The 121,896-nt window shown below is 35.8% G+C and overlaps 8 protein-coding genes, 1 non-coding gene and 1 pseudogene across 11 annotated transcripts; 7 read left to right on the top strand and 3 right to left on the bottom strand.

The window, feature by feature from the left end:
- Positions 1-13,549: 13,549 nt before the first annotated feature.
- LOC132285434 (oligopeptide transporter 7-like) lies at positions 13,550-20,936 on the bottom strand. Its single transcript, XM_059787628.1, has 6 exons — positions 20,710-20,936; positions 20,044-20,626; positions 15,484-16,053; positions 15,011-15,266; positions 14,534-14,716; positions 13,550-14,392 (listed from the first exon to the last, which is right to left on the bottom strand). Exons 1-6 carry the CDS (start codon positions 20,741-20,743, stop codon positions 13,775-13,777), a joined length of 2,244 nt encoding a protein of 747 aa, XP_059643611.1. The 5' UTR covers positions 20,744-20,936; the 3' UTR covers positions 13,550-13,774.
- A 12,276-nt stretch (positions 20,937-33,212) lies between these two features.
- On the bottom strand, positions 33,213-40,201 carry LOC132283235 (multisite-specific tRNA:(cytosine-C(5))-methyltransferase trm4b). Of its 2 annotated transcripts, none has more exons than XM_059785158.1 (11): positions 40,142-40,201; positions 39,792-39,910; positions 39,368-39,512; positions 38,793-38,883; positions 37,788-37,985; positions 37,422-37,660; positions 36,930-37,061; positions 36,148-36,215; positions 35,975-36,036; positions 34,225-34,363; positions 33,213-33,680 (listed from the first exon to the last, which is right to left on the bottom strand). In XM_059785158.1, exons 2-10 carry the CDS (start codon positions 39,908-39,910, stop codon positions 34,230-34,232), a joined length of 1,188 nt encoding a protein of 395 aa, XP_059641141.1. In that variant the 5' UTR covers positions 40,142-40,201; the 3' UTR covers positions 33,213-33,680; positions 34,225-34,229. The 2 variants fall into 2 exon arrangements, with proteins under 2 accessions (XP_059641141.1, XP_059641142.1); XM_059785159.1 differs by having other exon boundaries at positions 40,105-40,182.
- Positions 40,202-46,394: 6,193 nt separating this feature from the next.
- Positions 46,395-56,488, top strand: LOC132283234 (MLO-like protein 4). Its single transcript, XM_059785157.1, has 15 exons — positions 46,395-46,675; positions 47,137-47,194; positions 47,313-47,545; positions 48,064-48,180; positions 48,275-48,335; positions 48,460-48,566; positions 49,700-49,774; positions 50,270-50,355; positions 52,448-52,497; positions 53,173-53,213; positions 53,332-53,502; positions 53,639-53,674; positions 55,494-55,561; positions 55,691-55,751; positions 55,835-56,488. The coding sequence occupies exons 1-15, from the start codon at positions 46,556-46,558 to the stop codon at positions 56,204-56,206; spliced, it is 1,656 nt and encodes a 551-aa protein (XP_059641140.1). The 5' UTR covers positions 46,395-46,555; the 3' UTR covers positions 56,207-56,488.
- Positions 56,489-57,521: 1,033 nt separating this feature from the next.
- Positions 57,522-70,084, top strand: LOC132286689 (26S proteasome non-ATPase regulatory subunit 4 homolog). 2 transcript variants are annotated; one of them, XM_059789056.1, is made up of 11 exons: positions 57,522-57,656; positions 57,763-57,876; positions 58,103-58,208; positions 63,298-63,412; positions 63,504-63,713; positions 63,808-64,120; positions 66,578-66,701; positions 67,509-67,612; positions 67,793-67,861; positions 69,319-69,399; positions 69,571-70,084. In XM_059789056.1, exons 1-10 carry the CDS (start codon positions 57,645-57,647, stop codon positions 69,367-69,369), a joined length of 1,218 nt encoding a protein of 405 aa, XP_059645039.1. In that variant the 5' UTR covers positions 57,522-57,644; the 3' UTR covers positions 69,370-69,399; positions 69,571-70,084. The 2 variants fall into 2 exon arrangements, with proteins under 2 accessions (XP_059645039.1, XP_059645040.1); XM_059789057.1 differs by having other exon boundaries at positions 69,328-69,399.
- Positions 68,914-69,000, top strand: TRNAS-GGA (transfer RNA serine (anticodon GGA)). The gene has a single exon. It is a non-coding gene; the product is annotated as a tRNA-Ser (tRNA).
- A 3,495-nt stretch (positions 70,085-73,579) lies between the features above and the next one.
- LOC132282115 (beta-amyrin 11-oxidase-like) lies at positions 73,580-77,860 on the bottom strand (annotated as a pseudogene).
- A 1,809-nt stretch (positions 77,861-79,669) lies between these two features.
- Positions 79,670-104,999, top strand: LOC132282968 (alpha-mannosidase). The gene is made up of 29 exons (XM_059784822.1): positions 79,670-80,187; positions 80,282-80,365; positions 86,134-86,222; positions 86,305-86,479; positions 86,829-86,948; positions 87,038-87,121; positions 87,220-87,291; positions 87,429-87,542; positions 88,065-88,165; positions 88,266-88,359; positions 88,788-88,955; positions 89,077-89,166; positions 90,553-90,618; positions 90,707-90,763; positions 93,866-94,085; positions 94,335-94,471; positions 95,404-95,469; positions 95,571-95,630; positions 95,863-95,934; positions 96,703-96,750; positions 96,940-97,059; positions 99,151-99,216; positions 100,162-100,274; positions 100,371-100,455; positions 102,475-102,585; positions 102,659-102,754; positions 102,832-102,879; positions 104,134-104,202; positions 104,481-104,999. Exons 1-29 carry the CDS (start codon positions 79,981-79,983, stop codon positions 104,667-104,669), a joined length of 3,021 nt encoding a protein of 1,006 aa, XP_059640805.1. The 5' UTR covers positions 79,670-79,980; the 3' UTR covers positions 104,670-104,999.
- Positions 105,000-105,785: 786 nt separating this feature from the next.
- LOC132282452 (proteasome subunit alpha type-7) lies at positions 105,786-110,727 on the top strand. The gene is made up of 3 exons (XM_059784143.1): positions 105,786-106,099; positions 107,657-108,071; positions 110,362-110,727. Exons 1-3 carry the CDS (start codon positions 105,927-105,929, stop codon positions 110,521-110,523), a joined length of 750 nt encoding a protein of 249 aa, XP_059640126.1. The 5' UTR covers positions 105,786-105,926; the 3' UTR covers positions 110,524-110,727.
- A 609-nt stretch (positions 110,728-111,336) lies between these two features.
- Positions 111,337-115,846, top strand: LOC132282453 (uncharacterized). Its single transcript, XM_059784144.1, has 3 exons — positions 111,337-111,651; positions 114,923-115,036; positions 115,474-115,846. The coding sequence occupies exons 1-3, from the start codon at positions 111,634-111,636 to the stop codon at positions 115,603-115,605; spliced, it is 264 nt and encodes an 87-aa protein (XP_059640127.1). The 5' UTR covers positions 111,337-111,633; the 3' UTR covers positions 115,606-115,846.
- Positions 115,847-118,486: 2,640 nt separating this feature from the next.
- On the top strand, positions 118,487-121,373 carry LOC132286252 (protein POLLENLESS 3-LIKE 2). The gene is made up of 4 exons (XM_059788534.1): positions 118,487-119,093; positions 119,345-119,557; positions 119,646-119,801; positions 120,183-121,373. Exons 1-4 carry the CDS (start codon positions 118,902-118,904, stop codon positions 121,068-121,070), a joined length of 1,449 nt encoding a protein of 482 aa, XP_059644517.1. The 5' UTR covers positions 118,487-118,901; the 3' UTR covers positions 121,071-121,373.
- Positions 121,374-121,896: the final 523 nt, after the last annotated feature.

The raw sequence follows: 121,896 nt of genomic DNA on the forward strand, positions 1-121,896 counted from the left end.
ACTAGGCCGGATGCGACGCCTTGGAGGTGCCTTGTGGTCGTGGATAGTTAGTCAACCCTCCATTCGTGACGCCTTGGAGGTGCCTTGGGTCGGATTACACTAACGGCTTTGGAAGTTGAAACGGAAATGTTTCGGAAAATGGGGAGTAACATTTGCATATTGCACTTCATGACATTGTGGTAAACTTGTGATTGGGTGGTATTTGTTACATACTTGTTATTGTATTTGAGAGTGTGTGTTTCCTTATAGCATGATCCCTTTCACTTTTTTTTTTTTATCTATTCATTGTATGGTTCACGGGGATATAAGAAGTGTGTCTTAGACACTTCATACTGAGCTTATGCTCACCCCATTATTTCTAACATTTTTCAGGACATGAAAAAGAGGTGGCGGACGACGATCCACCACGATTTTAGACGAGCACGGAGACCTATTTTATATATATATATATATTTTTTTTGCTATCTTTTGTATTAAGACTCTCTAATATTTTGTAAATGTAATATTAACTAACTCGTAAAACTTTAGTTTAATTAGTATAATGTTGTAAGCCATGGACTTTTAAATTCTAATTACGCTTTTTGGACCGTAACTTGATGCAACCAAAGTATGTTCCTTGTTGGATGAGATGGAGGAATGGGATTTTGTATGTATGTAGTCACTTTGGAGATGTGATGTAATATATGTATATTGCGTTGGGACAGGATATGTTAGATTTAAGGCCCAATGAGGCCATTGTATTTATTTTTTTGTATTTCAACAGGTTGTTTAGAGACATTTTCTGCGGAGGTCATGCTGAAATTTTTATAGATTTTTATTATTATTTTGGTATCCATTTGGGTCGTTACAAATTTGGTATCAGAGCCATGGTTCGAATACCATTAGGACGACGGGTAGAGGCTTACCTAGGATTGCATGGGGAGTTGAGTTATTTGCTTACTTGCTTAATTGTTTACGTGATGGCATGCTTATATGCTTATGTGTTAAGGTGCTTAATTATTTGAAAGACGTGCTTATTTGTTTAACTGCTTATATGACTACGTGCTAAGTGCTTAATGTTGTTGTATATGATTAGCATAATCATGTTTATCATTAGTTGGGTATTCTGGGACTATGAAAGGTGCTTATGTGTTTCCATTCTTGTCAAGTCATTCGTGTGAGGACTTCGTTCTCGTGCGTATTTTAGTGTCATCGTTTTTGATCTGTTTCCTTTTTCTTATAGCGTCATGGCAACACGAAGGGATCCCGGGGAAAGTTCTAGCTCCAATCCCGTGGAAAGGGTTCAGGAGCAAGTTGAGGAAGATATCTTGTTGCGTGATTTGGTCCCACCAAGAGGGGGACAAACGGGGGGGACTGTTGATCCACCTTTTCAGATGAATAGGGAACAAATTAGGTTAGCCATTCAAGAGGCTATTTTTGATGCATATCGACCGACAGGTGCGTCATCGTCACAGTTTGTGCCACCACCGGCTCCACCACCACCACCTCCGAAGACAAATGAGCTAGATAATACTCTTTCTCACATTGCCAGGTTCGTGAAGTTGATGCCAACCTTGTTTGAGGGTGGTCCAGATCCGCTTGTTGCGGACAGTTTCCTGGATAGGGTGGAGAAGCATATTAATGCCATGAATTTGGCAACGGACAAGTTGAAGATCACATTGGCGACTTACAATTTTGTGGGTGATGCTGAGATTTGGTGGAAGACCGTTTCTCACACCCATAATCTAGATACTATGACATATGCTACATTCAAGAAGTTGTATTATGAGAAGTACTTTCCAGCGCCTAAGCGGAGGGAACTAAAGAAGAAGTTTGATGGGTTAAAGAAAGGAAGTATGACAGTTACAGAGTATGAAAACAAGTTTACATCACTTTTGAGGTTTGCACCGGGAATTGCTAATGATGAAGAAGGAAAGATAGAGAAATTTGTTGATGGCTTTGATCTTACTATTAGGCCAATTGTAGCTGCTTCAGAACCGACAGAGTATGCAAAAGCAGTGCGAAAGGCTTTAGTGGTTGAGGCTGAGAGTAAGGACAACAAGGCTATCAGGGAGTCCTACAAGCACAACAAGGGTATGAGTACTTTCTCCGAAGGTTAATCAAGTAAGAAGCAGAAGCATGAGTAGTCAGGGTTCAGGGGACAACAGCCAGTTAGATCTGCACCCACAGCTTCAGTGTCCATGGGGTCTTCTAGACCGAATGTTACTTGTTTCAGATGCGGGCGGTTGGGACATTACAAGTCCCAATGCACTCAGACACAGGTAGCTCGGATGATTTGTTTCAAGTATGGGCAGCCAGGGCATCACAAGTCCCAGTGTACTCAGATTCAGGTGGCGTCTGGTGGATGTTTCGGGTGTGGCCAGCAGGGCCATAGGGTGAAAGATTGTCCATAGCGGGGCAGTGGTTTGGGCAGAGGTGGAGGTTCACAGCAGAAGCAGATGCAGTCTGCCACAGTTCAGTCAGGGTTTCGACCACCACCACCACCTCAGCCGTCTCAGCCAGCTATGTCAGCCCAGAGTTCTCGACCTGGTAGGGGAGCTTCTTCGAGTGCACCTACTCAGCAGTCTGGCTATCAGGCAGGCAGTTCCCAGGGGCAGAGGACCCAGGGTCGCGTGTTTGCACTCACTCCAGTCGAGTCACCATCCAGTCCTTCAGTTGTTAGGGGTATGTTTCTTGTGTCCCATTCTTGGGCTCGTGTATTGTTTAATTCTGGTGCTTTTTATTCATTCATTGCTTCATCATTTGCACGGGCATTGGGTTTAGAGGTCAGTCAGTTAGACAGACCGCTTTGTGTTGACACGCCTATCGGGGGTTCAGTTGCTCTTAGTAGAGTTTGTAGGAGTTGTTCCATCACAATTGCCGGACGTGTTCTTGAGTTAATTCTCATTCTTCTCGAGATGACGGGATTTGATGTCATTCTTAGGATGGACTGGTTGTCATCCTTCAGAGCTGTCATTGATTGTTTCAGGGGCAGAGTTTCAGTGTGTACCCCGGATGGGGATTGTTTCTGTTTTGTGGGAGATCGGTGTGATCCTCTCACTCATTCATTTTATGGTGTTAGGGGTCGAGATCGGCAGACATTTTTCTTGGCTAGTCTTTTCGCCGATGATGACGTTGAGTTTTATGGGGTTGATTATCCAGCAGTTGTGCGTGATTTTCTTGATGTGTTTCCAGAGGACTTGACTGAGTTGCCTCCACACCGAGAGGTGGAATTTGCTATTGATTTGATGCCTGGTACCGCACCAATCTCTATGGCACGGTATCGTATGGCACGGTATCGTATGGCACCGATTGAATTAGAAGAATTGAAGAAGCAACTTGATGATTTGAGGATGAAAGGCTTTATCCGACCGAGTGTGTCACCGTGGGGTGCACCGGTCTTGTTCGCTAAGAAGAAAGATGGTTCTTTGAGGTTGTGCATTGATTACCGAAAGTTGAATCATGCCACCATCAATAACAAGTATCATTTACCAAGGATAGATGATTTATTTGATCAGTTGAGGGGAGCCAGTTGTTTTTCGAAGATTGACTTGAGGTCAGGCTATTATCAGTTATGGGTTAGAGAGGAGGATATTCCAAAGACCGTATTTCGTACGCGGTATGGACATTACAAGTTTCTTATTATGCCTTTTGGTTTAACCAATGCGCCGGCGACATTCATGGATTTAATGAACCGTGTCTTCCACGATTACTTGGATCAGTTTGTGATAGTTTTTGTGGATGATATTCTTGTGTATTCACGGACTCGGGAAGAGCACGAGGTCCATTTGGGTATAGTGTTGCAGATTCTACGAGAGCACCGTTTGTACGCCAAGTAAGAAAAATGCGAGTTTTGGCTATAAGAGGTGAAATTTTTGGGACATGTTGTCTCGGAAGGTGGGGTTTCAGTTGATCCTTCAAAAATAGAGGCAGTTTTGAGTTGGGAGCAACCCAAGAATGTCTTTGAGATCCGGAGTTTCCTTGGCTTAGCGGGTTATTATCGGAGATTTGTGAAGGATTTTTTCCGTTTGGCAGCTCCTATGACCAGATTGACCAGGAAAGGGATCAAGTTTACATGGAATGAGACCTGTGAGTCATCCTTTCAAGAGTTGAAAACAAGGTTAACTACGGCTCCGGTGTTGGTGATACCTGAGCGTGGCTTGGGTTATGTGATCTATTGTGACGCCTCACGTGATGGTGTGGGTTGTGTACTGATGCAAGATGATAGAGTAGTGGCTTATGGGTCTCGACAGTTAAAGACTCACGAGCTTAACTACCCTACTCATGACTTAGAGTTAGCGGCAGTTGTATTTGCTTTGAAGTGTTAGAGACACTATTTGTATGGTGAGAGATTTAAGGTGTTCTCGGACCACAAGAGTCTCAAGTACCTTTTCTCCCAAAAGGACTTGAACAACAGACAGAGGCGATGGGTTGAATTCTTAGAAGACTATAACTTTGATTTGCAGTATCATCCTGGCAAGGCAAATGTGGTAGCTGATGCTTTAAGCCGGAAATCTCGTGGGACTTTGGCTAGTTTAGCCATTCGGAAATGGAAAATGCTGGAAAATTTGGCTGAAATGGGATTGTATTGTTTTGATGATGATGATGATGGCAGTGAATCAGCATTCTTGTTTAGTCTCGTAGCTCAACCCACTCTTGTTAGATGGGTGATTGATTCACAGAGACAGGATTCAGATTTGGATGCCATTTACACTTTGATCTCCAGTGGCGAGATCGTGAAGGATTGGACCTTACATGCAGATGGAGGTCTACGGTTTAGGGGTTTGTTGGTTGTTCCTACAGTTTGTCGTGAGGACGTCTTACGGGAGTTTCATACTTCCCGCTTTGCAGTTCATCCGGGTGGTACCAAAATGTATCACAATCTAAGACGTCAGTATTGGTGGAGTGGAATGAAGAAGGATGTTGCACAATTTGTGGCTAAGTGCCTTACCTGTCAGCAGGTAAAGGCCGAGCACCAGAGACCAGCTGGTTTATTGCAACCATTGCCGGTAGCGCAGTGGAAATGGGAGGAGATTGCCATGGATTTTGTGACAGGTCTTCCTAGGTCACGGAGGGGAAATGAAGCCGTATGGGTCATTATTGATAGGTTGACCAAGACTGCTCACTTTTTGCATATTAAGGCAACAAATGATGCAGAGGCACTTGGTGTACTTTATGTGAAGGAGATTATGAGATTGCACGGAGTTCCAGTGACTATTGTGTCGGATAGAGATGCCAAGTTCACCTCGAAGTTCTGGGAAGGACTTCAAGCAGCGTTTGGCTCAGCGTTGCACCTTAACACGGCATTCCATCCACAGACGGACGGCCAGTCGGAGCGTACTATCCAGATCTTGGAGGATATGCTTCGGGCCTGTGTACTTGACTTGGGTGGTAGTTGGGAGGATCACCTTCCACTTATTGAGTTTGCCTACAACAACAGTTATCAGGTAAGTATTCAGATGGCTCCATTTGAGGCGTTGTATGGTAGACCTTGTAGGTCTCCTGTCTGTTGGACTGAGGTGGGCGAGACAGCCGCCTTAGGACCCGACATTGTACTCGAGACTACCGAGAAAATTAAGTTGATTAGACAGAGGCTGCTCACGGCTCAGAGCCAACAGAAAAGCTATGCAGATAGGCGGAGGCGACCGTTATCCTTTGAGGTGGGAGATCATGTTTTTCTTCGGGTTTCTCCATGGAAAGGGTTGGTGAGGTTCGGAAAGAGTGGCAAGTTGTCGCCACGATTCATTGGGCCTTTTGAGATCTTGGACTGTGTAGGAGAGGTTGCCTACAGACTTGCTTTGCCACCGCAGATGGACAAAGTTCATAATGTCTTTCATGTATCAATGCTACGGAAGTACGAGCCGGATCCGTCTCACATTTTGAGTTGGGTTGATGTAGACATTGATGAGGATGTTTCTTACGAGGAGGGACCAGTTCAGATCCTTGACACACAGCAGAAGGTGTTGAGGAAAAAGACGATACCATTGCTAAAGGTTCTTTGGAAGCATCATGGAGTTGAGGAGGCCACTTGGGAGCTTGAACAGGAGGTTCGCTCCAAGTATCCAGAGTTGTTTTCTTCCTCAGGTATGACTTGATTTCGGGGACGAAATCTTTTAAAGTTAGGGAGAATGTAATAGTTATGCTTATATATATGTGTATGTATATATATTAAAGTTAAGATTTTTTTTTTAAAAAGTAGGTGGGCCCCACCAATAATTTAAAAACATGACTAAAGGCCATAAGGCCATTATGCAGACATATATTTCTCTCTCTCTCTCTGCTTCCGGCCTTCTCTCAGCATCTCTTTTCTTTTTCTCTTTTTGTAATTTTAAGCTTTGATCTCATCTTCACCAATTGGATTTTGGTAGAACATTGTGAAGCAAAGTTGTTGAGCTCGTCGAGCCCGTTAATTTGATAGGAGCCAATCATCATTTAGTGCACTCTAGGGAGTTCAAAATTCTAGGGTTCTTGGGCTCAAATTGGGGGTTTTCATCAATTTGAGGTAGGGGTGTTCTAATTTACAACTTCTTAGCTCTTTTTGTGAATTTTGCCCCTTAAATTTGATCCTAAACATGTTAATTTTGATTATCTAGTTTGTGGTTGAAGCATGTTTAACTAAAATGCTAAATGTGTTCCATGTATTATTTGAATTCATATATATGACTAGATTTATTACGGTGATTGAGCATGTTTGGTGTTGACATGTTGTATGTCCTAAGATTATGTATTTATTTATTGCTTTGAAAGAAAATGATGCTATGGTCAATAAATAAATAAATAAATAAAAGAAATGAATGCTTATAAATTTCTATTAAATTGTGATGATGATGTAAATGGAATGTATGAAAGCCTATGGTTGAATTGGTAAATTGAAGCATGCGCATTCATGCATTCATTGGGAAAGAGAAAGGGAAAAAAAAAAAGAAAATGTTTTTTTTGAACAAACGAAATTATTTTGGGGAAAATATATTTTTAAAGGAGTTTGCGAAAACCGGACGCCTAGGAGGCGCCTAGTGGTCCGTGGTGTTAGTGTAGTCTAGAAGGGATCATGGTTGAGCTAACTAGGCCGGATGCGATGCCTTGGAGGTGCCTTGTGGTCGTGGATAGTTAGTCAACCCTCCATTCGTGACGCCTTGGAGGTGCCTTGGGTCGGATTACACTAACGGCTTTGGAAGTTGAAACGGAAATGTTTCGGAAAATGGGGAGTAACATTTGCATATTGCACTTCATGATATTGTGGTAAACTTGTGATTGGGTGGTATTTGTTACATACTTGTTATTGTATTTGAGAGTGTGTGTTTCCTTATAGCATGATCCCTTTCACTTTTTTTTTTTATCTATTCATTGTATGGATTCACGGGGATATAAGAAGTGTGTCTTCGAAACTTCCTACTGAGCTTATGCTCACCCCATTATTTCTAACATTTTTCAGGACATGGAAAAGAGGTGGCGGACGACGATCCACCACGATTTTAGACTAGCACGGAGACCTATTTTATATATATATATATATATATTTTACTATCTTTTGTATTAAGACTCTCTAATATTTTGTAAATGTAATATTAACTAACTCGTAAAACTTTAGTTTAATTAGTATAATGTTGTAAGCCATGGACTTTTAAATTCTAATTACGCTTTTTGGACCGTAACTTGATGCAACCAAAGTATGTTCCTTGTTGGATGAGATGGAGGAATGAGATTTTGTATGTATGTAGTCACTTTGGAGATGTGATATAATATATGTATATGGCGTTGGGACAGGATATGTTAGATTTAAGGCCCAATGAGGCCATTGTATTTATTTTTTTGTATTTCAACAGGTTGTTTAGAGACATTTTCTGCGGAGGTCATGCCGAAATTTTTATAGATTTTTATTATTTTTTTGGTATCCATTTGGGTCGTTACATGAGGATGATGATGGGGATGATGTTGAGCTATAGTTAGAGGATAAAGGGGAGAATTGGTTGTTTGTAATAGTGATTGGTCTAGGAGATGATGGCTTTGGAGATGGAGAGTGAGTTTTCCTGATAGGGAGGGGTTGATTTATCTTGTTTAGTGGTGAAAATTGGTTATTAGTTGTGGTGGTTGGTGGTTGGGATGATGATTCTGGTAATGCAGCAGGTCTTTTGTTTTTCTTCCTTGCTGTGATCCAATTGTTCTTGGGATTCATCTCAGCTGGGATGTGGTCTTCCATAATAGGGCTTATAGTATTTGGGGGTAGTTGTTTGGTGGGGGGATTAGTAGGTTTGATGTGGTTAAGGGGCATGAGGCTTGAGTATGGTTAAGTTAATTGCATTTCAGACAATACTTTGGTAACCGCTGGTATTCGATTCTGATAGATTTAAATTTGTTGTCTTCAACTTTGATTTGAACCTCTGTTTGAAGTGGTTTGGAGAGATCAAGGTTAACACAAATTCGTGCATACTTGAGCTTAGATCTTTCTTCAGTAGCTTCATCTGCATAAAGAGGCTCTCCAACTGTGCTGACAATGTGGCTCAGACCTTTGGTTGTCCAGAATTGGTGAAGAATGTTGAAAAATTTAATCCATACAGGAATGCATCCAATGTTTAGTGGCTGAGATTGAGATTGATGATTCCATTTCATGAGTGAGAAGGGGTGCCCTGCAATTGACCATGGACCCTTTGAAAGTACACTGTCAGCCTGAGAAGAAGAGCTGAACCTTAAGATGAAGGAGTTATTATCACCAATGATTATATGTGTGAGCCCAAGAGGTTTCCAAAGTTTGTCAGCAGCAAGTTGAACAACTTTGAATGGGATATATTTATGCAAAGAGATCCCAACAATGTGGTAAGAGGCCCAGAAATTAATCCCTTCCTCTATAACTTCTTTAGGTGGGTCAATGTACGTTGAGGAAGGAGGTGGTGGTAGGTAGTCAAGGCTCATTTTGTTGGTTTGCTTGACCACCTCTATAATACCCCTAATTTTAAAAAGGATAGTCCTGACCTTTATTTTAATTATTTATGTGTGTTTTTACTACATTTATTGTTTAAATTGTATTTTGTTTGTTTAAATAAATTATTTGCTTGATTAATTGCATTACTTGAATTAAATTGTTTTAAATATTTGTTTAATTAATTATTTGCATTTCGTGAATTACTTGTTTTAAATAAAACTATTTTAGGTTAATTTGTTATTTAATTATGTTTCTTAAGTTTTGTTAATTGCGTGCTTATGTAAATTAACTGTTTTATAATTTAGGGTTTAGTTTATTTAGCCGACACAGGTTTTAATTAAGATCTATGGGCCGGTTAGGATTTAGTTAGGGCTTGAATTAATTTAGGGTTTGGTATAACTCTATAAATATATGGGTATACGTCTGCCTAGGGTTTTTGTAAACCCTACTCACCACCTTCAGTAACAGAGTCACGTAACAGAGTCATACAGAGAGTTGTGAGGGCAGAGAAACAGAGGGGGAGCTTGTGTGGTTTACAGAGAGAAACTTTAGGAGATTAAGGGAGGGATTCAATGAGGAGTTTTGGTCTTAACTAGGAGTGGCAGAGGTTGATAACAACAAGTTGACGTTGTCGGAGTTTATAGAGACGACAGTTAGAGTTTTTAATTCAAACTCTCAGAGGCAAGTCTTGTTCTTCTCTATCTCTTTAATCTGTGTTCTGTGCATGTTTAGGAAGACTCCAGGGATTAAACTAAGGCTTAATTATAACCTTTATGCATATTTAATCAATGTTTAAATTCATGGAATTGAACCTGTTCTTCGTTGTTTCAGAAAGATAGTAAATAAACTGTAGTTCTGTAACCTTGCTCCGTTGTGTAGTATTTTGTTTTCAATTCAAGTTTTGATGGTATATCATTGTTTGACAATCAATCTGGAACTGAATTAAACCTTAAAACATGCACTAAAAGTTACTACAAGAACTGGTACTCACAGAAATCAGAGAAGACGACGAAACGGACGAAGCTGCTAAGGGGAAAAGGGAGCAGGCTCTTAAAACCCCTTAGAGCCGGCTCCTAGAAGGTTGGAGCTGGCTCTTAGTTGTTGTGGAGCTGGATCTAAGGAGCCTAGAGCCGGCTCTGAAGGAACAAAGAGCAGGCTCTTTAATTTCTAGAGCCTGCTCTCTCTTAAACTGTCCAGAAACTAAGTTTTATGGTCCGTTTGGCTGAGGTTTGAATTTCTAAATTTTTTTTGAAAGCTACTGAAGGTTGTAATATAATGTTTAAGACTTATAAAAGTGTTGGGGAACAAGCCTACATTCAAATAATGAGGATGGAATTAATCCGAATTTAGATAGAGAACTGGTAGGAGGATGATTGGAAAATTAACTGTCTGTGGGTTACTGTTTTTGGAATTTTAATTTCTCTACCAAATCTTAAACTGCTATTCATGTTTTTGTTGTGATACAAGCATATAGTAGTATAGTTAGGTGGATACATGGATGGAATTAACTGATGGTTTAAACTGGATATGGATTGCTTCAGTTATAGTATTGTTGGAGAAGTAGATTGCATACTTTTGTTTTGTCATTTAATGGAGTGGAATTGGGATTTTTGTTTAATACTGTTTTAACTATATTTAGACAGTTTTATAAGCATAAAAAATTCTTGGAATTAGCTATGTTTGGTTGGAAGTAAATTGATACAACAATTCAGTTAATTTTATCAATTAGTGGATTTGATGCATGATGTAAATGCTATGTTTCATAATTAGCAAATTTAATGGTTGGAATATAATTTCTAGGCCTGGACTGAATGCCTAAGTTTTATAATTATGGATTAATTTGGTTTGTGCATATTTTGGAAGTTGGGTTGATGACTATCTAGTACTGTTTTATCAACTCTGTTAACTGAAGGATGGTATGTACCGGTATGGGACGGTGACATACTAGGTATGGACTAATTCCAACACTAAGTCCTACCTAATTTGGATTAAGGTATGGATTAATCATAAATGTTAAGTCCATCACCTACATGTGTCATATCAATTGTGAATTGTATGACCTACTATGGTTTCAGGATGGATTTGTTGTACATATATCAGACCACTACACAAATGGATGGTATACTATATTAGGAGGAGTACAGACTTTATATATATATTATATGGTGTCGTGGTATGAGCTTGAGTCTCATGACCATGGTTAGGGCGCGTATATCGCCTAGGATGGATAACTGGACATAGGTGTTGTTCCCTAGTAGGTCTAGGTACTCATGCCCACCTTAGGGTGCGTATTCGCATGTTGCCTTCTATTCAGGCTGAGACAGACCTACTGGACTAGTGAACGTTCTATAGTGTGTACTATATACGTATATGGACTACTCTAGATATTGTTGAGTCTTCCTAGGATGTATCTGCGTATCAGATTACTGTTTTGGGTTGTAGTAGATCGGGACTTGCATGTGGGCCTGACTCACTCCTTTATTTCTCAGGTGTTCGTCAGTTCCAGGGTTAGAGCTTGGACGTGCAGAGCAGATACAGTTATTCATTCCTCCGATTATGTAGGAATCTTTTCTATGTTAGCTTTGGATTTTATATTTATTTATTATTTCAGTTTTGGTTGGAGAATTTTTAATAAGGGTTCCAATGGATGGATTCCCGAGTTGTAAACTTATGGAGTTTTGGATTAATGGATTTTGGTATTTATATTTTAAAGATTTCCAGTTAGCATTCCTCTAGTTTATTATCTTTATTTCTTATTTCGTCTTATATTCTGTGTTCAATTACATATTAATTGTTTGATATCCCACGGGTTTGGGCCTGGGCCTGATCAACCCGTGTCTTGGATCCGAGGGGTATCACAACCTCAGTCCAAGGTTTTATCTGCTGGTTAGTGAGTGGTTGTTTGTGGGGGATAGATGCATTTATTGTTGGGTTGTCAGTTATGTGTAAGATTAGGTTGGAGAGGGGGGGGGGGGGGGGAGGTGGGGCCAATGTTTGTGGAGAGTTTGGCTGAAAGTATAAAGTTGGCAATTTTGTAGTGTCTGAAATGAGGTTGGTTGGAAAACAGTTTGCACTTTTACTCTTTTAGATAGGTTATGGAGAGGATGATGTAAGGGCCTGCAGAGGAGGATTGACCAAAGGTAGTGAATCTAATTTTGAATTTGAATTTGAAAGCATACCTGATCTTTCTTTGATTGGTTGTGGCCCACCTGTGGAGGTGGTGGTGGTGGTGGCTGGTTGAGCAATGGTTGGTGGTGGTTTATCAGTGGCAGGTGGTTGAACATGGATCTGCTTTTGTGCTTTGAGCTCAGCCAGCTCACTTCTCAACTCAGAGACAGTCTTCTTGAGAGTATTGTACATGTCCATGGCTCTCCCGAGGTTCTCATCTTTCCATTCAAGTTGCTCTTGCAGCCTATCAATCTGATGCACTGGGGAGGAGTAGAGGAGAGGGTTAAAGTTCCTAGGTAAAAGAGGGTTGACAGGAGGGGTATTAGGAGAGGTTTGATGAGTATGGTGAGGAGGTGAGGAAGTAGTGCAACGTGTGTCATTTAAAGGTAACCTTATAGAGTTAATGGTGGAGTCAGGGAAGTGAATTTGAGGCTTTCCAAAGAATGAGGATGGGATTGGTGGGTGATAGGTTTGTGTAAGTAAGGTAGTAGTGTGGGGTTTTTTAAGTAAGGTTTTTTGGTTGATCAGTTTGGGAGGTTTCTGTTGATATGGGATGGGAGCTGCTCTATGTTTGTTGTTGTTAAGTGGGATGTTTTTTGGTGAGGTAGCAACATTATAGATGGGTTGTTTTAGTGGTTTGAAGGGTGGTTTGAGGTGATTGGCAATGGGGTTGGTCGTTTAAGGAAGTTTCTGGTGGATTGAAGCTTTTGGTTTGTAGAGAGGTTTCATGGGGTTGCTATTGTTACAATGTGTGCTTGTTGCCATTATTCCACCACTTGCAAGAAGTTGCCATTATTCCACCACTTGCAAGAAGTTGTTTGTGGAATGGATGTTTTTAAATTCATGTGAAAATAATACTCTTGCATTGGTGAATAACAAAAGAAAGACAACGTGGGGTCCAAAATTATGAATCTTGCTTTTTTTATATGTGGATTCATAATATCTTCCATAGTGGATAGTTTCCACAAGATTCTACTTTTTATGTTACTTTTTCCGTTTACAGAATTTAACTTAGAGTTTTAATAATTTTATATTATATTAATAAGAGTGAATGAAGTTCTAAATATATCCTTATTAAAAGATAAAATAGTATTTTATAATTAGTGCAATTATTTAATTAAAAAAATAATTTTAAAATATTATATTTAATTTTAAAATAGAACATATGTTTTTTTGAGGCATTTTAAAATAAAAAAATTAACAACTATTTTGAAACGAGAGAATATTCATTAAATTTAATAAAAATGTCTAGTTTTCACATAAATGATACCCTGATCCCATTCATCATATGGCAATTAGCAAACCACCACTACCACTGAAATGTAGCGGACGAAATTAAAGAAATTGTTGTGAAAATGATGAACGAAGTCGAGAAAGAAGCCAATAAAATAAAATAATTCTTAATCATTGTATGCATCTCAATAGCGATTATAGCGATCACCCATTAAATTAAGGAGAATCAACACCACCAATTAGGGAACACGATTCAAGGAGAATCAACTCACCAATAGAAACAAATCCCCCATAAATGTCTCCTCTACCAACAATTACCTACTTCGTTTTCTTTAAATTACAAAAAGAATTTTCAATGAAAAAGGTGCTACAATGAAGAATCATACAGACAGATCTATACAATGAATAGTCATAATCATACAAAAAAAATAATAATAATAAATAACAATAACACAATTCTATACTTAAAATATCACTTCACACAATAACTGGGCAGCCTTCAACCTCAATGCCTTCCACAGTTGGGCAAGAAGCCAATGGGCATCCATCCGATTCACTTCCCCACCAGTTGAAATTAACATGTTGCATCCCCAAACATAAGTACAACAATACACCCATGAACGCTAACCCAGCATCAAGTGCACCTGATAGGACATAGTTGTGACGAATCCACCAGTTCCGGTAATACCTATAAGCAATAAAGCCAGACATAAAACCAATAAGAATCCAGCTGGTGTAGTTGACAGCAGTGGCCGGGGGCATTTGATTCGTTGCAGTTAAGAGCACAGGCATTACAAGTAGTTTTATCCAATGCTGGTTCGGGAAGGCCTTGTGTGCAAGCCATACCAGGAGAGGTGCTAAAGCCCCAATTAAAAAAGACCAGTTGATTGCAGAGTAGTAGCCAAGATCTCCAAATATTCTGCGTGGCCCGATCAGGCCCCAGATGACAGAAGCATCATAGAACACATGGTCACCGGGGCAGGTCCAAGGGCTGCTGGCAGGTAGCAGGGCCCTGTCACATATGTTTGGGATGGTGGCCATGAGCCACCATGCTGTTCCTAAATGCACCAACGCTGATACTAGAGTACCAACTACCTGATCAGAGCATCCATCGTAACAGGATTAAGCACTGACCTATTAGGTATTAGATAAATTAGAAATTCACTGGTGAAAAATTAGATACTTATTGTTCTCTTTTAGTTCTCTCTGAAGGGGAAAAAACTGAAAAGAACAAACCTGGGCCATGAACATTGCTCTTGGAGGAATTTTCATGTAATGACCGAGTTTCAAGTCTTGCAGAAAGGCGACCCCCTGCTTCATACTGATGTACCCGTACACCTTAAAGCACATGTTAGCAACTGGATATCCTGGATAAATATACCCAATGATGTACTCTGTGATCACATTTAAGCCTGGAGTCTATTTACAAATGAGAGATTGGATGTTAGAATTATAGTTATTTTAACAAGTATTTGTAAATAATAGTAAATATCATAGGTCAATTTTAATCAACTTCATATATATGAATGTATGCATATATCTACTAAACTAAAGTGATTATAGACACTCCTCTAAATCCTTCAGCAATGCCATTGCTACATCAGTAGATATATCTAGCTTACACAGAGAAATACAATCTTGCCGGCAGTTTAAACTCAGATGATTTTGGGTAATTTTGCAGTATAGTACTAGAGAAAGAGCATAGAATAGTACCTGATTTGTTGTGGCGGTTATGACTCCAATAGGCAGTGTGAAAAAGAAGGCAAGGCTGCATGCTAGCAAGACACCCCACCATGGTAGCTGAAGTTGATCGTTGTAGAACTCACTCGTAAATATGATTGATGCAATATTCACCAAAAAGATACATGTGAACCACCATTCAGGAACTTGCTTGTATTTTCTCATAAGCTTTGTGTGGATATCCATCTTCTTCTCTTGGAAAGCAGACTTGCTTAGCTGCAATAATTCTCTACACCCTTGGAAAAGTGAGTACAACTGACAGTGGAATTTGATCTAGCCTCTACTATCTTGGACAATCTTGATGAACAAATTAGAAATGGAGAAAAGAGACTTGAAGAAGTAAGTCAGAATTGTGCATCTGAGATATTGGATAAACCTCATAAATATAAAGATAAGCAGATTGCAAAGTACAAGGGAGCTATCCCAACCTAAGAATTGCAGCTTACCTTCCATGGAAGAGGAAGACGTGAACAATAGTGGCAGTCAGGCAGGCAAAACTAACAGCATACGTCATAGCAAATAAGGTACTGAGATAGAGACGGCCCTCACGCTCATAGGCCTCTAAATCAATGTGGAAGTTTTGGTCTAAAATTGTTGAGATATTGTACTTTTGGCCACTGGATGTGAAGAGGCCATCTGAAAATATTGGAAAGGTCCTGGCCTTGTAGATATTGAGCCAATAGGAAATTGGCGTAATGACATACATCATAAGGATGAATCCGAGAGCAACATTGACAGTAGCAAACCACGGGCTGGCAAGTGGGCTCCCAAGGTAAGAGGATATGCTTGACCAATCAAGTCCAATTGCACCAATCCCGAGACCGTGGAGTCCTGAACCTAGCTGTTGCGCCAGGATAGAAGCAGGGAATATCCAACATACCCAGGACAGGGAGGTTAGTTTTGGGAAGAGGTAACCTGGAAAGACATAATAAGTAAAGCTGCAAATGAAGATGATGAGGAAGAACTGGGTTCGTGTTAATCCACCCTTAGGCCTCTTTTCTCTTTCATGTAATGCCCTGCCATTTTCAAGAAAGTTGAACTGAAGATGAAATGAGTAACTAAAGAAAAACCACAAATTCAAGAGTACAGAAAGTTAAACATCACTTGGTACCATCCAGTTTAACTGCTTACACTGACTTTAAATTGCAAAAACAGAAAGGTAGTTAAATGATTGCACATTTTTTCCAAATTGTTTTAGTCATCAAGCTCAACGTGAAGGAAACACGAGTCTCACTTGCACAGCACCATCCTTAAATGTTCATTAGTGTAAGACTTTCTGGTCATAAAGTGCAAAGCATGTTCTAAATCCAAAAACACTATTCATATTGTTTAGGCAAATCATGCTTCATGCTCTTAAATCTGGCACTGAAGCAACACGTTTTTATTTCATAAAAATCTAAAATGAAGGCAAAATAAGACTTGGGGTCTTAGCTATATATATGCAACGAAGGCCAAATGCTACATAAGTACAAAAAGTGACTTGATTCAAATTGTAGACTTGCAAAAGACAAGAATTATGTAAAATAAAACACAGGTTAAATATTGAGAAAGGATCAAAAAGGAAAAAAATGGCATAAAGAACTTGCATAACAGAGTGAAATACTTCAAATTTTGGACAAGAGTTTGTTGATTTGAGTTGATGAGTTAGTCTGGAAACTTCATTCCAACTGAAATGCTTGGTGTACTGGATGCAGTTGCCTCATTTAGTTCACTAATTGATATAGTGGGGTAAATAATGAAAAATTGATTGAAATTTTATTATCATTTAAAAATTAATGAAAGTTACATTGATCTCATCACCTACCAAGGTAATGAATTTGCTAAGAAAAAAACATCGTAGCCTAAATGGTAAAGTACGTAAGTTAGTAGTAAATCCACGTGTGCGTTTTAATATCCAAAGGAACTTGAACACCATATTCCATCTCTGCTTGCCTATATAAAAAAGATAATTCCATATTTTTTTGAGGTAGCATATTATTGTGGCTGGTATAGAATAAGTAATTGATCAATGCAGATCAAGCTGCACAAGCAGTCTTAAGTTGAACAAAATCAAGTCCATCATGCCGTAAGAGAGTTAAAGCGGCTTGTATTTAAGTTATGGACTCAGATTATCCACATAAGGGTGTATCAGCAGTCAACATTAGGAAATCCAACTGTTATCACTAATGGTCCATCTGGTATAAGCAAGAGAGAGAATAAGTTTTTTTTTTTTTTTAATTAAATAGGGTTGGATAATGGATATGCCTTCTATTGTTTGAAGAGCAAAAGCAGAATAAAAAGGAATATTAGAGGGAAGGTCATCCCTCCTACCAACCAACCATACTCCCAAAAATGAAAGGAAATCGAGAGAACGAAGCTAAGTCTACTATGAGAACAACTCATGGTTCTTACTTTACTTACCTTACGGAAAAAAGAATGCATGATGAGCTCTTCTTTTGATCACTCTTGACGCATAGAAAATAATACACGATCTACATTATTGTGTCTCCCACATTTAAAGCAATCCCCCATTAAAAAGATCCACATGTGAATCCTGAAGCAATTCAACTTATTATTTAGACAACATTCAAGTTAGATGATCCTAATGTTGGGATCATATGCCCTACAAGCCAATTATTTATTATTAATTCGATATTTTATTAATAAATGTGATATTCATGCATTGGGCTTTACATATATTTGTATGAGATGCATTATTGTCCTCAAGTTGCATTATAGGTGACTTAAGTGTGCAAATGAGATTTACATGCAGGAGATTTAGGCTCACCGGTTTCTTGCACCTTGGCATTGTTCGCAGTCAGAGATAAAAGTTGGACACTTTTATCTGTAAGACTGTAACACACTTGACCTCTATAAGATAGGATGGTTTGTCTCGACCATTGGGGTACTTGACTCTAAGGCAGTGTGTTAGTGTGCTTGGAGTACAGTGAACTGGATCACCGTAAGATCACACCATACAAATTACAGTTATTATTTTGGTGTGATTCTTATCTACTAGATACATTAAGCTCTAAATCCTGAGAGGTTTAGTAGACTCAAGTTTCAGTATTGATCACTTTGACTTACTAACATGTGAGATCTTTTAAAGTCAATACCATGGTATCTTGGGTGGCTAATGTTGGAGCTCTGGGAACACAAATGCTCAACATGGAATCCATACTCTATAAGAGTTAGAATATCCCCTTGGTGCAATTTTATAAGTTTGATCACTGGAACCTGGCCAGGACATTTTAGTAAAATATTTACTAAATTATTTTTCTATTATTTATTGAGAAAAAATATTTATTTTGAAAAATTCTTTTATAAAAGAAATTCAGTGATCATAAGTATTAAATTGGTTACTCAAGGAATATAAGATGTAACCATGCCTTAGGTGGGACAATATTTATTTTCCTTGGGGCTAGTTATGTATATTCGGTAGTGGAAGGACTTATATGTAGTTATTTAGTATGACAGGACCTTGTTGTAATTTCTAAATCCTAGAGTGCAATTACAATATTATTGTGGTGCTTATTGTAATTAATTAGATAGGATAAAGTTATGAGATAACTCTATCTCTATCTAATAGGAGTTATGATAAGAATCCCTTTTGATCCTCATCTCTAGCCCCATCTATATACACGATATATCTCTCAGGTTAATTATTCAATTTTTCATGCACAAACCCGATACAGAATAATTGAGAGTGAGAGATATAGGGTTTTCACAAACTTGTGTGTTCCGGGGATATAGAGGTGAAGTTTTACTGGTGTTCAAGGCCAAAGGAGGAGCAATCCAATTAACTATATTTTCAGAGTGTTGACGATTAATCAATCGTCCAAAGGTATGAGATTCTTTCAATAGTTATTGATTTGGTGAAATATCATGTGGTTAAGATCCAGAAAATTTTATAATCGCTTCCATTTTGCCTTCACCTAATCCAATGAATTTTATATAAATTGTTGTACAATCATAACCCCTATCTCTATATTTATGCACAGTCAAATTACAAAATAGGACCAATAGATGCTCACGAGTAGGGATGCCAATAGACAGTTAAGAATGGACCACCCCATTTTCCAAAACAATCTAAAGAAGGGAAACAATTTCCAAATCTGTAGCAATCCGTGATTCTCTATCTCTCTGTAACTTCTAAGTAAAATAACAACATAATTAGAAAAAATGATGGAACATGTATACAACTATTATTATAAACGACACCATACATATATCTTAATTGTAATAAAGACGAATCAAATCGAGGTGCAACACCATTGTTTCATGGCTTGAAATAATGGTGTTGCCCCTAAGTCACATAATCCTCCCAAAGTGGTGTCGCTCTCACGTTACGGGTATGAATTGGTGCTCTGAGAGAAAATTCTTCACCATTTCGCAAATTCAATTTGTCAACCACAATTGACATTAATAATAAACAACAATGCACCATAATATTTTTAATATCGAAAACTGCTGGAAAGGTCCATAACTAGGAATGAACCTGAAATATTAAGAAATGATAAGAAATTCTTACCACATTTTCACTCATTTTATATTGATCATTTTTTGTTTTTGTTATTTACTTGATAAATGTCCAAATTGTAAGAGATATCTGAACAAGTTCTTAAAAGCATGTAATCTAAAACTAAAAGTATCACATTATGTACACATATATTTGCAACCAAAAAGCATTTTATACATTAGAACTATAATGTGCATGGCACTATAGGAAGGCAAACCATTTTGAGTAAATTTTAGACTTATGTGCGTGTGACAGTGTTTTTTTGTTTTTTTTAACAAGTTGTTTCACTACAGCACCTAAAAGCAGATTCCAGATTCCCTCTCATCCAGTACCGTCACATGCCTATGCAAAGGCACATGCTACCGTACAATACAAACTTTGTAACCTGATATTCAATTTTTGGTTTTTTTACTCTCCTTTTTTTCGTCCGCATACAGAATTACAATACGAATAATTTAAAAGAAATAGGCAAATGTGATAGGAGAATCAAGATTCAGCCAGCATGTACCTGAACAGCGAAACCTGAACTAGATTTTGAGGCCACCACATAGCCGCCGGCTCCACCAAGTACCGCCGGAACATCCCGGCCCACCCGAACCCCAACACCTGTGTCGTTATAACGACGATCAACGACACAAAGAACGTTAACTTCTGTTTATAAAATATCTTCACGGCGCTAACGACATGAATCGCGTAAACGTTCCCCGCACCGGAGTTCGCGAATATCGTGATCAGCACGTGCTCCTTCACACAGAACGGCCCCGGATTCAACGTGAATTCCCATTTTTGCCCCTTGAAGAACACTCGCTCCGTGATCGTCGACGCCATGAAGTGGCCGAGAGGAAGCACCGCGATCTGAGCGGAGATCGACGTGATCGTCAACGGCTCTCTCCTGTACCAAAAGAACTGGTTCAGGAAGGAGAGCAGAACGCAAGCTAGGGTTCCGAGAATCCACGTACGGAAGGTCACAACCGGTAGGTTCGGATCGTCGGTGACCGGAACTGTGAGCGCCACTTGCTCGATCGGAGAGTTTTCGTCGCCGGACGATTCGCCGGGTGACGTGTACGAACCAGAGGCATTGCTCTGCTGAACTGTTAATTCACATAGAAGAGTCGTGTAGGCATCAACAAATAAGTAGAATCTGAAATCTGAAGTGAAGAAATTGAATACTTACTAAGTGGAGCTGAGATTTCTTGAGTGGCTTCCATATGAAATACTAAGAATTTTCTCTCTCTAACATCTGTCTTTGATGTATGAAATTTCTCTCTCTTAGAATCTGTCACCTATTACGGGGTGCATCTTTGAACTTTCAAACAAATCAATAGATATATGAACTTTCTCACTCCAGTTTCTTTCCTGGGTGGCTTCAGAATCTCCTCAGTATAACGTGTTTGACTCTTTATCAATTATTACGGAGTATTCAAGAACGAACAGACAAAAGCCGTAATTCATGATATGTGCCGCCGCAGTTTAATTGTTGATGCGGAATTTGATCTTGTCCGTTCAAATTGGTGAAGAAATTGCATAGTCGAATCTACAATTGTTTATGGCATTCACCACCGTTTGATTGGTATTTCTTAAGTGGGACCTGTTATTGCTTGAAGTCATTGATGACGAAGTTGTGTCGTGACGTGGGCAACACAAAACGCCCACCTGAGGTAAGCCCAATGTATCTAACCGGTTTAACGTCTAGATCATGCGCTCTTTGTTTATGGTATTTAAAGGCGCGTTGGGATTGCTCTTAAAAATATTTTTATTTTAAAAAATGACTTAAATAATAAAACCCGTTATTTTTAAATTTTAATCATAAACATTAAAGGCCCAAGGCGCACAAAAGCGCAAATGTCTTCTGGAGCTTGAAGCGCAAGGCGAGGCGTACGCCCGACTGAAGTAAGACTGAAGTAAGACATACGTTAAAAAAAAAAAAAAACAAAACCCACCCAATAAAATATTAAAGATATAATAATATATATAAAAATACAAAAATCAATTAAATAAATTACTTAAGTTCAATATTCAATTCAACATAAAGATGCCAAAGCCAACTAAATCAAATACTTGAGTTCAAAGTGAATAATCAAACATATTAACATAAAAATGCAAAAGTCAACTAAGGAGAATTAGTTATTTTCATTACCCCTGTCCATATATATTCTTGTAAGTTTGTAAATTGTAACTCTGTTTTTCCTCTGATTTTGTATTTGCACAAACCAGAAAAGTGACAAAGATGGTGTACTCTATGGTCTATACACTCACATATCAAGATAAAGATGGATACAGGCTGCTGGCAGGAGATGTATAACATGTTGATACATTTATATACACACATTTATTACTTGCATATACTATATGAGATTTATATACTATATGAGATGTAATATATATGCATATATGGACTGTATGATACCATATACCAACTGGTGGATTATGGAGTATAATAAAAAAATAAAAAATAAATAAAAGAATAGAGAAGAGCAAAGAGAAAAGAGTCGAGAAGAAGAATAGAGAAAAAAAATAAAAAAATAAAAGAATAAAAGAAGAGCAGAGAGAAGAGAGCCGAGAAGAAGAATAGAGAAATAAAAAATAAAAAAATAAAAGAAGAGCAGACACTAGACAGAGAGAGCCGAGAGATTGAGAGAAGAAGAATAGAGAATAAAAAATAAAAAAATAAAAGAAGAGCCGAGACTTGGCTCAAAGAAGAATAAAATAATAAAATAAATAAAATAAAATAAAATAAAAAAGAAGAGCAAGAGACTAGAGTCGAGACTCGAAAGAGCCGAGAGAACTGAGAAGAAGAATAACTGAAGAAAAGAAAAAGAAGAAAAGAGAAAAAAAAACATACCGACGAGAAGAAGAAGCAAGAATGAGAGAAGGAGATAAGAAGAAAAGAGGGAAGGAGAACTTACCAGATCCGGCAGATGTAGATCCGAGAGTCCAAGCTTCGGCGCTTCGCAGATCACTAGTACTCTGTCTCTTTTTTTTTTTTTGCTTTGTAACTTCCAAGTCTTTTGTAATAAATAAATAAAAAGTAGAAATAAACAAATAATAAACATACACAACTGTCACAACCAAAATAATAACAAAATAATTTTTTAAAAAAAGACTGTTTTTCAAACAGGCACGCTATAGCCCTGCGCCTTAGACTAAAAAGCGCGCGCCTAGTTCAACACCCTCGGCTTAAGCCTTTCAAGGCGCCAAGGTGGCGCCTTGCGCCTCAGGCGTGCGCCTTTGGCGCTTTTAACAACTATGCATAAACTCCCAACTTATTTTTAAAAAATTCCATACACTTTAAAAAGTTATCACATTAACCCAAACATGTATCCAACCCATTAAATAAATTGTGAAAATATCAAATTTGACCTTACTATTTAAGATAAATTACACTCAGACCCCATGAGGTTAGGTCATTTTTTAACTAGAATAATATTTTGGTTTTAATTTTCACTTATATATGAATTAGTGGTTTAGCATTTCACTTACACCCCAAATGTCAATTTTTGATGCGATCAAAGTATTTTTGAGGTGTTAAATTACTATGTTATCCTTTGAACTCATGTTGACTCTTTTTGTGACCAAACTACCCCTCTGTTTTTCCACATGGCATGCCCTTTTGTCTAATCTCCTCTCATCTCCTATTCTTCCTCCTCCCCAGACCATCATCATCCCCATTCCTGCTCATCCACCACCTAAATCCCACCTCACCAACACTGCAACCCTAACTCTCTTATCTTTCCCCGGTACTGTTTTATTGTCAGTGGTGAGTAGTTTCGACCAAATTGCAGACGGTATTGATGTCGAGAATCATCCTTGGCCTTTTTGGGTTGAAAAATTATGGGGGGGGGGGGTTTCGAAAGGTAAAAATTAGGGGTTTTGATGGAAAGATGTGGAGGAGAAAATTGGGGCAAGTTGAAGACAAAGATGAAGACAACGGTCAGTTGAAGACGAAGATGGAGCAACACGGCAAAATGAAGAAACCAATCCATAACAGCCACCAAAAACAGCACCACTGTGCTCCATCATCTCCAGTCACTTCACCGTCGCCAATTCGCTATTCTCGTCAAACCCATAGACCGCATCAGTCCCTACCGTCCCACTGGCAATCCCCTTTAACCCACTACCCAAATTGAACCGCTTGACCATCCAATGACACGGCCGAATTATTCCCAAATGATTATGCCGAGATGGTCGAGAAAAGCGACCCACAACCACTATGTTCTGTCGTACCGTAATTAATGAACTGACTTTTATTATTCTGCTTTAAGTAATGTGATACTCCCGGATTTTCATACGCGGGTTGGCCAGGCCCATGCCCGAATACCCGAGGATATAAAAAACAAATGGTAATAAACGAACACAGAATACAACAAATGAAAAAAATAAGAATAACTGAAATGTTGATCAGAAACTAAAATTATAAATAATACCTCATAACAAACTTTCCATTAATACATTCTTCGGATACAAAAAATCCTCCAATTTTATACAACTCGAGAATCCATAATATGTGGACTCTTGGAAAACCAAAACTGAACATCCAACGACCTACAACTAGATACTGGAATCATAAAGAGAACTCCTATGTAGACAATCCTGAAGAATGAAGTAGACGATCCCTGCTCAGCACGAACAATCTCTAGTCCTGACGAATACCTGAAAAACGATGGTGGGTCAGGCCCACAAACAAGTTCTACTCTACTACAGTCCAAGTAGAGACCCGATACGCAGATACATCCTAGACAACCCCAACAATAGCTATATAGTCCATAACTATATATAAATATATATCCACACTAAAGGACTCTCACTGGACTACAAATGGGGTCTCAACCTGAATAGAAGGCAACATGCAAAACGCACCTGAAGTGGACATGTATACCTAAGCCTAACAGAGTATACCTCTACCATCATAGCCAACTATGCATCCCAATGCATATATGTTCCCTAATAATCGATCCTGAGACCCAAACTCATATCGCAGTACCATAATTATATATATAAATTCTATCCAAAACCAAAGCAGTGCCGCTCAACTGTTCGTTACATTGACACGACATATAATTAGGATTTAATATTATAATTAATTCATTTTCCTATTCCAGAATAGGTAGGAATTAGCGTTTTGATCTAATCTGTTTCTAATATGCCACCGTCCCATACCGGTGCATATAATCCACAATAAGAAGTATTTAACTTCTTTGGTTTATCCGTCCCTATAATGCCACCGTCCCATATCGGTGCATTACATCCATCCAGTCCAATAATTGATGAAAACTATTAACATAACATATCAACTAATTCCATAAACAAGCAGAATAAAAAAAAATAGATATCTACTCCAGCAAAATAATAACTTTAAGTAGAATGCATTTAATTTTTTACAATCATAAATTAACATGCATCTCAAATAGATTATTTTAACCTCCAAGACATAGTTAAACTATTTAAATTCAATTAATTGGTTGAATTAGTTTAACTCCATTATTCCTCAATTTAAATTGCTAAATAATAGCAAGCAATTTATTCCTTCAATAACAATACACAAACCTACTTAAAGTGTCATATTTTTCAAGTCCATTAACTTATTAATGTAGATTATGCATTATAGGTGTTAGTCCCATCATCTCAACCATCTGATTCATCTAAATTGTCACAATGCCATTGGAACAACCCAAACTACCAAACAGAACTTAAAAAAAATCAATTTCTGCAAGTTCCAGCGGGAGAGCAAGCTCCCAAACTTCGAGAGCAAGCTCTGCCCTCATGGGAGCCGGCTCCCCACAAATAGGAGCCGACTCTGTAGTGCTAGGAGCCGGCTCCCTCCAAGTAGGAGCCGGCTCTATCCATGAGGGAGCCGGCTCCCTCTATTAGAGAGCCGGCTCTTTTTCCCTAAGAGCCGTAAACTGATTCCCGATCATCCTTTTCACCTCTGGCGATGTTCAGAACTCTCTGTAACGATTTATTAAGGTTCCTAGGATCTAATCCATGTCCAAAATTTATCCAAAAATACATATAAATACAGTATGCATCAGCATAACAATTAACATACATAATATGTAACAATTGATACAGTAAATCAATTACAATTAATAACACCCAATGTGGTTAAATCATTGGATTAACATGCATACAAGATTAACTTTAACGTCCAATTAAGTCCTGAAGATTCTCTAAGCATGCACAGAACACAAGTCAAAGGAAATGAGTAAGAAATACAACTTGCCTCTTAAGGTTTCGGTTTGAAACCTTTAACCGTCCTCTGCTTAGACATTTCCGGTGACCTTTGATTGTCGTCAAGCCTCTTACTACTCTGGTTCTAATCCACAATCAAACCATCTTCCTTCTTCCTTGGTCTGGCCTTTCAACCCTTGGCCAAAACCCTAGCTCCCTCTCTAAGTTTTTCTCTCAAACTCTCTATCTCTAAAAAGTGGCGTGAATAGGGTTTCTTCCAACCCTTGACAGACAAACCTAATATATATATATATATAGGCTTATACAAATTGTAATCCCAACCCGATATTAAGTTAGCTAATTATAAAGAAAAGAAAAGAAAATTAAAATATAATTACATATAATATAAGGTCCTGAACGTCCTTGATAACCAAATATACATAAAATGTATAAATATATATATAACCTATTTACATAATAGTACTAATATTATCATTAACAATAAATAATTAATAATAGTAATACTCTATCCTGTGAAATATATATATTCAAATATATATATAACCAAACATGCATGGGTAATTATTCGTACCTATAAGCAACCCCTATTCAAGTAGTCCATGAGACCTAACTGTTGGTTCATTACTACTATCCAAGTCCATCCTTAATTTAAACGCAAAACACTATTAAGACAAATAAAAATTACTTCAATTACTATATAAGCATACAATTAAATGAAAACAAATAATTCAATTAATCAACACATCATTTAACACTCAATAATCAAATAAATCACCTAAACAATTAAAACAAATAAGCCTATAACATAACGCCGCATAAGCATATAGTCACGTAAGCACCTAAAATATAATAAAATAAATATTAAATTATTTTTATATCCTTTTGAAAACTAGGGGTATTACAAGTAACAACTACTCCCTTCGTCCCAAAATACATATCAATCTTTCCTTTCTGGGATGTCCCAAAATACATGTCCTTTTCCAAAAGTAGATGTACCATTTTTCATTATATTCCCAAATTATCCCTTTTTCCATTTACTTAAATGATGTTATGTCCCACATAATGAAGTATGGTATTATCTTTTTTCACAAGGATAAAAATGAAACTTCACTTATTATTTGTACAATTAAAAACACTCACATAAAGAGTTGGAATCCCAATACATCCCAACTATTATGGGACAGAGGGAGTAATATTATTAGTATCATCTGACCCACAAAATCCAGCCATTCGAAGTGGGTCTAAACCATGGTGGTCAGAATCAAATACGCCGTGATCGGCAAGCTGCAGTTCCGTAGTAGAATCCCATTTCGCGATGTCAGGGCAAAGTTCCGGTTGAAGAGGTGGTGGAGGTTGGTGATAAGTCGATCGTATTTGGCCGGGAAATGGATCAAAATGACGTCAGCATTAACCTTATGGATCGGAAAGTCGTGGATGAGAATGTCGCCGGTTAAGGTGTTGTTCAGGTGGATTGGGCAGTCGGCGGAGAAGCCGAAAAGGTAAAGGAGGTCTTTGGTTGAAGAAGTGCTACATGATTGGATGCACTTGGTTGTAATTGAAACAATATATATTGCAAATATAATGATGATTTGGAGACTTGATATCATCTTCAAGAATTTGTACACAAGAATAAAAGTACCGAAATGTTTAATCTTAATTGGAAAAGAGAACTAGGTTGATCTAAGATATACATATAAATTTAGAGAGAGAAATAGAGGAGGAGGGGAGAGAGAGAGGGTTTTTTTTTTGGGTAAATAAAAGGGGTTGTTTGGGTGTTGCAGCATAAATCCAGGGTGTTAAAGAATCGGTAGAACTTCTTTGAGTCTGTGTTGGAGGATGGAGATGCAACCCACACAAATCGTATAGAGGAGTTTTTTTGTTATTTAAAATTATGTATATTTTATATTAAAAATTTGAGGGTAAAAGGGTCAATTCGCACGTGTGAGAGGCCAAAAAGTAAATTGGGGTGTAAGTGAAAGTTAAAACTAAAATTTTCATCTAACTGAAATATGATCTAATCTCAGGGGGTCTGAGTGTAATTTACCCTACTATTTAATATTAAATCTAAAAATATAATTACTATTTATAAAATTACAAAAATATCCCCTTTTTCATCCTCCTCTTCACCCAATGGTGGATCCAAGGGAGAGTTGGGCTGGGCTGAGTTCCAACCCACTCTAAAAAAAAAAATTATTTATTACTATGGGTAAATTTAGTCCAGCCAAAAAAAAAATTATTATTAGTATTAGCCCACCCAAATAAGCCTAAGCCAGTTAAGTCACAATACTAAAATAAAGGCCTAATCCAAACAAGCCCTAATACATGACTTAGATAGAAATTTTGAGCCCATGTCTATTATCGACGAATTCGAGTCTCTAAAACTCGTCGAGCACACTTTAAATAAATATTTTGTAATCTTTAAATTCAAATATTTATTTAGATTATGTTATAAAAAAATAAAAAATAAAAAATAAAAAATTTGCTTAAAAAATTGTGTTATTAAATTTATATTTAATTTTAGCCCATCCCATTATCAATTTCTAGATCTGCCCTTATCTTCACCTCTCCCTGGAGCTTGACAAAAAAAGTGCCTTAGAAATTTTATAGTTGCGTGCAAGTCTACATTGAATTCTCAATGCTTCATAAATGCATAAAAATTCAATGCAAATTCATAAATGATGAACTTGACTGCTGAGTAAATTTTGAAGAAAGAAAAAGAAAGGCCAAATACTTCAAATTTTTAATTATCATTTTATATACATAGAAGATACTCAAATCAAATGGAAGATATAGACTTCTGATAAATTCTAGATTCTACAACGCTGTGGATGGATTCATGTAAAAAAACAGACCCAGGAAATTTTCTTTTCTGTACATCCATATTCTCTCATCAGCCAAAAAGAGGAAAGAACCAATGTAGAAGGAATGGCAAATTACAGAGAAACCCATAACAAATTCTTCATATACCAACAAAACAATCACCAAATGGAAATTTTACTCACTGATAATTTGCATACGAGAAGTCAACTAATAAAACCAAAATGAAAATGAAAACTAAAAAAGAGGAATGAAACTTTTGCGTTTCAAAAGATTAACCCATCAATATTTTACAAATTTCTAAACACAGAACATATCTAAGCATATTATAAGAGATGGAGAATATGACAAGTGGAGAACAACCCGAAGGTTTTTCTGGCGAACTCCAAGAAATGACCTATGATCAGCGAGCTCCAAGCTACAACGAACAGTTCCGGCGATGACTACTGAACAAGCGAGCTACACATCCTGCATGCTTCTCCGGTGACCAAATGGCTAAGCTTGGACTTACCCAACAATGAGCTTCGTTCCGGTGTGCTTAAGTTCCCACCCCGTGAGCGGTGATCTTCATTAAATAGTAAGGTCAAATTCGACATTTCACAATTCATTTAACGGGTCAGATACAGGTTTAAGGGCAATGTGATCACTTTTTAAAGTATATGTGGTTTTCTAAAATAGGTTGGAGATTTAAGATCAAAAAGTTAAGATAGCAGGTGTTTATGATTTAAACTCTTTAAAAATTTATGTTTAGTTCAGATGTGTTTGGTAATTATTAGTTCACAAAAATAAAATTATTGTAAAATTAATAATAGAAGTGTTTAAAAAAATTGTTACTAAATAAATTAAAAAATAATTTAATTATAAAAAATACGTATTATAATATATCACCAAACACCTACTATGTTTTTTACTAACCAACAAATCTATATAAAAACTTTTTTTATTATTCCAATAGCAATCCCAAACCAACACTATGTTTAATTAATAAAAGTTAAAGTTTGGTAAAAAAATAAATAAATAAAAATAAAAATAGAAGTTATTATTTATTAATGGTAGAGATTTTTATCTAACAAATCTTTTGGCTGAATTTTCGCACCATCCTCTCTACTCTCCAAAGGTAAAATGACAAAATTATCCATAACTCATATGCTAAAAGTATATTCCATAATTGTCATTTATGTTAGGAAAGAGACAAATAGGGACGACATGAATTGTCCCCACAACGGGGGAGGATGCCAACACCATTCCAATCTTAATTCATGTATAGCATAGTTATTCGCATTTCTGTTCAAACTCGTTTATTAAACAACTTAGGGTGGTGCGAGGTGAGGGAGAAAGGTTTTTTATTCCCTCCGCTCTTATAAAATGTGTCTATTTTATTTTTATTTTTTGTTGTTTTAAAATAATTATTTCAATTCAAAATTTAATATACTATTTTTTAAATGTTTCTATATGTAGACCCATCATATAAATATATTTGAAAATTAATGTATTATTTTTTAAATATATTTATATGTGGACCCATCATATAAAGATATATTTAAAAATTCATTCCTTTCCCCTGTAACAAAAGGCATTAAAAACTACCCTCTTAAAAATAATTGTATTACAAATCTAAGAAAGTAAAAAATGAAACATTTTTTCAACTATGTAATAATTCATAATCTCTTATGCGGACACAAACAGATTCTTGCACCGATTTGTTGCATTGAATTGCCAGAGTTATTTATTTTAATTGGTACATCTATAAAACAAATAAGGTAATGGGGTTCTCTACTTACTTATATTGAGCATAAATAACTAATCAAAAAATTTCGATTAAGTAATTCACTGTTGCAACAAATTGGTGCAAGTATAACTAGTCTAATACTCCGTATTATATTATAAGAACATCAAAATAATATATAGAAATTCTCAAATAAAGATAATACAAAAAGATATTTAATGATTGAAATAAACTAAATTATAAGATTTGGTTAAGATATACTAATAAAGGTAAAGTATAATGATAAAATTATAATTTAATAGGACAGAGCAATGTGTCACTAAACATTGTTTAATCTTTTACCTACATACGTGTCACTAAACATTATTTAATCTTTTATTGACAACATTTTTGTTTAACTGTTTGTGTAAAAAAAATGTTTATCAGAAGTTACAGCAATATCAAACATGCAAGGGAGTCTTATTTAAAAAATTAAATTTAAAGGAGTGAACCATATTTCAACTTCACTTGATTTTACTGTACAGTCACAATATGAATTGAGTGTAACCTAGTCGCCATTTTTAGATGATTAAATTTGAGAATGCCTATGTATAGTCGGTCACATTTTAATACAAATGAGTGTAACCTATTTGCCAATTTTAATTGATGATTCAATTTAATCTATAGCCAAATTCCATTTTCACCCAATATACATATATATGTAAATTATTTTGCGGAATATTTCAGTTAGGTCATTAATATTGAGTGCAAAAAGAAAGTTGAAGATGAGAATCAAGAGACGGTGCTATGTTAAAATTACTACATATGGTCCTTGAAATTTCCTCTTATTTACTTCCATAATTTACTACATATAGTCCTTGAAATTAACTTACAAATACAGAATCTCTTTTACAGATATAGAATTTGAACTTACATAGTAATAAAAATGTATGAGATACAACTTGGTGACAAAATTATTGTTTTTTCCATAATGAATACCACATACCTTCCGGGAAAAACAATGCTATGTTGAAGAAATTACTTTGTTTATTTTGTAACTTTAAAGATCTTTACCTAAGAAATATTATTGAATATTCAGGTTCTAAAAAAGGCAATTTAAAAAATCATTCAATGTGTCCAAGATTTTCCTACAAGATCACAAAGAAATATATGTATTGGCGGCCAAAAATGAGACCATTTTCCTTCTTAAGGTGAAACCATATATGCTTTATATAACCAGAAGAGACAGACCTCAAGAAAGAGTTTTGCACTGCACTTTTCTTCAAGAGAGAGACTCAAAACACTCGAGAATGCCTTCCTCTCGTCGAGTAAAGAAGCTCAACAAGGCGTGGAAGAGCTTCACGAAAACCTCTCAACGCATTGCCGGTTTGCTATCCTCCTTGAGCTTCTCTGCTGATCGTGAAAACCGCTTGTCAATCCCTTCTTACTCCTCTATAACAAGCTTATATGACTGTCCTTGCAGCTTCCGCTGCACCCTATGCAAGCAGCTTCAATTGGAACCAGCAACCAGAAGCCGGGACAGCCTCCCCAAAGAGCCTGTTATGTTGCACGACGAGCCATATGCAGAAGAGCCTGTTATGTTGCACGACAAGCCATATGCAGAGTTAAGCTGTACCACTGAGACTGAGGAAGAGGAGGATGAGATGGATGAAAATGCGGGTGAGACGGGTACACAATACCCCGATTCCGAATTGGCACTAGCACAAAAGGTGGATGGGAAAGAAAATAGATTGATTAAGCATTCCAAGGAAGTGGATCAAAGAGCAGAGTTATACATCAAACATTTCTATGATGAGCAGAGGCATCAGAGGCAAAGATCCATAGAAGAATTCTATGATATGTTGGCTCGTAGCATATAAAAATTGTAGTCATCTTCTTCGTTTGTTCATGGGTTTTTATATATTAATTGAAGACTCACTTTTTTTTATTTTTTTATTTTTGTTTTCCAGACAATGGGTTTGAAACTTTACACGTCATGAACCTAGAATACAATGCATCATTAAGGCTCACGCAAATAAATTTTCTTTTTTAGATAAAATATTATTTTTTTTATTTTATAGAGTATTTTTTTTTTTTGAGCAATGCTGGAATCCTGCCCTGTCAGGACAAGTTTTGTCCTCCACTATGATGTGGCCCTATAAAAATTTGACACCTGTCCAAAAAAAAATACCAAATTGGTTACCCGTTAGTTAGCTGGCTGAATCATAGAAGCTCCGAATCCCTCGAATCCGGCCAAGGTGGAGCCGGATCCCGGAGACTATGGGGTTTTCTGGTGGTTCCTTCAACGGCAGTCAATATATATCCATCGGCAACAAAGGCTCCGGAACTGAGAGTTTTGCGGCGGCAAATCGAGGTGGAGACGAGAGAGATCCGGCATAGGGTTTTGAGATCGAGGGTTTGGCCGTGATGGAGCTGGTCGGCGGTGAGCTTGCCGGTGGAGGGCTCGGCTTCGGATGATGGTGTGGGCTTGCGGCGATGCTTGGAGAGAAGAAGAGAGGAAGAACTGAAGAGAGAAAATGGGTTTGTTTGATGGGTGGATCCGGATAACCCAATTTGATTCAGTATGATTCATTTTTTATATTTTGGACAGGTGTCAAGTTTTCATAGGGTGGAGGACAAAAGTTGTCCTGATAGGTTGCTCTCTTTTTTTTTAGTGTCTGCAAATGAACCGCTCACGCAAATAAATTTTTTTTTTTAGATAAAATATTATTTTTTTATTTTATAGAGTATTTTTTTTTAATGTCTGCAAATGAACCGCTCACGCAAAAAAAAAATTCTTTTTTAGATAAAATATTATTTTTTTTATTTTCTAGAGTATTTTTTTTTAATGTCTCCAAATGAACTGCCGCTGGTTCCGTATTTTTACGGATGTCGAAACAAACAGAGCCTAAGTGCAACTCTCATTTTCAGTCTGCAAATGAACTGACATTAAGTGCAACTCTTAATATAGAGAACTAAACAATGGGCATTCACAACAACACAACAATGGACATTCAATTTCTTTATCCAGTAATCCCACCCTCAAACATTCATCTCAAATGTGTTTGCATGCACACACTATAGAAAGCTACACTTAAAAGAGTGTCATGACTCATGATTGAAGAATATCAAAACTAGAATTTTGTACTTCCTCTATCTTACCCTTTTGCAATTGAAACAAAATGATTGTACAGTGGAGCTGGGTGATAACAAATGCCATATCTATCGGCTCCTATGATAATCAAACCCGTTTCCTGGGGCCTTGGAACGGACTCCACCGTTGCCTGGGGCCTTGGAACGGACTCCATTGTTACCAGATGAAAATGTCTAATCAGCTCTTTATCATCTTTAAGAACAAATGCCTTGAGGGGCATTTTCCATGATAAAACAGAAAAACATCATTGAGAACTGAAGCAGAGACCACCAAAAATAACCTGTGACAATTGCAAATTCAACTAGTAGTTAACAATACAGTATATAGAATTAACTGTTATATACACAATAGGTTTTGTAAAAAAGTAGCTACTGATAACCATCCTTCTCTTTTCCAGATTTAAGATAACTAAACATTTTCAACTGAGTGAAGAAAATCAATAATTAGCCTTTTCAAATGAGTGAAGAACTCAATCAGGGACGTTTCAGCATTATAAGAAGGATTCTATTTTTCCTATTTTAATATTTGAAGAGAGACGAAGAGAAAAATTTTGTGGATCTGTGAACCATGTTGACTATGTTCATGCTTCCTTTTTTTGACAAGTACCAAAGGAACAAAATAACCTTTGATGCCCACATCAGACAGACCAACTAGCAAGCAAACTGGCATGTCAAAACACATACATGCAAACGGACACATTCTTACACTTTGAAATGTCAGCATATACCGCTGTTGGTTCTAAATATGCAGCAGCATGTGATCAAGGGTAAATAAATAAATAAATAAATAATAAATAAATCATGAATGAATGTACAAGAACCAACCTGGATTAAATGGCTAATTTTGTGAACTTTGCAACAAAAAGTCCACTAGTTCGGGATGTCACAGGATCAAAGCGCAGGGTCTTTGGTATTTGTCCACTCTTACAAGGCCAATTTTTTGCAGCATCTATTTCCAACAACTCTGCAGAATCAAATAAAGAATACTGCACTGTAAGACAAGAAAGCAAGAGATGATAACAAAGGCTCCATTTTTTGTAACTGAAAATATGTAAGAATGAATAACATTTATTGAAACAACTTGAGCTCAAGGGTGTGTTTCAAAGGATCTAAGATTGATTTCTAGTCCCGATGAGATATTTCTGGACTACTGGTCTGAGCCAGCCCACCTTGTTCAAGGATCCAGGATGAGCTTTCCAAACCACTTAAATTAAACCAAGATCGTGTAATATTTGGTTATCTTTTCCCATTCACAACTGAATGGGTTTGGTGGACTCTGACAAATCATTATACCCTATTACTATTGGAGTGAAAAAAAAAAAAAAAAAAGAAGAAGAAAAAAGAAAAAGAAAAAAAAAGAAGAAGAAAAGAAAAGAAAAGAAAACATAATTATACATTTCGTAGATCATTGATACAAAGAATTCTGTATCTTAATCCTTAATAGTGGATTTCTTGTATTAATGCATGATAATTAGTTTTCAGATTTGACCTGAACATTGAGGAATTTAAACAATGCTCTCCCTTCTTGTCATTTTTTAACCCCACTTGTATCCTCATCCTCCACATATAAACATGAACTAAGTGGTTCATAAATTTGCAAACCCTTTTGCATTCAATCAATAGAAACTAGAAAGTCTCCCCTTTAGATCATTTCCTTTTAACCTCGTTTGGTACAGTTCCGATCACTAGCTCTTGAAAAGTTGAATAACATGTTATAGAAGTTATTTGCTGCTTAGCAGGGCTCTGTGAAAACCTGATGCTGAAACAGTTGCCACTTCCTTTTTCATTGTCAATTGGCTCCATCTATATAGTTCTATATTTTTAGCTTTAGTAATAACTAAAATGGGTTGCCAAGAGAATTCCAATTTTTTCTGGGCTGAATTTTTCAAGATTGTACAACCAATGGGGTAAATTGCATACTAATCACAGAAACTGACCACCAAATATTTCCTATTTTAAGGACTGATGAAAGCTTCCAACCCATTTTCCTCTTCAAGATTCAGAAGAGGCAAAAGAAAAAGATTGGAAAAGAACAAAAAACTGACTGCCATATGAACTTTAAAGCCAAGTTTACCGGGGATCTTGGAGGGGATTCCACAAGATCCTCTGGCTCTTCGGTCATCCTAAGCGGGTTGGGTTGATTGTCAAATTCCTATTCCCATGATGAGCATATGATACATTATTCAGTTGTAAGAAGTTATACGCAGGATGAGTTTTTCACCTTTTAATTCATTTCCTATTTATTAAGTACAGTCAACAGAATTCCTAATGCACATGCCAGTAGTTTGAAGGATACCTAATTATCAAGAAAATAACAAAGCATTTAGGATCTTTTAGTGGTGTCAACATGCTTTGTTCCCTTCAGTTCCATAAATCCAACTTCCCTTCATGCAAACAAGCAAAACCTCTAGCCGTTGGTATAAGGACATTATGGTTCCCAGAAAAGACACCAGGATATTTGCTCAAAAAAATTCCAACACGAATTCCTGGCTAAAATTACAGAATATTCCGAACATAACAAAAAGAAACACAACAAATATATAACTGCTAGATTTAAAAGCAAAAGGAACTTCACCTGCAGAAGCATTTTGTAAAAGAAACTGCTCCACGACATCTTCATTCTGAGCAATTGTCAAACTATTACCAGAAGGTAAAAGAGCAAAGAGAAAGCACAGGAATGTAAGTAATCTTAACCCGGGGAAAAACCGAAGAACGATACTGGAAATTTCAGGAAATGATAAAAGGTACCTGCACGTGCTGTAGACAAGGGATCCCCCAACTTTTAGCAATCTAAAGCCATTGATTAGAAGTTGCAACTGCAAGGTAATGGAAAACATATTGTTAAAAGAGAATCCTTGAAGTAATCAGCAGTCAGTCAGCCACACAAGGCTTCAGTTTCCAAGAAACTTCACCTGTCCATATCAAAATATAGTTTCCAAAATAAAGTTTTGAACAACAAAAAAATTAAACTTAAACTAATTGCTAAAAATGTTTAAGAATGGCCTGTCGACCAAGTTAAGTGTATGGATACTCAACTCAATAAGTTTTAGTCCTTACCATTTGGGGTCCGGGTCCGCCACATACATCTTGTCCCCGAATTGTTCTATATAGTCATATACTTGATCGAAAATTTAATGATGTACTAGATTTTTGGAAGCATACACTCCAATTTATATATAAAGGGGGGAAAAACAAAAATAACCCTAAGTTCCTATTGTATCCAAAAAGACCAAAAAAATGACTTTAACTATGAGGTTAGTCCCCAAGTATTACTTAGGTTGCCTGACGGGACCCCTGTACGGATCAATAGTGGTTGCATCACTATGTCCAACTTTGCATAACCTTCTTCGTTCTTTGATACTTAAGTGAGTTGCTTTAAATTTAAAGTAATTATCCATAGTAGTCGCCATTTAAAAAAACACATATAAAAAACCTACAAGAGCACAAGCACCTGAAGCTGTTGCTTCGATTAGATGAAATCTCAAAACATAACTGAAATGTAAATAAAGATGGACCAATCAGGGAGTTACTTGAAGGACAGTCAAGTCATCAGTTCTCTCCGCATTCAATACGCGACGTTGAAGAGTTTTCCAGCCCCAATGTTCAAATTTTTGTATGTGTCTAATAGAACCATCATGCGTGCACTCTGCATCAACAAGGACCTGATTTTTAAGTTCCAACCAGTCATTAGCTTTCCAACAGAGTGAAGAAGCAAAACTAAGCAAAATCTTTGTGAAATAGAGATAAACAACAAGCTAGACACATACAGCATTTTTTAATTTTTCATATTTTTTAATCATTAATACAACACAAACACCTGCACCCCAATTGAGACTTGAACCCTGCAGCTCCCTTTTGGAAGTGGCAGGATATATCAATCAATCTAATAGCTGGTTTCTACATGCCAATAATGAATTTAATGAAGTGAAATTAGAGAAAGCAAGCAAGCAGAATTTAGTTGTTTTGTAAAAAAATAATAATAATACGGAAAAAATAAAGAAAGAGTAAAAAAAAAAGTGTACCTTGTCATAACCACAGTGCAAAACCTCATTGCCGCACAATGTTTGATATAAATCACTTTTATTGAGGCCAACCACTCCAGAACGCCGTCCGTAAAATATAAGCTCTGGATCTTGAAGCCTTGAAACTAACTGAGAACCAGCACTTTCCCTTGCTTTAGCCACCCTTTTCCTTTCTTTGTATGATCTCCTAGACGTCCATTCTTTGTATATATCCGCCTTTTCTTCCAAAACAGATTCACCTGTTTAATACTAGAAAGAATGATAAAACTTCAAAAAGGGAGGTGAGTACAACTAACCAAGCCAACAAAGTTAATCACACTATAAGCTTTAAGTAATTGTATCATTACTTCTTTCCAGATATATTACATGTTTTAGAATCTGAATGAACCCTGACAGGTAGTAGGGAAAATGTTGTCCCATCAGCAACAAAGAGACGACAATGATCACCAAGTGCATATTTCTGCAACATGGTTCTGCAAGCTGCCAAGCGATGTCTTGCAACATCAACACCAGTCACAGAACCCGAACAACCAAGAAGGTCCAATATCATGCAGAGTTTAGCACCTGAATATAATCAAATGAGAAATGAGAAATGATACTGAATGAAAATCATAAAAATGACGGCCATGCCGCCGCATGTGAAATTTCAATCAGACACTTCTGCAATTGATAAACTCCCACAACATTGAAAAAGAAATATCATATGCCATCACAATATGATGCTAATTAGTTTGATCAATAAAAAATGCCTTTTCTTCTAGTGTTATTAAAAATGCTTGTAACTAAGAAGCAAATTATCCTACAGACTGATACTGCTTAATGACCAATGAAGCCCTAATAGGATTCCAACTGTAACTCATCACAATAAACTATTTCCAGGTTTAGGAGTCTATGTTTGAGATAGATCATAGATAGATAGATAGAAAAATTCACCAAAGGCCCTGCAGGACAAAGGTACAGGGTACTACAACACCACCTAGCCTCTGTAGAACGCAAAATAGGCTGACAGCTGAACTGATGTCATTGAACCCAATTCTTCAAGAAAGTCCATTGTTCCTTTTTAGCATGCAAGGCATACTCAGTAACTTAACCGAAACATTTAGGTTTTCCGTTGATATGAAATGTTAGTGCCTTAGTGGAACCTTTAGTCTTCGCTTAAAATGATAAAGATAATAAAGAATAATTGGAGGTGTGTGGGTGATATTTATTTTTACTTTTTTGTTTCTCTTTTTTCAGTTTTGATAGGTCCAGATGTTAAAACTCAAAATGATGATGGTACCAAATTAAGTTGCATTCCAATGAACTAATGAGTAATGTATATCTATGTTTAATTCAGTAGTTCAATTGGGCCAGCAGGGAAAACACACTTACCAGGAGCAGCACATAGATCAAGGATATGATCACCCGATGAGATATTCAAAGCTAAAACAGCAGCTCCAGATGCCGCATCAATCCCATACATCTGGACACCAGACCAAAGTGAATGGGAAATTTTACTCTCTTTTTTCATATTGAAAAGTTAGTATAATTGGAAAACAAATTACCATCTGAAATAACAGAAAATAAAATGTGGTGCTGTGAGGTAAGCATAGAGCAAACTATTCTACATCCTTCTACTGAAAGGGAGAATTTCAATGGTAGAATTTACATTTTGAATCAAATCAATGTCAGGACATTAAGAATTGGCAAACAACTACGATGAGAAGGAAATAAAAACATAATTCATAGCTTAGAGAAATAAAAAAAGTTGTGAGCAATAAAAAGCAACATCTATTAGCAATTTAGCAGACGAAGCAAATAAATAATAGACTTTGTCGTCCACGACCTTTGGAGTTTGGATAGTCTAAATTTAGTCCATATTTCTGTAAAAGTAAGCATATTATAAAATTTTTATTAGGATTTGCAAGACATAAAATTTCTACAAACAGACGTACTCCAATGCTCACCTTTCCTTCTTGATATGCCTTAGACTTAGCAATCTGAATATCAGGTGGAAGAGAATAGAAATTGGGTAGCCAAGCCACTTTCTCAATCTTACATTTGATCTCAGCTTCGATCTCTTCAAGATAAGCTTCACAGCCAGGTTTCAACCTTTCAAGTATACATATCATCCATCAGCACAGAACCCAAATGCAAAAGCATGCATGAGCACAAAACAACACATAAAAATATTTTTTCACATTTTGTTTTTGAATCACACCAACTTTTCCAAGAAACAAAATGAAATTTAAATTGGACCAGTACGTAGTTAGAACAATAAATGTAGTGTTAAAAGAGTTCCTAATTTAGAAGGAGACGAAGTGATGATAAATAAAATATGTTTAAAAAAGCTATTATATATTGACATTCGTCGTTAAAAACTCCAAGTACCTTATATACCGAGGGGTTGAATCACTTGTAGTATAAATTGAAGGGTCGAGTCCATTCTCGCTGAGAAAATCAAGAAACGCATCAGGCAGAGACAAATTCGAAGCGGCTTCAACATCCATCTGTTCAAAAGGTACCAGTAACCAATCAAAACATCAATTGAGTAAGCTAAAGATTAGGAAAACTAAAATAGCCCTTAAATGCTCCGTTTGGTTGCCGAGAAAATTCCACTGAAGTAGAAAGAAACCATATGGTTTGAATTTTTTTATTTCTTTTTGAGAATTTAAGATCCAATGACGCCAGAAAGATTACCCACCGAATGTAAAAAAAGAAGACGACATATAGATGTTCACCTGAAATGAACAACAGTAGAAATTTGCTCCGTCTTGTTAAGCTGAACCCTAATAAAAATAAATAAATAACAAAAACATCTCTATATATAATTTTTTTTAATCACAAAAAACCCCTCAACCAGCAGGGTGGGATTGTTTTTGAATTTTTGCCAAAAATACCCCCAATATCCAAGTCTTTTGTGCAATATGCGCACTTGTGTGAATTTAGTTAAAAGAAACTTTTATTTTTTTTTTTCTTAAATAATAATATTCAAGCATCGCGTTACTTTTAATTAAGTAAAAAACATCAAAATGAATAAAATTAAAAAGAAGAATAGTTACGGGTGCAACTACATTGTTGCATGTTATTTCTTGAACACATGACTAGCATAGTTAAATTATATAATATCAATTTTTCCTCTTTTTATATTTAAAAAAATAAAAAAAAGCTTACTATTTTATGTCATTCAATTACTTTTTATAATTAAAATTTATTTTTTTTGATCTAATTATTTGATCAAATGTCCATCTCTTATACTTATATATATACTTGTGCGTAAACATCATATAAAATTAAAAATATAATATAATAATGGTATATATAATATAGAATATGAGTAAACATATAAGATTTGAACTTATATGTAATTGCACTCATAACTATATATTTTATTTTTAAATTTTTTTATATATTTTTTTTAATTAAAAGTATGGTGATATATTTAACCGAAAATATATAAATATTATTATTTGATAAAGAAAAAATAAATAAAACTTTTAGTTAAATTCACTCAATTAGGCAAATTGCATAGAACCTCCATTTACTTGGTTAATGGGGGTATTTTTTGTAACCATTCAAAAAATAACCCCCTTTGGTTAGTTGAAGGAGATTTTTTGGTAAATAATAATAATCGTAAAATAGGGATTTTATTATAAAACAGTGAAAGTTAAGGAGAGTTAAATGTAGTTTGCCCATTATTACATTTATATCTTGTAACCCATTGCACGTGAGGGCATCCGGTATAATAATAGCTATACAGGCTAGATGTTATAAGATAGACTTATCCCACAACGAATCCGGATGAATAAATGAATGGATATATATAGGTTGGGTGTTAGCTCCATCTAACAATTTAAGCTTTTAGATTGGATCGCAAAATATTCGACTTGTTACAGTTAGTATCAAAGCCAGACTCATTTTTTAATTCAGTGTTACGTCAAATCCCCCTCAAAGGGGTTTGGATTGAAATGAGCAACTCGGGTAGGCAGAATGGCCATTCTGCCCGACTGCAATGGCGTTGCGAGTTCAGTGGAGTAGAATGTTACAAAAAGTCTTATATCAACTCCTATGTGGTTTGAGCATAAATATAAAGACATTAAATATTTTGTCACAATTAAATAAATAAAATAAAAAATACATTGCATATTTTTTTTTCACATATATGACCACCCCCTTTATTTTGTTACTGGGGTATGCTAATATTTTTTTTTTGGGTGGGCTAATTAATACTAGTAATAAATTTTATTTATTTATTTATTTTTGCTAGGCTAAAATTGCCTATAGTAATAAATAAATAAATAAAATTGGGGTGGGCGAAATATACACCTAGATCCGCTCTTGCCTTTGACGGATGAGCCGACCTGTCTTTCACACTACAATAGAGACCGATCATTTTTTTGCAGCACACCTCTCCACTCGCCTTAACAAGATTCGCAATGCATAAAATAATAAGGATCTTAGGAGAGATCTTATGGAACATTTGTGAAATAAATTTGATAATGAAGAAGTTTAATGATAATATTGAGTAAAATGTATTTTTTTTATATTGTTTGTGATGAATAAAATATTATTTTTAAAATTTTTGTTTCTCATGTATCTGTTGACAAAGTTAAAAGAAAAAAAAAATTAAAAGCAAAGAAACAAAAATTTTACATATTTTTTCAGAAATAAAAATAAAAGAAACAAAATCATACATATTTTTTATAATGAAAATAAATTACATAAAAAAAAGAAGAGAGAAAAAAGAAAAGAAAAATAAATCAATTTTTTTTTTTCACAAATAAAAACAAATCATATATGACCACCCCCTTTATTTAGTTTATTCAATATTGCATTTTGTTGTTGAATAATTTATACTTTCAATGCTTTTGTTAGAGCTTTCGATTTATTTTGGAATAGATATCTCCAACTAAGGGCGGATTTAAGAATTGTTAATGGGGTATGCTAATATTTTTTTGGGTGGGCTAATACTAGTAATTATTTTATTTTATTTTTTTGTTGGGCTAAAATTACCTATAGTAAAAATAAAAAATAAAAAATTTGTGGTGAGCGAAACATACACCTAGATCCACTCTTGCCTCTAACGGATGAGCTGATTTGTCTTTTACACTATAATAGAGACCGATCATTTTTTGCGTCACACATATCCACTCGCCTAAACAGGATTTGCAATGCATAAAATAATAGGATTCTTAGGAGAGATCTTATAGAATATTTGTGAAATAAATTTGATAATGAAAAAGTTTAATGACAATATCGAGTAAAATATATTTTTTTCATATCGTTTGTGATGAATAAAATATTATTTAAAATTTTTTTGTTTCTCATATATTTGTTGGCAAATTTAAAAGAAAAAAAAATCAAAAGCAAAGAAAAAAAAATTTACATATTTTTTCAAAAATAAAAATAAAAGAAACAAAATCATACATATTTTTTATAATGAAAATAAATTACATAAAAAAAAAAAGAAGAGAGAGAAAACGAAAAGAAAAGGAAAGGAAATAGCCGCTAGTTTTTTTTTTATAACATAAATCAGTTGAGTTTTTCATTACAAAAGAGCCTTGATTTTTTGTTTACCAAAAGGAAACAAAAGCAAAGGGGCTGCTTTGGGCCACATTGGCTAACAATAAAGCTGCTACCCGTCGCCATCGATACAACCAGCAAAATGGGCGAGCCCACTAATGGCCAGTACCGTCGTTTCCTTTGATGTTAATACTTACCCATTAGCAATTCAGCTTCAAAAGGTTCACCATAGTCAAGGGATGGGATCTCATTCCTCATCTTCAATAATTGTTTTTTCTCTCGTACCCGCCCTCATCTCTGGTTAAAATTTCACTCCCATCTCATTCCGCCCCCCTTCCCCACCCCGCTACGTCCCCATCCCGATTTAACACGCGCTATAATTTTTTTTAACACATAATTTTTTTATTCTTAAATTCTAAGATTTAGGATAACGGAGTTATAAATTTTCTTAAGTGTGTGTCGGAGACTTAGAATTGTGTTTATATACACTTAATCTAATTTAGTAATATATCATAATATATAAGGGTATTTTAGTAAATGTATACCCTAAACGGACGGGGCAGGATGGATTTACCCTATCCCCGCACCGCCGGATTTTCAAAAACTATCCTATCCCCATCCTCATTTACATAAAAAGATTCCAAATCCATCCTAAATGAGACGAGATGGGATGAATTCCCGTTGGTTTGAGAATTTTTACCATTCCTAACCATTGTGCTCAGCCTAAATATTTGTTCGTAATTAAATACATAATTGTGAAAAAAAAAAAATTCCCATACATAATTGGTCCGTGACATTGTGGACGACCATAAAATAATATTTTCAATATAAAGAAAGTTAAGAAAGTGAATGGGTCTATGCGCATCACCTATTATTAGTAATTTTTTATGTCGATGTTCTGGTCAGACCAAGAGGAATGTTGCAATTTTATTAATTTGTTCCAACACGAACCTCTGATGGAAAATCTGGTGATTCGTTTTATTATTATTTTTTCCGATAGTACCCCTTTTGGAAAAATATGGTGAGCGATTTTTGAAATAAAATGTTAAAACGCTCAAATTTTTAATTCACCAACTGTGAAAGAAAATGGACTGCGAGAATCGTGCCCATATATCTCACATCATTTATTTTTGGTGCAATTTAAGTGGAATATTGAAGCTCAACTCTATACAAGCATAAAACTCTCAACCCAACAAATTCATCGAATGCATTTATTTATCTATTTTTTCTTTTATAAACTCGGATTAAACTCATGTTGGTGGGATTTGACTTGACTTCGTCGTGTTAATAACATAATACAATAATATTAGATAATTTTCGACTATCACACTTGTCCGTGTCCAACCAAATAATGTCAAAAATGATAGTATTATATTATTTTATTTAGACAAAATTAATTATCAAATTTGACTATAGCATTATAAAATTATGCTGGCTGGTATGAAATGGCAACAAACCACTTGGCCAATAGTATTTCTGTCTAGTCTGCCTAAATATTTTCCTTTGCTCGTATGCCAATTGTCCTTACACGAATGCCCTATTTTCGATTTTAAACTCGTGAATTCCTACCTAAAATTATAGACATTTCGGACACGGATAATATATTAACACTTCATTTGCAGATAGTTTCTGCACACTTGGTCGACATTTTCTAACGCAAGACTTACATACACAACCACGAGCAGAATAATCATATTTGATAATCTTAAAAATAATATGAGCACATATAAATCAAAAGTGAAGCATAAAATTATACTTGTTTATTTGAAAACAAAAACTTTATAATGACAAAGTAGTGGAGTAATAATATATATGACATAAAATCAATTTAATAATGATATAATTTTATCTTTTAAATCATGAGGAACTTTTAATATAGAAATTTAAAATAAACAAAAATTTATAACATTTTTATTCAATAAATATATATAAATAAATTTTTATATTTATACATCAAATCAGTGTTTATTTCCATGTTAACTTATTGACTTATCTGTGTTATATCTATGGATATCTATGTTTCCAAACCTCTTAGGTTCAATTTTGAATTTGTGACCAAACAAAATGGAATGGAATTTTTTTTTTAATTTTTAATAGACAAGAAGTGTTAGAAATTATATTAGTAAATGTAGAGAATCAAACTCCAAAATTTGGCTGTAAACCTCTGTTTGCACAATTTTCGACTCTTGAGATGTGCGGGCGTGCCAGAGTCCTTGACCCAAACTCAGGGTATGAGCCAAACCATATTCCGCATGTTGGATTGGTCCCGAATATTGATTATGCAACCGTGAGAAGGCGGGAAAAACACCTCCTACTGGGTTAGCATTGCCTTGATAACAGGGACTTAAATTTTTCTTAAATGGTTGATGAAGATGATGTGGAGAGTAAAATGAAGGAGAAAATAATGGTGGCAAATTGAATGAATACATCTTCTTGTTAAAACAAAGTGATATTTCATTATTAGCTAATGAAAATACTAAGTACAAGCTAGAATGTATCAGACACTAGAGTATATGAAATAAAAGTGGAAACATTTATAATTAACTAATACTAAAGAGCAAGACAACGACTATGAAAAGTTTACATGAAAGTTGATGAACTAAATAGAAGATGAGTTATAAAACTACACTGAATTATTGCTAGGAGAACAAAAAAATGGCCAGTGGCCTAAAGGAGATAATAAAGAGAAGCATAATGTTGGTTTCGGGATCCCCTTGCTTACGGCCATGGTTGGATATTTATAGTGAATTTCTCTCCAAAGCACCAACCATGTTACCATTGCTTGATGTATGTCACGTCATCACCTTGCGTTTTCTTCACCCTTAGATGAGGAAACTATGAAAAAGTGTTGCCCAAGATTTTGGACTTTCCTTACATTGCATACTAACATTGGTAAATTGAAAATTCAATTCTTATAATATCTCATTTGATAGCTATGTAACATATGGGTGTTTCAAGATGAGAGGGAATTTCACTAAAATAAAACTAATATGTCACTCTTTCATTTATCTAATTCTTATAACATCTCATTTGATAGTTATGTAACATATGGGTGTTTCAAGATGACAGGAAATTTCATTAAAATAAAACAAAAATGTCACTCTTTCATTGTTGTTGACCAAAAAAATAAAAAATAATATGTGTAGGAATGTGGGTCAAATTTGGGTAAACACCCCAGAACTACTAGGCATCTGCAAATGGGACAAACTTTGATTTAGGTGAAGTCTCATCCTTCGTATTACTAGCATAATTTTAAAAAACAAAACACTATACCGACTCAAAAAGAAGGGGCCCAATTGGCCTCTAACTTTGGAGGGAAGGAAAAGACACGACCACGTTCACAAAGTTCACAAAACATGTAATAAAAAACACAGAGGGGTGGTGATAGTGGGACCTTTCTGCCTAACCAGTTTGCTACACACACCCCATGCATGTTAGTAATGTGTATTTTAATGTCTGCTGTTACAGACTTTACTCTGATTGTTGCCATTAATGGCCTTGGCCGGCACTTAAGTCTTGCATCAGAAACCCCCAACCACCTGAAGGGGAAGAAGAATAAGCCTAAGAGGTCTATTGGATTTTTGGATTACATGTTCATCTTGAAGTGATAGCGTTTTAGATTAAGAATTGAGATGGGAGTAGAGGAAGGAAGATCGTTGTCTGAAACCCCAACTTGGGCTGTTGCAACTGTTATATCTGTCATGGTCTCTCTTGGGTTCTTCTTTCATGCTTCTTTGAAGCAGTTTGGGAAGGTATTATAATATAAACCCTTTTCCACATATCATGCACATGAAGTGTTTGTGTACATATCTATGTGTTTACACGTATAACTGTTTCACTTTCTTGCTTCTGGTTTGATGTTTATTCCTCTCGAATCTTGATTTTCCTGTTAATTTTTCTTGCTTTTAGTTCCAAGTTTTATATGTGGTTGGATAGGACTAAGACGAAGGAGAACTTGAAAAATCTTGTGACAAATGGCATCTATAAAAGGAAAGAATGTAGTGAAATAATTTTATAATCTCATTTTAAAGCAACTCAAAAACTCTCTACATTTTGTATCTGTAATGGTCGCTCTTGGGTTCTTCTTTCAATGTTTTTTTGGAGCAGATTGGAAAGGTATTAACCCTTTTCTATGCAACATCTGTATACATACATATTTATTTATTTATTTTGCTTCTAATTTGAAGTTTTATATGTTTCATCTCTCTCTTAGTGGTTGGATAGGACCAAGAGAAAATCTCTTCTTGCTGCTCTGGAGAAGATTAAGGAAGGTAAGTTAGACTGTATTTTTTTTTTTTTTTCTCCCCTGGGAATGTGCTTACTCTCTTCTTAATCTTATTGACACATTAGGAATTTGTTCTCATTATTTGGCTGTTTCCTTGCAAGCAGAGTTAATGCTCTTTGGACTCTTGTCGTTGCTGATGGGTCATTGGATTATTTTTGTGGCCAAAATTTGCATTGAATCATCAGTCTTAAGCAGCCGATTCTATCCATGTGCACCGAAAATAGATACCAGGGATCTGAGATCTACAAATCACTTTATTGTTTCAAATTCTGATTTTTTTAATTATTCGGTTGCCAGAGAGGAAGTGAACAATGTGCAGAGAGATTTTTGTCCTAAGGTAGTTGCCTCAAAATCCTTTTTGATGTCTTAGCTTCACGTTGTTTCTTCAATTTTGTCATGATGAAGGTCACTTTCAATATCATTTTACCCTTGAAGCCAAAAGCAATCAACATCAATCCTGCTTTTCTATTTCGAGTGCAATTTAATGAGGTTGAGGCTGATTGTACACAGATTTTGCTATTAAATCCAAAATTTTGCTAGTATGTCATGGATTGTAGTGTTACAAGTTAGTTTTAACTACCTGCACCTGAATATGTGAAGAGAACAGAACAACTTTGTGAATTGGCTCTGAAAGTTGTAAATTATACTATATGGAGTAGTAGAATACACCAAATCCATGCCAACTGTCAATAGATGAAATACATATTTAAATTCCTCCACCTCCAAATGAGGAGGCTGATGGTTCGTGTCCCACCAGAACAAATTCTTACCTATAACAAAAGAAGAAGTTAATTGTCATTTATTAGTCACTTCATATGAACAGGATCTTTTTTTAACCCATAATCTGCTTTCCAGGGACATGAGTCCTTTGCTTCATATGAAAGTCTTGAGCAGCTTCATCGTTTCTTGTTTGTTCTTGGCGTTACCCATGTAGCTTATAGCTTTATTGCTATTGCCCTGGCCATGATCAAGGTCAATATCTTCTTCAAAGTTACTATATTTTGTGCACCTTTGGAATTTAATCTTTGTCAAGAAAGTATTAAGGTCGTTCTCCTTGTGCATGCAGATATATAGCTGGAGAACATGGGAAAATCAAGCAAAGTCAATCGCTCTTCAAGGATTACAAGGTTCAATTTTTTCTAATGGACAAAGTTGATGTCTTTTCTTTCAAATTTCCTTTATCTTTCTAGGAGTTGGAAGCATTTTTCTAATTAAAAATTCTTTGCCATATTATTTTGAAATTTAATCTAGGTTCGGCAGAAGAAGTCCCAAACAGTTTAAGAATGAGGCGACTTTCTACTTTCATTTTTCATCGCACATCTCATCCATGGAGTCAGCACGGAGTTCTTGTTTGGCTGGTAGTGTCACATTCTTAAGATCTTGTATTTTGACTGGCTCATGCTGTCCAATTATTTTCCTTATCAATTCAGTTGAACTCGGTTTTTGTTTGTACATTCAGAGTTCCGAATCAGTGGAACTCAGCTCAACAGTTATCTGAACCATTCTGTGCATTTTATTTCATCTAGTTGTTTTCAGTCAGTCAAATGAATTTGAAGCCTCGGGAATCCAACAGAAAGAAAGCAGAAACAGAAACTTCAGCTTCAAATATAAAAGAATGGGAGGGGGATTGGGGCTGTAGGCATGATCTTATTTACTCAAAAAAGGGAAAAAAAAAAAAAAAAAAAAAAAAAAAAGTTAATTTGGTGAGTTTTTCAGGGCATAGGTGATTAAAAGACAATGATAATATATATTTTTTAATATAACTAAACAATATGTTAAATGATTTTCATGCGGGTCAGTTTTGTCACTTTGTGTATTGTGAATCTATTTTTGACTTTCTTAATCTAGATTATTGTAGACCTACCCTTTCTATTTTATACTTTCGTAATGTTTGAGATGGTTTTCATTACTTTGATTCCTAAGTGCACCCATCATGATAACTGTTAGTAAGCATTTCTTGGTGATAGTGACTTAAAAATCAATATTATATTTATTGCCCAATATTGAACTCTTTTTAATTTATTCAACAAAATTCATTAAAAATCTTAAAATAAAATCAAAATTTAATGGGTTCTGGGTTAAGCACTTGTTCATTTTGGAGGACTTGTATTATGAAAAAAATAGTTCAAGGTTTTGATATCTGCATGTTTACTTAGTGTCTGCTGCACTGTGCATCTGCATCACTGCAAACTTATTGTAACATCAGCCATTACTGCAATTTAGGATCTTGTAACCCTTTGGATCTTTTATTTCTAAAACTAAAAGTATAGGTTTTCACATTAACTGTAACTAAAAGTCTAAATTTGTCCAAAGCTTTTCATCTTTGCTGAATTATATCTAGGTTACTTCTGCACTGCATGCACTTCCCAATTGATTTTCTTATATTTTTTGTTTCTGCTTTTGGTGTTACAATTATTATTATTTTTTAATGGTCTATTGATGTGGCTTTTGCTCATTTTAAGATTCAAACTCAAGCTTTTTCAATGTGCAGCTTTGTTTCACTCGCCAGTTTTGGAGTTCTATAAACCGAGCTGACTACATGGCTTTGCGTTTGGGCTTCATTACTGTAGGTTTCTTTCAGATTTTATTCATATGGAAGTTTTCCTATGTACATTTCGCTGCATGGATGATGAGAACTGTTTCACTAAAGTGTTGTGTTGTTGTATAGTAGTCTTCACGCTATTCATAGAGTTGCATGTATAACATTCTTCAAAAAGCTCAATGCAAATTGTTGAATCTAATCATAGATTCAGCTAAGAGGGCTAGAACTGGGATGATGGGGCCCAATGGGTTGTATTGCAAAGAAAATTTCAGTAGTTGCCGAAGAATGGACTCTGCATTTGGGACAGAGCTTTAAGTTCAGATATAAACAATCCAATCCTCTTAAAAATTGTGAAATCTGTTGAAAGAAAATTTTCTCTGTGTTTTTCATTTGGCGTTTCATTTTATGGAAAGTAAGAGCAAGTGTAAATCATGAGATCAGAATTCACATTACAGTGCAAATTCTTCCAAAAGAATTATTGTCTCAAATCTTTTTTCTTTTCTTGGTATTTGGTTGCAGACTCATCAACTACCATTATCATATGATTTTCATAATTATATGCTTCGAAGCATGGAAGAAGAATTTCGTGACATTGTTGGCATTAGGTACCACTGCTTAATTTACTTTGAGGTTGAAGTTTATTTCAAATTAATCTGCTTAATGCATTTTACTGCTCTCTTTTTTTTTAAAAAAAAAAAAGTTTATGATGACAAAATATGAGGTTTACTTGCATCATGGAGCATGGATATGTAAATGCTCTCAGTTTATGGAGTATGTGCATAATTAGATCAATTGATTTAACACACTGATGTTCTGTAACATTTTTGGAGCTAGTTCCACCCACGTTTAAATTGTAATTGATTTTAACTTATCAAAAAAAAAAAAAAAAAAAAAAAAAAAAACTATAATTGATTTTAATTTTCTAGGGAGACTTCCAATTCATTTTACTTATGACAACAAGGGTAATTCCTTATGTTTGAGTTTTTGGCCCTACTCTCATTATGAATTTCTGGCAAACTTTAAACTCTTTGAAAATCCCCCCACCCCCACCCCCACCCCCACCCCTTTCTTCTGGTAGGTAAATCTTGTACTGTATTTATTAGGTGATGTAATATTGCATAGAAAATGTTGAGAGGAGGATGCGATTCAATATACTCTACCTGATATCTCTTGAAGAATTTAGCATGTGTTTATCTAGTACCAAAATTGTCGAACATGATTCCTTTTAGAGTGTGTTACACAAACAACATGTTGGAAGTGTGTAAGATGTTTCGGCTGAATAATGGAATTTACATGGAAACTATGGCACATGCATAAGATGTTGTGTCTAGCAGTCTAGGACTATCTTGAAGTGTCAGTGTCCTATAGGTGTATGACATGTACATATCACCTCCGTAGTAAGCATCCTTGCTTCTTAGATTGCCATCAATGTGAATTATGTCATTCTTCCTCACAGGTGTAGTTATTGGTGTCTGTTGCATATGAGTGTCATGTCTTGTGTTTGAGAGCATGCTAAGTTATCCCTTCATATTTTGTATGTTTCTGTCATACCAAGTGTCTTATCCTTTAGATAGCCATTATCAAGCCAGAAAAGAAGAGGAGAGCCATGTTAGATTGCTGGGAAATGGCATAAAATCTATGCTAGACCTGTCATGATTATAAAACCAAAGTTTCACCTTTCTTTAGTTTCTAACAACTTCATCAAGACTCCACTTTCTTCTTCTTCTTCTTCTTCTTTTTCTTCTTCTTCTTTTTATTTTCTATTTTATTATTATTATTTTGGGTGCAAGTACAAGACTCAACTTTCACTGCAGTTAAAAATTGTCATAATTTCTACTCCCCTTTTCCTCATCTTTTGCAAGTTGTATATGTTTCTCCTGTCATCCTTTGTACTTCTACTGTAAAGAGTTTCATACGCATTGAACTTAGCCTCATAGGTTTATCGACTTATCCACCTTTTCTTAAAAAAATTATATTCGTTTGTTTTTCCTTTCTGTTCTTTTCCATGTTAGTCGCAGGACCTTTTTGCAATTCATTATTATTTCTCCAGATTTCTTTACATCATGGCCATTATTCTTTGATTCTCAAACCTTCACATTTCGGTACGTTCCTGTTCAATCTGTCATTCCTTATAACAGTTTGTCTATTTAGAATTTCATTCTTTTAGTTTTATCAATTTGTCATTAAATAACATAAATTTTGCACTACATTTTGCTGCCTAGTTTTCAGACTGTATATATTTTCTCCATCTTCACCATCTCCAAGATAAGCATATAATATCATTAGCATACTTGTCGAACATTTGAATTTTTCTTGTATGAAATTTACCCAACTCCTATTTGTTAACTCCTAAGGGTCAATAAAATAAACAAGTAATTAAAAGAAATCAAAGAATGATATAAATGTCTACTTCATTTGAAAATTTAATAACCTGCATTTCTTCTTTGATATGATTATATAGACTCAAAATTTATTCTTGGTATGTTCTCTCTTTCTCATTTTTTTTTTTTTTTGGACACTGTCGTTTGTAGAAAAAATGAGCCATAACATACTATCAGAACAAAAGTATGAGGAATCATTTCTTGTACTAATGTTTTTGTTCTTAGATGACTTTAATATTAAACATTATGAAATGGTTATGAACTTGGATACTCTTTCCTTCCAAAAACTTATGACAACTCCTGTGGTTCTTTGCAGTGTGCCTCTCTGGATTTTTGCAGTATTGTCTGTTATCCTAGGTTTTCATGGTAATTTCATGTGCCTGAGTATCCTTCACGAGAAGCTAATGACAGAAGAACTTGCATATTATTTCAAGCAACCACAGATAACATTGCACCTAAGTGTTCACATCATAGCCTCCATAGGTTAACCTAGAATGGATAAATGGAATTTAACTTTGCTGTTGTAAGCAAACACTGTTTTCGCTGCTGTTGCAAGCAAACACTGTTTTAGCTGCAGACCCCAGTGAATTCGAATTGTAATTCTAAGTGAATTTTAGGGCACTTAGATGCAGTGCCATGAGAATCAATTTGCATCTCAGCGTGGATATTGGAGGTCAGTGGAAGTTGAATGGCTCCTTTGTCCTATCATTGCATTTGGAGGTACAAATCCATCATCACTATCACAAGAGTAGCCATCATTGTAATCGATAGATAGGTTTTAAAATAAAATTAAGGCTTTCTTTAAAATTTGCTGCTTCTATCTTTTCACTTTGATGGTGGCTCTTTCCCTGTAATGCCTCATTCTTTGTGATGGATTTGTTAAGAAAATTATACATAACCACAAAGAAGCGTTCAGTTTCCATGGGATGTCCAATTACACGCTTAACAATAATGATATTGAATTCATATTCTTAAAATTGTTTATGCTTTCTTTACAATCAAAGCTAATCTCTAGGGAATGAACTGTTTGCCCTTGATCAGGAACTAACAGTTACTTCTGGCTTTCCTTCCTTCCATCTATTGTAAGTACTCACCTTTCAGTTTTCTTGCATCTGTCTTGTGATACCCAAAAATCACATTACTTACCTTCTTCTCTTTTCTTTTCTTCTTTTTCATTTATATTTTTATTGTATGTAAAAGTTGATCCTGCTGATTGGTACTAAACTGCACCGCATAGTGGTGAAGCTGGCAGTTGAAATCATGGATGAATCTTCATTGACAGGAGTTAATCAGTTTAACCTTAGGGATGAGCTCTTCTGGTTTGGGAAACCCAGGCTTCTGCTGTGGTTAATACAATTTATATCATTTCAGGTCAATGAAGCAAACACATCCATATTTTCTTTTGAAATCCTATCTTGAAATGCCAGATTAAAAATTAAAGGAACAAAAACAAAACTTCTTGAATCTAATGCACTGAGTTCTGCTACTGATGGGAATTGATTTGCAGAATGCCTTCGAGATGGCTACTTATATTTGGTCTCTGGTAAGAACTTCTTACAAATTTTCTATTAAGTTAATTTTTGTATGGCCTTTTTTGTTGAGTGAAACATGAGGTGCCTTTCCATTATAAATAAACACGTGCACTTGATTGTCATAGAATTTAGGGAAGGTACAGGGTAGGGAAGTCTACCTCCCTGAATTTGTTCTGGAAATAAGATAGTAATAAGCCTAATCTGATGATCCTCCTGACTATCTGATCTACTAACCGTTTACTATTTCATTATTTATTTGCCCATTATAACTAACAATGGCGGCTTGGTATGTGTTGTTACACATGACTCAGAGCTGCCAATGAACCTCTGTTGTTGATTGGAGAAGAGGAAAGAAACATGTTTATAGGAATAAAGTTTAGCAATTTTTGTTTTGGTACATACGTAGAATACCAAACTCACAAACACCGACTATTGCCCCTACAGGTACTTGAATCGTATTTTCCCACGTGGAGGGGGAGATACCACTTGAGTTTTAAGGCTTGACGATGAAGTTAAAGTTTCTTAATATGACGTGTTAGGTCCAATATTCCATAGTTGCTGAGGACATGGTTCTCTGTTCTCACTTCGCATATAATCAAATGGCTAAACATCTAAGACCTTTGTTAGTAAGCTGGAACCTTTATTAGGTCTTGCGTAATGATGAGCATTGCTTTAGTTTCCTACGGTTCAAATTTTAGCCTTTTGAGATCTCATATAAATGGTCAGCTTCTTGTTAGGCTTTTAATATCCGTTGCTTTACTCATAAATAGAAAATGGTGTATATGCGACAGTTGCAGTTTTTAGTTTCAGTCCCCCTAACTGGTCTGTAATAGCTAAGTTCCATTTAAAGCTTCTAACTGTGGGCACATGTTATGTCAAACATGTAATCATGACCTAGCCCTTATAAGCTTCTAACACATTTTTCAAATTTTTTATTTCCATCTAATATTATTTATCAGTTGTAAAATTTTAACTAGGGTGTTTTTTTTAGGGTTTAACTAGGGTGTTGAACAAATAGTAATGATAATAGTTTGGATTAAGTTAAATTTAGAGACTAAAACGCTCTATGATCTTGACAAGATTTTATTTTCTTTTAAACAAATATGTTGTAGCAATTGCCTAGTGCAATGATAAAGTTTGGATTGCAGCAGTCACTTTGTGCAAATAAGGCCAAAGATTAGGTTCATATTCAGTTCACTCATCCAAGCACTCGTTTGGTTGTTACCCAACCTCTTTTATAATCAAATATTATATTTCTACATCTTGTTTTAGCCGCAGCTTAGCATCTTCTTGCCTTCATACATTCAATTACTTTGCCACCAAAATTGATGAGGCCATGGAAACACGTGAATAGCTTATCTTTAAAGCTGTGATTCCATCAAAACTATTAGGGGGCACAAATCATATACAGCAAACAATACATTGCCATTTTTCTGTTCAAAGCAATTTTTATTGACTTCGGGCAAGTTACATTGCATTAAATGCAAATACTAGTTATGGAATTAATCACATTGCATATAGATAAGTGTGAAGAGGGTCTGTTTACTCGAATCAACTCAACAAAACCTTTCCGAACCACTTGGTGTAAAGAGTCTGTTTATGGTTTCTATATATAATTGTACCAGTTTTGTGTTCTCCCTCCTCTGCTTGTCAGTGCTATAAGGGGAGAGTCACAAGCCTGTTCCCTCATTCCCAAGTTAGAGTCTATTTTATGGCGTACTGTTCGGGACCTGCATTAGCATTGGTCCCTTGCTCAAGGGATAGTCCTGACACCATTTGTTGTAATTCCTTTATATGATGCCAATAATTTTTATTTTATTTATTTTTCAGTGGGAAATTAGAGAACCTTCTTGTTTTATGGAGAATCGCAGCTATCTAGTGATCCGCTTGACATTTGGGTACATTAACGTGATATAATTCATGTCAACCTTTTGCCAGCTGGAATTATTTCTCTACTCTATTGAGGAGCATGAAATATCTTGTTGATAAAAAAACATTCACGTAGTTGTATCTATTTATTTCTGCAGGGTTGTCTCTCAGTTCTGGTGTAGCTTCATCACATTCCCACTCTATGTCATTGTTACACAGGTGGCTTGAGACAACAGTCAATCCCCCTTTTTGTTCTTCTCTCCTCTCTCTGTCTTTCTCGATAACCTTTAAAGCCATTGCAGATGGGTTCAAATTTCAAGAAATCAATAATCGCCGAAAATGTAAGAAGATCACTTCATGGATGGCAAAGGAGGGTGAAGGCCAAACAAGGAGGTCCTCCTTTTACTCTTCTAAGTGCAACATCAACCATGTCCCTGGACTCGGATGAGACAGACAGGATTGATACCATTGCGACAAGCAGCGTGGAAGGAAGCTCAAAAGGATATGATGATGCCATGTCCTCGCATCAACATGCCTATGTAAAAGAACAAGGTCAAACTAACGAAATTTCACCGAGTGATGAGCAGCTCCAGGTTCCATTTCCTGATGGTCCTAACTACAGTTGTTATGATGACAACTATGGCAATGAACACAATGGCAACAATGATGTATAGGATCATTCATGTCTTCTTCCACTGCCTTGAACTACTATTTATATTCTAGTCTCTCTGATTGCAGACTTTTATATGATAGCATTGATAAATGAGAACAAGAGTAATTTGGTGGAGACCAGCACACAACACGGATTGCTTGTAGCCCACATGACTTGCACGTGGAGAGGGGGAAAAAAATAAATAGAATTAGGGGTTTTTTTGTTAATTAGGGTTTTATTATTATTATTTTTGGTAATGTTTAATTTTAGCATTAATTTTCATAATGTCCTATATATAAGGTTTGGTCATGATTTTTTCTAGGTATTATGCAATCAAAATATTTATTTTTGATTCTTGGAATATTAATTCTATCGTCTTTTATTCTTTTCAATTTGACGCCTCACTCCTTTGTTTGTATTTTCATTAATTCATTCTCGACCTATCATACCTATTTCGTAGGCCAATTTCTTAGGCGGATTTGTCTGGCCTGTGAATTAGTAGATGGGACCTATACTTGAGTTTATCTATGCCATTCAATGAATAAAAGCCTTTTAGGCCTGAGAAATAAGTCCGAGTATCATTACTTGTCTGTTATATAGTTGTGTAAGCCTAGCATGGTTTGGATTTTCTGCAAGCTCAATGGCTTGCACTCCTGATCTGAACCAGTTGGGAACAAGCCACAAAGTAAAGCACACAGGAGGGATGAAAAGGCCGATAGCTCGAAGTTAGGCTTGGGCCCAAAAGCTTGGTGGGCTGGTTGGGCCAGGTCAATTTAGACCGGGCCTAAAAGATGACTCATGAAAATATAATTCTGTACTCCAACTAGTTTTAATGTAGAAGGTGGAGTGTTCTGGTCCAAAAAAAAAAAAAAAAAGGTGTGGGAATATTTTGCCAAAGGTCTAAAAAAAGGGAAAAAAAAAAAAAAAAAAAAAAAAAAATCTCTTTTCACTTATTTTAATAAGCACACCGAACATGAAATGAGTTTCTTATTTCAAATATGGTTTTTACTCTTCCTCTTTCTCTTTATTTTAATGCTTATACGAAAATCAATGCAGTAAATATTTTAATAGTGGTTAATTACTAGTTATAAATTGATAAGTTATTCATAACTTTTTAAAATTTAAATCTTATTTTTCTTAAAAATTTGTTCCATTTCTGCAAGCTCAATGGCTTGCACTCCTGATATGAAATCGAACAGGCATTAATTTATTCAAAATTAAGCATTAAAAGTTATTAAACAAAACAACTTATTGACAAGTAAAAAAAAAATAAAAATGACTCCTTTGTTGAATTTAAGTGGGTATCAGGCTTTATATGCTTATAAATACGAGTATATTTTAGACTTATTTCGTTTTAAAGTACTCCGTTAAGTAGCGAGCAAGTAAACCCAAATTCACACAGCGAGGTCCTTCGCAACTCTTCCTTTCGATCTTTCGTCTGTCTTTGTGAATCTACGACCATGGTGCTCGAGGTCAGCCCTTCAATCTCATACGCTTGCATCTTCATCCCTTAATTCCCTATTATTTTCATGTGTATTGCTAACTAGGGTTTTTGATCGATCTTTCAATATGCATCAGGCGACAATGATCTGCATCGATAACTCTGAATGGATGCGAAACGGCGATTACTCTCCCAACAGGTTTCAAGCTCAAGCCGACGCTGTTAATCTTATTTGTGGGGCCAAAACCCAGGTCACCAATCTTCTTCGACTTTTACTTTCTTTCGTATACATGTATTTGTCTCTCTCTATACATATGTATGCATATGCACATTAATTGATATATTTGTATGATTGTGTGTTAAGGCTTAAATTAGCCGGTTTTGTTTAATTTTTGCAATTCAATCCCTTTCATTGCTTTTGGGTTTGTATCTGATGTGTAGTTGTTTTGGAATTTTGTTTCTGGGAGTTTGTAACAGTCTAATCCGGAGAACACTGTTGGAGTTCTGACCATGGCCGGGAAAGGGGTTCGCGTATTGGTTACTCCTACTAGTGATCTTGGAAAGATCTTAGCCTGCATGCACGGTTAGCTTCGTTACTAGAATTTATTTTTTTGAATAGTTTATGGTCTCTTGGCACAATCCCAATCTGATATTTTGCAATTAGAACATCGAGAAGTGGCTATAATTTTTGAATTCAAAAAAATAGAAGTCATAGAAAGAGATTTGTGTACTTATTTGGGTAATGAAAATTGCATATGTGGGTTTGATTGGTGATAGCGTGTACAGTTTCTTTGGGACATATTTGCTAGTTTCTTAGAGGAAATATAATGCAGATGCTGTTTAACAACCAGTGAAAGTTTTGATCTTTGATTAAGAATTCTGCTACCAATGATTTGAATGTGCATGACAGGATATTACTCCCTTTAGGACTTCAACACTTAGCCATGATATGCCTTGGTGGCCAAACTTGGTTATTTTATTCTTACTCAATGTAGCACATGTACTTCTACAACGGAATCATATCCCAATACCAATATACTTCTATACTCAGAAATAAACATTTGATAGTTTCTAGACATCACATGATTTGACAATTGCAGTACCCTATGAATGTCACCGCTACGTGGGTGAGTTGTTGCTGGGTGCTTTCATCACTGCACCAAGCCAATCCTTATATTGAATATGTGTATGATATTTCTCATAGGAACACATGCCTATTACACCTTGAAAATTCAAAGCAGCATTTATTTTATAATAATATCACACTATAATTTTACATTTAGGGTTTAAAATACTTGGAAAAGAAGAATAATTAAGACATAATAATAGTATATCATGTCTAATTTAGTCCAAAATCAATTAATGCAACATGACTCCCAGCCTTTTGGTTTTGGTGTCATTTATTATATTATGAGATAGAAATTCAAATAATTGATAGCTTCATAAAAGACCGTGTATGCCAAATGTTAGTCACAATGTGCACACACACACACGCACATCTATTTATATAATGAGACACAATTATTATTATTTTTTTAATTTTTTTGCTAAATATGGATTTTATGAAGAATTAAAAGGAAATTAATCGAACCGCTATTGGCACAGAATGTTGACATATGCATAAATTGAGTGTGGTAGAAATGCGAATGTTAAGATGGATTTGCGGTAAGACTAGAAAGGATAGAATTTGAAATGACAACATTCGTGAGATAGTTGAAGTAGCACAAATTGGAGATAAAATGAGAGAAAATCGGATAAGATGGTCTAAATATGTGCAAAGAAGATCTTTAGCTGCGTTGGTTAGGAATATTGACATACGATATTCCTAACCAGCGTTGGTTAACGTGAGTAGAGTTAGTAAAGAAGGATATGATAGCTTGTTTGACCGAGACTATGGCTTTAAACAAAGCGGAATGGAAACATACGATTCACCCCAAGTAGTCGGGATAAAGGATTTTATGAAAAAATCTATGATACATCAGAAGCGAAGGGCACATCCTACTGAAATAGAACATTTTTTTCCCTGACAAGTAGAATTTTATTATAAACACCAATAGGGGAGCGAACCCAAAGAACAACTGGAAAAAAAAAAAAAAAAAAAAAAAAAAAAGGAAAAAAAAAAAAAGAAAGAAAAAATCTATAGCTTTAAAGTCTCAAACTATCCAAAAATCACCCATAGATTTTCAAGAAAAGAGATAGTTCAGGATATGGTGCGTTAACATCCAAATCGGATCTTCAGCACCATCACAAGACCACCTATTTTTCCCACATCAAAACCCCCACCAAATACAAAGGGGTCTGGCCCTCCATGGGTCTCTATCTTGGCTTACCACTACATATCTCCTTCAAGCCTCAAGCACTTTGATCTTGGTCTCTGGCAAAACCCTTTCAACGCCAAAGATAGTGAAAAACATAGCCCAGACATCCCTTGCCATTGGGTTATATCAGAGAAGATGTCTAATTGACTCCTCATCCTCTTACACATGTAGCAGCAATTAATAACCATCTGCCTCATCTTCTTCAAATTGTCCAACATTAGAATTCTTGTGCAACCTTAGAATTCTTTCAAGGACCATTGTCCATCCAAAGAAAGCTACCTCGAGAGGGACTTTAGATCTCTAAATTGTTTTCCATGGGAAGGTGGGCACTTGATCTCCGTAGAGGATCTGATAATAAGACTTCACCATAAAACCTCCATGCTTAGAGCCCACCCAATTCCACTCATCGTGGGTAATTGGGTTTTTCCCTTGGCAAAACTGGGATAGTTGAGCCAGAAGATCCCGATTCAAGATAAATTGATGAGTTAGAATCATCTACACTCCCAATGTGCCTATGATGTAGCACCAGGTGGACTGTTAGCTAGTGTCTATCATCTTACGAGAATATAGTATGGTGTGGATCAACCAGAAAGTATTTGCCACAAGGAGGAATAGTGGCCGACTGTTATCACCTTTAAAAACTGTGGTACGGCATTGGATACTCTAGAAAGTATGGTGTGGATCAACCAGAAAGTATTTGCCACAAGGAGGAATAGTGGCCAACTGTTATCACCTTTAAAGACTGGTATAACATTGGATACTCAGATTTGTTTTAACTCAACACTCGTCTCTTACTTATCAAAAAAAAAAAAAAACATTGGATACTCAGATTGAGCGTTATATTCAGGATTGGGAATTGGATGATATTGTAGTTTGTTTTGGTTAGATTGTACAAGCAGGAGGGTGTGGAGAGCGTGGATGATTAGAAAAGAGATTGCCAACATATCATAATATTCCCATTCATCCACACTTATTCAAACCCTTGAAAAAAAGGTTAGCCCAGGAAATGGACGGAATTCGCCTGTTTTCTCCATCCCATATCTCCAAAGTTGTTTGCCTATTAAAGCTATATTGAATGAGGTAAATTCTCTTATATTGGAACCACCCATTCGAAGAGGACCAAGAGGTCTACAATTTTTTTCCAGTTCACCAAGTAATACTTGCATCTCTCATTCATTGCCACACGAAGTTACAAAAGAGGAGAAAATCTGGAATAAAGAGAGGTAGTAGGTGGGAAGATTTGAAAGAGTACTCTTTAATAAGGTAAGATGGCCTCCTTTCGATAGACATTTTTTCCCATCTAGGTAGCCTTTTCTTGACCCTTTCCATCACTGGAGTCCAAATAAATGCCACCTTCAATGAGCTCCCAAAGGAAGACTCGAGCAAGACACCGAAAAGGTTCCAAGACCACCTATTATGATATTGGCTAACACGAATATGCTATTAAATTTCCCCACCGGAACAATCTCTCCATTTTTAATATTTATTTTCAGACTGGAGATTACCTGAAAACACACCAACACACATCTTAGGTATCTCAAATGCTTCTTTGTCGAGCACTATAGTATCATCTGTGAATAAAAGGTGTTAAATCTCTATCCGAGTTGTTGTACTGTCTCAAACCTTTCTAGCTACTGAAAAAACATGTTGGGAATCCATTCACCAGAATCGAGATTCTCACCATGGAGATGCAAAAAATAATTCCTCCACCTCTTTTCAAAGCCTATTTGCTCCATAATATATATAACAAAAATGCACAGTGAACGTGGTCATAGGCTTTCTCAATATCCAACTTGCAAACAATTTCTTAGACACCTCACTTCTAATTCTAGAATCCTCACATTCATTGGCAATGAGAACTGCATCCAAGATTTGTCCACCTCCAACAAAAAGCATTTTGAGTGTTCAAGATACACCATTAATAGGACCCTAGAAACAAGGGGATTAAACATAGTTCGAGGAACCGGCCAATTTGGCCCGAGTCCCAACTCGGTCGAATTGTAATGGACTCTATTCGTGTCTCCCCAATTTTTCGGTAGGACTCACAAATCACAACAGACTTGGTTGGAATCAGTGAGAATTGGGCAAAACTTGGGAAAATTGATCGGCCTTGGCCAAGTCAGCACAGTATCGGTCGGGTCACTTTGCTGACGATTGTGCACCTTTATAAAACATCCAGTTTCTCCATTATACTTCAAACACACAAGATCAAAATTCACTCTCACTTGCATGAAGTAGAAGAGAGAGAAGGGAATAGAGAAGAAAATTGAGGGATTATATATTTATTTATTTTTTAAAAAAACGAGAGTAAAAACAGATCGAGAATAATGGGACAGATAAGATCTCTCGAGGACATTGTTGATTTTTTGGCCTCTTTGAAGGCTTAGTGGTCTTTGATTTTTGTTGTTCCTTTGGGATGCACTCCCCTTTTAAGCGTTTTTTATACAATTCTTACTTATCAAAAAAAATAAAATAATGGGACAGATAAAAAAAGAAAGAATAAAACTTCTATTTGATTCTTGTGAAAACTGAAAAAAGGGAATAAACTAGGTTTCAAGTACGACGACAAAAAGGAGAAGATGAGAGAGAAATAGCCAAAAGACTTACTTAAAGATGTTAAATTTAGGGTGCTAGCGTGACCACGTGAGATTTTGGCTGGAGATTTTTGGTGCGGCCACATGAGACTACGGCGTGAGAGAAGCTCGCTTGTCTCTCTCATTCCCTTCTCAATTTTCTTCTTTTACTTTCTTTAGTTGCTGTGTGTGAAACTTGAAGGTTAAAGTTCCTGAAGATAAATTATCTTATGCATTTATCCGCAACATATGATGATGAGATATAATAAATCAACAGTTTATAAAGAATTGAATATAAAAAATGGCCAAAAAATAAAATAAAATAGAGCAACTATTGTCGAGGTACAATATAATTAGATATATATTTTATGTCATAAACTTTATATGTTTCGTTATTAATCTATTTTTACTCATTAATGTAATAAAAAAGTATATATTATTAAGCCTTAAATAATGACATTGACTTAGGGTTTATGTATAGGTCCATTATTTGCCTAAAATAATTTTTTAAAATTTAGGAAAAATAACTACAATACATTAAAAGCCATATTTAGTATTTTATATTGTAAAAATTTGTGTATAGGTGCATTTTGGGACTTTGTGTAAGGTCAAAAAAATTCATGACCGCAATAGTAGACTCTGTTATGTTACACCTGATACAGCTTCACGTCCGTTCGAATGTGCCCGTTTTGTGAAGGGTGTAATCTTCATTTTTATTCATTAATTGATTTTCTTTTTTTGACTGTCCGATGTGGTTAAGTTTCATTGTTTCTTAATTCAGGCTTAGAAATAGGTGGTGAGATGAACTTGGCAGCAGGGATCCAGGTGGCTCAATTGGCTCTCAAGCACCGCCAAAATAAAAAGCAGCAACAAAGGATTATTGTATTTGCTGGAAGGTAATTACCCATGTGCCTTATTTGCATATTTTGATCTCCCAGCAGCTTGCATGGGTGGGACATACATCCTCATTTCAAATTATTCTTTCAGTCCTGTCAAATATGACAAGAAGGTATTGGAGATGATAGGAAGGAAGTTAAAAAAGAACAGTGTAGCTCTCGATATTGTTGACTTTGGTGAAGAAGATGATGGAAAGCCAGAAAAGCTCGAGGGACTTCTTTCTGCTGTTAATAACAATGACAGCAGTCACATTGTTCACGTTCCTTCTGGTTCAAGTGCTCTTTCTGATGTTCTTATAAGGTTACTTGTCATGCTTCTATATGCACTTACTCGTGTTAATATTTAATATACATTTTGAGTTATATTTTATTATTTATTATTTTTTCCATTGTAGTACTCCTATCTTTACTGGGGATGGCGAAGGTGGCAGTGGTTTTGCGGCAGCGGCGGCAGCAGCTGCAGCTGGTGGTGTATCTGGTTTTGATTTTGGTGTGGATCCAAATCTGGATCCTGAACTGGCCCTTGCTCTGCGAGTTTCAATGGAAGAGGAGAGGGCAAGGCAAGAAGCAGCTGCTAAGAAGGCTGCAGAGGATGCTGCGAAACAAGAAAAAGGAGGTGAACAACAATCAACTTCACAAGATGCAACTATGGCTGAAAATGTCAGTGTTGCAGCTTCTGAAGCAGAAAATAAGACAACTGATCTAACGGTTAGTGTTCTATTTCGCTTTTTGATCTTATATTGCCTCCTTTCTAAGTGCTGTGCTTAATAGTCAAAGCCCGTTTACGCTATACACACTATTCTAAATGTGGAAAGGACTTGCGGACTATATGGCATTGATATGGACATGAGATATGTTTCCAATGTATCCGGGTGTGCACTAAAAAGAATTTCTAGCAATTAATTATGAAAAAAAAATTCTGGCAATTCAATTTTACTGTATTTTACTTGAAATTCTCTTATTATGATCACTTGTTACATCAAGAAGCGATGATAAAGTACACACGTTAAATAATATATGTGCATAAAATTACCATTTTACTCTAAAACAAGAATGTTAAACAATGTGAATGTTTAGCCCTGTCATCATGTCCTTGGATTTGCGAATTATATAAATCGAATGTGTAGAAATGTACCCACACGTGATAAACTTTCTCAAATTAAATGTAACATAAGTACTCGATTAGCACGTCATACACGCTGCCTGCATGTTCTAAAGGCTTGATTTTTCTTTCCTTTATCTGTAAACTATTAATCATTTTATTTAATTTTTGCATTCACAACCATGTGCTTGTATAAGTTCCGTTTTGAAAATGTGATCAACATAAATTGGAAAAGGACTTTCCTTGAGGTTTAGTTTCGGTGATTTTCTTCATTTATCATGAATCACACCATGCAAATTTTTTTGGTGAGTGTGGGTTTTTGCGCAACAGTAAGGTTGCTCCATTGTTACTAGAGGTCACAAGTTTGAAACTGGAAACATCCTCACCACATGTCGGCTGTAAGTCTGCATATATTTGACCCTCCACAGACCCCACAATGGCGGGAGCCTCGTTCCTTTAACCTGCATAAAATTTTGGGCTTATCTAATGTACGCCTTTAAGTTTCAGACTCATTTGCTTTACAATTTAAAATTCCATAGCTTGTCATAATAGGTTTAGCATGTGAAAATTACAGTGTTGGTTAACAAAAAAACTGGTTGTTGTTGGGCTGGTGCCCCTAGCCGCTTCATGAATGGACGTGTTTCATTTTAAATTGAATGAAGCTTTTGGACATCTCTAAATTCCATTCTTGGTTGTGGTTATATATAAAGGTTACTAACTCAATGTAAACGGAACAGCAATGTAAAGTGGCATTGATGCTGATCACTGTGCTGTCAGTTCTGGCGTCATGGAACACCTTGAACACGTTGAAATTTAACCACCACCTATTTTGATTTTTTGTTTTTAGAATCCACACATTTCTTTGAGTCTTTTTTGCAACTATCATTTATTTTGTTTCTAAAGGTACTTTCTAACTTAGATTGTGAGAGAGAGTGTTCTGAGGTAGTTAATGATGGGATAGAAGTCAAATTAAGTGACCAAGCATGGATGGGAAAATCCCCTCCCTCCAATACTATTCAAAGGAACTTTAAAGCAGAGACTGATTTCTGTGTTTGCTGCAAAGTAGCCACCATAGAGTAGAAGAACTGGCAACATTGCTACCCACCATGAAAGACCTCTGTTCCAAGAATCTGATCAATATATTTTTGGGAAGTTGGTGAGAAAAGTTGACATTACTGGTAATTTCTGTGACTAATAAAAGGAAGGCGATGACTTCAAAGGAAACTAATAGTTGAATTTTTTAGATGATCATCAATGCTTATAAAATAAAATATTATTTTTTTAGTTAACATCACTTTTGTGACTTTGGAACACTTCTTTGTACCCTTTCATGCCCACCACCTTTTATTTTTAATTTTTTAATAAAATTAGTTCAAATCCAGAACACGGCTACAGATGTGGGCACAGTGCAGCAGATGCGAGGTGTGACAGACGTTACAAAATGATTTTGAAAATCGGGATCATGTGGACGTATTTTTCCCCATATGTGGAAAAATATCTGGTAACAGACATTACAAGTTACAACTCCTTATGTGGAGGTGTTTTCCCTTGAAGCAATGCCCGTGTAGTCACAATCCATTTGGGGATCATGAAAGGGAAGTTTTGACAATCTTAGTTATAGAGAGTTGATGCTACACATGTCCCTTGGGGTGACAAAGCTAGATATTGCGAGTGAAATGGGAACCTGACCCTGTGACAACTAGACATAAGTTTTTACCTAATTGGATTGCTTGGGTATTTCATTAAAAATAACAAATCATTTTTAGTAGTTTAACGATATAGTAGGGGTGGGCATAGTAGTGAAGGATAAACCCCCTAAATCAATCCCATCTTCAATCCAACTTGGTAGAAGTTGCCGAGTATCAATGTTTTTGTTTGTTGTATTTTTTCCTCCATCAAACAATGGTTCTTTTTGGCTCACCATTTCATTAAAAGAAGTTCAGAACGTTTTGAATCTTCTTTCATGTCTTTTGGCTGTTGATCTATTTGTACCTCGCTTGTGATTTACAGTTATCAGTAGTCAGTATAATTAATACTTAGTTGAATTCGCCTTGGATTTACAGGATGATGAGAATGCTCTACTGCAGCAGGCCCTTGCTATGTCAATGGATGACCCTGTTGCTAGTGTTGCTGTGCGAGACACAGATATGTCAGAGGCAGCTGCGGATGATCAAGACTTGGCTCTCGGTGAGTTGTTTTATCTGTTTGAGCCTTGTGTGTTTTGTGTCTCATTAATGACTTTGTGTCAGTGGTGCATGGAATTTATATCCTTATTAGTATTTCATTGGTGTTTATACTTCAAGTATATATACTTAAGCGCACGTCTCTTTTTTAATATTTTAATCCATAGCTACATTGCATGTAATTAAGTGGGCTTCAAAATAAGATGTCCTTTCTTGCACATTTGCTCAACTTCAGACATATAATCTGGTCAAGCATGTGCGAGGAATAACTAAACAAGATGGCTTTGATTTCACCATGTTCCAATTACATGTTCTGTTTAAGTTACATTCTCCCTAGTGTTCTGTTTTCCAGTTACACAGTGCTGGTCCCGATAGTGCATGGTGCTGGGAGGGTAGAGTGGGTACTAACCCCTAATATTACTTTCACAAAGTTACCGTTACACCAATGTTTGATCTTTTTTCATGCATAGTCTCATGAGAGATGTGCAACTTAACTAAGTCTTTCTAGCTACAGTTTGGAACTGCCGGGGCCATTTGGAGGGTGATTTGGCTAGTTTTGAAATTACAATCACCAGGTTTTTCAACAGTGTATAGAAGGACTTGCCTAGGTTTATATGCTTGGTGAAATTTTGGGGCACATTACGTGTTATCCCCTCCCACCTCCATACTTAGTTGTACATAAATTTCTTAAATTTAGTGTGTTAAATTAATTTAAAATTTTCTATACCAAGATTTATACTTCATCAATTTAAGAAATTTTTTCTACTTTTACAAATCTCCTGATATATTTTGCTTCTTGTGGTACATGCAGCTCTTCAATTGTCAGTGCAGGACAGTACAAAAGATCAAGCAAGCCAGACAGACATGAACAAGCTATTGACAGACCAGTCGTTTGTTTCGTCTATCCTTGCTTCGGTATGTGTTCTTTATTGCCAATACAAATTTTTTATGTGCCAGCCCCCACCCTTTCACCCACTCACACTGTAGAAAAGAAAGTCCTGGAAAAAACAAGAATAAGATCACGTTTCAAGTTTATTATATTTTTTTTCCCGGAAAATGTTTTCATTTCACAATGCATTAAATGTGCTCTTACAGCTTCCAGGAGTCGATCCAAATGATCCTTCAGTCAAAGATTTGCTCGCATCTATGCAAAATCAGTCTGAGGTGAGGTCATCTATCTTAAAAGGTTCAGCTTTTCAGAAAGTGTCATGTTGTTACCTCTGATTTCATCTGTTAGAGTTTGTTCTTTGTATATTTATGGTTTTTTTTAGTTACCTTTCTTCTTCTTTTTTTTTTTTAGAAGGATGCATGGTAAATTTAGACACGCTCGTCATGATATATAATACTCTTTTTCTAGATAACTAATCTCTACGAAGAACGCTGTCATATGTCAATATTTACCATGGTATCCAACCCCGTCTTAGTTGCGGTTTACCTTTTTATTTATTATTATAATAATTATTATTTTGGTTTTTTTCTCCCCGGATTTTGGGGGGAGGAGGTGGTGGTCGGGTTATTGAGGACCAAAAAGAGAGATAATGTGAAGGGCATTTATGATCAGAGAAATATACCGCCACAAGTTAAAGCCCAAAGCCTTGCTTGGGAAATTAGGGGAAATAGTGGAGCATTTATGTTTGTTGAAAAATTCTCTTTTTGTTGTTAGGTATATAAACCATCTATGTATGTATCCTTTTTCTCTTTAACCCTTAAAACTTGGATTCTGCAAAGGAAAGATTCTGTCAGCCATATTTTACTTATAAATTTAAAAAGAAAGAATGATTTTGTCGTTCATGCTTTGCATCAGTAGGTAAGCATGACCCCAAGCCACACATGCAGGCAGTGCAATTTTCGCAATCATAGGTTTAATTGGCATTTGCCGATTGTCTTTTAGCCATTTTCTTTTTAGTTTGTGTGGTGCTGAATTGGGTTTGGTATTTTTTCGCTGTCTTTGTTAACAGTATTGGGTTCTTATATTATTCAAAGAGTATCAAATATGTAGAGTTTCTTTTTGTATATTATATGGACGATCTGATTCACAAGTACTGTAATTGGGATTTAAACTTTTATCTTTATCTCCGGAGCGTCGAAGGAAAGATCTTTCTTTGAAGAATTTTTTTCTATTTTTATACTTAGAATTGATCGGTCGTACCTGCCCACTAATCCAATATGAATAACTTAGTATTCACTCGGTTTTTGGATCATATAATTATTATGTAGGAGAGATGGCCGAGTGGTTCAAGGCGTAGCATTGGAACTGCCATGTAGGCTTTTGTTTACTGAGGGTTCGAATCCCTCTCTTTCCGTACCTTCACCTAATTCACCGATGTTACTGACCGCAATGTGTCAAATAACAATTGATCACCTTTTTCTGATGTTTGAAGAAAAAAAAAAAAAACCTTTTTCTGAAAGTGACCATTGCTACATCAGAAATTGGGATCATTCTTAGCATGAGAGTCCGTTAGGCTATGGTGCTTTACTAAGAACCTAAATCAACGGTAATCATTGTAAGACAGTTGATCATGTTGCTTGTGTCAGCGTTGAGGGGGGATTTGTCTACATACAGTTTAAATTTTTAGATGTTACGAATTCTTTGTAATTCCATTGTTGATTGTTCTTGGTAGTCCCAGCAGAAGAAGAATGAGGATAAAGGACCAAACGAGGAGGAGAAGTGATGCTGCCCTGGGATTGACATCTGATGTCAGGTGTGATTTCTGAACGTACCTAGTTTGTGTTGTCCAGCAGCTCCTTATAGAAATGCTTCCAATTTGTCAGACTAATCTTTACCTACCTTTCAGTACTCTTGATCGTGCATTATTAGTTATTGGATCTCTAGCTTTGCAATTAATTTTTTTGGTGCAACTTTTGCTTTGCAGGTCAAACAGTTGTTCATTGTGGCTGAAATGGTGATGGTTTTTATTCATCTAGAGAGGGCTGTAGAACAGACCATCCTTGTTTTCATGGAAGGGGCAAAATTAAATGTGATATCTGTAGTGTTTCAATTCAATTTATAAGAGTTGTTTCCTTTAAAGTGGTATTTCAACTCTGTTTTTTAATGGTACAGTAACTTTTATGGACATAGTAAATATTCTCTTCGGGTTGGTTTGGGGCTGGGAGAAGGGTTTATGGTTACAGTAGATGTCCTTTGAAGGCGTGCATTGTCCGGTGTATGGAAATGCTGCACGGGGTAATTGGAGGGGAAAGTGGAGGGAACCTCTGACATTATTTTTGCCAAAGTGGACTGTGGTTCTCCATCTTGAACTCCCCAATCAAAGTTTGTACCATTGCATGATTTCGTTGGCATCATTATTTAATCTTTTATGGAACTAAAACATAAACATTTGTGTGCACCTCCATTAATAATCTAATGTGTTCTTTATGCACTTGAAAGATGCTGTGCTTTTCGTGCTTGCTTTGGTAGCAGGGTCCTACGGCTTGTATTGCTTAATGAGAGTGCTTTTGTTGCAGTCTTAAAATGTGTTTGATTCGTGTCGTTTTATGGCACTTAAATTTGCTCAAACAAGTTTATATATATCGATTGTTCTCATTTCTGCAATATTTTCCTCTACAGGGTGTTGTGAATCTGTGTTGATTTGTGAGGTTTTATTCTTGTTCAAACCAGAGTTATATTATGCTTATCATTTCAGATATATTTTCCTTTAGGGGTTTTGGTGTTGTTTTACATAGGCGTGCAGATGGTTTGGATTGGACCGGAATTCGGTTTGGGAATATTTTGGAGCCAAACTATTTCTAACGGTTCATAAAATTTGAGGTTTGAAACCAAACAGAATTGTGAAGGCAATGAAATCGAACCAAATCAAATTGTGAGAAAACGATTTAGTTCAGTTCGGTTCGGTTTCACGGTTATAGACTTCTTTAATGTATATAAATAATATATAATATAATTTTCTATTCTAATATAATTTTTTATTACATATTATGATATATAGTTGGGTGGTTAAAAGACTATAATTTTATTATTCTCTTATTTATATAATACAAAATATATAAATATATATATAATTTATAAAACAGTTTGGTTCGGAACCTTAAGCAACTTTTTAGAGACAGTTATATATTTTTGGAACTGCGAATGGTGAAAAATTCAAACCAAACTTACTGTCTAGTTTGGTCCGATTCAACTTATAGGCTTAACTGATTTTTTTGTGCATCCCTAATTTTACATCAATATATGTAATTTGGGAGTTGTAATTTAGAAAAATACACGCAATGTTAGAAAAATATTTTGTTAAAGTATGAGCTTTATTTTCTCTAGTTATTTGGAAGTTTGGAATTATATGTATTTATTATTATTATTCTTATTGTTGGGAAATGCAGGAATCAATTTTAAAAAGTTTACAAGATTTTGAAAAATACCACGTCCCACATTATATGTGCGGCGATCCTTGGAAAAAAAAATGTCAATCTTTAACACTGTTATCCTTGTAGGTTTGTAAAATTAAACCTCACTGTTTGACGGGAAAAAACAGTTCTTAGATCTTGAATATTCAAGATCGGAGTGTGGCTCGGACACAACCGGGGAATGATTCCAGGTGACAACAATAACAATCAATTCGATCGGTATCTTTTATACACACATATATACACACATACATATAATATATATATATATGGTGATCCCAATTAGGCACATCAGGGGAGAAAGATGAAGAATCCCATCCATTTTGGAGGTGACAATAGTGCACATAATAGATGTGTACATTCATCCTAACCATTTATTCATAAAATTAAAGTTGTGTACAATATTAATTTACGATAACTTGTATTTAGATGAGTGTGAGTTCTTCATGGCAGAGACTGTGGCTATGCACATTATGCCAACAAATGCCTCCGGTGCATACCTTGGAGTTGACCCGACACGGACGGAGTTGAAAAACCAGCATAGCATCAATCAAAAGAGCCAGCATTACCATGATCACAGAAGATGTTGCAGAGAGAGAGAAGAGAGAGAGTGTAGAGAAACCACCAACCCTAAAATTGCTACTGAAGAAGCCTCCCAGATCTAACAACTTGAGCATCAACGTGTTTACACCCCACACATAGTTCCAATTACATATCAGAGCATCCGAGACTCTCATCTTCGTCATTTAAAGCATCATCAAAGACTTGCTTCACTGATAAATAACAGTATATTAGTAGTTGCAGAGAGAGAGAGAGTGAGAGATGAGGGTAGGTGATTCTGGTGTGTGACTGTGTGAGAGATTGAAATGTATATTAACAATTAATTGCAAGGCTCGTGAATTGAATATCTCTAGTTGTCGGTGCTTTGTGGGTAGGTCAATACATTTAATGTATAGCCAGCTCTCCAACCTCTCTCCAGTACTTGAATTAAAGAGGACTTTAAACATGTAGTAGTGGACCATCCAAGACATTTTGGCAACCCAGAAGTCAAGTTCTACGGATTAGGAGTTCAGATTTCCAATGCCACAACCAAAATCTTAATTATGTAGCCCAAACCAATGAGAGATTACTAGTTGGTTGAGTGGTTGGGCATACAATAGGTCAATTTTGAACCAAACCGACTCTAAAGTTGACACATTATTCGTATGGTTTGTTGTGATTGATCCAGACTACGTGATTTCGAACTATCTCCAACTGTTTTTGACAAGAATAATGTTAGGTCTGTTGATAGGTTCAGGTGTCTGTTATAATATCGTCAAAAATATATACATTTATATAAATTAGTTATCTGTTTATGAATATCAGTATATAGACTGACAAATTCTTGTATTTGTCCATGCTATAGTATTGCTAATACAACTGCTGTTTATGTGATCTTTTTTATTCACAAAATAAAAATGATAAATAAACTGAGCCAAATATCTGTTATGTATATAATATATATAATACGCATAAAGGAGGAGAGAGATGGATGGAAATGTGCAGTGAGGGATTAGAATTGTCACCATGTTTCAGGTTGTTAGAGGTAAAAAGGGCTACACTTTCAATGCCTGGTTACGCAAAATAGTCAAGTGAATATCTCACACAACCAACTGATTTTTTTTTTTTTTTTTTTTGAAAGGATAAGCAATTCACACGTTGTGATTTGACACTGAAGGTTATTTACGTAGATAGAACCTGCTCTCAACTTTAAATCATGTCACCGCAATCTAATACCACCATTTGATATTGTTGTGTAGGGTGAGCATTGTTGGCAATGCATCAATGCATTAAAATTAAAATTGCAAGAAATTTAGTTTAAATTTATCCGTATTAGCTCATGCTACTCTCTTTCCAATTCTCCCACCAAATCAAATCATTTCCTAACCATGTACATTTTTTTTTTCCTGAGTGCATATGGATTTATCTCAAGTTTTTTTTTTTTTTTTTTTTAAAAAAAAGGGGGAAAAATGAAAGAATTAAAAATGAGGAAAAGATAAGCCATTAGATAAATTGTTTTTAATTTTTTTTGGAAGTTAAAGTTGTATAAATTGAATAATGTAATTATGTACATAGGGCAAAAACCCAAAGACAGAACAGGCCCAAGACAAAAGAGCCTAACAAACCACCATGGTCCAAGGCAAAGACAGATACAATCTAAAGCCCATACAACCCAAGACTGCTACTGGCTTAGCCCAAAAATTCAAAAACATACAAAGAACCGCATAGGTAACGGTTCTGTGGCAATCCGGTGTTACCCTGTCGAGCGCAGCCTCAAAAGGCACATGAGGAGGCTCCGGCGGTGGCAGGCAAATCCCAATCAAGCATGATTCTCCTAGCGAGGATTGAGTCCTTGATCGGAATCAGGAACTGAATGAATGGTTTGGCGAATCAATTAGGGCAAGTTCAGGGAAGCTCCACTCATTGTTGCTGATGACGCTAGACAGTTTGTGACTCAGTGGAATCTCTGATCTCTGGATGGCATCAGTACTCAGTCTGCGAATCAGAACCAATTATCTTCCCAAAAGTAAGTATCATCTCCATTACCAACTTTCTCCAAATTCCAATTTCATGAGCTTGCTTGAGAGATGTTGATGCTCCAAATGCATCTGTTACGATTTAGTTGCACTCTCACCCACTGGCACCATATGGTGTTCCTATTGTTTGATAAAATGCACCAAAGATGTTTAAGAATTGCAGCCTTGTTGAGCTTTTCTGAGATTAAAAACCCCAAACCACCACAAGAAATTCCTCAACACTTTGATCTCAGTTAGAACTGCCTTAGGCAGAATGAACAGACTAACCAATATTTTTTTTCCAAGTAAAAATGTCTACTTTTCCGCTCCCTTCCTGCACCACCAAACGCAAAATGGTGCCACCCTCCAAAAATCACGAGCGTGGGAACCCACACCACACCCTCTCCAAGCGTCAATCTAATTGGATAAGCTGGATTTTTCCAGCATGGGAAAGAAACTTTGAGGACCAGTGACTCACTCAATTGTGCAGTCATTAGTGCGCAATAAGGAAACCACAACAAGACATTTGACATTCTCAGTGTCTCTTTGACAACCTGAAAATTGCAAGTAAACATTTAACACCATTCCATCTGGACTAGGTACAGGCCAAAAGATCAAAAATTTAGTGTCTATATATGCACAGCCAATTTCTAACCTTCGATCCATAGGACATTTTGTTAAGATCTTCGAGGGCAAGTGGAGCTCCATTTGGCTTTTCTCTGAGATTGACAATTGCTCTTCCTGTAAGTTCACAAGAATGATAGTTCTTCTTACTGATAGTGAGAAATTGGAATGCAATTCAGGACTCTTTCTATGTGTGATATGCTAATCTGGTAGTTAACTAGGGCCTAAATGGTTAATTGTATCCTTGCAGTTTTTGCAAAAATAGGAAGTATTTGGCTATTTTCTAGATGGACACCCTTTTTTTTTTTTTTTTTTTCATGTCTGTATAATGTATTTTTTCTATAACTTTGCCTTCATCATTCCCAATGTCTTTTACAGTTATTCCTCCCGGAGGTTTGCATCAAGTAGCTGATGGCCAGCGTAAAGCTTTTGTGTGGCCCTATGAACCATTTTTAAAAATAATTACCAATGGAACAGATGTTTGTTTTGTGTGAATATAGAAAAGTTTTTTGGTCATAGAGAGAGAAGTTGGAATTTATGAAAGTTCCATATTTGTATTTTTGCAGAAAAGCTTCTGTGAATTCTTATCTGAGCCTGTCTTCAACTTCTATGTTCTCACTCAGATACTTGACACTCCAAATCATTGCAGCTGCAGTGGTAGACTCCCCTTCAAGTACCGTGTTAGTAGGTTGTCCTTGATCTCAGTGTCATCGAGCTTTTCTCCTGGTGGGAATGAATCTCTCTCTTTCATGGACTGTAATAAGTCCTCAGATGACTCTTTCCCATTTCTTCGTCTAGCAATCATCTCTCCAAAGATCTCCATGACCCTTCTACGTGCCTGCTTGATTTAATTGTTTGGATTAGAAATGAATCAGTAGTAAGTTTGAAGATGTTAGAAAATGCTTATTTCTTAGAATGTAATTTTATCTTCTTTTTTCAATATATTTTCAAAGTACGTATAGTGAGTATTTAATTTCTGGTGCATTTCTGTCCCAACAAGGGCTGATTATATTCTCCTCCTTTCTTTGGGTTAGACCTGGTTTAGAACCTGGCCTTTGCTACTTAATGTACTTGGGGCTACTTCATATCTTACTTTGATGCCTCTGTAGTGGTGCCGGGAATCATGACAGGGAATGATAGCATGCCATCGGAAACTTCAACATAGTCTCTTTGAGTTTTGTTCCAGAAAGGAAGGGTCTGTGACACTCATTAGCATGTCACACATTGCATCAAATGTAAGCTGCACATGAAGAGAATTTTTAGATAGGTTAGCAGTGCTTTGACTTCTTAAAAACTTGTAAGAACTGATCTCCAGATTGTCTTACTTCCTCATGTCTTTGAAATATTTAATTAGAATGGTTTTGCTACGATCTATTCCTTTCCTCCACCCTTTTGACCAGCAAAGTTCAATTGTTTAAAAGTGAACTGGCTTTGTATTGATTATCTATACTTTTTTATAGGATACAAAAATGAATTAATTAATGCACCATCTGAGTTGTAGACTTGAGTGTTGTTTGAAGGATATTCAAAGAATTACCAAATTTTTCAGTCTTTCACACAGCATGTTGTCAAATTTCTTGACAAACTAAGATAAAGCATTCATGGAGAAAGGATCGAATAGAAGACGCCTAATTCTTTTGTGACAATCCTGTGGAACAGATAGTAAACTCTTCTTTCCAAACACATCTGCCATTGATTTCACATACCCCTTGTTGAATACCCCTTTTTTGCGTGCTAAACACTTGCAGTAAACATATGGATTTGGCCAAACATCCTTGTTTTAAACCAGTTCCCATACCTATTTTCACCAAAGGAAGCAAGAGTACATCAGACTGGAAGAAAGGTGATTTTAGTAGAGATTGTTTCAAAATGAACCCACTAGTATGACTTCTGATGGGGAATCAGACACTAACTTTAGGCCAACTTCATGTTCATCGTAGACTATATAGGTAGAAGAGTGAATAGCATATCTATGAAAACACAAAGCGCATTACCCAATATATACTGAGAGGGGAAGAATGTTTTTTTCAGAAAACCTAGGTTGATGACCTAGTTTGGGCAGCATATTGAGTGAGAGTTATTGTTTTGGAGTTCAATGTAAGGTCCACTAAAATGTATGTTTCCTACTTTTATGATCCTCTACACATTCATTCTTCTAGGATTTATCTGTTCAATTTCAATAGCCAATTTTTTAAATACATACATATATATATATATATATATATATATATATATAAAATTTTTGTGGGTAAGGGGTGAGTATATTGAAAAGAAAAGAACTGTGAAGAACAAATACAAGCATGGCAAAGAGCCAAACAGTGTATAGACTAAGCAGGCTGCACAAGAAAGGCAAAGCCCGAACAGCGAGTAATGAAACTATGTCCTTTTGAGAAGACCTATCCTATGAAGGTGGCCAACTTTACTATGTATTAATAATGATTGGAACATCATATAAATAAAATTGGACCACTTCCGTACCTAAGGTATAGGTGCTTTTCTTTTCTCGTATTCAAGGCACTTTATTTCGGGGACATGGATGATATCTGGGCTTCCGAAAAGGAGATGTAAGAAAAATTACCAACTCGACCGAAGTCAAATATTATATTTGATAATTTACTAAAACCACCATTTGGGGGAGGATAGATTGTTATCAGTAATTTTGGTTTTCTAAGCTATTAATTCTTCTCCTTCCCTCATAAATATTTACTGTAACACAACAACTAATCCCATTCTGATTCTTTTGAGGTGGTGGGGAATTTCTAGTCTTTGACATACTTGTCAAACACCTACTATAGATATGGTACACGTGACGGAATTTATAATTTTTTTGTTCATTTAAACTATTGCGTTATAATTTTAGTAAGTAATTAATGACTTGCTTATTAACCACCATGAACCACACAGAATAAATTTCACTATATATGCTGCTAAGGGAAATAATTGATGTATAATTATTTTGAAAATGGGTAGGTGTGCATACCCATCAACTAAGTCCCCACTACCCCTCACCTAATGCTTTAAATACCTTAGAACCTTATCTGTAATAAACAATTGTCCTTTGGGAGCATGGTATTGACTACTTGGAATTGGAATAAAAAGAAATTAATTCTTTTTTCTTTTCTTTTGTTTTTTAATTAATTTTTTAAGGTAAGTAATAAGCTAATTTTTCTTCGGTTTTAATTCTAAAGATCCGATTTTATGGTTTAAAAAAAAAAAAAAAAACTTAATTTTTGCATAAAATACAAGATTATTAGCAATATACACACACAAACAAAAATGTGTTTTTTTTAGTCCCATAAAATCATTGATTGTGATTGCATTATCGCAACTAGGGATGGCAGGGGGTGGGGTGGAGATCTCATTCCCTATTCTCATCTCCGGCGAATTTTTTCATCCCAATCCCCGCTACCATACCAGCATAAATTTTCACTTCCATACCCCCATTCTTGTTCCCGCCCTGCCCCCTCTTTGCCCACCCATGCCCATGCCCATGCCCATGCCACGCCACCATAACTAGCTCATTTTTTGTTATAATTGCAGTTGCTTGGTCAGTTGAAGTAGGTTTCGAATTCAATAAATAAATGATTGTTTGCTTTTGTTGGAGAAAGAAAAGAGATTCTTCCATTGCTGAGAGAGAGAATAAAAAATAAAAGACTGTTTGCTAAGTTTTAAATTGTTCCCATTGTTATATATAAAAATATATATATATACTTATTTTAACATAGAGATATATATATATATCCAAGGGTGTTTTTGTAAACTTACACTATAAACGGCGCGAGCCGGATGGGTTTACCCTATCTCCATCCCTGTTGGGTTTAAAAAATTGTCATATTTCTATCTCCATTGACATAAAAGGGTCCCCAACCTTATCCTAAACAGGGTAGGATCCAACGGGAATAAAGATTTCGTCATCCCTGATCCTATGTGATTAGCATCCCTTTTATAAAAATTATAAGTTCTAAAAAGATTATTCTTTATTGTTAACAATAAAAAATAAATAGTTAACTGTTTATAGAGAAAATAATCAATAAATAGTTATTAAGTGTAAAGCAACTACAATTTCTTGACGTAACGGTAAAAACGAAAAAATCTAAAAAAGAAAACAATCTTCCAACGTGTAACTTTTCCCTAGTTATTTAATCCTCACTTAATATGAAATCTTGTAACTTCATTATTACAGAAGATATTAACATTTTATAAGCAAATATAAAAACAATAGAATAGAATGCTTTGTGGCTCTACAGCTCATCCCTGTAACTTAAACAACATAAAATTGTCCAATTCATTAAACACGACAAACTATACTGGATCCACCTACCGCCATTGACTATTCTCATAGTCTCTTCTTACGCGCCGAACAAAGTTGACATCTGTGGGTGAGTCTTAAATATATAATTTTTCATTGAATTATCCTCACTCTTAAAATTTAACTTAACTTGTCCAGAGATTTGCGATAGTATGAAATTAGAATATTAAAATTAAAATTTGATTAAAAAAATTGAATTAAAATATTTTCAAATTTTAAAACGTTAATTCTATACAACAATTTGACATAGAAAAACTGTCTTGGAGGCTTTTTGAAAATTATATTTTCCCTGTCCATATAAAAGAGAGTGTCACACTTGGTGATGGTTCTATCAGGACAAATTTTGTTCTGAGAAGTGAGGTGTCCAAATAAAAAAAAAGAAAAGAAAAAAGGAAAGAGTAGATCGGTTTTAAAAAAGTTACATACTCATGTTCATTTAATATTGGTCTATATCATCAGCGTGTATATTATAAATTCTCAAAAGATTCAAGTTCTCCATATGGATCCAATTTGAGAAGAATTCTTCACTTTCAAATCTCTTGTTTGAATTGTTAAAATCAAACCATTTGATGACTTTTGATTACATATAAATATACAGTAATTACATAAGAGGAAGAGGTAGACGAAGAACAAAAAATCAACATCTTATTTGGGGTGTGCCACGTTAAATTTGATGTTAAAGTTGCCCTTACGGCCCGCGGCAGCGGCAATGACGACAATGACGATGATGAGGTGCTGCAGAGGAGGTGGCGGGTCGAAAAAGAGGTCGAAAAGGAGTAAGGATTTCGTTGTGGGTTCGAAGGAGAGGCCATAAAAGGAAGAGCTGTGGATTGTTAGGGTTGTATTGTTGGAGTTCGAGTTTTGAGTTTGAGCGGGATGGCGAGCATAGATCGGATACTCATTTTTAACGGGTCTAACCCACTATAGGACGTGTTCTTTTTTAATTGAACCACCTCACTTAATAGGCCAAATTCGTCCTGACAGGGCAGAACCAAATACAGTATTGTCTAAAAACAAATCCAAAGCAGGTTCTCAATAATAATTTTTAAAAAATTAAACTAATTTTTTATTTTTTAAAAACAGATAACTATTCTCATAAAAAACTACCCACACCCAACTCAAAGTAAAAAACCAAATTCTCCCTTCAACCATTTATGATAGAGAAGATTTGGAGCAAGCAATCCGTTTCCGGTAGATATAGATTCATCAATCCATTGCTCCATTAATGGATTCCCCAGCAAAATCTGAACAAATGGACCATACCTACACATGGAAAACCCTAACCCTAGGCCGGCAATCACATGGCAAATTAAAATCCAAATGTCTGTTGTCGCTACCCAGCGGACGTCACAATGTCCACATCACATTCTTAGACTGTACAAATTCAACAGAAGCTGCAAAGGCATTGGTCAGAGAACTCTGGTCCGGAATCGAGAATGAACAGTGTCTCAGTTTCAGCTTTACTCTGCATATTGGTTGTTCTTTGTTCATACAGGACAGTTGATGGATATATTAAGTACGATACTGGAGGTGGGATTGTTGAAGGAAAATTGAATGTCCATCTGGTTGCCCATTCTCACGATGATGTTGGATGGTTGAAGACAATTGATCAGTACTATGTTGGATCAAACAACAGTATTCAGGTCACACATACATATGAATGTGCATATGTTAATCTGATCATTATTTGGTTGTGATTTTGATGGTTTTCTCGTTTATGGGTGTCATTTTGTGCAGGGTGCATGTGTGGAGAATGTGCTGGACTCGGTTGTCATATCTTTGCTTCATGATCCGAATAGGAAGTTTGTGTTTGCTGAAATGGTAAAGCTGTTGAATTGAAAAATCTTGATCGATTACATTAGAAGATTAAATTAAAACATTAGTGAACTTTATCTGGTTCTGATGAAGTAGTTTAATTTGTTGTCTTACTGTTTTGTTTCTTTGCTTTATGTTGATTTTTTTTTTTGAAATTATTTTCTAGGCTTTTAATTCTCTACTCAATATAATTACTGAAAAACTTATATTTATATTTCTAGTTAAAATTAGCAATTATTAGAAAATGCTGCTACTGAATTTCAGTCTCATGAAGTTGTTGCCATCAGACTTGAACCTACATTGGTCATGTTTTAACTAAGAAAAAAAAAAAACATTGGTCATGTTTTAATGAATTGATGGTTATTGTTGTTGCCCAAGTAATGACCCTTGGGTGGGGGGTGGGGGGGGGCAGGGGGTGGGGGGATGGTCATTGGCAAACTATGGAACTTTTTCGATTTAGCTTCTCTAAGCTCCTTTTCTTTAACTCTAAACTTTAGAGCCTAATATGATTCATTGTGATGAATGCTTTTCTAATGAGTTGTAGTGTAGATATCACCAAGTACTTGAAATGTAATCTAATGAGATTACTACACATGAGTAGATTGCTTTAGCAAATGACCAATTCATTTTGTACATTGAATCATGCTTATTAGTCATGCATCTAAGTGTGATTATCATTGATTCAAATAAATGAATTACTTTAAGCTTCAATGCATTCAATTCAACTAACCATTTAGAATTAGCATTTGCACAATATTGATGTGATTAATATTCAAGGTGCAAATAACATGAAACACATAATCATAGAGTTTATTACAAATTTATCAAACACTTGGTGTGTATATAAACTCTAAAGATGAAGGATGTGTTGAATATGCATTTTGTCAAACACTTGGTATGCAACATCTTTTTAGCTATATATGAATCAATTATAGGACGTATAGTCTAAGCTAAAATCAATCACTCATTTAACTTAATCCAAGCATTCATCCCATTCTCCTCACATACAAATTAACATGTCCATCTCATAACATTCATAAATAAAGCATTAAGATTATGAAATGGAAAATGCTAGGGAAATGAAGAGAGTAAGAGTTAGAGAAATTGCAAACCAAACGACACGCGATGTGCATGGTTCGGCACAACCTCGGCCTACGTCCATGCCTTGAGAAGACCTCTCAAGGATTCCACTATGGCTCCTCCTTACGGGTGGAGAGCAAACCTTTACATGTTCTTGCTTGCGGGTGAAGAACCGACCTTGTAATGAAGCCATCTCGCTTCTCCTTCTTTTGACGGCTAAGAAGGAACCATTGCTCACTCTTGTGTGTGGAGAGCTCTACCAAATCCTCTCATTAGAGAGACACCTTCTTTCTTTTATGGGTTGAGAAAGAGAACCTTTACAATAGCTTAAACAAACTTTCCCTTGCCAAGAGCACCTCTTAGTCTTCTTCTCTCAAGAATGGATATATAATGAAGCTTACAAAGAATGTCTCTCACATAGACAAATATATAAATTACAGCTCTCATACTTAGAGTTACAAATGAAGTAATCAAATAGAAGCTCAACTCTAAGTTTGCAAGATGAATCACATGAATGATATGCAATGTATTTCAAAGGTGATTCCTTGTGTGGACAACTAGAGCAAAAGCTCCACAAGGAGAGGGAGGAACTAGAGCAAAAGCTCTGTAGAAGTTCCTTTTAAAAGCCTCAACCCGAAACTAGAAAACCCCAACTCTATTTATAGAGTTTCTAATGCATCTGATATCAATAGAGTTGTTGGGCACACAGTTCTAGGTGAAATAGCCGTTTGAATTTGAATTCGCGCTGGTTCGGTCGACCGAAATGAAACACCCTTGTGTTTTGGTCGTCCGAAATGGTTTAAGGTTGGATATCACCCTCTCAGTACTCTTGGTTCGGTAGACTGAAGTAACACCCTTTTCTGTTTCGGTCGACCGAAATGGTTTCATCATTCTCAGTACTTTTGTTTCGGTAGACCGAAGTAAAACCCACACTTGTTTTGGTCGACCGAAATAAAATGAGATGTGCTGAGTGCCTTATTTCGGTAGGCCGAAATAACTTGCCTATGCATTTCGGTCTACCGAAATGAAACTGCTGCTTCATGAGTTGTTCTAAGTTAACAGATTAGACAGTACTCTACAGGACATCTGCACAGACCTTATTTTCATTGAAAACATTTAAGTAAATGTCTTTACTTTAAGTTTACAATGTAAATAAGGAAGTACCCCCCATTTGGATTCAATAAAAAATATTAGAAAATTGAAATCCAACTAAATCAAAATGTAGAAATTCAGTTTTAGTACAAATTTGGATTTTCGACTGTTTTGGTAAAATTGAATCCTTATGTAGACCAATGTAGACTTGGTCAAAATTTTTGATAAAATCAGTTTAGGCTAGTTTAAGTATAAAGAGTTATTACCGGGAAAAATTATTTTGAAATAGTCATTATTTCAAAAATCCATTTTTCACACTTAGCCAAAAACACAGTTTTTCATGACGCGCATTCTGGGGTCCTAATGTCCGTTACCAACTCATGGTAATGAAGGCTTCTCATGCCTTAATTGTTGACCAATATGAATTATATGATTGATGTGCATGGTCTTAGCATTTCTAGCACAAGTGATGAGTTCTTTCAAAGCTTATGCAAGCTTGAACTCACTCACTCTTTAGCAATGACTCCATATGTTAATTTTATATGAATGAAGTGCATAGTCTATTGCTAATGGATATAGGAGCATATGAATGATGATATGATATGCATGGTCCTATAGAGATGAGCTTTCAAATGAAGTTACTTCAAAAATAACTTTACAATGTAGGCTAGCACTCACCAAGCTATCTACCCCTTTCTTCAAGTTTTGAGGTATTTTTGCTTTCTTCCTTTCTTTGAGTTGCTTTCTTACTCGTTGTAGTCCAAGCTACTTTGGATGGATTTTGCATCTGCTTCTTTGCAACTTCATGTTCCTTTTGTCTCCTTTGCTTTCCATAGATGTGATCTTGAGTAATGGAATTCTTGGAATGGTCTTTATGATCTTCATTGAGGTTCTTCTTTGAATATGAATCATCTACAACACTCAATGTGAACATTAGTCCTTAAATACCATTAATGGTTTGTCATCATCAAAATCTTTAGATTGTCCTTGGATGAAATCATTAAGGTCAACAATTGTCTTTTACTCTATATGAGTCTTTACTATATATCAGTTCTAAATTGACTCTAACTTTGCAATTACCCCATCTGTTGTATTTATGGAACTCCTGGAAGAAATGTGCAAAAAGTGGGTTGGATGTAGCGCAACAGTTGATGTGTGCATTTGTTTATACTATTAATATGCACACATGTAAGCTACTCAACTCAATAAATCCTTAATTTGCTACATGAACCTTTTCTTGCCTATCATTCTATCACCCATGTAGAGCAAACTGCTCCATTAAATTCTCCACAATCGTATTTTCCTTTTTTCTCTCTCTTGATATATTATTTTTTCACATCCTCAACTATGTGTTATCTGCCATGCTCTTTTCATTTTGTTGCCTTCTATTTGAATCATATAAGACCAACTATTGCATTTGCTTGTCTAGTCATGCATATATGCACAAGATAAAAATAAATGTTACAACTTTATAAGAGAATTTTTAATAAAGTGTATAAATATATAAATTGGAAAAATATATTTTGCTTCACACTCGTGCACCTTTCATTCACTTGATCTGCAAGCACTCACACTTACATGCACGTACACATGCGTACACATTAGCATACCCACATCAATAGTGATCTCTCTTTTAGTCTTACAATTACACTAGAATAAATTACTTTGTTTATGCAAGTACAGAAACTTGGATCAAGTGTGTTTTCTCATAGGGTGTTGGCATATAATTTGAATCAGTACATCATAATTTATGTGCCCATTTCCTTATTGTGTTAAATTATTATTATTATTATTATTATTTTCAAATGTCATTTGTACTTGGAGGCTTTAGGATTTCACAATATGATCTCATTTCACTCTTATTTGTGATTATGAATGTCTCTGTACTGCACTGCCAATTTGTTCCTTGAACACTATGTTGAACACGATGAACATTCTTAATTTCCACTGGACCTACAACGGCCCCCAGGTTTACAAACTTTTAACCAGCATTACAAAATGGATTGAGAGAAAGATACTTCACAGATGGGTGGTTAATAGGATTAATTTCATTATTTGTGATTGGACTTCAACTTCTCCAGAAGGCTTGAGAAATTGATTTTAGCTAGACAAACCATGTTAAAATCAATTTACATCATGGATAATGTCATTAACACCCATGAATTTATAAAGGTGTGTCCAACAGGACATTTGCCAATAAAAATCAAGAGTCAACATATTCCTACTCAAAACTTGGGTTCTAGTGTGCGTCGAAGTGTTATGAGTCATTCGTCTACGATAATGGAAGAGGATGGCGATGGAGCTTAGTGAAGAACATGCCGAAAATCTCTCAAGAATAATCACATATCTTGCAAGGTAAGTTGAGACCATAGAGACCAATTACGACCTAGGTTTGATCTTTAGAACCCTCAAAATATTGTTTTAATACTGTTTATTAAAACTTGGAATTTTTGATAAAATGATTTTCGAAACAATATACCTCAATCGAGATATTGCAGGAAAAATATTTTTGAAATACATAATGCCTTGAGTGAGGTGTTGATTGATAGAAGCTTGTCCAATGAGTGTCAATTGAAGGCTTGATCGAATGAACCGTGCAGACAAAATTATATGAAAACTTTCTCAAATCATAATTCTGAAAGGATTTCACTTACCATACTAATTACTAAGTCTCTTATATTGGCTATAAATATGAGGTTATAGTCAGTCTGGAGTATCTCTCCTGGGAGCTTTCAATTCCTTACATATTGTTGAAAGAATTCATATTTTTGTGAGAGAGATTTGGGAATCAACCTAGGGTTCTTTGTAGATTACCTTATTATTTGTGATTGAGATCATCAAAGCAAGGTGCAGAATTGATAATATCTATCCGAGCATCAACCAATGGTTCATTAAGAACAGGACCGGACTACTAGTGGTTGAGACCAAAATCATTGGAGCAAATTCGTGAAGAATTGATGTTGCTGATGGGTGGAAAGACTGTCTGGAGATTTTTGAGACAAAGTTTGGAGACTTTTATGTCAGGAGGTAACTAGGGGATTCTAAGAGTAGAGTTTGTTAACCTAGGTTGTGCGCTCTCTTTCTCACATAGCAGATTTTGGTTTGCTTGGACTAGGTCCGGTGGTTCTTCCCTGCCTAGGGTTTTTCACATAAAAAATATCGTGTCTCTGCTCTTCTACTTTATTTTACTTTCTGTTTGTTGCCTAATTGTGAATTAGTTTATTAGAATTTAAATTTAATCATAACCTAAAAATCAAACTTCACAACTAACTAACTGGAATTCAAACAGGTTTAATGGATTTTTGAGAAATTAATTAAAAGCAGAAAAATATCCATAAGGCCTGTTCACTTCCCCCTCTAGGTCAAATTCACCGCTCGCACTGTGACAAATCCAAGGTTTGGGTAACGGTCTGGCGCTCTCTCATATTTATTGCAATTCTTGTTGTGCGTACATGGGTGTGACTGAGTGTTATGCATTGTGTGGATGCAACAAAGAAAAAGTTGTAGCAAATTATAGAGTAATTTACTTTTACTCATATATGTTATCATCATTTTTCTTCTAGAGGAACTTGTGATTTTCTGACTGATAATATGAACAACAGGCCTTTTTCCAACGTTGGTGGGAAGGACAAAATGTGGAAATACAAGAAGTGGTGAAAAAATTTGTAGATGCTGGCCGGTTCGAATTTGTGTATGCAGTTTCCTAGACTTGTTTTCTGTTTCCTTGTCTGGTAAGCTGGTGTATGTTAACATATAATGACTTTTTGGCACAGAAATGGTGGCTGGTGTATGCACGACGAAGCAACTACCCATTACATAGACATGATTGACCAGACAACCCTAGGTCATCGTTTGATAAAGAACCAATTTAACAGAACTCCTCGTGCTGGATGGCAAATTGATCCATTTGGGCACTCAGCAGTGCAAGCTTACTTACTTGGAGCCGAGGTACACAAATTTCACCTTTGCGGAGATGACACTAAACTTTGACATCCTATCGCAATCATGATTCTGCTTATTTGTTTGTTTTGCCAGCTCAATTAGTTGGACTTGTTTCAAATTAAAGGAGATTTTAAGAAATTAGATATAATTCGAGACAACTTCTCATTTTGTCCTTTCCCATTTGAGTGGGATTAAGGCAAGGATGACGATTTTGCTACCACTTTATTTGACAATCTTTCAGAACTGACAATGTTCTGTTTTTGAGATCTATGACCAAAATTATTGACATGAATAATATATTCGTTTTGAAATACCATCTGATGTATTTATTGTTTTGGATCTGTTGTTCCTTTAGCTTGGCTTCGAATCTGTGCATTTTGCGAGGATTGATTATCAGGACAGAGCAAAGCGTAAGGAAGACAAATCTCTTGAAGTTATATGGCGCGGGTCCAAAACCTTTGGTTCTTCTTCTCAGGTTTCAAACTGCAGCTGCTTCTCTGTTTTCATAATCTTTCTTTTCAGTGGGTTGCTTTTTTACTGTTCGAATTTCTGGGTCCTTTGCAGATCTTTGCCAATGCATTTCCTGTTCATTATAGTCCACCAAATGGTTTCCATTTTGAAGTGTTTGATGACTCCATTCCCGTCCAGGTTCTATTGTTAAACAAACATCATTTTTCCAAACATTGTTGTGATTTTTTTTTTTTTGGTAACTGTATCTTCACATCTGAAAGATGTTGTGCACACAGGATAATCCTCTTCTATATGACTACAATGTTGAATCTCGAGTTAATGATTTCATTAGTGCTGCAATCACTCAAGTAAACTCTAACTTCCTTATACCCTAATATGGAGATCTATGTGTTATAAGGGTCGTGATTGGAGGATTGTTCAATTAAATAGAAGCTGAAAATTTTCATGCGTACATTTGATCAAAATTTGCCATCTTGTTGCACAGGCTAATGTGACACGGACAAATCATATTATGTGGACAATGGGTGATGATTTCCAGTACCAATATGCTGAGTCCTGGTTCAAGCAGATGGATAAGCTAATTAACTATGTCAACAAGGTAAATTTTGATTAAAAAATTCATATCTTTGCAATCATTTCTAACTTACTTCTTCTGAGCTTAATTGTCCTATTTATACATTAAATTTAAGTGTGGTTGGGTTCAAAACCTGAATCCAAATGGGTAATTTGTTATTGAAATCTCTCTCTCTCTCGCTCTCTCTCCTCCCCCATAAGTTTTATTTGATTTTGTGTTAGTTTTTTATTAGAACCTTCTAAGATTTATCCAATCATTCATCAAATGTAATTCCTTTAAACATGAAATACAGTTTGTCCATCAATATCCACCACAACTGAATGGTACGACCTTGCTGCTGCAATATGTTTTATTTTGAAAATGTATGTCCATTCATTTTCTTACATGGTCCTCAACTCTGAAATTTTGTGAGTTTTAAATCACTATGGGCTCTAACTTGAAACCTGAATATATATATATATATATATATATATATTCTTTTATTTATTTTTATAGTTTTAGTTATTTGATATAACTTACTGAGGTTCACCCATGATTTACCTTCAGGATGGTCGTGTGAATGCATTGTATTCTACCCCATCTATCTACACAGATGCAAAAAATGCAGCAAATGAATCGTGGCCACTAAAAACTGATGACTATTTTCCGTGAGCATTACATCTCTCATTTTTCAGGTTGCAATATAGTCTGAATAATCCTATTTGCCTAACCCATTGATTCAAATCCTTATCTGTTGAATCCTGACAGATATGCAGACAGGGCAAATGCCTATTGGACTGGTTACTTTACTAGTCGCCCAGGCTTGAAGCAATATGTCCGAATGCTGAGTGGATATTATTTGGTATGACACTAGAGTTAGTGTTGCGACCCTTGTGGGGGTTACATGGAGTCAGGATGAGGACCCTTTTGTGTCGTACACTTGATATGCTTGCCCAAATGGAGACATCATCTGATTTATTCCCCGAAGAATCTACTGCTCTCATATGCTTTGATAATCAATATATATTGCTCTTTTAATTGCCATAGTAGTCATATGGCTTAGTCTATATCTATCAACGGCAGACATAATTTTTTTTGAACTATGACCGTATGGCCTACTCAATTGAGTACGCTAAATGGTGACTCTGGTCACTGGATACGTGCCATGTGGAGTTGGCATGACTTTTTTATGTCACCTTGTCCTGTATTCTTTCATTCTTTTAATCTCGTCATTCACGATTTTATTTTAACCAAAATGATAATTAAATGATTTCTCTTTGCCAAAAATAGGCTGCACGCCAACTTGAGTTCCTGGCTGGAAGGAGACCTACAGGTCCAAACACATTTCGTTTAGGAGATGCATTAGGAATTGCACAGCACCATGATGCCGTTACTGGCACGGCTAAACAACATACCACAAATGACTATGCAAAACGCTTGGCAATTGGAGCTTCTGAGGTGGGCTGCTAACCGTTCTATGAACTTGTCCGTTTACTACTACTCTCCCACCATTTTACTTTTATGCTTATGTTGAACCTTTTTCTTTTCCACATGTTTTTGAATGCAATAATTTTTTTAGGCAGAAGCAGTTGTGAGTTCAGCTTTGTCATGCCTAGCTAATTCAACATCAAGCGATCAATGTGCCACACCCCAATCGACATTTAGCCAGGTCAGGCTTTGATGTTGCATTGTTGCAATTTTGCTTTTGGTCTACCATTATATGGATTTGCTTGGACTGAAAATACAATTTAATGCTTGAGCTGTGAAGCATGGATGTGCAACTATAGCAGCCTTTGAAAAAAGAAGTGATGTGTTAACCCTTAGGGATATAAGATGGTTCTTTTATAGTTATATATTTTTTTTGGTGTTCTGTATCAGTTGTCATATGGTTGTTTATTCTAGCTACATGAATGAATTTGTTTAGTCTCTTACACACACAAAACACATACGTGCATACATACATACATACATACAATATCAGAGCTAATATACGCACTATGCATGGACCGTGCAAATATAATTGACAAGTCTTGTTTTCCTAATTACACAAATGATATCTGTATTTGGACATTATTCATGTCGATGGTAAGTACAATATATTTTGAGTTATAGAAATGAGCTTTCTTTGCCCCATGGTATTAATTTTTCTGTTACAATTGAAAGTTGAAACAGGAATTTGAAGACTACCCTTTTAGCATCATTGTGTAGGTATTGCAATGCATTACACACTCTCTCTCCCTTGCTTCCTCACTTCTTTATCTCTCTTGATCTAACATTTACTTGATGGTAAATGTTTTGATGAAAATAAGAATTTGAAGAATGATTCCGGTAATTTAAAAACCTGAATAAAATGTTTGGAATTCCTCAAAAAGGGGGAAAAAAAATGGGGAAGAAGAAGAAGAAATAGAAGAAGCATGATAAAATTTAAAAGAACATTTCTCTGGTATTCTTGTTACAGGAATAATTGTCTTGTACTTTGGTTTCTTCAACATCTCTTTACTTTATCCTTTTTGGAGGATATGTTGCATGTCTTTATTACTTGTGGATGTGAACTTGTATAGGGAAATGGTAAAAGCTTTAGATTTAACATATCACCAGAAAGTTATGCATGTATTTTGTATAAAGCTTTAGATTTAATCGTTTAAAGTACCAATGGGAACCTAGATGGTATAAGCTCTCCTCCTCAAAGGGGAGGTTGAGTGTTCGAGCCCAGGTAGGGGCAAAGTATAGTGGGTGTGTGCATGTTTGCTTGAATTTTCAAAAAAAAAAAAAAAAAAAACCACTTGAAAGTTATGTCTTCAAAGTATGCTTGGAGTGATAACTCCTAATGTCTCCTTTTTTTTGTTTTGTTTTGTTTTTGGGGTGGGGAAGAGTTGGTTTGACAGTTTTTATTTGGGTACACATGGTGTGACTTCAAACAAACAGCATATGCGTTTAGGTCTTTCTTCCTTTATTTTTACTTTAATATTAGCCATATGTGCCTGGTTGCCGTGGCAAGAGGTTTAATGTGTCCCCTCCTGGTTTAATGCTAATTTCCCCCCTTTTTGGTGAACAGTGTCTATTGCTCAATATAAGCTTCTGCCCCCCAACTGAGGAAGATATTCCAGAAGGAAAGAGTTTGGTAATATTTCTCTCTCTGGTATCAACCCTTTTCTTGATTAGGAATATGCTGGAAAATTTATTCACTATATCTTATTGATTGCTTTCAGGTTGTTGTGGCATACAATCCACTTGGATGGAATCGTACTGACATAATTAGGATTCCGGTAAGTTTTTATTTGACAGAATGTATATTAGTCTAAACGGGCTCCAGATGTTGGACCTGCTTCTACAGAATTGAGCGTCACATATATCTACCCTATATGTTTCTATGATGATTATAAGGCCAACCGTGCTTCATGCTGCACGCATGGCAGTTGATGGACATAGATAAAATAAATATAGTTTGTAGTTGAAAATAAGATGTTTTGACGGCAAGATGGCTGGGACAAGAAAAAATATAAAAATGGATGCGTTTCCCAGAACATAAGGAAACATTGGTTGATTAAAATTGTATTTCTATTGGAAAGAAGGACGAATTTGGAAGTTGGTTGGTTGACATGGTTCAGCCATGTGCATCAATGTTCAATTATTTCACTAGCAATTAGTACCAGGGTTATATATGTTGGCAATACAGTGATAATGGAAGAAAGCAGTTTGAGCTTTGAGAAAGGAACTGAATATAATATATTGCATTAGATAGTAATAAATGGCAAAAGGAATTGCATAGCCAATGCCTAAAAATTGGGGTGAACTCCTCTTGAGTTAAGTTGAATTGGAATTGAGGTTGAATGATAAGTAATGGCAATACCCTTTAAAGGCATAATCTAAAAAACATGTAGTGGCTGACTTTATTTCCAGCTAGTACTCAGTCATAGACAATCGAGGCTCAAAACTGAACGAAGTGTGATTTTAATTATGGCATTACGCAATAGAGCAGTAATACTTTTAGTTTTCTTTGAGCGAATCCATTAAATATAAATTGAAGGTGCCGAACTTCGTTTATTGTGTAGAAAAGTGCTTCAAAATGTGATCTTTTGCTTATTAATGAATAACAATGATTCCATTAGTCCTTCTATACAATTGTTTGTTTGTTTATTTGTTTGTTTTTTTTCCCTAATTTGCCAAAACAGTTACACTAGATCTCCTTCCAATATGTGAGGGATCCTTGGTTTAAAATTATTAAGATGGCATGCAATGGCACATGTTGTTTAGACCTCAGTTCACATCTAGTTTGGCACTTTTGTCCTTATTGTAACATTAGTAGTGAAAGAAAAGTTCTCTTGTAACAACCATTAGTTCCCTCGATCTACTAATCCGGTAGAGACTTAATTTTTACTTGTCTTAAACCCTAACTGCATCAAATACATGTCAATACGTCATCTGTGTGAAATGCACAGGATTATTAGTTATACTGATTCAAATTTTAAGCTCCATAAAAGTTTCTTTCTAGTTTTTGAATGCTCCACATCCTGCATCTAGAATAGTTGTGCTGGGCATATCACGAGCTTTGTTCTATTGTAGTTGATCATTTGCAGCTGTACAATTTTGTATTAAGTTTTTGGATGTTCTCATACCTAGTTTTAATAATTTATAGACCAACCTGAACTTCACGCTTTTATACTTCTTCTCTCTCTCCACTCACCAGTCACTACCGCAACCTCCATGACCACCACTCACCAGTCACCACCACCGCAACATACACAACCACCCCAACTTAGGCCCACCACCACCGATCTTCCCCTCCACCACCACCACCGTCCACAACCACCCCAACATTCATTACCACAATAAAAACCCCCAAAACAAACAAAGACCCATTACTCCAAATGAACTTCCAGCCAAACCCATTTCTAATCACTCAATAATGAACCAAAAAAATGAGGATTTTAAGCTAAAAGGAGGAAAGTAATACAGACACAGTGAGCCAATGGAAATCGCCACCGCTTACAACCACATCCCCAAATGCAAACGAGCCGCCGCCGACGACTAAACCTTCCTCGAGCCACCGCGACCACCCGCCACTCTAAACGGCGGCATCGACCTCTCCTTCCTCGAAGCCGTTGAGAGATCCCAGAACGCCATCGAAGTCGTCGACTTCGAACTCGAGCTCCACGAAGAGAACGAGAAGCTCAAAATCCTCGCCTGCGAAGACATGTTGGAGGACAACGATTAGCCCGCTCAAATCCTTGTTGATGCACTAATCAATAACAACGTTCTCGATTTGCTGGTTCACGATTCTGGCGACGAGGATTGTGAGTGTGCTGTGAATCAGTTGTGATTCCGGCAACTGGGTTGAGTGAATGGCGAGCAAGGTTCTGTTCAGATTGCGCAAATCCGGCGGTTGTAGATCGGTTGTGGGTTTGGGTTGCGATTGGTATTCTGGTGACAGCCATCGTTGGCAAACTCCATTTCCGCTCAAGCTTCGTTCGTCCCAAAAACACCATCTGACCACTCCATAGTCGACAAGATTTGCCCCACTTCTTCCACCTCCTCTTCCTCCGCCCCTCCCTCATCATCCCTCACCTTCAAGTAACCGCCGCCTTGAAGCCAAAGATAGCTCTATAAAAAAAAAAAAAAAAGAAAAAAAAGAAAAAAAAAAAAGACCCATTTTGGTGACAGACCCATAAGCTTTGGAAGGGAGATGAACGGCAATAAGATGACCCTGAAGATTCAACCACCGTTTGGAGACTAGAGAATTTGAGTTTCTTTGCTCATCGCAGAAGCTGTGTTTTGTCGCCGGAGTTGCTAGTCGTTGCTCGTTGTTCTTCCTTGCATTGCCGCCGTCGGCAATAATAGTTCCTTGCTCATCGACAGCTCAAATCAAGACTCATTTCATCAACACTATGAACTCCGGGAGGAGCTTTGAGTTCAATCCAGACCAGTGAGTACCGATAATGGCACACGTGAATACAAGTGCTAAGACGCGCCATTGATGGTGGCTTGATTATCCATCGACCTGGGTTTTCAGATTTGGAAAATAGATGATGGAGAGACCGAGAGAGTATACATGTAAATTACTGAGGGTAGTTTGGTCATTTTAGGTGAGGATGAAAATACATAGCAGGGCATATTAGACATTTCATGTTATTTAAGGCTGTGTTTGACTCCTTATTTATAAAATGGGGTGTCATTGTTCAAGTTTGCAAACTTGGGGGTGCAAGTGGATCACACTCTACCTGTCTTTTAGGCAAACCTGGGGTGTGTCACTACAATTTACCCTTACCCTTAAAGTTTTTTGATTAAAAATTGACTATTTTCTTGCATTTCTGCAAATTGATATGATTGTTTTTCTCTTTGTAATCATTTAGCAAATACATTTATAACAGGTTAATGATGCAAATCTTGTTGTCCAAGATTCCATGGGTAATACAATTGAGTCACAACATGTGGAGTTGGACAATGTTACAACCAATTTAAGAAACGTCTACACCAAGGCCTACCTGGGAATATCAACAGCCACAGTTCCCAAGTACTGGCTTTTCTTTCAAGTTTCTGTGCCGCCTCTGGGTTGGAACACATACTTCGTTTCTAAAGTGGCTGCAATAGGTACTTGCCCAAAATATTTATCCCTTAAGGCCATAATTTTTATTATGCTCTATATTTCTAGGAAATTATTATTTGTTACTGGTACAAGTACAACTTTTCGGGCTCTTCTCCATCTCCTCTACACCAAAAAATAAAATAAAATGAGAAGAAAGTAGAATTATTCCATTGGAGAAAGAGGGCCACGGGATTGTAAATCATCTTATTAGCTTCACTCATTTCATTTTTTACTTCTGTTACAAAATGATACAGGTAAACGCAGAAAAGGGTATATCTCTCTGGTGGATCTTCCACAGAATGAGTCCATTGAAGTCGGACCAGGAAACTTGAAGATGTCCTTTTCTTCTACATCTGGACAACTTAAAAGAATGTTTAATTCTGTGACAGGGGTAAGAAGTTTTTACATTTTCCAGATTGTTCAATGTTATTGGTAATTGTATGTAGAATCGCTGCTTTTGCAGTTGAACTGGTAACGTTAGAACAAATAGATTTCCTATCATTCTGGAAAGTGATTAGAAAAATTGAAGTTCATATTTAAGGATTGACATCGGGAAAGGGAATAAATCATAAATTGCAGACAATCTATATAATAGCATTTCAATTTTAATAGAATCATGTATTTATAAATTTTTATAATAAGTTACTTCAACCATATACAATACTTTTCTTCTCGTTGATGCACACCTGATCAGAACCATTTGGTACATTGACCCGACCAATGTGTTCTGACAGTATGTTTCAATTATTGGTTCACTACTTTACTTTTTTGAATATTTGATTCAAACAATTCTTATTGGGGCTTGCCATACCCATTTTTTATTTTTCATTTATTTTTATCTCATCTGGTGTATTGTGAGGAAGGACTTTTGAGTGCCATTTTAGAATTTTAGTTGTAAAGTGTTTTTAAGGGAAAAAGACTTTCGATTGTGCTGGGGAAAAAAGAGTGAAGGTTCACAGTCAATTTTAGCATTATATAATAGTTTGTCTAAGAAATCTTTAGTGCTGAAGGACAATATGTTACTACTGGTGTAGCATGACTCCACAAATTGATAAATGAGACTAATGTTACTTGCGTATTTTTTATCACGATGTTTGAGTGTGTGTCAATTTAGGAAGAAAACTGGTTCCAAAGAGGGTTGATGTTAGGCTAAGGGCAATTTTATACTAGTCACAAACCTTTGATTAATCATAGTCTGAAAATCGATTCATATGCCAAAAGGCTAAAGTTTATGCTGCAGGTTTTGGTTTGTTATGAGATTTTTTGAAGGCCATTTCAGTTGATCCACCAAGCATTTTCAAATGATTTGTGTGATTTTTCCAGGTTGACATACCGGTACAGCAGAGCTATCTCTGGTATGGTTCAAGCGGCGGTGATACAGACCCACAGGTATGCAATTACTATGTTTATAAGAATTAATTGCACAGGGATATTCCTGATTTAAGTTAATGAAGTGGCAAAGGACACGTCATGTATATACTGTCTTGCAGAGTTCCGGTGCATACATTTTCCGACCTAATGGTTCCCCTCCTGATGTTCTTTCAAGATCAGTAAGCCATCTGTTTTTTCAACTGAGCTCATCAAAGTTCTACTCTATCTTCATCGCATTGGTTACATGAATTATTTTTCATTGCTCTATGCTTTCTTGGGCCACAAATTCTGTTTAGCCTAGGCGAATTTGTCTCTTCTCACAAGATATCAGAAAACCGCATCATTACTATATTGTTGGTTATATTGATAGTTAACTTTACTAGCAATTTACTATAGTTAATTAAATTGCAGATCCCATTGAAGGTCATGCGTGGACCAATAGTTGATGAAGTTCATCAGCAATTTAGTCCGTGGGTCTATCAGGTTCGAAGCTTATATATCAGTTTATTTTGTTGTTCAACATTGGTTAGCAGAAAAAAAGCATGCAATTGCAATGTACTCCATTGACCTTTAAAAATTTGGGATCAATTTCTTAGCTTATGATCCCTGTTACTAACTCGAATCAATCTCTCTGCCCAAAATGGAATGGATAAGTTGTGAAATTATAATCTACAACTGATGAATAAGCCGACTCCAGTTATATGTTCTTTCTATACTGATCAGAGAGCTGAAATGGGGCATGCCATTCCATTCATTCCTATGCATCAAATGTGACCTTAATTTAAGAGAAGTTCTTGCTATTAATGTACAAGACCAATTGTGTCCATCCCTTCATTTCAGAAATTAGGAAGCAACATTTTAGACAAGTTTTAGGTTTATTTTTTTTGTTTAATTTTCTTGTTACTTATTCATTTCTTCAATTTTTGTTGTGGAGCGGAGATTCTTACTGGCTGTTATGGCCTTTGAGTTCCATCTGACGGATGTGATAGTATATATACTCCATTTTCCTAGGGGCTCTGAAGGGTTTCATAATGACAATAAAGCCCTTACGATGAAAAATGGGGAAAATTGTTTTCAGGGATCCTTTTGATTTGATGCTTATCCTTTTAGTATGAATTACTGCATAAGAGGATCATAAATTTTGAACTTTTGCTGATAAAAATGTTACTACCCAAGCATTTTGCGTCCAGTTTGTCTTCCTCCTTTGCCTTGTCTTGTTTCTTGCTGAGGTTTAGCATATGCTTTCTTCAGGTGATTAGACTTTACAAAAACAAAGAGCACGCTGAAGTTGAATATACTGTAAGTCAACCTCTTGCACTCTTCCCCACAACCCCTGAAAGATCATGGTAGAAAAAAATTCTTTAAAATTTTTCTCAATTCTAAGGAACATTGCAAATTGCAGTTGTTCTATTTACAGTTTTGACAATAATGAACAGATTAATAATCTACACTCAAATTGAATAGTACTAACAAGTTTCTGAACGTTAGATTGGTCCAATTCCCACGGATGATGGTGTTGGTAAAGAGGTCATTACGCGAATGACAGCAAATATGGCCACAGACAAGGTTTTTTATACTGATTCCAATGGGAGGGACTTTCTAAAACGGGTAATACTCATGATTATTCTCTTCAAATATCAAAAGCCTTTGGATAACCGTCAACAAAAGATGGGTTGTTTATTTCAGTCATATACTCTTTTATGTCACTATTTGGTTATATATCTTTTAGCTGAAGTTGGAAGATGAAACATCTGTATATTCAACTTTCATTGTTTTTCTGATTTCGATTCAGTGAATATGTTGATTTCTTTGTTTCACTTTAAAATTTAAATTAGTAGTGTACAAGAACAAGTTTCTAAATTAAAATTTTGACGATATAATACTGCCACAAATTTAGTTTCAGTTTGAGATGCTAAATGCAACTCAATGATTTTTAGTAGACCCAGAAATTTTGGTGGAGAACTATATCTGAATGAAGATTAATACCACAACTCAAATAGGCATGCTGTAATGGGTGGGCATTTGCCGCTGACCCAAAAGCTTAAGCTATTAGGTAATGTTGCATGCCCACCCATTTATACCCATTTCACTTCCCATTCGGTTCCAATGTGGGACACCTCTAACATTCTCCCCCGCCCGAACTCGTAATGCTCTCGTTGCGGTCGGGCCACCCATCCTACCCGGGGTGGGAACCCAGACACTTTCAGGCCGGGTGCTTGGCGTGATACTGGATCAAGAGCTGGGTCTGTCTCTAATACCAACTATAACGGGTGGGCGCTTGCCCGCTGACCCAAAAGCATAAGTTATTTGGTAATGCTGCATACCCACCCATTTATACCCATTTCACTTCCCATTCGGATCCGATGTGGGACACCTCTAACACATGCCTGGGTGCCAAACAAGTAAACTTGAAAGCCAAGAGTATTTTAATCCAAGCATCTTTTACAGTAAGTATTCATAATAATAATAATAATATATTATGGATAAGGAGAAAATATTCATAGCAAATTTTATGAATAGAAACTTGTATAAATCACATTCTTTAGGATATGCTAAATAGTTACAACAACAAAAGTGTGGAAAAAAATTTAACATGAATGGCTTACGGTTGACGAAAAAGTTGAGATACTGGTTAGAAGTGGGGAAAAGTTAAGAAACAGATTATAGGAGGAAAGGCTTCACCATAATTGCTGAGAAGGCTTCTATGAGCTGGTGAATGCACACAAGTTGTATCAAAGGAGGCTTCCAAGCTTTCAAACAATTCAATTGATGATAGAAAGGGTGTAAGAGGAGGAGGAGGAGGAGGAGAGAGAGGTGATGAACTAGAGAAGATGGGAAGAGAAAGAAAAGAAGGGCAGCCATATTTAGGGCTTCTTCATTTCCAATCAACCTCCTCATAGAGGCAAGACAAATATATAAAACAAAATCAGTACAGAGCTTGAAGCCCTAATTGTTGTTTTTGTTTGGTTGTACATCATCATAACATGTAATTTTACAAACGATGTTACTTAAATCACCCAAGCCATGATGTGCATGTCATGCAACCACTCAAGTGGATGTGGGCCCCCATATCGGCAGTCATATGCACTCCAAAAAAGAATCTTGAACTAAATGCAATCAAGCCATCACGCCCACTAAATTCAACTGCCACAAAGATCCAAAAGAGAAGTGATCAAAGTGAAAAAAGACAAAAGGATAATCTAAGTTACATCAGCTACTGATGGCCCATACTTACCCAAATCCAATGCACATACACGCCAAGCTTGTCCTGTGACGGTTTCTTAATGGCTTAAGAAGAATAAAAATTAGTCCACACATGCAAGTGATGCGAATACCCCTAACTATGCCATTTCTTGCCTCTGTTTGCTGGCTAGACGTGGTTTTCTGTTCTCTTCTTCTTTCTACCAATGAGCTGGCCATTCTTCATAACATAAATAAGCCAAGCATGTCTTTTTGGTACATTGAAATCATTTCACATACTTTTATTTTCAATTCCATCTTCTAAACATATGTCGGTTACTCGTGAGTCTTTGCGGTATAGAGTGGTTATGATCTCATAACTGTCTTATGGAAAAGTATGTTTGAGACCTACCTCACTTGTTTTGCCTTAATTTTTAGCTGAATCTTAAGATCTTCCATTCTCAATTGCGTATTTTGGTTCTAACTTGAAATATGTTTTTATATATTTTCTTTTTTCAGGTTCGAGATTATAGAGCAGACTGGTCTCTTTCAGTCAATCAACCTGTAGCAGGGAATTATTATCCAGTAATGTTCTCAATTTGTTTTTAACTAAGTTCAACTTTAAACCTTCCAGAAAGGGAATAGATACAGGTGTTTCCATGCACCGGAGATGGACCAAATATAGATGTGGCAATGCTATGCTGGTCTATCTAGTTTGTTGAACTACCCAGCTTGAACTCTCAAGTTGCAGATTACTTTGGGCAGCTTGGGCTTACTATTCCTGAGTGTATTCTTGCCAGTTTGGCTTGATTTATCATAATGGTGTAGGTCAAGCCCAACAATTTTTGTGCAATGACCTTACTGTGTATGACTCTGTTCTGATGGTGTGGGTCAAGGTAGTTTGTGCAAATGTCCATGCTTTGTTTGAACTGTTTTTGATTTAGTTATCTACTTGGTTGGTGGTTGATTGTTTTGTGTCTAGGACGAAAGGTTTTATTTTTTTTATTTATTTTTTATTTATTTATTTTTCCCATTGCTCCTGTTGTGTATGCTTTTATTGGCACATTTCATTGCATTACATGTTCAGTCAGTCTGGGTTAAAATGGTAGTTCTTCTCAATATAATGCATACTCTATGTTGTTTATAGTGAGAAATTAATATAGCTTCTACCGTTTGGAACTTAACTTGTATCATGCATGTAAGTACGTTTCTACACACTCAAAAATACGTCTGGTTGTGCATTGAATCATTCAAGAAACAATATTATGGGACATTAAAAGAAACTTCTATGGTATTCCTAAATCTGATTTGCAATATTTCTGTCTTTAATTTCTCATTTTGAAGAAGATTGAATGGGATTATAGTTTTTTTTTTTTTTTACCTAGTTGGTACTCACACACACATGCCTCCACTGAGGTTCGAACTCTTAACCTCTCTTTGGGAAGTAGGGGCATGGTATCGCTAGGCCACAGGCCTGTTGGTGGATTATAGTTTTCATTCTGACAAAATTTGGCTGGATTCTATTTTCAGCTAAATCTCGGGATTTTCACAACGGATAAGAAATCTGAATTCTCGGTTTTGGTTGATCGTGCTACTGGAGGAGGTAGCATCGAAGATGGAGAAATAGAGCTAATGCTTCATAGGTTCAAACCTTCTTCTTCTTCTTCTTTCTGCTTTTCTTATAAATATTTTTTATTGATTGGACATGTTAAAATGATTGCTTTTTTGTCATACACAAGGCGTATGATCTTTGATGACTCTAGAGGAGTGGGTGAAGCCCTTGATGAGACAGTGTGCGTTGAAAATACATGTGAAGGACTTACGGTATGACTTTATAGAAAACAGTTGTTTATGCTTTGTGTTCTGGCTGTTTTGGCTATTTCCTTAAATTGTCTGTATGCAAGTGTGGCATAAAGTGGACTTGGATTATTGACAATAATATTTTGCTCAAACTCAAATATTACTTGGTCAGACAAATTATGGGTTAAGATCTGAGCCAGTGGAAACATTACCAATTTGGCCAACTTCTATGTCTGTAAATGATCTGGGATCAGATTTTAGATGTAGGAATCCTTTTGTGGATTAGGCAGAAAGTTTGTCACTTTTAAGGATTATTACTAATAATTTAATCCAAAAAGCGTATTTTCCAAGGCATATTATTTCATTAGCAATATGTTATTGCCAATGCAATAATATTTCTTGGGTCAACCTAATAGCTATCTTGATGCAGCACTAAGTATAAATAAGCTGTGCAATAGCTATCAATTTAACTGCTAAAAGGTACTGTTTGGTGATCATTTTACTTTTACTGTGTTTAGAAAAAACTATTTATGGTTTATTTAAGGTCTTAATGTTGGCATATGCATCAACCCACCAGCATTTTTGTGTTCATTTTTTGAGTTGCCTGTAACTTTGAATTATACTTATGTTGCTTCAAAGAGGCGTGGGCCATTAAATTCCACAAGCTATTGACACTGCAGGACAGGCATTCCCTGCTCCACAGGGAGATATAAATGATAAACATTAAAGTGAATTTTGGTCAAAACTTGGAACTGTAGAGATACCTATTTTTTTAGTCTCATGTCATGCTATTTTCTGAACTAAAAGGAAAAACAGAATCTTTTCACTTAGATGGAAATATTATCAATAATATTATCCTCTTTAAATAAAAACATGAGTGCTTATGTTTTACAGTTTTAATCAAGTGAGTAGGTCCACTGACGCCTTCAGAAATGCTCAAAAATTGCCCCGCAGTATCTCTATTTTTTTATTCATAAATTCTCTAAAATTGTAATAGCTTTGTTCTTTGTTTGTTCTTTTTGGTGTGTAACCAGGCTTTGCTCTTTCCTTCCTTAATAAAATCTTTCTCGAGAAAGGCAAAATAATGCATTCGTGTTTCTAATTCAATTCCAATTTGGCATTACCATTTGTGTGTGTGTGTGTGTGTGTGTGTGTGGCTTTACTCTTTCAGAGAATCAGACTAAAGGTTTCACACTGATTCTTGTGTTCTTTGTCTTGCACTGATATCTTTTAGTACATAAGAATTCTCATGCAGAATACCTCGTTTACTTTTTTTCCTGCTTTAGGAGAAAAGAAGGGGCATTGGGGGGGGGGGGGGGGGGGGGGGGAGGGGGTTGTGGTTGGGGCGGCAGGGCATGTAGCTTCATTGCATAATTTCTTGTTTCTAGATTCTGCAGATGTGCATTGCTGAAGCTGATGTCCGTCAAAAAACATATTTTGGATAGGGCCATTGGGGTGGAACTCGGGTCGGTTGAGGGACTATCCCAAGTTAAAAACTTCAACCCTAGCCCGACCTAACCTTCAACCCAAGTTCCCCAACCCATGTTCACATTTTTTTTTTAACTCGGGTTAGATAAAACGGGTTGATTCCGGGTTAGATTACACCTACGCATAAAAAATTTCTAAGACTAAATCTAATTTGTTGAAATGTTTAACTTTATTAAATTAGGATTTAAAGAATAAGAAGTTCGAAAGGAAAATATTGATCACAATGTTAAAATATGTAAAATATAAAATTTTAAGTATATAAAAAATAAATTTATAAGGTTCAAGTTGGTGACTCATCAACCCAAGCCTACCCTAATTAAGTTTGGGTGAGAATTTCCAACCCAAGCCCAGCCCTAATTGTAAAAATGGTTTTCTCAAGCCCGTAAAAAAAAAGGGGATGGGCTCAGGTTAGATTCGGGCTGGCCTACCAAAGTTGCACCTAATCTTCATCCAGCATTTTAGTGCTCATGCATTGATGAACAGATGACCGTCACGTAAGAGTGCGTTGACAGAATTTAGGAGCTGTGTACTATCCTGCTTGATATCTATTGACAGGTTCGAGGGAATTATTATATGAGCATCAACCAGCTAGGTGCTGGATCAAGATGGCGCCGAACAACTGGACAAGAAGTTTACTCACCCCTTCTTTTAGCTTTTACACATGAGGTATGCATAACTAGAGTTACACAGAAGTTTTAATATCATAGCCAATTATTTGATAAAAGGACTGATCTTACAGAAATTGGAAGATTGGACAGCCTCTCATTCAGCAAAGGCAACAGCCATGGATCCAAACTATAGTTTACCTCTTAATGTGGCATTAATTACTCTTCAGGTGATTGTTTAAATTACTGCACAATAAATTGAGTGCTCTCTCTCTCTCTCTCCTCTCTTCTGATCTGAGTTTTGCAGGAGCTGGACGATGGGAGTGTGCTGCTTCGTTTTGCACACCTATATGAGGTAAAGTCAATCCACCACATCTTCCCCTTCACATTCCCTTTAAAATGGGGAAAATACAAAAAATTGCTGGTTTGGATAAATTTACATTTTTAAATTACATTATCCTAGTTACTAGTCATTTATAAGGATCTTTCTTAGCCATTTATCAATAATAATAATAATAATAATATGGTTCCTTCTTAGCCATCTTTTGGATCCAGTTTCATTTTTAGTATTTGAACATAAAATTTGTAGACAGTCTGGTGACACTGAATATTGAAGTCAAATAATTGCTGCTGATAGCTGTTCCTTTCCCGTGTTCTTCTGAAAGGGAAAAATGAAACAGTGGAATAATATAATATTTTTTTTTCCTAGTTGGTACTCGCACACCCCCCTCCAAGGAATTGTTTGCATCTAGCAGGAATCGATCCATAACTTATAATATAATAAATTCTGCTTTGTTAAAGAACCAAGAAGAATTTTATACCGTGAATATGATATAAGCCTTTCTACTCTTAAAACTGAAAAAAGAATGACTATTTGAAAGCCCAGCTACTCTTTGTTTTCAAAATTATGAGAGTAATCTTGTTCAAGGTTTTGACCTTTGAATCTTAGAAATATTCCATTTCCGTTCCTTCTATGTCTATGAGGTAGCGCCTGAACACTGAATCTTGAAGTCAAATAATTGCCGCTGATAGCTTTTCTTTTCCCGTGTTCTTCTGAAAGGGAAAAACAAAAGAGTGAAATAATATAATAATTTTTTTTTTTTCCTAGTTGGTACTCGCACACGGCACACCCCCCTCCAAGGAATTGTTTGCACCTAGTAGGAATTGATCCATAACTTATAATATAATAAATTCTGCTTAGTTAAAGAAATTAAGAAGAATTTTGTACTGTGAATATGATATAAGCCTTTCTTTTCTACTCTTAAAACTGAAAAAAGAGTGACTTTGAAAGCCCAGGTACTCTTTTGTTTTCAAAATTACGAGAGTAATGTTGTTCAAGGTTTTGACCTTTGAATCTTAGAAATATTCCATTTCCGTTCCTTCTATGTCTGTGAGGTAGTGCCTGAATGAGCCAATCTATCCTTACTCAAAGCTAGCTAGTGAACCTAAATGTTGATGTAAATATGTGATTTTTGAAGTAATATTTTTGCATTACAATTCTGCAAATTAAATTGATAAACGCAAGTTTGTCTCACGTACTTGACTCACTTCTTTTGGAATTCTTTTATCATTCTCTCATCATATTATTTTATGCTGCAAATGTGATTAGGCTGGTGAAGATGCCGAGTATTCAACATTAGCCAAAGTTGAATTGAAAAAGATGTTTGCTGGGAAAATGGTATGTATTTTATATGTTTTGTGGTTTCTCTTCTGCCCAGATATTTCCTGCAAATTATGTGCCTAGGCTCATAGAGGATCTTCTCTGAAAAAACGTCAACTAATTTATATACATAAGTGGAACAGAAAGGTTAAAAAAAAAAAACAAAACAAAAATGAAAAATAGAGAACTTGGATTTTGAGGAAGTATTTTTGGCATTAAGAACCATGTTACGATTACAACAGTGTTAATGGTTAAATCTGAATAGCTTTCTGATTTGACTGAGATTAAAATTTCAGATAAAGGATGTGAAAGAAATGAGCTTATCGACAAACCAAGAGAAGTCAGAGATGAAGACGAAGACTTGGAAAGTTGAAGGGAACAGTGGAGGGGAACCTGCAGCAATTAGAGGCAGCCCTGTTGATAATTCAACTTTTGTTGTCGAGCTTGGTCCCATGGAGATTCGGACTTTCCTATTGAAATTTTAGGGGTCTGCCTTCTGCCTGTTACATGGCATCTCGATTTTTCTGTTAAAGTCTTCACGGGAACAATAATGTCCATTGAAGGGCACATTTTTTCCTCTGCAAGAGGTTTCCGAGTGATGGTTGATGATCTCAAATGGTATGTGAAAAGATGGAGGAATCTCTTTGTAACTGGGTGTCCAATAATGAGGTCTAAATGCTGAAGAAACAAGAACTGAAATTGTCTATAAAAACCCATACTTGGATTTATTTATATGGACGGTCCAATAAAATAGAAATACTTGTCTTTGTGAATGCTATAGGTGCAAGGAAAAACATGATTTTGTGTTGAATCTATCCTGGAACAGAGTTGCATCAGGAGTTTCACCTTCTAGCTTTTGAGTTGTTTTTGAGATTAAACTTTCCTTTTAGCGTCAAACTTTTAGAAGCAGAACATGCATTGCAATGGAAGAAGAACAAAGAGAAAACAAGGAAAAATGAAAGCAAATGTGAAAAATTAATTCCAATTAAGGAGAATAATAAGTACAGTCGTGATTGTTCTTAGCATAGCTCAAACATCAATAGAATCCATCAATTACAATTTAGTTTTCAGCTATAAGATCGTGTACATTTCAAATAATTCTTTCTTCCTTTTTTTTATTTTTTTTATCGTACTGTCTCACTCTATTTTGTTCCTACGGGCTTGAACACTCATTTTCTCCTTTTCCTTTGACGAGGAGAGTATATCATCTAAATACAAGAGAGATGAAAGATGATAAAAGAGAACAGTCAGCCAATTTGAATGGATTAAATTGAATTCAATTCCAATCTAATTTAATTTTTTTATAAAATAAACAATTATGCTTGAGCTGAAAATTTCAATTTAAATCTAATTTGGATAATGCATCGTTAATTTAAAACTGATTTTTTGCTAAATTTGTTTTATATATATATGTATAATTTTAAAATATGGTATATGTATATTTATAGTTGTCATCAATTTTTAACCTAAGGATTAACCCAATTTTTTTGTCCATTTTATTGCACCTAAACCATGACGTGTCTGTACTCAACTAGCGGGTTAGGAAGTTTAATATGTAGCAGTCCGCACCAGATCACAAAATTCTTTTTATTGCCTTGTTCACCAAGTTCACATCGCTTTTACTTCTGAGTCCATCGCATCGCAAGCAGAAAAAAAGCAACATATTGATCTCCCAAAAATCAAATCGAACGAGCAAAAACTAGGGCTTTCAACACTAACATCACCAAGCTATCAACTGAAAAATGGCGAGGTACGACAGAGCAATCACCGTGTTCTCGCCGGACGGTCACCTCTTCCAAGTCGAATACGCCCTCGAGGCCGTCCGCAAGGGTAACGCCGCCGTCGGCGTCCGCGGTACAGACACCATCGTTCTCGGCGTCGAGAAGAAGTCAGCCGCCAAACTCCAAGACTCCAGGTTTCTCTCTATCTATATATATTACTTCCGATTGTTCTTTGTCTAGGTCATAATTGGGTTTACAATTGATGATAAAATTAAAGTTAGGGTTTTTGTATATCTTTTACCTGTTTCTTAGCATCTGGAAGATCTTGTATTTGAAATTTATTGATGTATTCGTTGATGTTTTAGCTTTGATCCATTTAATAGTATTCGATAACTAGGACGAGCTCTGGTTTTTAAATTAGTCTGGCGGGTTGATTGGTCACTGTCGTCGTTTAGGATTCTAAGAGGACGGTAATTGATTTGTTTCCCGGATTAAGTAATTAATGACCTAGACGTTTATCAACATGCATGGAAATTGAGACTGAAATTGGCAATTAGACACTATTGATTTGTGTATATAGTTTTTGACCTCTTCAAGGAAGAATCCATCCTTACCCACACTTAGGGAGACCACTTCTCTTTTCACTTGCATGAGGGGGAGAATGAAAATCGCCAAGCAAAATCCCATTGTCAAGCGAAAGCAGGCAAGAACGTCACTCTGACTATCCCTATACCCATGGCAAGCTTTTATCCTGATTGAATAACTCAACCTTCTCTTCCTTCGTGGCCGGCCTAAAAAAGAAATGAATATATATTCTAAGGTATATGAAGAAGCCCTTTTCTTAGGTTTAGAATGAATGGATATTCTGTTTTTCCTTTAATCTAATTCTCCCCTTTTTGGCAAAAAAAAAAAAAAGCATTACTATTATTCTATAGGGCGGGGCTGCAGACCAGCGGAACGCGTCTATGTCTCTTTCTTCTTTTAGACTCTGCAAATCAATGGCATGCCCAAGTATTTAACTGGCAGTTTACCCTCCATTGGAATGGTAAACATTAATCAACTGAATATAGGTCTATTTCTCCAGATCGTACCAATTTTCTATATCCCCTTTCTTACTCTCTGGTATTCATCCTGAGTACTCATGAGGACAGAGCACAAAAATTTATGACACTAATCACAGAAGTAAGCTCTTAACTAGAAAGAGGCGGATTCTGATTATTCCCCGCGGCAATCCATTATGAGGGTGGTTGGATATCATATGAACATTGAGTCAGAGCGTAACATCTTATAGCATTCTTACAAACAAATTGTTAGTGTTTTGTGGAGATGTAAAAACAATTTCATAAAAGATATTGAAATGAGGGAACAAATTCAAAAATCATTGTTAGAATAAACTAGGCTTATTTGAATTCAATAAAGAACACGAGGAGTTATCCTAAATCGTAGTGTATAACAAATACAAATTATGGATTAAATTTCTACTAAAGAAACACCCATGAATCTCTGATAGAGCCAGATCTTTCTTCAGAATTGGATTTTTGCAGATCCTGTCCTCAACGTCTATCCATGATAGAGCTTGTGATCGCAAATGATTTGCTGTAATGCTTGCAGTCCCTTTTTGCCTTTGATGTGTTCTTCCATCTGTGATACTTTCGAGGATTGATTGTTATCCAATTATTTTTTTCCCTAAATTGTTAGCCAACTATTTTTCCCTAAATTGTTAGCCAACTATTCGATCCCTCTGTTTTCAGATCAGTGAGGAAGATTGTAAGCCTGGATGATCACATTGCATTGGCCTGTGCTGGGCTCAAAGCAGATGCACGTGTCCTTATAAACAGGGCACGGATTGAGTGTCAAAGCCACAGGCTTACTGTTGAGGACCCAGTAACCGTAGAGTATATTACACGTTACATTGCTGGTCTTCAACAAAAGTACACACAAAGTGGTGGAGTGAGACCATTTGGTCTTTCTACTTTGATTGTGGGCTTTGACCCATATACTGGTGTACCGTCACTATATCAGACAGATCCATCAGGTACATTTTCTGCTTGGAAAGCCAATGCAACTGGGAGAAATTCTAACTCTATGCGGGAATTTCTGGAGAAAAATTACAAAGAAACTTCTGGTCAAGAAACTGTGAAGCTTGCAATTCGTGCTCTGCTCGAAGTGAGTATCTTTTAACTCATTCCTTCATTTTTGGTTTCGTACTTCTTTTACACGTCTTTTTTACTGTTTCTTTGCTTCTGCTGTGATCTTAGCCTAATGAATCAAATCATGTGTGATTCTGTATCATTTTTTCAACTTTATCACATAGGCTTTCTAGGATATGTTGACAGCATTTCACATGGATTTTGGATGATCCAAAATTAAATGTAGGAAATATTTGAGTTTTGGAAATTTTTTGGATGAGCCATTTTATAGATCTCTTTGATATACAAAGAGATTTTTGTTTGGCAGTGGTGGGATTAAGATTCAATTTTTGTTGCTTATCAAATAGCAAACAAATCCTTATAATGCTTATCTATAAAAATAGTGAAAGATGTTTTTCACTTCAATCAACAATTTTGAAAGTATTATAAAAATTCCTGCAACTTCTCACTCTTTAGAACTGATGATCACACCTACAAACCGAGAGCAGAGTAATTTGTATGTTATCAAAGGAACAGTATGAACTAGATGAGTACAAGTGGCATAATTTTGTGGAACTGTAATTTGGAACATCATTGACAAAAAATTTCTAGTATAACAATGGTGTTCACTAATTCATTCTGAAGTAACATCAACAAGCTCTGTATTAATCTTGAATTTTTCGTTACTTTTGGGCCTAATATTTAAGAAGCCTGCTGCATTTATGTAAGCTGCTTCAAATTGAATTACTGAACATAATGCTTGTGCTGGAAGATTTTTTCAATAATTTAAGGCAGATGTTCCAGATTATGGTCCACAAAATTCTATGTATTTTTGTGGTCATTAATTTATATTGATATCTTTTACAATGTCAAAATTTCGTTGCCCTAGGCTGCAAGGTCATTAGTTTTAAAGGATTCTTTGAGCAATTGCATAACTGCCTCAAGTGCAGCACTTTCTTTCTCAGGATACAAGACTAATGCAGTACATTCATCTTCATCATGTGATACACAATGACTATCATGTACTTACCAAGCACTCATGAACTCATTTTTTGAGAGCACTTGATTGGCTTAGACTCATGAAATCATTGTTTAGAGTCTTTAGACCACTTTATTGATTGACCTCTTTAATGATTTGTGCTCCTAAGACCGCACAATGTTACCAGTATAAGTTAAGATTTATTGACTTTCCTAATTGGGAAAGAACCTATACTGCTTTGACTGATTTGAATGATGATTACTCGGTATCTAGACTCCTTTCTCAGCCAAAACTAGGAGTGGCAAATTGTGTTCGTGGGTCATAATTGTGTCATGTCGATATAAGGGTATTATACTAAATAGGTAAATCCAAACCCGACCCATTTAATAATCGTGTCAGGAATCTTCAACACTAATCCAACCTGTTTATTAAACGGTTAACGTGTTAATCTGTTTAATGACCTGTTTATCTAAATGAGACATTTAATATTCAATCAAATAATAAATACTAGAAAAAGTTTGTCACAATTAATCCAAATATTCAAAATAAGAAGAAAAATCATAAGGTGTAGTAACGATTTATGTTGAAATGACTTTAACTATTCATAGTAATTGGGTTTAAACATGTAACATATTACCCAGGTAATATTCACGATTATGACATATTGAGTTAAACGGGTTACACGGGTTGAACTACTCAACCTTAACCCAACACGGTTAAGTAAACGGGTTAATCTTGTCAATCCGGTTATGATCCGAACTCGTTTAAGGTCAACCTAAACCTGCTTATCTCGTGTTTGAGTCATGTTGGCGGATCGTGTCATAATTTGTCACCCCTAGCCAAAACTGAGTTGGGAAGAGTGGTTTCTTCTTCTCTTGCAGTATTCAAAGTGCATGCAAGTCTGATGCTGCCTGGGCATTGGATAGTTAGGCCTTTTGGTGGTAACAATGTACATTTGATGCGGCTGTTCATAAAATTTTAAGACACTTGCAAACAAATTATTTCTGAAGTTTAGGATCGTCTCTAGGTTTCATCATGTCCCCAACTGTACTCACCTGAAGCAAAGTAATTATATTCATACTCCTTTAATACCAATCCCAAACCTGAAACGCTCGCAAACAAATTATTTCTCAAGGCTAGGTTTGCCTTTTGGTTTCATTGTGTCCCCAACCGTACTAAAGCCAAAGCGCTGTAATTATATATTTTATATTTATACTCTTGCAATTCCAATCTGAAGCACTGGCCAGATGTGGATGCATCAAAATATATTTGTATTAAAGGAGCATGCTGTTAAGATTTGTTTGTTTATCCTTGTGGCACTTCTGAACTGTGTTTATCTTGCATTTAGGTTGTTGAGAGTGGGGGAAAGAACATAGAAGTTGCTGTTATGACAAAGGACCATGGTCTGCGGCAACTTGATGAAGCTGAAATCGACGCTGTTGTTGCTGAGATTGAAGCAGAGAAAGCAGCTGCTGAGGCTGCAAAGAAGGGCCCTCCTAAGGAAACCTAATTTTCTCAATTTTTTTTCTTTGGTTTTGCCTACTGATGATACTGTACTTTGAAATCTTTTGAGATACCGAGGCAAAATTCTGTTATGTTAAGTCTTTTTCTGGATTTAATGCGCGGATTAAAATGGTGATCAGTAAGCTTTTGTACCGGGGTTCGGAATGTGAGACTTTGCTATTCTCTCGTTATAATGATTTAAGTTCTGAAATTGTTCGTTTGTTGTTTCACAAATCAGTGAATTTTGCAAGGCATGGATTTGTAATGCTATGTGTCTAATTGGACTTCGAACTACTTTTCCTCCAATTTCAATTTTAAGGTGCAGATTTCACACTTCTTCCGAACTCAGTGTACGGGTTATCGAAGCTTCTCATATTCCTGTCTTCCTAGTAGTAGTAGTTCACAACAAATTTTTTGAATGGGATTTTTGGAATGATGTAGTCATTTTGTTACTAATACATATGCCGTCTTCTTCAACTTATTAAATACATAAACCTTACTAGTTTTTTTTAACTTTTTTGAGGAACTAAGATTTTTTCTTGGGTTTTTTTTTTTCTTTTTTCCACTTAGTATTTTTTATTGGGGGCAAATAATTCTTTGAGAGTAATTTGTGAGTTTAACTAAGAAAAATGAACTTGGTATTTTTATGTTGGAGATGAGATTCAGTGATCTGTATTCTGAATTTTACTTGTTTTTTTCAAATATAATTTTATTTTTCAGTAATTATACAGTTAAATGAGAACAAAATTGTTATTATCATGCTTTTTTTTTTAAATCCATGAATAGAAAGATTGGATTTAAGGCTTGTCCTAAACACTTGTTTTTGGTGGAAGGACATTGGAGGCTTCGAACCTGCGACCTTGGGTGATAAGCTACGAAGCAAAACGAATAGTTGCTCTGTCGGTTGTGGTTTTATATTCAATTTTTGAAACGCACACGGTGAAGTGACAGACGTCGTATTTGTTTCGCGATCATTTGACAAACACAAACCACCTCGTATCGTAATTCGTATGTATGCGCGTCTCTTTTGCTCTGGTAAATACAGTGGTACCATTATTGTAAGAGTTGAAGAAGCAGACAGAAATCGCTTGTGGAGTACGAGTATCTATCATCGACCATGAAAGAAGATTACGAGGTAATAATCTGTTATGTTTTTTCTGCTCTCTTTCGTTTTGTACTTCAAATTGGACCCCTTTTCCCAAATATAATCGACGCCATTTTCATTCCATTCATTCTAACAAAATCAACCCTTGAAATTATGAAATGTCCCTCACTTTTAGTTCTATCTCAACCCTAATAAATAAATCCTCAGATTGTATTTAATTGTTTCTGATTGATCAAATTTAATATTATATTAGTTTAGTCTATTATGAATTTGTGGATTCAAGGAGTCATAATTTAGAGATTAGGGTTTCAGGTGGGTTGTGGGGATAGAGTTCTAGAGTGTATTCTGAACCTCTCGGTAGATTATATTTTGAAGTTCAGGTGTTGTTGTGATACCTCATGGGATGAAGTGAAAAATTCCGTAGCTTTCATGTTAGATTGCCAAATGAAACGTTGTCTGATTAGTAAATTCTATTTAACTTGTGAACCAATTCGAAAATCAAGTTTATGTTTTCTCATTGTCTTTTAAAATCTGATGTTAGAAGCTTGAAGTGAAAAACTTTTTTTGCAATATTCTCGTTCATTACAAAACATGATCTAATCAGGAATGTGACCTACTAGAGCTTTAATAAATTTTCCTCACAAAAACCACAAAATTTTGTTAGAGAAATATATGACACTTATCACATATAATAAAATATGAGGCAATTACCTTCAAATTGTTGGAACCGTATATTTTAAAACACCTTCCAACAGGAACAAGGAATTCAACTCAATTATGCATAACCCAACCATACCTCTAAATGGAAATAATTATGCATTAGGTTTTAATTTTATATGCTTCTCTTTTTTTCTTAGCTGCATGAAGGAGCTTAATGGATTTTAGATCTGATATTTTTGAAAGCTCCTTTTTTTTTTCACCCTGAGATCTCACGCCACAATAGTCGTGGATTTTTGCAATGATTTGCTACAATTAGTTTTTAGTTGAGTTAATGTAGTCTTAGATAGATCAACCATATATGAAATCACCTGAAATTGATGTTTCCTTGGAAGTGAAGTCACCAACGTCTTGGTTTAACTATTTTCATTTTCTCCGATCACGCCTTACAATTTTCTCCCCAAGTCCCTGTGTCTGATCAAGTTTGTATGGACCCTCCGATCTTTTATGATAAGGACATCAATAAGTTGTTGATGCACGGGTAGTTGAATTCTCCATTTGGTATCGAGTGTTTGGGAGGATTTAAGGAAATATTGGGATGAACTTCTTAAATAAGTTCTCTTCAAAGTAAGGGGGAATAAATAAGGTGAGATTCTAGCGTGATAAAATGGTTTGGGCAAGCTACTTTGAAAGACTCCTTGGACCATTTCAGAAGTGGTAGCATGGGTCATGGACTGTCAGAGACGAGTTGGAGAAACTATTTTTTGTATTGGAATGCTAAATTTTGAATCGGAGTTGTTTTGGACTGTTCGATTTATTTTACATGGTGCACAGCTTAAATGAGAGGTATGATAAGATGCGAAAAGATGTTTCTAGTTAGGAAGGTTTGTGATCAAAGTACACGGCGCTGGTTGGAAAACCAGATTGTAGGTTTCCTTGAAAAGCAGTTTAGGCTACAAAGGTAGCATAAGTTAGGGTTCTTCACACGAAACAGTTTTCCTCGAAGATCCTCTTTTTGCCCATTTTATGAAGAAGGGTTGCATGTGTGAGGAGGTGGCTGAGTCAGTGGATCATCTTTTTGTTCATGATGGAGTTATGAAAGAGGTGTACTCTCTTGTGTTGCCTTTGTTTGGTGTGTTGTGGGTGTTCCCTAAATAAGTGTGAGGGTGTTTAAAGGGAATGGAGTGGAGCCTGTTGGAGTAAAAGGAAACCTTAGAATACATCGTCCATTTCTTTGTATGGTTTATTTGGAGGAGAAGCAATTAGAGTTCATTTGAGGGAGTGGAGACTGTTATATAAACTCGAGAGTTTTTGTCAGCTGGATTACAGGGAAAGTGGATCTTCCCTTGTGTCTATTTTTAATTTCACTGACAATATGCATTTTTTTTTAATGTATAGGTTTTTGTCATACATTGCATGGACATTAGTTGCATTCCCTCTATGCCTTTTACTTCAGTTACCAGAAAGAAAGAAAAATGTTGACATTCAACGCATACAGGAAGTTTTGCGAAGATCATTTATCGGTTATAATGTTGCTTTCCATTTCTCCTCCACAGTAGCTTGTCTGTGCAGAGCTGAAAATTTGTTGTGTTATGGTAAGTCTTGAGTGTTTCCAGGTCTAAGATTAGACGAGTTCCATTCTGCAACGAAGCCAGCATGGTCATCTCTTATGTCTTGTTATCAACTCCTTTAAGTTCTTTACGTACTTGAGTATAACATCCGACCAATTTCCAATAGTGTCCGTTTTAGTTCATGTGAATGATCAAACTAATTTCCTGGAATTTGAACCACCCAATAAATATCCATGACACAAGTGTTTGAAAGAAAAAAAAAAATGGATGCGATTTTGTCCCATTAATCTTGTTGTTTGGATTAGAAAAACTGTTAATTGAATTAAGCAGAAAACATAATGCCTGCTGAAAGGAGGCATGGTTATTAGGAAATATAAATGTTTACTTAATCAAATGGAAAAGTTTTTAACTAGGATATGTTTTTGACTCGTGGAGTCTACTGTTTCATCAAGCTATATTAGTTTTGTTTGATGATTAGTTTGTTTTGAGTTTGTCACATCCTGGAAATCGCACAGAGAATTTAGTGAATTTTTAGAGATACCATTGTGTGCGCATGCTGGGACCTTGATTCAAGCAAAAACCTGCCTTAGGGGCTTTCCTGGGACTAATAAAAAAAGAAGTCTTAGAGCCGGAAGTGATCTTAGAAGCTTAATCATATTCTTGGAAAAGATCTCAGTATCTTATTTGCCCAGAAGAAGAGCAAATGTGTGTTTTTGTTGTGATCGTACATAACAACTTAAATACATTAGTATCGTTGGAAAAGCTAACGGGCCAACAGGTCAGGTTCACCATGGGGATGGTCTACAGGATTCCTTAGCTACTCTTACTTCAAAATGCTTACCTAACCAACATTTAGATCCAGCTTTACCAAAACTTTCCGTGCTCCTCACATGCCATTCCTCCTCTTTTCACCTTTATTGTTTCCTTTCTATAAAACTTAATATACTACTGGATTTTTTATTCATGCTGCACATGTCTTCATCAGTTTTGTACCGTTAAAAAGTATACCTAAATCCTTGGTATTTCAGGTCTTTCTCATCATTGTAATCATAAGTAGTATTATTCATCTGCAGATTGAAGAAAAGAAGCAAGCTGCTGCTGATGTTTTGTTTCAATATTCAAAATTTGTGATGGCATGTATTGGAAACCAAGTTCGACCTTGCGACTTGAGGTTGCATTTAATGAAGGTAGTGTGGATATTACCTGCAGATATGCCAGCTTAATTTCCTTTTTCTTAGATTTACAATTATTTGCTTATATTTCATTTTTGCTCTCCCATCTGGTTGTAGAATAAATTTAAAAATTTCCCTTTACGGGTGTGAAAGGTGATAGTAATGAGCAGATGAGGCTGGCTGTGGTTAATAACTACTACGGTGTGGACTTTTCTTTGTTTTAACATGAAGAATAAATGTGGTGTTGAATTATTCGACAAGGATAAATCTAGCAGAACAAACCTTGGTTTCAATTTTGATGGGTTTCTTTTGCAGGCATATTATATGAAACATCACGGTTCATCTAATATGTGGACAATGCACCTAATCAACGATGTTGATGAAGACATTTTTATTCTAGATTCTTGTTTTGGTGATTCATGTTTTCTAATTTCTTAAAAAACATTCTTCAGGAGATATCTGGGTTGCCAACTTCTTTAAAGAGGGAACCATCACAAACAGCTGCTTCTCTTGATGCAATGGGCGAATCTTCAAGCTGTGGCACGGCCAGACTTGATAAAGCAGACAGTTTTAGAGCATTGTAATTAATTGCAGCATTCTTCATGGTGTTCTGTTATGCTTGGTGATCCCCAGATCACGATGGTTTAATTATTCTTCTTCGCCCTTCTCCCTGTTTTAAAAAAATTTGTATGGCATTCTTTACAATTGATTTCTGTAATATTTTATGCTAAATCATGTATTCCTAATATTTAAGATGTTGTAAATCCTAAGTTCTTATTTCCAAATTCTGATGCATAATAGAATTTGTCTCATACTTTTTCTGCATTGCAAAGTATTGTACTGTGGGGAAAGGATTCCCCCTTTGTTTTTTTTTTTTTTTCTCTCTGGAAAGGAATTCTGTTGTCTTTCTAAGGAACAATTTTCTGATCCCAAAGTCCTCCAATTGGATTCGGAATAGTGGGCCCAATTTTGGAGACCCAGCCTGCCAATGTGGGCCCCAAAAGGTTTTTTTTTAAAGAAAAAAAAAAAATTGGGTGCAATGGCTCTAAGGGCCTGTTTGGCTGACAAAAAAAGGCCAAAAATTGGTTTTATGGGCTTTTTTTTTCTTTTTGTATTTTTCTGCACAATACTGAAATTAATAGCAATTTTTTTTTTTTTTGATAAAGAGTAAGAGTAATGATACTTGCACCGAATGTTTTTGATTGGTTATTTATGCATAATACAGTGGAGGGTCCATTTCTTTATTTATGCGATTTATTATAATGAATTATTAGACCTATTTTTTTTAATTGGTCAGTTTATTCATAAATAAAGAAGTGGGACCCTCCACTTACATGTATTATATATAAATAACTCATCAGAAACATTCGGTGTAACAATTCAGTGCACGTATTATTACTCTAAAGTAAAATTAAGAGCATATTTGAGGATGCAACACTCCATTATGAATCCCAAATAAAGGCAGGCTTAATGGAGAAAGAGAAGATCAGACAAATGGAGTTCAAAAACAAGAAAGATCTCAAGAGATGGAGATCATGCAAAGGGATTCAGAATGGATGCCCACACTAGCAGGGAAAACATGGCTGATTGAACGATAAAGGGAGAGAGGTTCGTGCTCTAGCTCAAGCTTCCCCGTAGAATTAGCTCAAGTTTTCCATATGATTTTTTAATCTTTAGAAAAATTAATTTCTTAATTTATAATGAATATTGTATTATTTTAATTTAATAGATATTGTATTGTTTTAATTTTTTTTTAATATAGTTGTTTGAAATATAACCATTTGAAATATAGTTGTTTAAAAAAAAAAAATAATTAATATTAACAAAATAAAAATTATATATTATTATTATTATATTTTTTGAAAAAAATGTAAAAGCGCACCATTCTAGCACTCTTTAAAAAAGCCTATAAATTTGTAGACTTGGATTTTGAAGATGCCTAATGGAGATGCTTTAAGTATCATGCCATTCCCATCAAATGAACAACAACTCGAGTCCAACAAGTCATAAACATTGGGGAAGGAGGGAATCCTTTTTCTTTTCTTTTTTTTTTTCTTTCCTTTTTATGGAAAGAATCTTATACACAAAGAATCAACTGGTCAGTGACTTAGTAGAATTAGACTCTTATTTTATAAAAATATGATCGTGAGTTCAAACTTCAACGAAGGCATGTATGTATAAAAAATCTTATGCACAAAAAAGACGCGCAGTTTATAGGTATAAAAAGTAGCTTGTCAAGAAACTGACTATAATTATGGATGGTGGAGAATCGACTGTGAGATATAAGGTGTTTTAGTGTCAAATTTTATAAAGAAGAGAAAAAGGAAATGTGACGTGTCAAACTGGACCACTGTGTCACAATCTGACAACAAAGATGAACTGTAGTTCTGGGCGATTGGAGCAATGGAAAACAACCAAAGTTTTAAATTGTAAGGGATTTAAATTATAAGTTTGAAACAGTATTTCCCTGATTGAGGAAGTGCTAAATGCGAACTCTAAAAAACTTTCAAGTTTTTAGTCACGTTGTGTCCAATTAGAGAGTCACTCCGATTTATTTATTATTATTATTATTTTTTTTTTTGGCACAAGGGCAGAAAGATGAGAAATATTGTGGGTTTCACATTACTGGAAATGGCCTTTATGCCCCTATACAAATTGTATACGAAATAAAATGTAAAGTAAAACATGTAGTAACGGAAAATTAGGGTTGTTATTCACAATAAAGAAGTCACCCCAAAAACGTTAGTTCAAAGAAATTATAGAAACAAAATTGTACTTCCTGAATATTTAAGAGAAATGATGTTTAATATGAAGATGAATTGAATTTGTGTTATTAAATAATGTACGAATTTAAATTCTATGAGGATGAGGATTTATGAGAAAATTAAGGGAAAAAAAGATTTAAGAGAATCAATGATAATTACCTAATCTATTTGTTCTCTCAAGGAAATTGTTTAACACAAGTTACCAAATCGGCAAATCATTACCCACTTCATTGGCCACCTAATTGATTTATTTTTGTGATACAATTTATGATCTTTAACATTTTTCTTTTATATATATATTTTTATAATTTTTTTTTTGGAAATGTGTAAAATAATAATACCCCTGAATTTTCTTCCTCCCTTACATTCTATATAAATATGTTTTCTTATATTTTTTTTCTTAAATTGTTTCCTTATATTCTCTATATATAAAGTAATTAATTTACCTCATCCCAAAAATATCATTTCTTTATATATATCCACCAATACATACGATATATATATGTACAAACATTTATATGCATATACATTTATATGAGAAATTTTTTTGGCTCCGCGCCTGCTGAGCAGTTGTGCAACTTAAGATTATTGCAAGGGTATTTTAGTTATTTCACTTTTAATTTTTTTTTATATTGAAAATGCATTAAAATAAGGGCTAAATGGTTTTAAACGCGGCTACCTACCAACATCATGGTGACAATCGTCATTCTTGAATGTAATTAGAGTAAAATTCAGGGGTGTAATAATATTTTTAGAAAAAAAATTCGGAAATTGTATTTTTTAATTTTCTTACGCTGGAGTTTTAAACGCGTTTTATACTAGTACTATAAGTACTGCTACTAAATATAGTTCTCTCTTCGTTAAAATAAAAAAAATAAAAATAAAAAAGGAGACACACAACGGCTAGTAAAACGGTAACATTAATGCAACGGTCTAAAAATTCAAACATTGCATCCCATTCTATAACCTTTCCTTCACTCCTCTCTCTCTCCCAAGCTTCGTACTCTCCTCCTTCTCTACATTTTTTGCATCTTGGCGTAAGGAGTACAGATTTCATTCCACATATCTTCTCATCTCTCTGAAATCGAAAAAAAAGAAGAAGTAATCAAAGAAAGATGTTGCAGGACATGTGGAACGGTCCGCCTGGTTTCAGACCCACTAAATCTGCCCCTTCTTCCCCAGCCAAGCCTCTTGGGGTCTCCAGAACTCGCTCTGAGACTTTCTCCAGAACTCACTCCGATACTTTTCATATCACCCACAAAGTCCCAGTTGGTGACACGCCCTATGTTAGAGCCAAAAATGTTCAGGTAAAGTTTCTGGGTCTCATCACATTCTTAATTATGGCCTCGATCTTGGTCAAAAACTGCTCTTTCCCGTTTAAATTGTTGATTTGTCTAATGGGTATTTCTGGGTTTTGATTTTCACTGACTGTTTCGCAAAACATTCTTAATTATGGCCTCAATCTTGGTCAAAAACTGTTTTTTCCTGTTTAAATTGTCGATTTGTCTAATGGGTATTTCTGGGTTTTGATTTTTCCCGGACTATTTTGTTTGATCAGTTGGTAGAGAAGGATCCGGAGAAGGCGATACCGCTGTTCTGGGCAGCGATTAATGCTGGAGACAGAGTGGATAGTGCTCTCAAAGACATGGCCATTGTAATGAAGCAGCAAAATCGGGCCGAAGAAGCCATTGAAGCCATCAAATCTCTGAGAAGTCGGTGTTCAGATCAAGCCCAAGAGTCTCTTGACAACATACTATTGGATCTTTACAAGGTACTCTTAAAATTCCGAATAGATTGAAAAGGGGTTTTTCTTTGTTCATTTTTTGTTTCAATTTCTGATTGTACAACTCCATAAACAGAGATGTGGGAGATTGGATGACCAAATAGCTTTATTGAGGCACAAGTTGTTTTTGATTCAACAAGGCATGGCTTTCAATGGGAAGCGGACTAAGACAGCCCGATCCCAAGGGAAGAAATTTCAAGTTTCTGTTGAACAAGAAGCCACTCGATTACTGGTAAGAGTGCAAATATTTTTCTCCAATTTGTCCATGTCATCTAACACGGCCCCTCGCGTGGCCTACTTTTGGTCCAAAACATGTTTCAATTTGGGTATGTCATCTAAAAGGCCGCCCCCAAACGTATGACCTTTTTGTCCAAAACAAGTTTCAATTTGTGTATGTGTAATAAGCCCCCTCATGCGCGTGGCCTTCTTTTGATCTAAAACATGTTTCAATTTGTGTATGTTGATGTAATACGCCCCATGTGGCCTTTGTTTAGTCCAAAACATGTTTCAATTTGTGTATGCATTTTACATGCCCCCTCCAATTTTTATATTTATGTTCTTTTAACATTCATTGGGAGGTTAATTAACAAGAAGAAATATATATATATTGCAGGGGAACTTGGGATGGGCATTGATGCAGCAGAACAATTACATTGAAGCCGAAGATGCGTACCGGAGGGCGTTACTAATTGCGCCAGATAATAACAAGATGTGCAATCTGGGCATCTGTTTGATGAAACAAGGGAGAATTACAGAGGCCAAAGAGACACTCCGGCGAGTGAAACCAGCCGTCGTGGATGGTCCGAGGGGTGTGGATTCCCATCTCAAGGCCTTTGAGAGAGCACAACAAATGCTTCAAGACCTCGAGTCTGAAATGATGAATAAAGGCGGAGACAGGGTCGAGCAGCGCAAGCTTTTCGACGCCTTCCTTGGTTCCTCCTCAATTTGGCAGCCTCAACCTTGCAAGGAACAAACAGTATTGCCAACAACTGATTCATCTAAACCCCAAGATGAGTTTGCTGATGAGAATATCAATTCAAACATAATGGCAAAATCAACAGTTGTTAACGGTCAAAAAAGTGCCAAACCATCTGTTCCTCCTTATTGGAATTCGCTCAATATCGACGCACCGCCATTTTATTCATCCACATTGCATGAGAGGTTGAAGAGAACCAGGTCTGGAAATGCTGCTAACACAATGAGGCCTAATGAAATGGAGGAGGGGGAGTTGAGGAAGCCTTTTATGGAACCCGAAAACAAGGCGAGGCGGCGATCAATGTCGCCCAAGAAAAGAGGGGATAAGTTGACAGAGTTGCTGCCAGACAGCAAGGACTTTGAGGAGGCCATTATAGCTGCAGTTTTGGGGTCAAGCAATGAAACTAAGGAGAAGGAGGTGGAAAGTAGCAACAACAACTATTCAGGAATGTTTCAGCAGAGAAAGATTGACAAGAGATTGAAGGTTTTTCAAGACATAACACTGTCATTGAGTCCAAGGGCATGATTCTAATCTTAGATAGTCTTAGCTAACTAATTATTAAAAATTCTAAGTTATTGTAGTTTTAGGGTGGAGATGAACTTGTTCTCCTCAAACCCTATTCCTTGAGTTATGTGGTAATGGATGGGTACTAGTTCTGGTGGGGTAGCAGTATTAGCATTGGGGGTTGGTGGTGGTGTTTGTCCACTCAACCTGAGCATATTCTTATTTGGTTATCTATATTTATTATTATGTTCGCTACTCATATATGGCATAGATGTAATAATCATTTGATTTGCCATTTCTGAATAATATATCTCCTTTCTTGAATGTGAATCTCCTTTCTTGAATGTGAATCTCCAATTTCTGACAAGTGGAACAATGCTCTTCCTGACTGAGCAAGGAAGGAAAAGTGTTGTTCGGAAGCAATCTGTGAATTTGTCATTTAAAGAAAATTTTCCGATTTCAAATCTAAGACTTCGATTAAAATTTTTCAATGTAAAATCTAAGAGACAGATTCGGTGGTCTCAAATTGATTCAGGATCACAACAGCTGTGGCAACAGGCACTCCCACAGAACTACTGATTCCTATTGTGGTTGATTTTAATTTGGTAATTAAGTGCTACATATGTTGGAGACAGGGGCATTAAAAACATAAACTTTGAAAGAGATTTTAAATAGATTCCACTAAGAATTTTTTGCGGATCTATAGACGAGCGCATTCCTCTCTGCAAGGAGATGAACGTGGTATATTTACTTTCTCAAATTCGTTTCCGGGTGAATGAGAAATTAGCTCTAAAATAAGGTGTTTGATAAAGCCTAAATAGGTTTGCAAAATGTGGGAAATGTTTGT

The sequence above is a fragment of the Cornus florida genome, unplaced genomic scaffold (genome assembly GCF_030987335.1).
Source record: "Cornus florida cultivar Cherokee Brave unplaced genomic scaffold, ASM3098733v1 CherokeeBrave_3.0.0_Hap2_Chr11, whole genome shotgun sequence".
In the NCBI taxonomy this organism is placed as follows: domain Eukaryota; kingdom Viridiplantae; phylum Streptophyta; class Magnoliopsida; order Cornales; family Cornaceae; genus Cornus; species Cornus florida.

What these genes read in the sequence shown, in the direction of transcription:
- LOC132285434 (XM_059787628.1), bottom strand. Translation starts at nt 20,743, where the DNA reads ATGGAAGCCACTCAAGAAATCTCAGCTCCACTTA. An exon ending in AGAAATCTCAGCTCCACTTA is followed by an intron (nt 20,627 to 20,709) that starts GTAAGTATTCAA and finishes GTGAATTAACAG; the next exon opens with TTCAGCAGAGCAATGCCTCT. An exon ending in GTCTTCCTCTTCCATGGAAG is followed by an intron (nt 15,267 to 15,483) that starts GTAAGCTGCAAT and finishes CCAAGGGTGTAG; the next exon opens with AGAATTATTGCAGCTAAGCA.
- LOC132283235 (XM_059785158.1), bottom strand. Translation starts at nt 39,910, where the DNA reads ATGGATGTTGAAGCCGCTTCGAATTTGTCTCTGCCTGATGCGTTTCTT. An exon ending in TCATTCAGATTCTAAAACAT is followed by an intron (nt 37,661 to 37,787) that starts GTAATATATCTG and finishes AGTATTAAACAG; the next exon opens with GTGAATCTGTTTTGGAAGAA. An exon ending in TTTACAAAATGCTTCTGCAG is followed by an intron (nt 34,364 to 35,974) that starts GTGAAGTTCCTT and finishes TTGATTCTGCAG; the next exon opens with AGTTGTTGGAAATAGATGCT.
- LOC132283234 (XM_059785157.1), top strand. Translation starts at nt 46,556, where the DNA reads ATGGGAGTAGAGGAAGGAAGATCGTTGTCTGAAACCCCAACTTGGGCT. An exon ending in TCTGGAGAAGATTAAGGAAG is followed by an intron (nt 47,195 to 47,312) that starts GTAAGTTAGACT and finishes CCTTGCAAGCAG; the next exon opens with AGTTAATGCTCTTTGGACTC. An exon ending in GTGATCCGCTTGACATTTGG is followed by an intron (nt 55,562 to 55,690) that starts GTACATTAACGT and finishes TTATTTCTGCAG; the next exon opens with GGTTGTCTCTCAGTTCTGGT.
- LOC132286689 (XM_059789056.1), top strand. An exon ending in ATTATTGTATTTGCTGGAAG is followed by an intron (nt 63,413 to 63,503) that starts GTAATTACCCAT and finishes TTATTCTTTCAG; the next exon opens with TCCTGTCAAATATGACAAGA. An exon ending in TTTCGTCTATCCTTGCTTCG is followed by an intron (nt 67,613 to 67,792) that starts GTATGTGTTCTT and finishes GTGCTCTTACAG; the next exon opens with CTTCCAGGAGTCGATCCAAA.
- LOC132282968 (XM_059784822.1), top strand. Translation starts at nt 79,981, where the DNA reads ATGAACAGTGTCTCAGTTTCAGCTTTACTCTGCATATTGGTTGTTCTT. An exon ending in CTGATGTTCTTTCAAGATCA is followed by an intron (nt 95,631 to 95,862) that starts GTAAGCCATCTG and finishes ATTAAATTGCAG; the next exon opens with ATCCCATTGAAGGTCATGCG. An exon ending in GGAGGGACTTTCTAAAACGG is followed by an intron (nt 97,060 to 99,150) that starts GTAATACTCATG and finishes TTCTTTTTTCAG; the next exon opens with GTTCGAGATTATAGAGCAGA.
- LOC132282452 (XM_059784143.1), top strand. Translation starts at nt 105,927, where the DNA reads ATGGCGAGGTACGACAGAGCAATCACCGTGTTCTCGCCGGACGGTCAC. An exon ending in GCCAAACTCCAAGACTCCAG is followed by an intron (nt 106,100 to 107,656) that starts GTTTCTCTCTAT and finishes CTCTGTTTTCAG; the next exon opens with ATCAGTGAGGAAGATTGTAA. An exon ending in CAATTCGTGCTCTGCTCGAA is followed by an intron (nt 108,072 to 110,361) that starts GTGAGTATCTTT and finishes TCTTGCATTTAG; the next exon opens with GTTGTTGAGAGTGGGGGAAA.
- LOC132282453 (XM_059784144.1), top strand. An exon ending in TGAGGTTGCATTTAATGAAG is followed by an intron (nt 115,037 to 115,473) that starts GTAGTGTGGATA and finishes AACATTCTTCAG; the next exon opens with GAGATATCTGGGTTGCCAAC.
- LOC132286252 (XM_059788534.1), top strand. Translation starts at nt 118,902, where the DNA reads ATGTTGCAGGACATGTGGAACGGTCCGCCTGGTTTCAGACCCACTAAA. An exon ending in TTAGAGCCAAAAATGTTCAG is followed by an intron (nt 119,094 to 119,344) that starts GTAAAGTTTCTG and finishes TTGTTTGATCAG; the next exon opens with TTGGTAGAGAAGGATCCGGA. An exon ending in TACTATTGGATCTTTACAAG is followed by an intron (nt 119,558 to 119,645) that starts GTACTCTTAAAA and finishes CTCCATAAACAG; the next exon opens with AGATGTGGGAGATTGGATGA.